The sequence below is a fragment of the Protopterus annectens genome, chromosome 11.part0 (assembly GCF_019279795.1).
Source record: "Protopterus annectens isolate FY-2018-M chromosome 11.part0, PAN1.0, whole genome shotgun sequence".
In the NCBI taxonomy this organism is placed as follows: Eukaryota; Metazoa; Chordata; order Ceratodontiformes; family Protopteridae; genus Protopterus; species Protopterus annectens.
The window spans coordinates 471,387,925-471,532,103 of NC_056745.1; positions in this window are offsets into that span (position 1 = coordinate 471,387,925).

Here is a 144,179-nt window from a genome sequence, read left to right on the forward strand (position 1 = left end):
AACACCCAGTAGCTAAGAATATTACACTACACTGTTAAGGATTATACCCTTTAAATCTAGTGTGTTGGACTTTTATATCCTTGTAGCTCTGTACAATAGCTTTGTTGAAGTACTGACCTGCAGTGAGTATAATCCACTGACTGTTTCTTTTGAGATCTCCAAACATTCTCAGCAGGTGTATCCCACTCCACTTGCCCTTGCCACAACTGGGCTACTGTGCTCCTCTCCCTATCTCCAAATCCTACTCACCCATCCTTACTCTACATTCATTCTGTACCATATCCCACCCCTAACAGATTTGACCACCCAGCATTAAGACCGTACAAAATTCCTCCCCCACAATATAATTATCTAATCTCTTAATAATTTAGGCCTCTCTCCCATCCATGCCTGACAAACCCTACTAGGTTTGACCCCTCAATGGAACTATAGTTAAAAGCTCCTTGCCACTATATATTACTTAATCTCATAATCATCTCATCCTCTTTCTCTACATCCCATATTGCCACTGTCATTTTAACCCACCCCAGTACTTCATGTTTCCAACTACTTTTTCATCTAAAAGACTTTTTCCTAAACTCTAGCTGTCTACCACCTATCCCCGACCAATAGCCCTTGTAAATAAACTGCTGCTCCTTATATTATTCTCTAATATTCTAGTACTCAATCCTCCTTAACATACTATCATTTTCCCTTAAACTACGCTACCACAACTCTAACCTGCAGTCTCCTACTTAATGTAAGCAATTGTAATAACTGTTCTAATATATCTCCTTGTCTCTTTAACCTCTCCACTATTCTCTGCCTTAAATACAGAATACTTTACTGTGATCACCCCTCTCTCAAAACACCCATTCATATCCACCCTTAAGAATTATTACAAATGTTTTCTTTAGAGCTCAAAGATTAAATTATGTGGGAACATTCACCTAAACCCTGGCCCTACTAATTTAAACCCAAACATGAACACCACCAGTTCCTGCAAGCACCATAACAGACTTGCTAACTCCCTTCCTTCTTTTATTTTCCACCCAATCCAAGTCTCATTCACAGACAACCCAATCCAGTTTCTGTTCACAGACGTACAATTTTCCCACACTGCAAGCACAAGCTCAGCCAAAAAACTAAGCCTGGTACCAGTAAATCTTCACTGTATTTGTAATAAAATTATAGGTCTGTATCCCTGAATATCAGTCCATTCTCCACGTCCTAGACTTCACTGAAACATGGCTTAAATCCAGTATGAAAGATGCAGAAATACTACCTCTGAGCTATAACATTATGAGGACTGACTGACCCCACAGAAAGAAGGCAGACTCACTGTACTGTATCCCATCTCCTAGAAGGTCTCCTCCTCCTATTCCAACCTAATCCTCCAAATTTCACTCATCTGAAATACTAATAACACTGTTAAAGCTAAACTCTAAAAAACACTCTTTATTATTGTATTTTATATACCCCCTGGAAACAACATATCCATACTTGAGTAATTTCCCTCCTGGTTATCTAGTACTTACTTACAAAAGAATCATTCTGGGTGATGTCAATATTGACTGGCAAAATCTAACCTCTAACAGTCCCCCACCCTACATAAATCTATTTGGTTTGACTCAACCAATCAAAACACCTACTAGGTACAACAAAATCAATCAGGGGATAATTCTTGATTGGCTCTTAGTCTCAAACCCAAGCAAATATACTATCAATGGAAACTATCCTAACACTCTATGTAACCATCTCCCTGCATACAGACAGACTTACCACTCATTACCCCAAGACCCATCAACTTAAACTAACCAGGAATCTCACAAAATTTAACAAAGATTTATAGGTTCATAGGTTCAAAGGATGATACTAGGCTATTGGCTGGGAGGCCGCTATAAGCCTAGCCAAGAATTTCACCCGTGTTCCCACAAAGTCAGCACCTGTTTTCCCTGTCCAGCAGGGATACAGGTGGGATCCCAAGGGTATATTTTCTGTTTCTTATCCAGTCATCCAGGTTCCTCTTAAAGAGGGCTAGAGAGGTACTCTGCTTGACATGGAGAGGGATTTTATTCCACAGATGGGAGAGTCATTGGGACACAAATCTATCCCGCCAACAAGTTCTATTAATGTCACAGACCAAGTTGAGACCTTGAGGGTGGGTTGCATGAGTAGAGTTCAACAGTATGCTATGGTCTTTCAATTGGTCTGTACTAAAAAGTTTCCCATTAGATGATGCAGTTGTAACTTTTAATGACTTTTTTAAACAGCCTAAATAACCTTGTATCTCTACACATACAAAGAGTAAAAGTAAAACACTACCCTAGCTATCCACCTTTACCAAATATATTATGCATACCAGAGACAAGGCTTGGAGGGACTGTCTAAATCAATAAAACCTCCAAAACTTTCAGTGATGCAGGGAACTTCACAATCAAGCTAAAAACAAATATATAAAGATAAGAAACAATATTATGACCAACTACAACTTTATCATAAAAATTATCTAAAAAATTTCTGGTCTTCTATTCACACACTACTCAATCCTGGCTTCTGCCCTCACCAACAACACATCACCCTCCCCTGTACAAACCAATAACATACTACCAACTGCCTCCTCCACTGCCACATTAAACTCTGAAAAATATGAATCCAAAAATCATTAGTCAAAAATGCTAACAACTTTATCTTAAAAACCTGTATCAAAATCGACTATAAAAAGCTGCTACTTAAACCTTTCTCCACAGCTGACAGCCTCCCACCTGAATACCTCAAGATGGCAACAACCATCTTTTACCCAGTAGTTTTCTTAATCAATAAATCCAAACAGGAATCTATTTGGAAAAGATCATATGTCTTCCCACTGCACAAGGAAGGAAACTCTATAGAAGTCTCTAACTTTCATCCCATTGCAATTTTCTTTACCTCCCTCAAAAATCCTAGAAAACTGTACCCATGCACAATGTCTTCACCATCTCCTCTCAAAACAGCCCTTAACCAGTACTCAACATGGATTCATCCCTGGCATTAGTACAACTACTGCACTATTAATCTTTCTAGATAATATAAACAAGAAAGGGCAGTCTGGTAAACTTATTTCTTCCCTATTTCTGGATCTTTCTAAAGTCTTTGATACCGTCTCACATAGCAAACTCTTTCAACATTAAAAGCTACCTGTCTGATAACAAACTCTGAGATGACAGCATACATTCTCTCCTTACCTCCCCATTACCATTGGAGTGCCCCAACGCTCAACACTTGGTCCACTTTTCTTAACATTCATTAATGACCTCTATACCTCTAATAAGCAAGCATTTTTATTTATACTGTATGCTGATGATTCAACACAAATATGTTCATCTGGCAATCTGGCACATCTTGAAATCACACAAGAAGCCTTCATCTCTGTTAAAAACTGACTTTACAATGCCCAATTATTACTCAACTCCCAAAAAACAAAACTACTCATATTCCTCCCCAAAGCATATCTGAAGGACAAGCCCAGCTTCAAAATGTTATTATTATTTTATGCTCAACTTCTGAGAGACTTGCTTGGCTACAATCATCTGCATTAAAAGCTGAAGTTAAGTGAAACTTGCAGCAGTGCATTTTAGTCTTCTGTAAGTACAAACTTGCATTTTAAAAGCACTGTATTTAATATTTTCTGTTTCCTAACTGTGTGTTTCATTGAATAGTGTGGTGTGTGCCTCTCTGCTATAAGAGGGGGTGGTGGTCTTCTCACTTCTTTGTTATCTGATATTTAATATCATAGAGGGCTTCCTCTGTACTTTAAGTGCTAACTACAAAGTTTGAGAAATCATTTTATGCTCAACTTCTGAGAGACTTGCTTGGCTACAATCATCTGTATTAGAAGCTGAAGTTAAGCGAAACTTGCAGTAGTGTCTTTTAGTCTTCCGTTTAGTACAATCTTGCAGTTTTAAAAGTACTGTATTTAATTTTTTCTGTTTCCTAATTGTGTGTTTTATTGAATAGTGTGCTATGTGTCTCTCTGCAGTTAGTTCCCTACCCACCCTTTCTGTTCATGTTTTGGTGTTAGTGTTGGTGGCTCTGGAATTGCCTGCCCCTCCTGTAAGTCTGTATTAGAACACTCCTCCTGGGTCCATCTCATTTGCTCACTTAACCGAGTACACTGAGATCATATTCTGAGTCTAGTGTTCACTCTACTTAATACAGAGGGAAGATTTGAGAAGGCCAACCCACTTAGGTTCTTCCTTCCTCTTTCCTTGCACTTGAATAAAGTGCATTTTTTATCTGCTTTTACTGTATTTGTGTTTCCTCCTACTTTATTTTCCTTTTCTTAAAAGTACTCAGTTTTATTTATTTGGCTGGATTTATTACTGCTTGGTAGTAGCCTGATTAAATTGTAACTGTTATTCTAAGTCTTTTGGTTTAAGCACTTGGGCTTCATACAGGTTGTTTTACATTAAGAAAGTTTCTGGTCTGCACTGTTGTGGCAGGACAGGTAGCTTACATCCTTCTAAGCTGGGAATTGCTGACTGAAAGCTCAGTGTCTGCTATTCTAAAAGTGTATTAGTTCTGGCTTAAGCACTTGGGCTTCAGGCCAGCTATTCTACATTAAGAGAGTTTGTGGTCTACATTCATTTGTTGGAGGAGAGGATGAATTCTGCCCTTCTGAGCTGGGAATTTCCGGTCACAGGCTTATTGTGCCTGCTTATTTGAACTGTTTTTTTCTGAAATTGGTGTGCCTTGTTGCTGTAGCATAGACCAGATTCAGGCCTGCTGAATCTAGCTCTATTTGTATAATTTGAGCACTGATCCAGGCCATCTTTTTTTGGAGAAGGTTCCTCTGCACCCTAGTAGCAGGAATGTGCAGTTAGAACTTGTCTGATTGAAGACTGCTAGAAAAGGGCTCAGTTTTGAGCTTTTTTCTGGTTAATTGGGCAACTTGTTTAAATCAGTTTGTTCATTTTCTATTGTTTTATATATAAAAAATTGCACTTTATTCATCTGCTTTTACTGCATTTGTGTTTCTTCCTACTTTATTACTAGGGGCATTGACTACAACTCTAATCTGCAATATATAATAATAAGTATCCTTTTCTGTGCATTTAACATGTTTTTTTTATTGTATCTGCTTTATTTTCTGAAAAAAATATATATACTTGTTTCCCACCTTTCTAAGCTAGTATAGACCAGTTTTCAGGTACGTGCTGAATTCAGGGCTGTGTTACAAATCTCTGTGTTTGCCCATACCTTACTTGGATAAAAGGAAATTTCTCTGTTCACCTGTGAGAGAGGGGAGCTTTGAGCAGCCTATCTGTCCCTGGAGGAGTGGTTTCAGCCCAGAAATTAGTAGTTTATTGGCCATTTTGTGCTAATTTCTATCTTTCATTTCCCTGCTATAAATACTGCATTTGCCCGGTTTTGCATGCCAGGCAGCGCCGGTTAGCTAGTGTATAATTATTCCCGGCTCGACAAATTCTCCTCTTCAATTTTTCCCTTGGAACTAGACAAACTTTCAACTTAAGCACTCAAGCCATTCATTTCTCAGCCCGGCACTTGCTCAAAACTCATAGCAAGCACTTATAAACCCTAGCACTAGACCCTCCTGTACTGTACAGAACGACAAAGCTCTCTATTCAACCTTACCAGCCATCCAGTAAAACAGTTCACTGTACCTATCCAGGCATTTCCAAAGGGCAGTTTCAGGTGTACTCTCCAGTCCAACTGGTGAATCTGGGCATTTTGAGGCAATGTTACAACTGCCTCATGTACACAGACAACCCTCTCCTCCTACCACCAAACACTAATACATGCGAGAGATGCAATTATACAGCCAAACTGAAGACTAAGCTCTCTCAACCCAAGACTGGATCAGACAGTCAAGAGGAGAAGGGAAATACTGGCATCACACCACCAGTCTCACATAAACCCATTAAACCAGCACCGGCAAAAAACACACATAAATACATGAAAACATACTCGGAGGCTCTAAATACAAATCTGCAAAAGCAGCAGAGACCTCCAAAGCAATCATCCAAGCAACAAGTACAAACACGACTCTGTCATTGTCCATGTTGGTGTGAATGACCTGAGCCATACCTGTCTGGACTACATGAAAAGAGACATGGAAGAGCTCTCTGATCATGTAGCCCGGCTGGTATGACTCTGACCCTGAGTAGCATCCTGCCCTCACCAAGAATGATACCACGATATAAAGAAAAAAATTCTCGATTTCAACAATTGGCTAAGTTTCTGGTGTCATTCAAAGTGGATCAAGTGTCTGTCCACCTGGGATGACATGCTCAACAGGCCATGCTGCTTCACTAGAGACGGCTTGCACCTGTCACCCTTAGGCTTTCGAATACTGGCCAAGGCTCTTGCCACCCCCCATAATGCCTTTTTTAGGCAAGGCTCAAAAGACAAACCCACCACCATAAATAGCACAAGTAACAAAAAACTGAGGGTAATGCTACTCAATGCCAGAAGTCTAAACTTCAAAATGCATGCACTCGAGGCACTCCTCAATATGGAGAAAATCAATATATGTGCAGCAACAGAAACCTGGTTATAGGCTCCAGAGACCACCCCAGCACTACCAGGCCTCAAATTATACTATACATTTCGGCCATAGAACCCAAACCAAAATACAAAATGTGGGGGCATATCCATATTCATCAAGGATACCTACACCTCCAGGTTAGTGGCACAGCATGATGCTTCAGAGATCATCCATGTGCCACTAACAACAGGCAAAATTGCAGTTCAAATTGTAGCTTGCTACAGATCACCCATCATGTCCCAGGACCCCCATTCCGCATTTCTGGAAACATAAAGGTCCTACCAAACACCCTAATATTGGGTGATTTCAATTACCCAAACATTAACTGGGAGAGCTACTCAAGTGCTAACTCCCTTGCCCAACATTTCCTAGAATTTATAAACTCAAACACCCTGGTTCAACTGGTCAGCACTCCCACCAGAGGTGACAAAATATTGGACCTGGTCATCACCAACATGGGTGACCAGTGTTCCACACCGGAGGTTAACCCCTTGCTGATTAGATCTGACCATAAACAAATCACTTTGGATATCCACATTCTGCCCCCACCCCTGGACAAGAAAACCACCATGAAAAACTTTTCAAAAGCAAACTTCACATTACTTAAGACCAAGGTGGAAAGTTTCAAAGCCCCCAAGCTAAAGGATAATGCTGTCCAAGCTGCAAAATCCTTTACTAATGCATTCTACAGGCATCTACAAGAATGCATGGATCATGCTATCCCAAGCAAAACCAAGACTCACTCCTCCAAGAAAAAGAAACCAGTCTGGTGGACTCCTGCCATAAACAAGCTATACAACAGAAGGTGGAAACTAGTACAGAAAAGAGTAAAATCCCAAGAAGGGAAGACATCCCTGATCAGTATCAGCAAGAAACTATGATCCCTCATAAAATCATCCAAGGCGAGCTTTGAAAGAAAAATTGCCAAGGACTCCAAAGATAACCACAAGGCATTCCTTAGCTATGTCAAGAATCTAAGTGGCAATGCTCAGATATTCTCAGAGATGGTGCAGAATGGCACAAAATACACTGAACCGACCGATATCGCAAACATCCTGGCAGACAGGTTCAGCACAAACTTCACCCCCCTCTCACCCCCAAAAGGGCCCATAACCATACCAGAAGAATGTAGAGTCCCTGAAATCATAGACACTCAGGTTAAAACAGCCCTCTCCAAAGCCAAAAATACAGCATCAATGGGACCGGACAGTGTCCCAGGCTGCATCCTACATGAGCTCAAAAACGAACTAACCCCTCACATAAACACACTGTTCAAACTCAGCCTCTCCACAGGCTACACATAGAGTGGCACATAGCAATGGTTATTCCACTCCACAAAGGTGGAATCACAACAGACACCAGGAACTATCGCCCTATAAGCCTGACTAGCTTGGTCTGCAAGGCTATGGAGTGCATCATCATGGAACTCATTAACAGAGACATTGGGAACCTCCAAACACTGGACCCTACCCAGTTCAGCTTTGTTATGGGAAGATCATGCCTCCTAAACCTGGTGGACTTCTTTTTAGACAGTTACCAAGGCTATAGACGAGGGAAAGGTGGTACACACAGCCTACCTAGACCTCGCAAAGGCCTTCAACAGCATTCCCCATTCTGGTATTATAGACAAGCACACCAGCCTGAACATAAACCCCTACGTCACAAGATGGGTTGCCAACTGGCTCATTGACAGAACCCACATGGTGAGAGTTACAGGAGCTAGGTCCGACTCTAAACCGGTTACAAGTGGCATTCCCCAGGGCTCAGTGCTTGGACCCCTCCTGTTCGGCATATATTTCTCAGAGGTACAGGCAAGCACAGGAGGACTATGGCTGACCAAGTTTGCAGACGACTGCAAACTAGGAGCTATAACTGACTCTCCAGCTGACACAGACATCCTCCAAAAGGGTCTCACTGTGACGGATACACAGTGTCAAAATCATGGCCTCAAGCTAAATGCCAAAAAGTGCATAGTCATCCCCTTTGGAAAAAACAAAGTACCCACAAACTACCACATAGGTGGTAGTCCCCTAAATACGGAAGACAAAGTGGTTAGAAAATCTTTCTACATGGTCCACCTAATCACAAAAGGGTTCGCATCCAGATCAAAAGAGGTCATTGGGCCCCTCTACTCATCATTCATCAGACCCATCATAAAGTACAACACCCCATTTGGGATGTACCTTACAAGACACCTGCAACAGCTGGAAAGACCACGGAAGTACCTCACCAAGAAGATCACTGGCCTCAAACAGATGCCCTATGCAGCTCGACTGAAGAAACTCCAGCTGTACTCAGTTGCATACCACCTACTAGGAGGTCATCTTTGCCTGACATACAAGGCCATGTCCAACCCAGAATTAATGGACATGCTCCACCTAAAGAAAACCTTATCCCCTCGAGCCACACGCTCTAGGGATCTAAACCTCACCATGACAATAACTAGGACGTGCTGGAGGGATAGATTCCTATCCCAGAGGCTTCCCATGCTTTGGAACAAGATTCCAATCTACATTAGGCAGAGCTCCTCGCTAACACTCTTCAAAAGAAACCTTGACGAGTGGATGGGAAACAGAAAGTTTACCCCGGGGATCACTTCAGTGGCTCTGCTAGACAGAGGCACAAGGAACTAATCTAAGGGGGTGGCGAAAGCCAACACATTCTGGCTAGACTTATAAATGCCTTTGGGCAGATAGCCTAGTACCTACCTATGAACCTAAATCATATCACTTAACAATACAGAGATAGAAACCGTATCCCATACAAAACTGATTGGTGTAACAATTGATGACAACTTCAGATTTGAACTTCACATTCAAAATAACATAAAAAACTCACAAGAAATTTAGAATGTTTTATAGACATACAAACTTTCTTACTAACTCTGCTAAAACTATGCTGGCAACCACTTTACTCCTTCCATCACTCTTATATGGTGGCCCTATCCTTACCAATTTGCAGGTATCTGTTAAAACTAAACTTGAACAAAGTTGCTAAATTTGCTGCCATTAAACAATACTGCACACATCCCTGCAAGGCCCTTAAAAGCTTCAACTACTCACGTCCTGGATTTCATACAACTAGCTACCGCCTACATTATTTATAAACCCTATGCCTGTCTTCACTAAGCTCTACTCTTCCTTCCTCTGACTCTGATAGACCCCTTTGTTTTAATATTACACAATTTTCACCATCCATAAACCTCAAAAAGCAGAAGGAAATAGCCTTTACTACTACTCTGTTGTCAAAAATAGAATTCTATTCCACAGGCTATTAGAACTTCCCTTCAAGCATCTTCTGAAAGACCATCTGTCAAACTCATGGCTCTGCTCATGCAATACGCTGGGTCAACATCAATCTTGTCTACTTTTCTCCAACCCTGTCTGTACAGTTTCTTTACCCATCACTACTTCCTCATCTTCACCTGGTATCCTACCCTCTCTGCCACTTTATATAACCTCTTCCTATCACCTCCTCTTAATTTATACTAAACTATCCTTATCTCTTCCCCCCTTTCTAGTTACTATTAAACTAAACATATGACTTTTACTTATTACTACTACTACTGTGAATTGCCAAATGGATGCTCTCCAGAAATGTATATAGTGTTGGAACTTGCTTTTTCTAATTGTTCTCTTTGTAAAATATTTTTGTTATATCTCTATACCTTACCATATTGTTGATTATTTTTAAAATGTAAAATTTTCAGCTGTTTTTCATGTAGTGCCTTTGAAAATATTTTTTTTTCTCTGTTAAATGGAGCTTTTCTCCCTGGGCCTCTTCTGAAAAGGGACCTTGTGACCCAATCAGACTTTCCCAGTAAAGAAATGTCAATAAATAAATAACTCAATGCACAATGGATACCTTTATCAAAAAGTGGGTATTCTACTAAGTCAAAATGAACATTATTTCTTCCACATGCCAGGTGGAAAAAGGTGAAATTTGAAATCAGTCAGGTGGTGGTGCAGTGTGCTTATACTTTGAAGGCCGCATGGGCACTCTGTACAGAAAAAGCAAAACAGACATTAGTGGAACTGGATGGCTTACAGCAGGTAAAGAACTGGAGGAGGATTGAAATGAAGGAGAGGAAACAATTAGAATAGAAGTGTAAAGGCAGACTAAGAGAGATGTCAATTATCAGCTTGAGATGGTATAGCAGATATATTATCAGTAAGAGAGGAAAACATACAAGGATTCTAGCCTTTTGGCTGTATAAAATGGAAGCAGAAAGGTGTGCTATGAGGATTAACTTAAATCAATTATAGTCAGGTGGCCCTAGTCCCCCTGGTAGGTGTCCATTGCTTATAGGAGTTACTACAGGGACTTGTACATTGAGTTACAAGAAGATACTAAGTGTGGCAACAGAAAACAGGAAATGGTGGCCTTTTTAGAAGGGTTAGAGATTGCCTGAGAGTAGATATGGAGACAGTGGCTTCAATTTTTATAGATGATTGTCTTTAAGGCTTAAGGCCTCACAACAAATTCCCAGGCCATGATTATGTTTGTTAGGCTTTTTTTACAACAGACAGAAAGACAGACTACCCCCCCCCCCCCAATTTGGTTTATGTGTTTAACGTAACTCATAAAGAGAAGGAGAAGAGAGGCTCCTTTCCTAGCAAGAGATATGTATAGTTGTTATTGCTATATAGGGAAGCCTTAGGAGGACTGTGGATCTTATAACCTGGTGCTCTACTTGATGTTCATTGCAAAATATTAGCTAAGATTATGGTTACAAGAATGAAAAAAATACATCCTCATTCTTCTATTAAGATTAATTGGATTTTGTTTTGCACCTGGGGATCACATGATCCACAGCATTTGTAAGGAGCAGGATGTGGAGATCTTATGCTAAGCTGATAGGGGGCTGGAGGAGCCTCCTTCTGTTTAGTCAAGTGAGATGTTTAATTGGATGGACTAGTCATATTCGTGGAAGGTCATGGATACATTTAGGTTCAGTTTCCCTTTAATTTTAAGAATTCATAATGTTGTTTGATTCCAGTAAGGACAAAGCACTGGCAGCAGGAGCAGTTTCTAACTACCTGGATATTAAGATGAAATATTGTAGGGCTACCCTCTGCCCCTCCTTTTATTATGTATTGAACCAATGGAGTTATAGCAAATAGAGAAAATGAAACTAGAAGGGGAATAGCCATGATTAGAAATTGTGCCAAACATCTACAAATACAAATAACATAATAGCTATGCATGGACTCCATGTCTCATGGATGGACAACTGGGCTGTGTGCTGTGGGCTGTGGGAAACCACTCAAGCAGCTCCTAGTATTAACCTGTGGTGTCTGGGTGTCTGTCTAGCCCCAAAACTGCCAGCATTAGCTGGTATGGCATAATTTCTGATACAACAACCCATATCAGCTTCCGAGATTTCACTGTCAGACTCGGCATTGATGGCTTGGCTCTGATGTTTTTAACCTTGACACTGCAGTCAGTGTTGATGATCCCTACTCTTAACCTCTAAGTTTCAGTGATGATCTCATAACCAGTGTCTCAGTTAAAGCCATTGGCAGTGCCGTAATCCCTTACATTTTCAGAACCAGTATCAGCAACATTAATTTCAGTGACTGAAGATTCATCCCAGTTTTTGAAGTCTAAATAAGCTGGCTGTGTCCATCGGGATTCAGATTCCTCAGCCATCATGCAGTAACACCCACCCCCATGTCAGTATTTTCCTCAGCTCCTGAAATGGCTAATATTGACAGAGTCTCAGGTATAACAACCTCTCTTCTGTGGTAAAAGACTGAACTTGTTTTGCAACTCCTTCGATCTATTTCAACCCGAAAAAGAAAGTCTTCCTCCAACTCAAAATCCCCACCTCTGACAATTCATAGGAATGCTACGTACAAAAGGAAGCATGTGGACTTACCTCTCAAATCTCTCACACCACATATGGATAATGAGGAGGAACATACTTTTTTCCCTGTATCCCCTGCAATGGACCCCAAGTTTGTGGAAGTCCTGGATATGATCCTTCAGAGGGGGGTGTTTGGCCACTGTCCTCCTTTGTTCCTCTCAGTAGGGGCTGCAGAAGGCCTTCAGGTCTATTCAACAATTTTTGGGGGCTGCCCAACTATTGGTGGGCATTTTCAAAGCTGACACCTCTACAAACTTTTATGTCCTGGGTTTTGGAGTGTAAGTGGTGGTTAATTGTGTACTCCAACCAGAAATGTGGAAGGAAAAGAACCAGAAAACATCTGATGAGTTCTAAAGAAGAACTCTGCAAACTTGTCATATTTAAAGTCAAAAACTACAGGACTAGTGTGATATTTTAGCCTTGAAGGTCTTAGTGTTGTTGATTTTGAATAAAAAATAATCGCCACATCTTTACCTTGTGCTGGTCTTTACTGTGGTGGAGACTAAAAGGAAAATTCAGAGCATGGAAGGAGTATGTCTGTCTTCAAAATAAAATCACACACTCAATGCCCCTGCATTGTGGAGAAATTTTCTTCTCACTGTCAAACTTCTGAAATCCTCACTCTTATTGAAAAAACAGCAACCCAAAGCCATAGCTAGAGTAGGGTAGGGTGAGGAGACAGCTGTCCCAGGTGCAAACTATTAGGGGGGTGCAACCAGTAGTTGTTAGTGATGTGGTAATGCAGTACTGACATGCCTTTATGAGGCTGCAGTATCATAGCTTCATTAATGAATGCCGATACTGCATTTGTTGTCACAGCTGATGTGCTGTGGTGATTTAACTGTATCAAGATGGCTGTTAAATTTGTTTACAGTTCAGAGCAGAAGTGTTTGATTTTTTGTGGTCTTTATCTTTGACCTTCATCTTTAGATTGGGGAGGCAGTTTGAGGAACTGCAGAGAGCACTAGATGACATAGCTATGAGTCTAGGTTAGCCATCAAAAAACACAACACAAGAGAATATAATAAAATTTCCTAAATCACAGTGCAATCTCTAAATAATTCTAAACAGCAACTGTAAACTATTTTAAACAAACACATACACTTCGCTGAGAAAATGGCAAAGGTTATTAAAAGAAATTCAGCAATGGCAAGGGATATAAAATGCTTGCATGGCTACAACAAGGGTTATAAAATGCTTGCATGGTTACAACAAGTGAAATAATATGCTTGCATTGTTGCAAGTGATATAAAATGCCTGCATGGCTACAACAAGTGATATAAAATGCTTGCATGGTTACAAGTGATATAAAATGCTTGCATGGTTAAAACAAGTGATATAAAATGCTTGTATGGTTACAGCAAGTGATATAATATGCTTGCATGGCTACAAGTGATATAAAATGCTTGCATGGTTGCAAGTGATATAAAAGGGTCTATATTAGAACATCGAATGTTCTAATACTGAACCCTATTCAGCGAAAGCTAAAAATATTGAAGCAACAGAAAAACAAATTTGTTTCCTAGGGAAAGAATTTGGTTGTCCGTTTCTGTTGCTACAGTATTTTCAGCACTGTGGTGGAAAGTTACGAGTCGGGTTCAGGTAAGTGTGCGATTGAGAGCGGGTTAGGGTAGTTAGGGTTGGGTGCAGGTTAGGTATGTGTGCAATTGTGTGGACGTGAGGGTTAGGGCGGGTTAGGTGAGTTAGGGTCATGGCGCAGGTTAGGTATGTGTGCGATTGTGTGGACGTGAGGGTTAGGGCGGGTTAGTTGAGTTAGGGTTAGGGCATGGGTCAGGTAAGTGTGCGATTGTGTGGATGTGAGGGTTAGGGTAGGTGAGTTAGGGTTAGGGCGCAGGTGAGGTGAGTGTGCGATAGTGACAGATCTTAGGGTTAGGGATTGGGTTAAGGTAAGTGGATAGTTAGTGATGTGTGTATAGTTTAGTGTAGGGTTAGGTGTAAGATTTTAGGTGTATGTGTGTGGATTGCTGTTTGTTTGGTGTGCTTGTGTTGTGTGTATGTGTTTTGGAACAGCAAATTTTTTCCCTAGGAAAAAATTAATTGTTCTGTATGTTCAATGTTTTCAGCTTTTGTTGAATAGGGTTCAATATTAGAACATTCAAAGTTTTGAAACTTCGATGTTCTAATATAGACCCGATATAAAATGCCTGCATGGCTACAACAAGTGATATGAAATGCTTGCTTTGTTACAACAAGTGATATAAAATGCTCACAGAGAAGAGGAGCACTTCAACGGGTGGCTAAAAATAGGAATTTAAGACAGAATGGCAGTGACAATGAAGATAGCCTTTCTCCCAAAGATAGAACAGCAATCTTTGAGGGGAAATTTCACTACATAGCAAAAAAAATATCACAAAACTATAAAAATAGTACCCCAGTTGCTTAGAAAATAACAGTTGAAAAATACCTCACAATTCACCTGGCTCCTTTGCATAAATTGATATCGCCATGACTACCACCAAGATGACCCATGTTTGATTAGGGGCTAGGGCATTGGAGAGCTTGATGGGGAAGATGGAAGTGAGTGGCCACCTGCTTGTCCATCCTAAGGAGAGAGAGGCAGTCCGATCACTGCAATGCAAATACCTACAAGAGAAAAGGTGTATTGAATGCAGCAAAGGTTGTGATGTGTGCTTGGTCCTTTCCAAGAAATATACTTGTTAACCTTCACAGGGCATGTTTTGGAACATGTATGCTTTCATCAGAAGGCATTGCAAATGTTCATATCTATAAGCATGTATATAGGTACCTAGAAGAGGGTCAAGAATCCTACTATGCCTGCATGAATGATGTGCTTCCTGCAATAAGTGTTTAACTTATGAGGGGACGTATGGGTCCATTGCAGAAGGGCCGATGACTGTCAGGCAGAGGGGATAATAAGACAGAAAGAATCCTTTTTGGAAATAGAAAATCTGAAAAAGCAGATTGAGACTGAGATGTTCATATGATATCTTTGCATGGTAACAAAAATCTTCAGAGGGTCAGCAGTGAAATGCATTATGTGGCAGAGGGAGATACATAGCAGTCTGAGAACGTCTGGTTGTAGAATAGCCCTAATAACTGTGGCCTTAGTTACTGAGGATGGACCTACTCTTTTCAGAACATACGTTATGGAATATATTTTATGTCTGATACTGATTTTTTCAGTAATGATCAGTTTGCTGTCATTAAGGTTAATATCTGATCACTTCCTTTTCCAATCAAGTAATAACCATAAGCAATATTTCAAACAGAATAATTTTCTCCTACAATACTTTCTGCATTTCCTTTCTCTGACAGTAAAGGGAAGAATGTTTATTTAGTGTATATTATACATTCAAGTATACCACACGGAGACACTTACATTTTCCAATAATGACTAGCAATACTACAGATGTCTAGTAATATGATCTATAGAAATTACTAAGAAGCAACTAATTTTTTATATGCTCAAGTAAGAATCATGGGCTTTGGTAGCCACTATTAGCCTGGTACTATGTCAGACTATAGATGAATATAAACAGATCTTCTTCACATGACTGAAAACTCAAAATATTGAATTTCGTTTGATTGAGACCATGATACCTAATTTTCAAAATACTGAAAACTCATTTGACTGAGCATCATTATACTGAAAGCTTACAATACTGAATGTCAAAATACTGAATTTTAAGCCATATACATGCATACTTACAACACCAACAGCTAACTCTTTCCAAACATAAAAACTACTTGCTTTTCCTCTTAACTGAAACTGGATGATATAAAACTAAACTAGGTGGAGGCTATGCTCCCCACACCCCCCGATGTGGGAGCTACACCCTCCACAACCTCTTAACTATATATACTAACTCCAGGATGCAATAAAGTGAGGAAAATGGCATATACCTTTTACTTACCTTATAATACTGTGCACACTGCCACTACTGCTGGGAGAGCATAAAAGGTTCGTCATTATATTACTTTAGATACGTCCCATAAAATTTAAAGAGACATGCACACATTTAGAAACACGACAACACTACTTTATGTGCTTCTATCAGTATTCTGACAGTCAGCACTTTAAGTTACAATAGTGTTTTTTAATCACAAGCAAGTCACAGGTGAAGGGAAACACGCCATGTCTACTTTCAGTTTAATGAGATTTAGTCAAATGAGTTTTCCGTATTTTGAAAATTAGGTATTGTGGTCTCAGTCAAATTAAATTCAGTATTTTGAGTGTTCAGTCATGTGAAGTAGACCCATATAAACGCACTGTGACATAATATAATACTTAAAATTGTTGAAGCAAATAACATGCTACAGAATAATAATTATAATAATAATTAACGCTAGGTGCATGACTTTTCAGCTTTCCTTGCATTCTTTTATTCCCCTTAGTTCTGAGCTATCCCTAAATAATACAAATGACAAATTCCTGCACAGGTCCAATTACATCCAGAGCTATCCTTTCTGTTGTCATTTTTATTGATGCTTGACTCCTCTGAGCATAAGTTAATCACTCTCATTTTTTAACCTTCACAAAAAGCAGTGGGACATTTCCTGTTATAAGATGCTTACTAGCTAATGGCTTTCAAAGAACCTGTACTGTGCTAATAAATTTTCGTATCTGGGAGGTGTGAAAAACATTTATTCTCTTCAGGATTACAGAGATGCTGATTATATATGCAAAGAGTAATGAAACCAGCTTTAAATAAAAGAACCCTCACAAGAGCTTTCACTTATGACAGCACATGAAAAAGGGTTACTTTTAGCATGGAATAATGTGCTTTCAGTTCAAGCAGCTCCCAAAGTAAAAGGTTAGGTCAAGTACAAATTCCAGACATGTTGTACATTCATAAGATGGGTTGGCAGAAGCAGTCAAGCTTACACAGAGGCCTTCACAATGAGGTTTTACAGATACAAGCCACCAAGGTTAACAGTAAGAGATGACACTGTATTTTATTAGAGAAGGTGGATATTGTGCAATATGTCAGTGGTTTTAAATTTGGGAGATAAAGCTGCAAACATGCTATATTAATGAGGTTGAAACAAACAGAATGAAGAATCATGCAACAGAAATAACAAAGTAGCTAACTGGTCAGCTTAAGATAAACACAAGACCTTTCAAGGCAAATGATAGCCCAGAAAAAAATGGAAAAAATAAATAAAAAGAAAAGAAATAATAAAGGAAGGGGGGGAGGAAAATGCACGATCTCATGAGATCCATTTATTTGGGTACTTCTAATCTTTAAAGCAATCTACAATATTTTTAAAGTATCTTGTGCAGTTTATTTTCAGGTGACACTCTGCCAGCCTGCACTATTTGTACAAGTGACAGGGGATGCATCACACAATGATAGTGAAATACACATAGTAATGGTTACAGAGAATGCATGGAAATCCAAATGTACTAGCAAATATTGTAAATAGCTTTCATGTTAGTTGTTATTCCATACTATTAAGTGTAGGTTAGTCTTAAGAAATGTGTTTTCTCTTGTTTTCTCTCTGTGTTTGTATTGCTGTGTTTTGTTTTCTGCAAAAATTCAGATAAAATATTATTTTGAAAAAAAAACTCTCCTCACCAGGCATCTGCTCATTTACTTCAGGGTACCTTTTGGAGATATATTGTGGAGTCAGATAAAGAAATAATGAGGCATTGTGTCTGGGGTGGGATGCTTTCCTGTTTCAGATGTAAAACTAATATCTGATCCCACGGCTTCCCTAAATGAGCAGCTGTAATGCTCAGGTGCAGCTACTGCAGGTGTGTCTTCTTTAGAGGAACTAAGTACTTTCTCCTATACCTGCCTGACAATACTGTTGTCATGTCCTTTGGTTGACCATGCTCCCAAAGTCTATGTTTGTTGACAGGGATGCAGGGAAGGACTGTACAAATCGCAGGGTTCATCATCAGAAACTTGAGCAGCACAGACATCAGGCTGTTTGGACACATCCTACATCTTCCTTAAGATGTGAGGTGGAATGGTCATTTCTCTCTTAGGAACTTAATCTGGTAGTGATTTTCAATCAGTACTTCTTTAATTTTACTCAAATATGAATGACGCAAGTTTCTTGGAAAGTTTGAATTCATTTTCTGTCTTGCTTACCTGTTTTCTTATGGAAGCTTAGTTAGATCATACTATAAGTTAGTACTAGGCTATCTGCTCTTGTGAGTCATTTTAAGCCTGTTCAGTTACCTCATTTGAGAATCAAACCCCATACCTTGTGTCTGTAAGATAAACATCTTAACCATTAAGACAACCCCTCCCAATTTAGTACTAGACAGATTATAGTATCTATTTCCAACACAAACCAATGGCCAAAATCTCAATATAAGTGATGTTATTAGATGTAAGGACAACACAGCTTGAACTTGATATATATCCATGTAACATGACACACGTGTGCTGCACCGTGGATGCTGCGTAAACACAACTGCAGACTGCAGCACTAATGCAGCCATGAAAACAGCTTCATGCAGAGGGATAAACTCATGATTCTGACACAGATGACGTGTCACTGACTAGTTATTCTAGAGCTAGAGGAACCAATGAGGGAGACCTGAAGTCAGGGGCTGATGCCACCACACCCATCTGGGGAGGGGGGATCTGTCATACTGTGATGACAGCATCTACGAGAGAGAGAGGGAGGGAGGGAGGGAGAAGGGCATTGCATACAACACATCAGATGATGACATATGCCATTGTCCATGCAGCAGCCTTCATGAAGTACATGCAGGAATGTGCATGCTCACAGGGGAAGACATAGCATGTCTTCATGTTTGTAAGTCTGAGCATTAGCTAGCAGGGATGAGATAGGGACAGAAATTGCCTCATGGCTGCCTGGATGAGGGCAGTGTAATGACCTGCTCACACTGAAGGTACGGAATAAATTTGTTTCTCTTAGAAGCAGCTTTGGGGGTCAGCAGGTGTAGAGCAAGAAAAAGAGCAAAAAAATTATAATTGTGAAGGCTACATATGCATTCATGTATGTAGTTAAAACAATTGGCCTAGACTGCAGTACCAATGTATGCAAGTATTATTTTTGAGTTGTTTATCGTATGGGCATCTAATTATGATTCACTTCACAGGCAAATGCCGAACACAGTGGCACATACCCAGGGAGATAAGGCAGGCAGCATGGTAAGTGACCTTCATACTATTCGTATTTTCAGCTGGCATTATTGCTAGGCTTTGCAGAAAGCATTCAGTGTCCTGCACCTACTGTGTCGCACCATTTCAGTGATAGCTTCATCACCTTGCACCAGGTGTTATGCCATGCATTAAGTAGAGGGATGACAATCATAGGAGGACAATCTGGAGTCACAACTCTTAACTTTTCTGACAGCTTAGCAGCTAAGACAACAAATCATGCAATGCAGTAACAAGGGAGTGAAATGAAGAGACTGCCCAGCTAACATGATCAGTGAAAAATAGAGTCAGTCATGGACCACAGTGCTGATGTATTACAGGAATGATATTCTCATAATCTGCCTTCATATACTAAGCTTTAATTAAGATAGGTGAGTGCTTTGAAGATTTTTATGTTTTATTTGTGTGAGTATTCATGCTGATCTTTATTAATAAACTATTTGGGATCATACAGCTGTGTCTACATGCCCTTCTGAGGCTCCATGCTACATATCTGTATTATGTATAATTGTATATGTTGTATATGGCATGCAGCAGGAATAATAACTGCTTATGTCACCTGCATATTTGTTCTGAATGACCTTCCTCCACTTCCCACAAATCCTATATTCAAGTGCCTGGTTAGCATTTTCATTTGTTCCTAATGGTTCAATGTGTGTTTTTTGTGTGCTCACCTGTGCTAGATTTGTATGCCTTCCAAGCTTTGTTTCTTTAAAGCAAAACATCTGTAACTGCTTTATTGAGCCATAGGATTGTGTCTTTTTATTTCAAGCAGTCTAGTGAGCACAAGTCTATTGTGGATAGCTGCCAAAATATTACTGAAAGTTTCAATAGCATTAGTTACGAGGCAGAGTGCAGTACTGGATATTGGTATTGATTTATGAAGCAGTGAGGATACTGCAGCAACAATCACATTGTTCTGAGGAAGTTCCTATTGCAGAAATGAAAGTGCCCAACATACTTGTTTAATAAATAATTTTTTTATCTTCTGCTGTCAGTCTGTGTCCACATCAGATCTTCTTGTTAAATTGATTTGTGATCAGTAAGCAAGTCCTGTGATAGATTCATCTGTTGTCTCTGTGTTGAACAGGACACATTAATTTGATAGTTGAGGGGTTGGCATAATGGACCTTGCAGATACAAAATTCAGGGATGATTCTCAAATAGGTAAATTGCTAAGCTTAAAATGACCCACAAGAACAATTAACTTACTATGTGGTCAGATGTACAATCTTGCAGACAATACGTAAAAGTTAAAATTAAGTTAATGCAACCAAGGGTAAGAGATCATATCCCAAAAATTAACTGAATTTTTAATACTATTAATACAACAAAACACACAGGGAGAGTGTCTCTTATCCAAATTATATAGAGTAGTGAAGAAAGAAATAAAACGTTGTAATGATTTTTGGAACTACTTTACTCAATTGAAAACAGACCTCCAGATGAAGAGGATAAAACATAATTTTTAATATTTTCCAAACAGAGACCTTTTTCTCTTAGATGGAAACTTTTTTACTTGGAAATTATTGCATAGATCTTTCTTCACACCTCATAAGATTGAATTAATGTTTAAAAAGAAGCAGGTTTAATGGAGATGTAAACAGGAGCTTAAAGCAGATTGGCAGCACACATTCTTTGTGTTGTACTTACACCTTATTGGAATAACATTAATCTTTTTTACAGGCTTTAATTGAGGACAAATTTGTTTTATCTAAGTCAAAAAAACTTTTTAATACCTCTGCTCTTGCTTTTGTTAAAAGAATGAAATGCCCTTTTTATGGTCCATTTTATTATTTATTTATTATTTATTTATTTCCAGTTTGATTACTGGGGAAGTCCACTGGGCCCATAGAACCCATTTTCAGTGGTGTCCCGGGGAGAAAAACTCCAATAAACATAATACAATACAAATATCAGAGATACAGTGATACATAGTATAGGTCATACTGAAAGATGCATATTATAGGACAGTTACATAATATGTACAGAGTAAGACATGTTCAAACAAAATAGCTTAAGGTTGTTCTGAGGATTATGCAGATACATTTAAGCAACCACTTTAATTAACACAGTAATAGAATTGGGGTAGAAAACAATTTACAAGCACTCATACATTTTTTTTTTTTTTTTTGCTATTTACAATATTTACATAGTTTTGTTGTGTGTTAGGTAGCTCTCAGAAATGTGGAGAGCTTAGACACACTCATGGTGTAGTAAATATAGGAGATTTAGAGAGATTGGGAACCTGTGAGGAATCCTCAAGGGGTTAAATACTTAGAAATTAGGTAGGGTGATGGCAGGTGCATTTCCATTTACTGGACAGGAGTTTGGTATAGTTCTTAGTGTGGGAGGAAGGAATTTCCATTTATTGCCTATGGAGAAAGAGAGGCATAATTGGCCAGCAGGACATTTAGGCTTGTAGATGACTATTAAGTTTTGATGTTCCGATCTGAGATTTCTGTTTGGAATGTATAGGGGAAGGATATTTGCTAGAGCAGGGCATTTAGTAGGGTGAAATATAATTCTATGAGCAGCTGTGAGATGAAGGTAGTTTAGGTAGTTTGGGAGTACCAGCCAGTTCAGAGATTGTAGGGTAAGACAGTGATGGGTGGAATTCCTGGATTTGGTGGCAAATTTAGAGATTCTATTATAGCAGTTTTCTAGTTTAGAGGAGATGGAAGCGGAAAGGTTGGTTAGCAGAGGGGGGTCTGTATAATAATGAGGGGAAAAGATAGGTAGTGGCCAGAGTTTGCCTAGTAGAGTTTGAAAGAAAGTGACTATTACTATAGAGCATGCCTAATTTTTGGTGGGTTTTCTTAATATTTTGTTGGATGTGGATGTCAGGTTTGAATTACTTATCAATAGTAATGCTGAGCAGTTTAGCATAAGGCACCACTTCTATAGGTGAGTTGGATTGACTAAGGACTTTGAATGTTCTTTTGTTGCAGGAGAAAGTCTTGGTGGGGGGGGGGAGTAAAATTTTTGATTTGTTAGCATTGAGAGAGAGGTGGTTTTGACGCATCCAGTCTTTGGTTATTGAAAATGCAGTTTGGGTTTCTTGAGCAGTTCAAAGAGGTTAGAGGCAGAGCAGACTAAGGTTGAGTCATCAGTGTATTGAATGACTTTAGCATCAGGAATGGCAGTGTGGAAGTTATTGATAAAGATGTTAAAAGGCATGGGCCCAAGGATAGATCCCTGTGGTACGCCAGTTGGGGTAGGTAAGAAGGAAGAGATGGAGTTATTCCATTTTACTGCTTGAGATCTGTCAGATAGGTAGCTAGAGAACCAGGATAAAGTTTTTGGAGAGAGATGGAGATCTGAGAGGTGAGAGATAAGGTGTCTGTGGGAGACAGTATCGAAGGCTTTAGACAGATCTAGCAAAACTGTAGACACCGAGTGTCTGGAGTCTCGGGCTTCATTGACAGTTTCTAGGAAAGACAATAGAGTGGTTATAGTGCTATGGCCTGGGCAGAAGCCATGTTGGGTCGGAGTTAAAAGATGGTTTTATGTAAGGAAAGGCATGGGTTGGTGGTGGATACACTTTTCTAGGATTTTGGAGATTGGTGAGAGAAGAGCAATAGGGCAGAAATTTAAGATGCTGGTGTTTTTACCACCTTTATGAAGGGGAAGGATATAAGCTGAGTTCCAGAGTTTGGGGACATAAGATTCCTTTATGGATCTGTTAATAATGATGCTAACTGGGAGAGCTATTCCTTCAGAAGCACTTTTTAGAAAGGAGGAGGGAATATTGTCTGGAGCATTGGAGCAGGGCCTATGTTTGGAAAGCAGTTTTTTATGAAGGTAGTAGAGACAGGTTTGAGCTCAAACATGAAGGGATGGCAGTTAGGAGACTTGGATGGAGAAGAGTGAGGGATTGGAAGGATTTTGTTGAGGAATGTCTTGGTCAGTGCAGATATGGTTTCTATGAAAAATGAGTTAAATTCAGAACTTAGTTTAAGGTCAGATTTACTAGGGTCAAGACAGGGGTTATTCTTGGATCCGGGATTAAGAAGTGATTGTACTGAATTCCAGAATTTCCTGGGGTTGTTATTATTATTATTAGACTGGAGCTTGATATAGTAGGATTTTTTGTCCTTAGTGATTAGCTTTTTTGCAAGGTTGCGGAGTTGTTTGTATTTGATCAGGGTATTAGGCAATTTGTTGTTTTGGTAAAGCTTTCATAATTTGTCCCTTTGGAACATGATTTGTTTTGTATGTTTAGTTAGCCAGGGAGTTGTATTAATTTTTATCCTTTTGTTTTGCAGTGGAGCAAGAGAGTTTAGAGTGTCTAGGAAGACAGAGTTGAAGTAGTCTATGGCTTTGTCAAGAGGAAGGGTGTTTAGAATTTGCCAGTGCATTTGTTTAAGCATGTTAGAGAAAGTTATGGGGTTGAAGTTACTGAGGTTACGAGTGAGAATGTATTTGCGCTGATGAGGTGAATAGGTAGTTGCGGGATGAATGAAAGCTGGGAGGTGGTCAATGATGGAGTCAGGAATAGTGCCAGAGTTAGTTATTTTGTTAGGGTCAGAGACTAGGATCCAGTCAATAGTGGATCTGGGATTGTTAGATTTGTTAGGTCGGGTGATAGGAAGAATCATCTGAGTGAAATTATAGAGGTTAATGAATAGGCAGGGAGAGGGACTATTAACTTTATTCCATTCAATATTTACATCGCCTAGTACGTATGTTTTGTAGTTAATGTTGGTAGATGCCCATAGGAGTATGTCTTCAAGGGTAGAGACATTATTACCAGAAGAGATGTAAAGAGCAATAATACAGATATTTTTGTGTTTATTAAGTTTTAGTAATCCAGCTGTAAGTTCGGTGTTACTGAACTGAGGGATAGGAATTTGAAGTAGTATAATGGTTAAAAGGTTAGAGTAGACTAAGGCAGTGCTGCCACCTTTTTGTGTGACCAGTCATGTCTGAGAGTATGGAATCCAGGGGGCAGGATCTCGGAATCGGAGATATGGGGTTTGAGCCATGTTTCGGAGATGGCTAGGATGTCTGGTTGGTTATGGTTTAGCCAAGCTTGAAATTGGTGAGCTTTGTTGTTGTGACTCTGGGCATTGCTAGTGAATATTTTTAGGAAGTGGTGAGGGGAGGAAGGAGATAAGGGGGACGTATTGCAAATAGAGCGACTGGGACCAAGGTTGGGGTGGATGTCCCCAGCTAAGATTAGGTTGTAGAAAGGTAAATTGTAGTTGTTTAGGTTTACAGAGTAATAGTTTGGGGAGAATTGAGATATGCGTATTTTTCATTTTATTAGTAGAGGTGGAGAAGATTTTTGAATGGAATAGGTGTAGAGGGTTTGGCTGAATGAGTGAAGGTGAGAGAGAAAGGAAATGAGAGTAAGGGTGAGGGAGGGGATAGGTTTGTATGGAGGTTATTTTTGAAGGTAATATTTGGTGGGTATTAGAGGAGTATGATGTGGTGTAGAATAATGGAATTAGGAGCATAAGGAGGAAACAGGGGACTAGAAGAGTGTGAAGCATTATAGTAGGCATGTGAGTCCAGTGAGAGAATGATAGTAGTAATTATGGAGCAGAAAGGTGTAAGACTAAGATATAATTTGTTTTCATAGATCTAAATGAAGAAGTGGAGACTTCAAGTTTAGGGAGTTAGAGTGATATAAGTATGAGGGAAGGACATAAATGGGTGGAGTAATAGGGGATGGGTGTCTATTGGATAATTAGTTTGACTGGGAGGGGAGAGGGAAGAATAAAAGTAGGAGTGCTGGGGGCAGGTAGGAATTGGGGGCAGGGTAGGGAGTGGAGTGAGCCCGCAGGGCGAATGGAACGGGAAGAGCCAGGTAGGTGTGAGAGTACAGAGCAGCCAGAAACAATCAGTTTGTAGGGATCTGTAGTTGGGACTGAGTGTAGGCTAGAGGGAGGTAGACTGCAGAGATTTAGTATTAAGTAGAGGTTAAGGGTAGAGGTGTTGAAAAACAAGGGGTAGGATACAGCATAAAACTAGTTGGCCTTGGGGAAGAGAGACAAGGGTACAGAGTAGCTTGAGGGGGGGAAGGGTCTGCGGTAGGCTGCTAATGTGCTTGCTAAGGGTAGGTTATTGTCAGTATTGTAAACATTCCAGGAGCTAGACTTGATACATACACGTTAGTCTAAGCAGGTTGGAGGGGTAACACTAAGAAAGGCAGTCCAAGGCAGGTGTCCTTTGCAGGGGGTTTTCCAGTTAGGTTTAAGTTTGATGAGGGGGAGGCACCTGAGAAGCAAGCTGTAATGAGAGAGAGAGAGGTGGTTAGCATTTGCAGGACAGGTGGGTAAAGTAGGCACTGCAGGGGGCTCAAGAAAAAGTTAAGGAGTGAGATGAAGTAGGTGAAGCTGAGTAGAGAGTGAGTGCAAGTTGGGAGGTACAGCTAGGAGATAATAAAAAGCAGAGAAAATAATTAGCATTCATTTATGAAGACCTTGGTCAGTACATAATTTACAATGCATGAAAAGCTAGGCAGAGGCAACTAAGCAGCTAATGTATAAACAGTTAGTAAAACATAAAATACTAGCTAAAATACTAAAAAATAAAATACTAAATGCAGCTAATGATAATTACTAACAAATAAAATACTAAAAGCAGCTAATGCAAGAACAGTTAGGAAAAAAATAAAATACTAATACAGCTAATGCAAAGACAGTTAGGAAATAATAACATACAGGTGTAACAATCATTCACTGAGCAGACTTCAGTCAATTGTACTTTGCAGAAATGAAAAAAAACGGCTATGGTTTGATATGTTAGGCACAGTAGTTAGCATTCTGTCTCAGTATCACAATACAGGCAGCCTACCAAGTCAGAAAACAATCCGTATTAGCCAACGGCCTTAGTAACACAATCTGAGCTACTGTCAATAGGAAATCAGCAAATGAAGACGCAATTGTTACAGCGTCTAGCCCCAGGAGCTCAAACCGAGCTGATTACAGTGTTTAAAGGCCAGTGTTCATAGTATTCAGCCCAAATAGCTCATATCCAGGAAAATTATGAGTCTCTTGATGTAATACTGTGAGCTTACAGCCCAAAGAGCTCATTCCAAATTAAAGCTCCACTTACTCAATTGTATAAAACAATCTGTGGTAGCGTTCAGCCTCAGTAGCTCAAGCCAATGCTAGTTAGCTGTTAAACAAACAGCTTTTGGCCCTGAGCTAAGTCCTGAATATAGGATAGTTATGGGAGCAACTACAGTAGCGTTTGGAACTATATTTAGTGCTATTACTGCTAGGGTTCTAACCAAGAACTGGAAAAATTAAGCTACACCCTCTTTCAAAGAATTCACAAATGTTGCAACTGAAGTATGTCATCTGGAAATTATCACCCTTAAATCAGGATCTACTAAAATCACTTCCTATATATGCCCACATATGTGGACAAATTTCAAGGAACTGCTTGATAAACAAAAAAAACTTTACTCATATCAATTGTAATGCATAGGAATTTTTTATGAATCTTCATTGTTAGTAGACACTTTTTAAATAGTTAAAAACAAACAACCAGTAAACCAGGATCCACCACAGAATTTAATCCAAACTCTCTCTAGCGCATCGGCAAACGCCTTCCAAGGAGAATACAAACAGAAAAAAGCACCACACATTTATACAATGAAATTAATCAACCTATTCTAACAATTAAACAATTAAAACACCTAATTAATTAAATAATTAATTAAATAAAAACTCTCCAATTGCATTTTACGTTCATGCCACTAGGGGCTAAAGTGCCATATTTCAGTATAAAAACTGTTTCCTTATACAGAAGTTTTTTCTTCATATTAATACTATATTGAGCAATAGAGATATGTTCTAAAACAGTACCTAGCATACCCGGTGGGTTACTATTATGATACTTTTTAAAGTGCATTGCAAGTGGACTTTCTAACTTCTCATTCCTAATATCCCTCACATGTTCCTGTAACCTGGTTTTAAAAGCCCTTTTACTCTCCCCCACATAGAACATTCCACATGGGCATTTGAGTGCATACATAATACTTTCAGTATTACATGAAAACATACCTTTAGACTGAAAAATTCTGTCCATTAATACATTGAAATCCATAGGGATATGTTCCTGCTAAGCTCAAATTTATATTCAAGCGTGCTGTAGGAGTAAAAAATCTAGCATGGACTAGCATATCCTTTATATTTTTGCCCCTTCTAAAAGAAAAAATTATTTTTTTTTTCAAAAACATCTACTAAATCCCTATATTTAAACAGGGAAGTCCAATAAAGTTGAATAATCTGCTTAACTTCTTCTGTCAATAGATCATAGGTCATAACTGCATAAATCTTTCTCAAATAATTTAATTCTTTCTTAAATCTACCTTGGTGTTTATTACAATTATTACTAGGCTTATATATAAGGTTCTTATTGGCTTTATCTAAAGAAAGTAACACTTCCTCAGCATTATAACCCCTCTTTATAAATAACTGAGACATTTTTTCTAACTTCTTATTTACCGCATTAGTATTACATAATCTCTTTACTCTCAATAATTCTCCATACGGTAAAGATTTTAATAAATGTGGACGATGATGGCTAGTTCCATCTAAGAAGTGCAAACCATCTTCAAATTTTCTAAATACCTTAGTAATAATTCTCCCATTTTCACCTCCTTCAAGACATATGTCTAAAAAGTTAATCTTATTACCTAGTTGAAAACCATCAAACTTCAATGAAAGTCTATTTTCTTGGAGGGCATATATACAATTATTAACTTCTCCTCTACCCTCCCTTACATATAAAAATGAAATCATCAATATATTTACAATATTTCACCACATACTTTTTGAAAAATTCCTTCTGATACAAAAATTCCATTTCAAAAAGCCCCATCATGATGTTAGCGTACATGCGGGCGAAAGCTGCCCCCATGGCTGTACCCTTCAACTGGTGAAATATCTGTCCATCAAACTCAAAATAATTATTTCTTAAACAGAAATCAACTGATTCAATTATATAATGTGAAAGGACACTGTCTCCCAAAGTTTTATTTAATGCTTCTAGCCCATGCTGATGATTAATACTTGTGTACAAACTCTTCATGTCTGCTGTTAGCCAGTACATATCTTTAGACCATTTGAGGGGTAATACCTGTTCTAAAAAAATCAGAACTATCTTTAATAAAAGAACTTTGTCTAATAACATATGGTAAAAGAAAACTGTGTAAAAATATACCCACATTATTGAGGAAATAATTACATGCAGACACAATAGGATAACCCGGAGGATTCTGGGTGTCCTTATGTATCTTAGGCAGACAATAAAATCTGGCAATTTCACAGTTGTCCCATCCCCCCTTAAATGACCACAATACACACAAAAAGACATTTGACGACCTTTATTAAACTGCATTATACAATGAACTATATACACAAAAAACAACATTAATTAACTTCTTCAGTAACGATGATCTCCGGGCAACGTCACCACTCACCCTGGACGAACTTTACCTCAAGGTAGCGTACCAACTCACCTTGATACCTCCTCCACCGGGGCAGCGTACCTACTCACCCACATAAAGAGGCAGTGTACCTGCTCACCTCACACCATACCAAAACCAATAAATCAACACACCTTCTTTAGAGGGGAACAGAAGAGGACAATCATGTCCCTCTTCTCCACCTCAAATTACCCACATCTTCCATCCATATATAAAGGAGGAGGGTGGGAGGGCCACCAACTCACACCAAATGTGCCTACTTCCTCTAATCCCAAACCCTTAGTACTGTCAGAAGTCCCACCTACTCCTACCTCACTTCCTTTTACATTTCCCTCTCTCCTTAACCCTTTCGCCATCACAAACCCACTATCCTAACCAACTGCAATCCTTACCTTCCTTTCTACCACTATACCCTCCCCACACCCCTTTACTCCCTTACTCGAGGGACCGGGACAACTTAGTTTGTCCCAAACTGCATTTGTCCCGTCCCCCCTTAAATGACCACATTACACACACAAAGACATTTAACAACCTTTATTAAACTGTATTATACAATGAACTATGTACACAAAAACCAACATTAATCAGCTTCTTCAGCAACGATGATCTCCGGGCAGCGTCACCACTCACCCTGGATGAACTTTACCTCAAGGCAGCGTACCAACTCACCTTGATACCTTCTCCACTGGGGCAGCGTACCTACTCACCCACATAAAGAGGTAGCATACCTACTCACCTCACACCATACCAAAACCAATAAACCAATACACCTTCTTTAGAGGGGGAACAGAAGAGGACAATCCTGTCCCTCTTCTCCGCCACCAGCCTTATCCCAGCCTGTTCCCCCTCCTAAACCTTAGCCACAATCATATCCTCTAAAAAGAGTTTCAGATCCAAATTAAAAAGATCCAGACCCACGTCATTAAGGTGTACTCCATCCGTTCGATACCAAGAATCCTCTCCATCCCCAAAATCTCTATGGTCAATAGTATACATCCCCAAAATCCTTAATTGCCTAGCCAACCTTTGATTAACGCACCTTCTAACCCTTTCAATCACCTTATGACTATATGCAGCCCTCCAACACAAACGCGGAACCAACTCTGGCCACACAATTTCCATACCCATGTACAATGCCTGTAATTTCATCAAATCTCGCAGCATAATGTCCACCAATTGTTTTTTAGGAACAATGCCCAAGTCATTACCCCCTAAATGAATGACTAATATACACGGACAATCCACCTTCAGTTTAGCCCTCTCAAATTCATGTAACAACCCATCCCACCTAAGCCCCCTAACACCATACCAGGACACTGACCACTCTAAATGTGCTAAAGCCAAATTTACCCCATCATCTCTAACTAATGCATGCTTCTCTGCCCAGTGGATGAAAGAATGCCCCCAAGATGATAATGTGCTTCCCTAAAAGAAAAGAAGAAAAATTAATAATCAGACCACAACTTATCTAATATAAGACAAAAATGCATTTGAAGACCATCTCCCTACTCTTTTAATCAATTCAATAGAACTACCCTCTCTAGCTAAATCTGAAGCCCTACCTATCCTGAATGAATGAACTGCAAACCTCTCCACTGGAAATCCGTACAAGTAAAACCTTCCTCACCAAAGTATGACTCTACTACTCGACACCACCTTCCCATCCACTGAACAGAAAATGAACTAATCTACACTCCCCTTTCGCCTCCTTACAAATTCTTTTGCCCACATTACTGGACAAATGCAATGATTCCTGTCCGATTTAAGCACCACCACACATCCCCTACCCAACTGATCTGTCTTACTCCTCCTTAATGCAATAGTAACCTCGCCCTCCCCTATAATGACATCCTTCCAATATAAGAAGCCTAACAGCTCTGAAATACAAAAAGCACCAAAATATAACCATGTACATAACGTACCCCATTTAAAATAATCCATAGACCCCTTTTGCAACAAACCTAACCCTTTCAATAAAACTTTCAATATAACCCTCATAAGCGGCCATCTATTAACCTTACGTTCCACCACCATTTTCCCCCAACCCCTTAAGATACGCCCTAATGTCCAAGACTTAGTGAAATCCTGCAACCTCGCTACCGTAACGAAAATGCTAATCGCAGCCAAATCCACCTTAACCATCTGCAAAGCCCTGCCTAATCCCCAAGCATGAGCTACATATTGCAGTAGTAATTTCTCTGACCATATCCCTTCCTCCTCTGGCAGCTACAAAATAAACTGATTAAAATCAGAAAGAGCCCTGCCATATGCCTTCCTTGTAGAAGGAGCCCAGGAATGCCATACCAACCGCCTGGCTACATCGACCCAAGATTCCACACCTCCTCTGGCAGGATTTCTGACACCTCATCCGCCCATGGAACCAACCCTCAAAACCTGCGAAACTGAAATCAGGACAAGCTATCAGCAATCTCATTCCTTACACCAGGCACATGCACTCCTGTAAAAGAAGAATTTATTAGTAGGCTCTGCAAAACCAATTTACGTAATACCAACAATAACAAGCCCAACTTAGCTGTCTTCTTTTGCCATACCCTCACTACAGCCATATTGTCTGAGTGAAAAACTACTCATTTACCCCTCAATTGTTCCTTCCACACCACCAAAGCTGCCCATATAGGCATCAATTCCAGAAAAGCCACGTCCCACTTCGAGACCTCCTCTCAATCCCGAGGCCATTCAGCCGCAAACCACCAAACCCTAAAATAAGCCCCCATGCCAGCACCCCCAGCTGCATCCATAAACAACTGAAGTTCCTCCTTTCCCACCCAGTCTGACTGCCAAAAGGATATCCCATTAAATTATTGCAAAAACCCATTCCACAACCCCAATTCCTTCCGCACCAGTTGGGTTACCCTAACCCAATGGTGTTTGCTCTTACCCCCTTTCAGCAAGTACATCAGTGACCTACAAAATGCTTGCCCTGGGTGTACCACTCGACAGGCAAAATTCAAAAGCCTCAGCAACTCCATAACTGAACGAATCCAAATCTTACCGAACGTATCACCGACCTAAGCCTCTCTATTTTATTCTCTGGTAAAGAAAACAATCCCCGCTCCGCATCAACTGTTAATCCAAGAAATTCTAATGCCCTTGCCAGACCCTCCATCTTATGCTGAGCCAGTGGCACCCCTAACTCCTCACACATAATCGTAAACTCCCACAAACCCTCCTGTGCTCCTACCCTTCCTTCACCCACCAACAGAAAAATCATCTAAATAATGCACTGCCTTTTGAGTCCCCACTTTCTGCTGCCAAATCCAATGCAATACTGTACTGAACTTCTCAAAAGTTGCACATGCCACTGAACAACCCATGGGCATAGCTTTATCAAAATAGTACTTATCTCCTACCCGCATCCCCAATAGTGGCCAATCCTCCCTCCTAATAGGCAACAATCAAAAAGCCGACTCAATGTCGACTTTAACCAACCATCGCTCCCTAAATTCCCTAATCACTTTTACTGCATCATCTAAGGAAGCATAATGCACCCTAACCTCATCTTCTGCAATAAAATCATTTACTGAATTCTCTTCCGGATAAGACAAGTGACGTATCACTCTGAATTTCCCTTCTCGCTTCTTCAGCACCAACCCCAAAGGCAACACCCTGTAAGCACTAAAAAGTGGACTATCAAAAGGACCCAATAACTGCCCCGCCCTACTCTCTTTCTCCAATAAAGCCTCCAAGATGTCTTCTTTACCTTGAACAGATCGTAAATTCTTGCAACCCCCCCCCCCCACCCCTTCCCACTGTGGACTTAATAGGAAACCCCTTTTGAAAACCCTGTATTATCTCCTCTGATGGCCAAGCCAGGAAACCGATTAAACTTATCCCAGAGAACCTCCACCTTAATAGGGAATGGCGCCCCTCCCTCTATTGCCTCTAAAGAACCCAAGTCCAAATCCCCGGGACCCACAAAAATTACCCCTTCCCCAGACCGGCTGAAAGCCTTGCCCACCAAAACCACCTTCGCAACCCATCACATTGGAGTTCCAGGACAAAACCTGCCTACCACAGCTAGTGGCCAAATGACCCCCTCCACATCTTGAACAAACATGGGCAAATTTGCACCCCACTCATGAACAGGAGCCACTATTAAATGACCAACACACACAAGCTGTTTCCGGTCCACTCAGCCTTCTGTTAAAGCTCCCGTAGCTATCCATCATCGTAGCCAACCGTAGATCTGGGTGACGCACCTCCCAGTGAAGTGACTGGTCCACAGCCTTCCATTTGTGGAAACGCTGATCATACCAGAGCCACGCATTACCCAGCCTTAACCGCTGTGCCTCATGAATGGTAAGGAAATAACCTAGCAGTGGCAAAGCCAAGGACCCGTCCTTCTCCAGCTGCACTGCCATAAAATAAATAAAGCCAACCACCCAATTATCCCATATCCTAGGGCAAAGCTTACCTACCCTCTGCCTTCCAAATGCTGCTAAGGCCGCTAACAAGTCCTTACTGTTAGTGGACTCTGCTTCCACTAGCCATTGGACCCCTTCCACATCGAACAGCTCAAACAAATCCACATGCTCCCCTTTCCAATTTTTTTCATTAACCGGACCCAAAATGTGCGGAGTCAGAATAACTGCTCCTGTCCCCTGCCCCAAAGACTGGGTAGCCAACCAATCCCCAGGTTCCAGCCCAAAATCAGAGCCTACCTATGAGCCCAAGCCCAAACTTCCCCGGAACCCCCCACCCCCCTCGTCGCCTCTCTAACTGGGTACCTGGCACCCTGTGCTAGCTGCCTCTGCACCTCCTCTATCCCTTGCACACCACCCCCAAGATCCCCAACTGCCAAGTCATCATCCCTCCCCACCCCACAATCCTCAACCCCTAGCTCCCCCAACAAAGCTGCTGTAATAAAACCATTACCTGCACCTTCGTCTTGCGATGTGCTGGGAACTGGTGTCTCCACTGCTATCACCTGCTGCGATGCCTGCTGCTTTTCACCCCAGCTGGGGTTCTCACTGCCATGCGTCACCTCTTCCGACCTGGGGTCTGCTCAGGTTCCTGTACCACCTCCAATGTTGCCGCCTCCTGGAACAGTTCCTCTGCCTGGGCCACAATTGCCTGCCACCTCTGCCTTAGCTCTGGTAATTTGGCCATCTGCAAAAGAGAAACAAAATATTAGCACTATTCTATAAGCCCGACTGCCCTACCCCCCCAACCCCAGGTATTGCCTTGCCCCGCACCTTAACTTATCCCTGCTTGCCCACCATCACCTTTCCCCCATCCTGTCAGCCACACCTCCTACCATTAGTACCCCTTCCTACCCTAGCATATCCCCTATCAATATCCCTCCCCCTCTGTATCTGTGAGGAGGAAAAAAAATTAATTAATTACTTATTTAAGTCCCTCTAACTATCTCCCTATCAATCAGCCACCCAATCCTTTCACCATTCACACAAACAAGGCTAAACACACTTACCTTCCCTCCCAGCATGATCTTCTATATAGGTAATGGTTATTCCACACAGTGTGCATGCACAAACCGGCGCTAGGACCTAACAGCTGAAAGACCGGTAACAGCAACCCACTACACCACCAGGGAGGATGGAGTAGCCATATCACTACCACCACTGAAACCTGGGACAGAGGGACACCTGACCAGCCACAACACCATCCTGAAGGACAAAGAAGACTGACTGACACCCATGAACCCACCAGGGAGCACGGACCACCAACTGCCACTATACCACTGATGAAGAAGATGTCGGACCCCCGAACTCAAGCCGCAACCACCGGGGAAGCGACATGGACACATCGACCCATGAACCCACCAGGGATAAGATACTCCGACACAGAGGGACACCCGGACGACTGCAACGCCATCCTGAAGGGGAAATGGAGAGGCAAACAGACACCCACAAACCCCTTAGGGAGTGCGAACCACAAACACCACCACTACCACCAGCGAAATGGAACCAGGAGCATACTGAACCCCCCCCCGAGGAGCTGATCCACCACTATATCCCAATGCTACCACCAACCACAACCACCAGGAGAACATTTACCCCAGGAACTAACATAACCAGCCCACAAACACAGCAGAGAGCATGAGGGGATGATCTACTACTACCCCCCAACCTAACTGGGACCGGATTACACCGATGGACCCCCCCTTTGCCTACCACGACCACCGGGAGAATGTCTTCCTGTTTTTTATTTATTTATTTATTTTTTAAACTGTACTCCGACCACATGGCACCGACGACCTGCTACCCAACAGAGCTAAGGACAGGCCCAGCCTCCCCCCACGGATGTCACTCAACCACATGGCCCCACCGAAACAAGGCCCGACGAATCCCCAGGAGACCGGTGGATGACAGGGAGCAAGGAAAACTTCAACCACTCAGGTAAGCCTAGCACTATTCCCATCCACTTTATTATCTATATATCTACCTTCTATTTTTTTTTTGTCCACCCCCCAACCATTCACCCACACACACACACACACACACACACACACACACACACACACACACACACACAGTACTCTATCACCCTTTCCTATCAGTAAGCTCAAACTATATTCCCAGACTCCAGCCCCCCCTTAACCTAATCCCTAGAAAACACCAAAGGGGGGACTGACCCAGACCACCTAACCCCTTCTCTCCCCACCATCAAAGGCCTACCTTCACCCACGATACCTACAGGCCATCCGGACGTAAGCTAGTTATCACTCCACCAACCCATGCCAAATGTGCCAACTTCCTCTAATCCCAAACCCTTAGTACTGTCAGAAGTCCCGCCTACTCCTACCTCATTTCCTTTTACATTTCCCTCTCTCCTTAACCCTTTCACCACCACAAACCCACTATCCTAACCAACTGCAATCCTTACCTTCCTTTCTACCACTATACCCATCCCACACCCCTTTACTCCCTTACTCGAGGGACCGGGACAACTTAGTTTGTCCCAAACTGCATTTATCTATTTTAAATTTAATATCTACATCATCTTTTGAAAAATATCCTAAACGCTGTCCGTTCTGTAATGCATTTCTAAATTGTTGAGTGGCTTCTTCATATTCTTTAACAGAACATTTTTTATAAGTCTCACTATCATGTAAATGTTCCAAACACATCTGAACATATTGTGAAAAATGCATTAATACAACCTTATCCCCTTTATCTGCTGGTTTTATAATAAGTTCTTCATTTCTACTAAGTTGTTGTAATGCTTCCCAGTCTAATTTAGTTAAATTATACGTATATGTTGTTTTTTTGTTAAACAAATCGCAATATAAAGATTCTTTTTAAATAGTTGTTCTTATTTGTTCTTGTTCATATTGTTCCTTTTTTATGCTCACAAATTTCCAAATACAATTACTGTCAAGTTTTTTAGTTAAATCTAATAAAAAAAATTTTAAAAAAGAACAATTAACATACTACTAACTTATAAACCTTGCTTAAAATAGGATTGGTACGATGGTTAAGATATTTACCTCAAAAACAGAAGGTACAGGGTTTGATTCTAACCTTTGGAAAGGAAATTGACTAGGCTTAAACTGGCCCATAAGAGCAGTCAACCTAGTACTTGCCTATGAACTTGTCCACTTGAAATCTTAAAACACTTCCTATGTGGTCTGAGAGATTGGCATAAAAGTTAAGGTGTTTACCTTACAGATACAAATGCAGGTATTGATTCTCAAATGGCTTAATTGGTTATGCTTAAAATGACCCACAAGAGCAGTTAATTTAGTACTAATCCATGAACCTATGACTTTTCCGTCAGTTGGTGATCCTCTCGAACTGGCATAAAAGGACTACTTCCTCTGCTGAAATAGCTTGGTCATCTTTCTGTATGCGTATGATAGAAGGATCAGCAGAGGTGCATCTGCTCTGTATATGGCATTTTTGAGCATACAGTGTGCATACAAACACACACATACACAAAGTGTGGTAGAGTAAACTATCTAACAACTTTTACAGTTGTTCCTTGATCAGACGGGCACTTTGTCTCTCTGTAGTGCACTAAGTGTGCTACCCCTAAACTATGAAGCACTTCATGTTCCTACCTTTGTTCTTCTCTGTAAGTTGTAGTACACCAGGGCAGCTACAGCTCCATCCACAACAAAGAACTATGATTCAGTTGCTACTATTTGTTGCTGTGTTCTCAAAATGAATCCAAAAATTTCAGGTTCTCAGATTTACTCTTGAGGTTCATTTCTTGAATCCATTTCTCAAACACATTAACAAATTGTTTATGTTTAGTGACTTGATTATAATTCTCTGTGTTATATCCAGGAACAGTTTTTCTATTACCTGAAAGAAAATGTTGTACTTGTATAAAATCACGTCCTCTTTGTCATGAATATATTTTTCTGATTATGATCACAGTATACTAATTTTTACTTCTGCCTACCTCATTGAAGTACATATATTGTATAACAAGTCATTAGAATGCAAAATAAATAACGTTTAATTTTTACTTGCCGTGGTGGTGCAGCGAATAGAATTGTCACTTCACAGCAAGATGTTCTTTGGTTCGATTCTCGGCTGGAACACTTTCTGTGCAGAGTCTACATGTCCTCCCTGCAGTCGAGTGAACTTTAAAGACATGCAGATAGGTGCATGTGCATGTATGAGTGCCTTTGGTGAAGGGTGGGCACCAGGCTGGCAACATGACATTGTAAAAATCCACTGCCAATCAATAGCAGACCAGTGATCCACTGTGGCGACCCCTAACTGGGAAAAGCTGAAAGACTTTTTGGAATTTTCACTTGGCATCGGTTTCATGCCCTCTTTTTTCCTTCTGTAAACACATTACATCCATTACTCCCTCAATGTATGTACAATGGAAAACATTATATTAATAATTGCCTTTTCCTTAATTAGGTATTGCATGTTAGATGAGAGATAGTCACATGGTGAGAAACAAGAAATTCCTTGCTAGTCTGGATTATTAAAACTTATACTAGAGCAAAATTTTGTGTAGTGTATAAGAAATATTCTAAATGAATAGTTCAATAGAACTGAAGTATTGAATAATGAATTCTATACTGTTACTGGATCCCTAAATATCCTTAAATTAGATAATGCTAATGAATGTGTGTGTGTGTGTGTGTGTGTGTGTGTGTGTGTGTGTGTGTGTGTGTGTGTTTGAGCATGTGTTTTGTGCAAATATAGTGTAGTGTGGGAATGTTTGAGGTCATGGTGATGAAGAAGAGAACATTTTTCATTTTGGTCTTGTATGACTTCAGAAATATTTAGTAAAAATAGAAAAGTGCATGGGGTAAATCCCCTATTTGGCAAAATACTTTTTATTTTATTTTATTTAGCCATTATATAGTACAAAAATTTAAGAACAGATTACATAGTGTGATATTAATAAAAAAACAGCATTTAACAATACAAAGAATATACAAACATTATTACAGCTGTGAATAATAACTAAATAGATTCTAGAACTATATACAAAGATAGATAGATATTAATAAAATAACCTTTGCAGCATATTCTGCACTTATGTAATTTATATGTAAAAAAAATGTACAATTTATTTGGGTATGTTTAAATACAAGTAAAGAGATTAAGAATATTAGGAAACATCTACATTTGTTTAACAAATCGCAGGTGAAGTTTATTACATCCAGCTGTAATAATAATAGTCTTTCAAAGGTCATTACCATACGTAGCAGATTTTAATGATTTTTTTTTCCCAGCATTCATGTTGATGTGTTGAATCCTTATTGGAATAAATAACCATTTTACATGCCTTAATCTGTTGATAGGCTGTTTTAGGAAAATTTTCTTCAAGATGTCTATTCTAGGTCAGGCCAGTTTAATGAAGTATAATATTTTAGAAAAAAATACAATTATAAATATTCTAGTTAGAGACTGATTGATGTTTGAAGATAAATGTGAAAGATGGTCCATTACCATTTCCAACTGTTTGCCAGGTAGTCTAATAAAATGGGTTGTAATTTGTCACAAAGTAATTTTATGTAGAGGTTAATACCGAAATAGCTGAAGTATATCTGCTGTTGTTACATCACATGCTGCACAAGACGGTTTGTAATTAGGGTAAAGGTGGGTTAATTTTGCAGGAGTCAAACATTATTACTAATCATAAATTGGGTATATGCAAGTTTTAGGGTATGTATTTGTAATCGCAATGTATTAGTTGTTTCAAGTCTGTGACATTTTGATTATATTCAGACTATATTTAAAAAACTTGATAATGTGATTTAAATTAATATGACAAAATAAGTTTACAAGTTTTGGAGATTTTTCTTTCTTTTTGAACTGATAACAGGTTTTCTAGAAAGGAGTCATGTTTACATTTTCATTAGGTTTGTGTTTAGATATAAAAATGTCCCAAATTTGTTGAACAATAGGTATATTACCTTTAAGAAGATTTATTTCCCCCTGGTTTCTTCCAAAAAGTGGGAATTAACTGATTTTAAATCCTATTTTTTTTTTGTTTCATACCAGTGGAATATAACCAGTGGAATACAAATCCACTATAATGGGAAACTGAAAACCTTTACAGCAGGTGGAGCTCTCCAAAATACAAGTGGGTTGAAATATTTTTGGAGAAAATCAGGAACTAGGATTATGGGGATAAATGAATCTTTCAGTTTGGCATCATTGCATTCAAGATGTGAACCAGTGCACCCATATGAAACAATAGAACCTAAACAAAATAAATTGTCACATAGATTTTATATAAAACTGTTAATGAGCAACTCTTCATTTCTGATGCAGTTTTATTTTATCTTACTGGTCATCAGAATGTAGTTTATGTAATAAGGTTGTGTTAAACTCATATTCCACACTGCTGAGGTCAGTACTTAGACTTGGATAAGAAGAAATGGAACAAGGAAGATGAGCCTTTTTAAGTTGCCTTAAATCCAGTTTCAACAGTGCATGTTTGTTTTTTAGTATATGATTTAGGTTGGCATAGTGTATGGCAAAGGTGAAAATAGAGAGGAGACACAGTCTGCTTTCTTTAATTAAATAACTTTTTGTGAGCCCTCACTGGCTGTCAACCATCAGGCTTCCTTTGACCCATCTGAACATTTGCTTCCCACTCAGGCAAGAGCTTACTTGCCTGTTCTTGCCGATGTGGAGATGAGAGTTGTCCACAAGAGCCTGTGTGGAAACAGACATCAAGGAATTTATTTTATATGGACCTCATCTCCCAGTCCTGCAGCAGCAAGTAGCTGGCAGAAGAGTATGTAGTCCTGAGCTCTGTACAAGTGCATGATTGTGTATGCTATCATAGATTATGCTGCTTGGCATGTCTCTATTATTATAGTCCTGAGCTCTGTACAAGTGCATGATTGTGTATGCTATCATAGATTATGCTGCTTGGCATGTCTCTATTATTATAGTCCTGAGCTCTGTACAAGTGCATGATTGTGTATGCTATCATAGATTATGCTGCTTGGCATGTCTCTATTATTATAGTCCTGAGCTCTGTACTAGTGCATGATTGTGTATTATATCATAGATTATGCTGCTTGGCATGTCTCTATTATTATAGTCCTGAGCTCTGTACTAGTGCATGATTGTGTATGCTATCATAGATTATGCTGCTTGGCATGTCTCTATTATTATATAACTGCTTGGCACTCCTTTATATACTACAATGACTAGCAATTTCCAAGGTGTAAGCACAACGAGGCAGAGATGTAGCTGGCTTATCTAGAGCCTGGTGCCATTTCATATTCTGGCATCCTTCAGTTGCATGCCAGCAAGATGGCTCCATTTCTGTACTCCTCAGCTTCAACTTGGGAAGCAAAAAATAGGTCCATTTCCCAGTCTGGCTGGCAAACCTCACATCAAGTGCAAGCAAGCAAGCTTATTCTAAACTCCTCTACTACTCGAGAAGCAAAAAAAAAAATGTTCCTTATTTTAAACTACAGAACTATAGTAAGTCATTTGTTACAACTGTAATGAGTGTCTTGCTGCAGTTTAAATACAACACATGGAGTGCTGATGTGCTTGAACCCTGATTGCTAATGTACTATCAGCATTCATTTCTGAGTCCCGGTAGTACAGTAACTCCCAATCAGCCATCTCCCAAAGCTCCCCCCTGACATCTTGGCTGCCCCCTTCACCCCACCCTTGCTACACTCTGGCAACCAGGGGCAAAAGCCACCTCCCTAATCCTTGCAATGGATAAGTCAATGGTGACTGCTCATTCCCACCCTCCTGCACTCACCTCCTCCAGCACTCACGCAACTAACTTACTTGTGTAACCTGGACCATAATCATTGCTTTATCCTTTGTGCCACAGATCTTGGTGTTCCAGGCTTCTTCAAATCAGCCCTGCATTGCTTTCAGCTTATAATGACACATTACTGTCCTATAATAAAATAATTGAAAAAGAAATAATATTTTATGGCTGGCTTTGTGACACAAATGCAAAAAGCCGACTGTAGCCCTAAGGACATGGCTTCATCTAACAGGTCCAGTTACTAGATAAGCCTACTGGTGTTTCACGGGAGTGAGTAGCTTATTCCGGCTTACCCATCCAATGGGCGGAGTCAGTTAAATTTCTCCTACAGAGGTGACACGTGGCAGATAGCCTGGTATGACAAATCCACGACACAAGGGCCTCATGGAGACACTATACATACCGAGGAACCCTTAGGTGGTCTAGCTGCATTATACCTCAGCACTTCAGGCATAGTACTTGAAAAGTGTATGGCATAAAAAAAAAAAAAAAACACACTCTCATGAATATGTTAGCCACAATCTCCTCATCCTTTACATTCACATTAGCTCTTCCCACTGCAAGTTTACAGCAGACATTTCGTGGTTGAAAAGTAGGCTATTATTTAACAAATAATCTGTTATGTGATAAGCAGAGAAAACTGGGCCCATCCTCTCAAAATTATTTTTATTTAAGTGAGACCATAGCTAGAAAGTACATTGTACTTTTGGACTATTTTCTCATGGACAAAGAAACAGTTCTTTTATGCATGCTTACATTGATGTGCTTGTATGTCTGTATGTCTTTATAACTACTTTGTTATTAGTGTGAGAAGCACTGCTGCAAATGGCTGAAATAACCCATAATAACAGACTGAATTATGAAAATAATGAAAATTATTTTTATTGCTCAGTTTAAAACTAACTGTATGTTTAATCTATGCACAGTGAACTTTGCAGAAATGTTCTTAGAGACATATATATATATATATAACATTTATTTTTAGCCATTGTTATTATAATGTATTCAATTATCTTTTCTGAGGACATCTTTTGCCCTGTATGTATAAAGTTTATGTCTAGTTTCCTGTTTTATTGCCTCAGTGGTCTGTACTGATGTCTACAGAAAGATAAAAATCAAAATCTTTATTACCTTTCCTTTTATTGATGTTAAGGTTAAAGATGAATAAACAGATTTTCCTCATGTCATTGGGTCTAACTTTGGTTAATAATGTATTACCATGTAATAATCATTTCTTGTTACAAAAAAAATGTTCCATCTGCCTGTAGTCAAAACCAGCATTATGTTTTTTTTTATATCTGGGAGGATTTCAGTGCACAGAATACATAGTGGTTATCAGTCAGTGGATTCTGTCAAACACAACACACTGAATGTAAATAGTTATAGCTCATTTTACAGTATTATGCCTATATAATGCAACATCTCTATAACATTTCAGACTCCTTTTACATATTCTGACATCTCTGTAACTCTGATATTGATATAAATTTTGCAGTAAGACAACAATAGTGTTCTTTAGAGAATCTCTGACTCTCTGAAATTGATTCCTGAAAATGAAGTCTGACTTTGTCATGGATTTAAGAAGCTGTGCATCCATTCTAGTCATGCACTTCTTAAGCTGCACTTCATGCAGGTGTGAACTAATGTTGCTGTCTAAATAAAGGCTTCCTTGTCAAACCTTCAACAGACAGCTATTTAGGAGCACAGCACTGCAGTGTCCTCTTGGTTGCTGCAGGATAGCAAGTTAACAAAGGGCTTCTAAGAAAAAGCCTGCTTTCCTTTCTGTTTGATCAGCCAGTGGTAATCACTTCCTGTCTCACACTAACACAAGAACCAAATAAGATTTAACCTTGGTGTTGTCTTAGGAGGGCATGTTCATGCTATTAAAAGTATTTTATCATTACTTATTTTCACCCACAGGTGCACAGGCACACACACACACACACACACACACACACACACACACACACACACACACACACACACACACAAAAGCATATCTGCATTTATATACATATTTATGCATGCACATATATATTTACATGTGGACATGTTTGCTGGCTTTTGAGCCTTCTAAAACATATAGGGAAAGACTCAATCATTATATGTTGATTCTGTGTGTAGATGGGCTGATCCAACTGGATATACTGAACATACTGGGTCATAAAAATTAATTTTTAGGCACATAATGCAGTCATAAAGGTCTGGTACTATTTATACATTTTGACACAAAAAGCATACAAAAAGCTGCACATGGTCGTAAAATAAAACACATACAAGTACTCATGTTAGAATGAATTTATGAAAGCTGCCTCTCTCTCTTATGTACTTGACTTGCAAAGCTTAAAACAAAAGCAACATATAGACCCTTTGACCTCAATATGCCTATTTTGCATAAGAGGTGGTTGGTTTAGCTCAGTGATGTCAGTGGAAGTTTTATTAGAGTCACGACTGGTAAAGGTATCTGAATGCTGTATATATAAGCACATAACAATGCAAACACCTATAACAATATTAAATTATAACATCACTGAGGACCTTTTCTTAATACATCACATACCTTAATTGACTGAGGCTAACTGCTATGGCCAAGAAGATCATTTGCAAGGACCCTGAGTGGCAGTGGCTATCATCAAAGCATGGCAAACCATAGCTACTAAATCTGCAAAACATCTAACATATTTTCTATCCTGTGCACATTCTACTTGTGAGGTCACAAGATCACTTCGTTAGGATTCTGTGTAGCTTCACACATCCTGACACTTTGAAAATATCTAACACCTCTGATTGCATAACTAGACTTTTTAATAAACCAGAACCTCCACACCTTTGAAGTAAAGCAGATTATTAGGACTGGTCTTTCTTCTACTTCAAGGTGTGTGTGTGTGTGTGTGTGTGTGTGTTGGGGGGGGGGGGGGGGGGGCTCAGACAACTATCACCTGGAATTATTTTGTTTTTATAGCCAAAAATTGCCTCCTACTGTCAATTCAACCAACACTTCACTAAATCTATTCTAGAACTCACTAACAATAGTACTTCTATTACATTTCCAAATCCGTCATCCTCACTTATTGACCAAAACTGTTTCTCATTACAACATATTCCTACTAGCATAATATATAAACATCTGAACAAACTTAAACCCACAACCCTGGCTGCTGATAAATTGCCAGCAAACTTCTTCAGGATTGCAAACAAAGCAATCTCATATCCTGTCTTCCTATTAATTAACTGCTCCTTGTCAGAACAGTGCATCTCAACAATATGGAAAATTTCATATATAATACCAGTCCATAAAGGGGAAAAATCACTGCAACTTTGTAACTACCAACCAATCGCTATTCTATCTCCCCTGTCAAAAATCCTCAAATAATGTGTACTTTCCCAAATAATCAACTACCTCCTTACCAATAAACTGCTGACCAACACCCAACATGGATTCTGTCCTTATCACAGCACCACCACAGCCCTTATTAGCTTTTCCAACACAGTAAATCAACACTGCAGCAATTGAAATCTTGTCTCCACTGTCTTCCTAGACCTCTCCAAGGCCTTTGATACAGTCTGTCATAACAAACTACTTACTACACTCTCCAAACTTAATCTAAGCCACTCCATACTATCCTGGTTCCAGGACTACCTACCTAGCCGTCAATAGGCAGTAAATTGGCAAAAATCCCTACCACCCCTCCTACCCGTAACTTTAGGCATCCCGCAAGGATCCATCCTCAGCCCCCTCCTCTTTACCATGTTCACAAATAAGCTTTACAAAGCTACCATGCATGCCATTTTGGTACAGTATGCTGATGACGCCACCCTAACATGTTCTGCCACATCTCATCCCTCAACTCCAAAAATTAACACAAGAATCCTTCGTTGCTGCCAAAACCTGGTAAGTAACTTTCAGCTAATACTAAACTCCAAAAAAACACAGTTAATAATATTCCATCCTACAAAAGCCATAGACCCCATTTCTCCATTCACAATATAGTCATCTAACAACACCCCAATCACACCTGTCTCACATACCAAGCTGCTAGGAGTCATCACAGATCACAACATGAAATCTGATTTGCAAATCCCACACACTATAAAAAAAGTCCATAAAAAATCGGAACCCTATATAGATACAAAAAGTACCTCACCAACAGCAGTAAAGCCACCATCACTAGAGCCCACCTAATCTTCACACTTCTCTATGCCTCCCCCCTACTCACCAATTTAAATAAATCAGACTTAACCAAGCTAAACAGTTGCTACAATAAAATAGCCAAGTTTGCTACAGAGTCGCCCTACAGTACAAATCACTGCCTAGCACTCAAGCAGCTCTCCTGGCTTGAACTACCAAACCTGCTCACCTTTAACCAACTTACAATAGCCCACCAAATCCTATAAAATTCTGTAGAAACTCCTGCATTACAAGCCTGCTGAAAATCTACTCCAGTAGATGCATACTAAGATCCACAAACAAAGCATTAGTCGATGAAACCAAAAGCAAGAATAGCTCAGGTGACTCCCTCTACACCTTCTCTTTCGCTAAAACATGGAACAGCATCCCTCTAGAAATCAGGACCACTGAAAATAAAAACTTAAAAAACTCCTCCAATCCCATTTACATAAGTCATGGATCTGTAACTGTACAGATCTTGGGTAGCACCCCAAAACAGAGCCACAACATTCAAAACATACTCAACTATACTTAGTCACTATCCCCATCATTATATAGTAAAGTTCACCAAATGATACTCCTGAACCATATATACCTACATCCCACTGTTTCTTAATTTATACTGTATGTATTTGTTACTATAAGCAAATTGGATACATTTGAATCAATATGTAGTTTAACCCTATGCTGAGGTTAAAGCTGATGTTTACTGAGTAAAAATACATCACCGCCCTTCTTCTGTTCTGTACTCAAATAACATGTTTTACTTTAATGTACAAACCATTATATTAATTATTACCAAATACCTGACTGTATTACATGTTCATGTACTTTATTGTATGTTTATCCAACGCTGAAATAATTTTGTTCTGTATTCAAATTACCTGTGTTTTATTACTTTTATTGTGATAATCTCTGTGGAGCTTTTCTCCCCGAGCCTCCACTGAAAATGGGCTTCTTGCCCAGTCAGACTTTCCCAGTAAACAAATGTAAAATAAATAACCTATTTTTATAATGCATTTCTTTGCCATTGTTTATTTCTAATGATACCTTAGAGGGGTCTATATCACATTGTTGAATGCACTAAATGTTGAACACCACTTCTTCGAACTCTAGTTGTAGAATCTTCATTTGTCGAATGATCGTTTCAGCAAAACTTTTTCCCACAATAAGTAACAAACTGGCCAACCTACCAACCTCAACAAAAACAGCATTATTTAAAACCCACCCTGGTGGGGGGCTACACCTCCCACACCCCCCAATGTGGGAGCTGCACCCCCACACCCCCCAACTAAATATACCAACTCAGAGATCGCACGACAGTGGGGAAAAGGCAAATTCTCAGTAATGGCCCACTGGTTACTTACTGTAGTAAAAAGTTTGCTGAAATGATCACTTTGACAAATAGGGTTCGACGAAGAGGTGTTCAATGTTTAGTGAAATTGACAATATGATATAGACCCCCTTAGAGTAGGTGACCATGGCTGCAAACTGAATGAAGAATGCTAAACTAGTTTTAATTTACTTTGCCACATACCCATGAAACTATCACTGCATGGTAACATATTAATTTATGTTACTTAAATTGTGCTGCTATTGTCATTAAATACTGTATTACACTATCTCTCGACTCTTGATGTCAGCCAGTTTTAAGTAGTGGATACAGTATCTTTTAGTACTGGAGAAACATTTTATGCTCTACCTGTAAAAGGATGGGTTACCATTACATCTAGGTGCCTACTTGCAGCTAATGCCTATAATGAATTAGATGTTGCCTTTATTGCTATATTATAACAACAGTTAATTAAAATTAGTTATTTACAGATAGATTCAGTCACTTATCACTCCTATGAAATATCTTAGATGAACATGTTGAATAGTTCTGACTCAGGACTGACCCTGCAGCAGTAGCTTCCCCCTAACCAGCAGCCAATGAATTCTTCATTGCAGCTATTATCCTAACCAGTTTGTACTCCAGGGCTTTTCAGCTTACTGAGTGGTCTTTCATGTTGTACTGAGTTAAATGTCTTACTGGAGCACAGACAGGTCCCATTCAAAGAAACACCCCTCTCATTCAGTGAATCTGTTTTGTACAACTGCAGGATTTTTGATCATTAGCTATTTTTGTCATTCAAGGCATGTCAGTTTGGGTCCTGAAGCTAGTTGTTCTTTAGAAATGACTCAAGCCTTTCTTTCAGGATTTTTTCTTCACTATTTCCTAAGCCACTTACATTAATTCTCACTGTCATGTAGTTGTCTGGACTGGTCTAGCTATCTCCCTTGAAATGGAAGCAGTTGAAGTTGCTTATCTGTCTCATTATTAAGAGATCTATTCATGATTTCTATTAGAGGTTGTGCCATAGTTCTTGCAAAAATTGTGAGTATTCTTATCAGTGTCCTATCTGGACTCTTTGCATTGCTTTACACATAAGATGGCCATTTCCTTCCCACTCTTTTCCTCAGTATTGTTCCATCTATAAACTCCCTCTGCATTCCTCCATTCAGCATGGTTCCCTTCCCTCCTTTTCTTTTGTAAATACATAAACAAGGAACTTTTCAGTGCTGCAGAAATTCTGAGTCACTCCTTACCTTCATTCCACCCCATATATTGGCTTCTTTACATAGGAAACTACTTTTTCCTTTGTGAAATATACCAGAAACCTTTCTTCCCTACCTGCTTTAACCCATGGCTTTGCTTCTTGTTGAGTCTGATCTTAGATTTCCTCACCTTTTTAGTCACTTTTCTACTGACATTGCTACATGTCTGTTCTTCTTCCTCCCCTACTATGTCTTTCCATGAATTGAATGTTCTTTTCTTCTCATGTACTGCCTTGATTTCTCTGGGCTGCCAATCAATAATTTTACAAGAAATACTTTTTCAGAGATTTGACTCTAAAACATATGACAGTTTTAGCAGTTTCTCTTTGTGTCCTCAGTGCAATAAATTTGAGAATTCACTTATTGACACAGATTAGATTGAATCAAGTGATTGCCTTTTTCATTTGTCAATGTTGTGCAACTATGGATATAATATATAAACCTTCAGACAGTGTGAGGTGTGCCTCCACATGGAAGGTGGTGCACTGGAGCATGAGTACTTGCAAAAACATTGTTTTTGAGCTCCCATAGTACTTTCCATGTAATGGGCAACTTCCAAAAATTCACAACCAAGGAACTGCAATCAGAGTGAGTTTTGTGCTTCTATAGTAAAAGCATTGTTTTCTGTTTTGTATTTTGTATATAAATATTTCTATCTTCAAAATGCTTCAACATTTTTCAAAACCTTTGCTGGAAATGATCCTAACATAATTATCAATAAATCACCATTAGACTTCTAATGCTGTATTACATGAAAGCGTCAAATAAAGATTATCTAACACTAAATTGTAAATTTATTTCTCTACGTTCTTCACTTGAGTGGTTTGCCTTCCTGGTAGATTGTTTGAGTTTTGGTAACTGTTTGCAGATGTTAGAATTTGTAAAATTTAAAACATCAAGGAATGTATCATATAACTTAATTGTTTGTAGTTAAAAGCATTCCCTAGACTCTCCTTGCTCCTTTATCTGTTTTAACATTTCTGCAGTTTTTACTACCTAAGTAGTGTGCGTAGTTGCAGCATTGTCCATATTCAGGCTTGTGTTTGGGCCTAGTTGTTTGCTGGTAGAGGCTGTGTGTCTGAGCACATGTTCCAGGCCATCTTAGTTTAGCCAAAGCCAATATAGCATTTCAGTGAGAGTGAAGTGTTTATGGTCATTGGCTGATTGGGGTTACCTGGACTATGGCTTGGAGTAAGCACCTCATTGGTTCTTTCGAGCTTTTTTTTTTTAAGTTGTTTCAGGTTTCAACTTTGTTACTTAAGAAGTTAACTTGTGAGTGCTTCTGCCATTTCACACTGAGCTAATTGGAGGAAGTGCACTGAGCAAACTGATCTGTGATATATAACATTAAGTATCCTGTTTTTGCTTATTTTGATGAGTTATATATAGCACTTTTATTGTCTGCTGCATACTTTTCTAGCTATTTTCACTGTGTGTGAGGTATTAACTAGAAATTTCCTACAATTGTTAAGCATCTGTTTGGGTTTATTCTGATTTTTGTTTCCCACCCTCCCTCCCTATTAGTATCCTGTTCTTATACTTGGTGACTTTGCAGTTGCCCACTCCTACTGTAAATTTGATCTGGGACACTCCTCCCAGTCTAGTGTCATTACCTCATTCTACCTAATACAGGGAGAACATTTGAGAAGCCCAAACCACTTAATTTCGTAACCTTGAATTATCTTCTGCTCTTCCTTTCTCCCTTTCCACTTTACCAATAAAAAAATATTTTTTCTAAGTTTGTTTCCTGCCTTTCCTGTAAGTAGTCTAGCCCAGATATAGATTTTCTGTATCCAGGACTGTTCGTAAGTTTCTGAGACCCCCAAGCCTTTCTGTGTTGGAGGAAAGCCTTCTAGCTTATCAGTGGGAGTGCTAAGCACTAGGTAGCTTATCTTAAAAAAAAAAAAAAAACACTTTATTCATCGCCGCTTAGCTAGGGTTAAAGTATTCCTAGCACCATAAAGTCTGCTCTTCGAATTTTTCCTTTGAACTAGCCAGTTTTAGTTTTAGCAATCAAATCTGTTAACACTTATTCAGAACTCATCTTAAGCACTAAATAAGCTACAAATTAATACAACACTCAACTTTCCTCACTTGTCTAGAAGAAAACTGTTTTTAGTACTTAATATATAAGCACCTATCCAGGCATGTCTAAGGGTCAGCTCCCGGTGTTTTCTCCAGTCTACCTGATGAATCTGGGCATCTTGGGGCAATGCAGCAATTGCCTCACGTACGCAGACAACCCTCTCCTCCTACCACCCAACACTACATCCTGTGAAAGATGCACTTACATAGTCAAATTGGAAGCAAAGCTGTCTTCACCCAAGACTGGACTAGACAGTCAAGAAGAGAAGGTAAACACTTGAACCACACCACCCTCAAACCCTACACCACCAAAACACATGCATAGAAACGCAAAACACACACCTACATTCAGGGAGGCTCTCAATAAAAATATGGCCAAGCAAAAGGGACCTCCAAAGCAGAAACACAAGCAACCTCCACCCCCCAACACAGCCAAAAAGAAACATAGCCCATAAACTCAGTGTGCCACTCAACCACAGCTGATAAGGCATAACAATGGACCCAACACTCTAGTCATAGGTGACTCTATAGTCAGGCACACTGATATTCCACTCACAAGGCTAAACAAGGAGAAAATTACTGTCAGTTGTCTGTCGGGTGCAAGGATCTGCCACATAACACATGCACTCAGGTCACTCCACAACAAGTACAAATATGACTCTGTCATTGTCCATGTTGGTGTGAATGACCTGAGATGTACCTCCATGGACTACATGAAAGGAGACAAGGAGGATCTTTCCGATCTTGTAGCCCAGGCAGGTATGACCCTAACCCTGAGAAGCATCCTGCCATCACCCAGAATGATACCACAGTACAAGGACAAAATGATTGACTTCAACAATTGCCTAAGCTTCTGGTGCCATTCTAAGGGGATCCAGTATCTGTCTGCCTGGAAGGACATGATCGACAGACCACAATGCTTTGCCAGAGATGGCCTGCAACTGTCACACTTAGGATTCTAGATACTGGCTAAGGCTCTTGCCACCCCTATAGTGCCTTTTTAGGCAAGGTTCAAATGACAAATTCACCACCATAACTGGTACAAGCAAGCAAAATCTGAGGGTAATGCTGCTCAATGCTAGAAGTCTAAACCTCAAAATGCACTCACTCGAGGCACTCCTTAAAATGGAGAACATCGACATCTGTGTAGTGACAGAGACCTGGTTCAAGGATGCAGAGAGCACCCCTGCATTACCAGGCTATAATTCATATTACACCTTTCGGCCACCTAACCTGGACCAAAACACTAAAGGCAGAGGCGTGTCCATATTCATTAAGGATATCCACACCTCCAGGCTAGTTGCTCAGCATAATGCATCCAAGATTATCCAAGTGCAGCTAACTCTGGGCAAGACCGCAATCCAAATTGTAGCTGGCTACCGATCCCCCACCATGCCCCAGCATTCCCACTACTCATTTCTTGATACACTGGAAAATATTAGGGTACGACCTAACACCCTAATAATGGGTAATTTCAACTACCCCACCATTAACTGGGAAAACTACTCATGTAAAAACAAAACACGAAGATAGAGCAAAATCTCACCAAGAACACACAATAGTCTCAGAAACGCTAAGCTTATAATGAAGCTTTCGGGCTCTCAACCCTTCATCAGCATATAAAATTCTACATTTCTTCACATTTAAATAGAGGAAACAATTAAAATCACATGACCAAACCAACCAATGAAAAATAGTAAGAAGACAGTTCAAAAGAAAATACATATACTTCTTTACCAAAAAGTAAAGAATAGTTTTAAAACCATGATAATTTGAATCTATGTTTTTATTCTACATCTTAAAATTATTATAACACTAACCAATCATGTTATAAGCTATTTATTTGTCGCTTAACTAATACAGGTTTTATACTGGTGGCATTATTTAATCCAGGGGAAGTATCAGCCTGTAGCCTGATTATCCATTCTAACTCCCTTAGTTCTAAAAGGTTATTAACATCACCCCCCCTCATACCCACTTGTATTGTATCTATACATCTAAATTTAAAACTATGTGTATTAAACTCATGTATATGCTTATATAAAGCATTAGTTTGTATCTGCCTGTTTATCTCTGATCTGTGCTCTATAATACGGTCTTTAAGCCTACGTATAGTCTTTCCTACATAAAACGCCTGACATTGCATACAGGTAGCAAGGTAAACTAATTTCGTGGTGTTACAATTAGCATTACAATGAAACTGAAATTTCATATGTGTAACTGGATGCTTAAAATAACTATCTACTTCTAAAATATCACCACAACAAGTACAGTTATAACATTTATAAGTCCCTATTTCAGTATGTATAGGGTTATGTTGTTCCACAAAATCCTTGTAACACAACATATTCTTTAGAGACTGATGATTCCTATATGCAAAGCTAGGTTTAGACCCTACTAAATTACAAAGTTCTGGCATAGCCATCAAAATTGGCCAGTTTTTCTCAATTATTTTACATATTTGATTAGAATAACCAGAATAAGTAGTTATATATCTTATGATATTTTCTTTCCTTGTAGTAGGTGTAGACAATGCAGAATTGGCATCAGTCATATAATTTGTGAATATAGGTTTGTAATCAGTATTTCGACCCTCTGTTACCATTTCTATATTCCTACTAATAAAATTTTCTGCATAACCGCTTCTCAAAAATTCTGCTTTCATAATTGCTATCTCTTTCAAATATACTTGTTCCTCTGTTGTCAGTCTACTCACTCTAATTAACTGTGACTTCATTATGCCTTTAAATACATGTGGGAGGTGCATACTAGTACTTTCTAAATATCTTATTGTGTGCACATCCTTTTTATGCACCATTGTTTGTATTGCATTATTCTTTTTATACAGTTTTACGTCCAAAAATACAATCTCATCTGGTGAATAACACATTTTAAATCTAAAAAAATTTGTTGTATTATTAATATATGTGATAAATAAATGAAGATCTTCTACTGTACCATCTCATATAAAAAAACAGTCATCCACAAATCTAACATAGCTTTTCACATATGTATTCAATGCACAATTATTACTCAAAATATATTCCTTCTCCCAGTGAAAGAGTACCAGATTCGCAAAAGTGTTTGCCACAGAGGTCCCCATGGCAACTCCTGTTAACTGTTTATATGGGGTACCATCAAAGATAAAGATGTTATTAGTTAATATTAGATGTAAAAGAAAACATATATTTTCCACCTCACAAGGTTGTTTAGTCGAGTTAGACAATAATAATCTTCTTATCGCTTCTACACCATAATCAATGGGGATGACTGTAAATAAAGACTCTATGTCTAAAGTTACAAAAATATAATCATTAGAGACATTTCTATACCATGCATTAAGTTTTTTCAAAAAGTGTGAACTATCTTTTATTATACTTTCACATTTAGGTAACATCTCAGACAAAGTATTCTGTAAATATTTAGATATAGATTCAGTTATCCACTCTTTACCTGAGACTATAGGTCTCAGTGGTGGTTCTTCCAAGGACTTATGTATCTTTGGAATTCCGTATATCTGTGGAATCTTAGGGCATGGAGTAGAAAAATAATTAAACATATCTATTGAAATATCATTATTCAACTGCATATCATAGATAGCCATATTCACTTGTGTTATACAATTTTTAACTTCAAGGAATGTAATTTTTTTAAAAGTATCAGTGTCAGATAGAAAAATAGTAAACTTATTCATATAGTAACTCCTGTCCATTAAAACTATTGCCCCACCTTTGTCAGCTTGATTGTTCCCTTTGCTATGGACAATGTTGTAAATGCTATTATTGACTTAAAGCTATTTGCCAGAAGTTTAATGTTAAAATTGATATTTAAAAATTCTGCTGCAAGTAATTTTGTTTGTAAAAAATCTAGCTTATTCATTCCTCAATTATCTCCTGTCATTTTAGCATTTATAAATATTGTTGAACTTGAACTAAGATCTTTGTTCTCTAAACGCCATGCTACTGTAAGGAACTATAATCTTTCCTACAATGAATATCAGGTCCTTAAATATTTAAAGAATGATAAAGATATAATTATCAAACAAGCTGACAAAGGTGGGGCAATAGTTTTAATGGACAGGAGTTACTATATGAATAAGTTTACTATTTTTCTATCTGACACTGATACTTTAAAAAAAATGACATTCCTTGAAGTTAAAAATTGTATAACACAAGTGAATATGGTTATCTATGATATGCAGTTGAATAATGATATTTCAATAGATATGTTTAATTATTTTTCTACTCCATGCCCTAAGATTCCACAGATATATGGAATTCCAAAGATACATAAGTCCTTGGAAGAACCACCACTGAGACCTATAGTCTCAGGTAAAGAGTGGATAACTGAATCTATATCTAAATATTTACAGAATACTTTGTCTGAGATATTACCTAAATGTGAAAGTATAATAAAAGATAGTTCACACTTTTTGAAAAAACTTAATGCATGGTATAGAAATGTCTCTAATGATTATATTTTTGTAACTTTAGACATAGAGTCTTTATTTACAGTCATCCCCATTGATTATGGTGTAGAAGCGATAAGAAGATTATTATTGTCTAACTCGACTAAACAACCTCGTGAGGTGGAAAATATATGTTTTCTTTTACATCTAATATTAACTAATAACATCTTTATCTTTGATGGTACCCCATATAAACAGTTAACAGGAGTTGCCATGGGGACTTCTGTGGCAAACACTTTTGCGAATCTTGTACTCTTTCACTGGGAGAAGGAATATATTTTGAGTAATAATTGTGCATTGAATACATATGTGAAAAGCTATGTTAGATTTGTGGATGACTGTTTTTTTATATGGGATGGTACAGTAGAAGATCTTCATTTATTTATCACATATATTAATAATACAACAAATTTTTTTAGATTTAAAATGTGTTATTCACCAGATGAGATTGTATTTTTGGACGTAAAACTGTATAAAAAGAATAATGCAATACAAACAATGGTGCATAAAAAGGATGTGCACACAATAAGATATTTAGAAAGTACTAGTATGCACCTCCCACATGTATTTAAAGGCATAATGAAGTCACAGTTAATTAGAGTGAGTAGACTGACAACAGAGGAACAAGTATATTTGAAAGAGATAGCAATTATGAAAGCAGAATTTTTGAGAAGCGGTTATGCAGAAAATTTTATTAGTAGGAATATAGAAATGGTAACAGAGGGTCGAAATACTGATTACAAATCTATATTCACAAATTATATGACTGATGCCAATTCTGCATTGTCTACACCTACTACAAGGAAAGAAAATATCATAAGATATATAACTACTTATTCTGGTTATTCTAATCAAATATGTAAAATAATTGAGAAAAACTGGCCAATTTTGATGGCTATGCCAGAACTTTGTAATTTAGTAGGGTCTAAACCTAGCTTTGCATATAGGAATCATCAGTCTCTAAAGAATATGTTGTGTTACAAGGATTTTGTGGAACAACATAACCCTATACATACTAAAATAGGGAATTATAAATGTTATAACTGTACTTGTTGTGGTGATATTTTAGAAGTAGATAGTTATTTTAAGCATCCAGTTACACATATGAAATTTCAGTTTCATTGTAATGCTAATTGTAACACCACGAAATTAGTTTACCTTGCTACCTGTATGCAATGTCAGGCGTTTTATGTAGGAAAGACTATACGTAGGCTTAAAGACCGTATTATAGAGCACAGATCAGAGATAAACAGGCAGATACAAACTAATGCTTTATATAAGCATATACACGAGTTTAATACACATAGTTTTAAATTTAGATGTATAGATACAATACAAGTGGGTATGGGGGGGTGATGTTAATAACCTTTTAGAACTAAGGGAGTTAGAATGGATAATCAGGCTACAGGCTGATACTTCCCCTGGATTAAATAATGCCACCAGTATAAAACCTGTATTAGTTAAGTGACAAATGAATAGCTTATAACATGATTGGTTAGTGTTATAATAATTTTAAGATGTAGAATAAAAACATAGATTCAAATTATCATGGTTTTAAAACTATTCTTTACCTTTTGGTAAAGAAGTATATGTATTTTCTTTTGAACTGTCTTCTTACTATTTTTCATTGGTTGGTTTGGTCATGTGATTTTAATTGTTTCCTCTATTTAAATGTGAAGAAATGTAGAATTTTATATGCTGATGAAGGGTTGAGAGCCCGAAAGCTTCGTTATAAGCTTAGCGTTTCTAAAACTACTCATGTGCCAACTCTTTTGCTCAACAGTTTCTGGAATTCATAAATTCCAATGTCTTAGATCAACTTATCCACACCCCCACCAGGGGCAGTAATATCCTAGACCTGGTCATTACCAACATGGGCAACCGGTGTTACACATCAGAGGTCAGTTCCTCATTGGTCAGATCTGTCCACAAGCTAATCACCCTAGACATCCACATCCCGTCCCCACCCCCACATTGGGGAAACCACCATAAAAAATTTATCCAAATCCAACTTCACGCTTCTTAAGACAGAAGTGGCAAACTTCACGACACCCATGCAGATGGACAATAGAGGTACGACAGCTGAATCCTACACAAATGCACTTTATAAGCACTTACACGAGTGTATGGATCGCACAATCCCTAACAGAATCAAGATGCTATCCTCTAAAAAAAGGAAGCCAGTCTGGTGGTCCCCTGCCATAAACAAACTCTACAACAGAAGAAATAAACTGTTGCAAAAAAAGAGTAAAATCCCATGATTGGAGGAACTCCCTGGTCAGCCTCAGTAAGAAGCTGAAATCCCTCATAAAATCCTCCAAAGCTAGTTACGAAAACAAAATCACCACCGATTCTAAAGACAACCACAAAGCATTCTATAGCTATGTCAAGAATCTCAATGGTAACACTCAGATCTGCTCTGAGTTACAGCACAATGGCACTAAATATACAGAACCAACTAATATTGCCAACATCCTGGCAGATAGGTACAGTGCTAACTTTACCCCTGTCTCACCCCCTAAAGGGCCCATCTCTATACCTGAAGAATGCAAAGTTCCTGTAATCATGGCTGCACAGGTAAAAAACACACTCTCCAAAGCCAAGAACACAGCATCCATGGGACCTGACAACATCCCAGGCTGTGTTCTACACGAACTACAGAACGAACTGGCACCCCACCTAAGCACCATGTTCAATCATAGCCTTACCTCAGGCTTTATGCCCACTAAATGGCGCACAGTGACGGTCATCCCACTCTACAAAGGAGGAGCCACCATGGACCCCAGGAACTACCACTCCATTAGCCTGACAATCCTGGTCTGCAAGGCTATGGAACGTATCATCATGGAACTTATAAACAATGACATTGGTAATCTCCAAACTCTGGCCCCACCCAGTTCAGGTTTGTAAAAGGCAGATCATGCCTCCTAAACATAATAGACTTTTTTGAAGTGGTCATCAAAGCCGGAGATGAGGGTAAAGTGGTTCACACAGCCTATCTAGATCTCTCCAAGGCTTTTGACACCATCCTCCACTCTGGAATTATAGATAAACTCACTAAACTAGGTGTAAATCACTATGTCACAAGATGGGTTGCCAACTGGCTCACTGACAGAACCTACACTGTGAAAGTAGCAGACTCCAAATCCAACTTCAGACTGGTGACAAGTGGAGTACCACAGGGTTCAGTCTTGGATTCTCTCCTGTTTAGTATCTACTTCTCTGAAGTACAGGATAACACAGAAGGTCTTTGGCTAACGAAGTTTGCAGATGACTGCAAACTAGGAGCCATAATCGAAACTCCTAATGATGTGGACATCCTACAAAAGGGCCTCACTGAGACAAATGCCTGGTGTCAAAGCCATGGCCTCACGCTCAATGTCAAAAAGTGCATTGTCATATATTTTGGCAAAAACTCTGTACCCATGAACTACCACATAGGTGGTAGTCTACTTAACACCGAAAGTGTGATAAGAGACCTTGGGACACAGGTGGACAGTAGCATCTCCTTTGATAATCACATCACCACAGTAGTCAGGAAATCCTTCCATGTGCCACACCTCATCACAAAAGGTTTCTCATCCAGGAAAAAAGAGGTCATTGTTCCCCTCTACTCGTCACTCATTAGACCCATTATAGAATACAGTGCCCTTTTGGTATGTACCTCACAAGATATCTACAACAACTGGAAAGTTGCATAAATACCTCACAAAGAGGATTACTGGCCTCAAACAGATGCCTTACGCAGACCATGTCAAAAAACTCCAGCTTTACTCTGTTGCATATCACCTACTCAGAGGTGATCTCTGCCTAACATACAAACCTATGTCAAACCCAGAGCTGTTGGACATGCTCCACTTAAAGAAATCCCAATCCCTCTGAGCGGCACGCTCTAAGGACCTAAGCCTTGTCACAACAATAAACAGAACATGCTGGAGGGATAGATTCCTGTCCCAGAGACTTCCCATACTCTGGAACAAACTACCTATCTATATCAAACAATGCTCCTCATTAGCACTCTTCAAGAAAAATCTTGATGATTGGATGGGAGATAGGAAATTCACCCCGGGGATCACTTCTGTGGCTCTGTTTGACAGGGGCACAGGAAAATAATTTTCTTGGGTGGTGAAAGCCAGGGTACCTTTTTGGATAGGCTTATATATGCCCTTGGGCCAATAGCCTAGTATGTACCTATGAGCCCATGAACCTATTTGTATCTGAATTTGATCCTACTTTCAAATGACAATACCTCCCAATCACTTCAGAATATTCTTATGAAAAAAAAACTCCTGAGTGGTTAGTCTTCATGACATAATCACAACTAGGAAAGTAGTCAGAAAAAATTTAAATAGGTGCATGCATCTCAAATCAATTTAAATGTGCACAGTTTGCTATAGCACATACAATGACAGAGCATATCATATATAATAAAAGAGTATTATTTTAACATATTGATGATATGATATTGATGCACACTGATTTTTTTCAGCCTGAGAAATGTTTATATATATATATATATATATATATATATATATATATATAGTACATAAATATTGGAAATTACTTAATACTACTACTAATAATAATAATATTAATAAAGCAGTTAAATAAAATAAAAATATTAGCCTATAATAGTGGATGACTAAGAACCCCTGTACTTGAGACCTATGTAAAAAAACATATTTCAATTATCCTTTAATATTTCATCCTAAAACTTTCATGCAGTAACAACGTGATGCATGCCTACAAAATGCACATAAGATTGTTGTTCTTTCTTTAAAGATTTCTGTAGACCTTCATGCTGCATTTGACTCTACCCTTTTAGCTGCTTCAAAATATGTGATTTCAGCTATAAGATGTTATAACTCTCTTTCTACTCGTGAAACATATAACGTTTTTACTTTTTATGTAAAAGATAACTCAAAATGATTTATTCTATAGCCTGAATGTATTCTGTGTTCTGATCAGAAGTCGAATACATCATCATTCAAAATATATATATATACACAAATTGTTAATGGAAATTAAGTGTAATGCAAAATGTCAGACTGCGAGAGTGAAAGTCTATGTGCAAAAGACTATATGTGAGTACCCCTTTGACACTTCATTACAAAACCTTCAGACAATAACATTAGGGTGTTCAACTACATAGGTTCATAGGTTCATATATTAGTACTAAGCTAACTGCCCTTGTGAGCCATTTTAAGCCTAGCCAGTTATCCCTTGTGAGACTCAAACCCTGCACCTTGTGTTTGTAAGGCAAACACCTTAACCATTAGGCCACCCTCCAAACCCAAATAAACAGCCCTTGCAGGTCTTGAACCCAGGACCTTACGCACCATATCCACAACGATTTACCACTAGGCCATCTGAGCTATAATGCAACTAAAACTAATATTTTACCCTTTAGAGATTTAAGTGCTTCATCTGACCCTTCCACTTTAGTCACATCATATCATAATTGTTTATCCATGACATCATTTCATGTTAGAACTAAAAATATTATATATGTATGCATTCAGCTGCAATTTCAACTTTGTGTACATATATTCTAGACACTAGTTTCACCATGCATCCTGTGCAGAGGCCTTATATTCTTCAGGTGAAACAGGGTATAATACTGGACTACATCATCAAATGTCTTCCGAAGCATTGCATTTGATATTTGCATATGAGATTATACGTTAATGCTACATGGAAGTTCATAATGAAGACATTAAAGAATTGCAGTAGTGTAAAATGCTCTCAAGACTGCTATTCTACTCTTAAGGGTTTTCCTAACATTCAGTTCTGATTTACATGGCAGCACACTACCTTTGTCAGTACATATCGTTTAGGCATCACCCTATGTGCAGTAATAAAATGTTAGTGTCTCATGAAATATTTGCATACCTTTTGGATATTTCTTTCTGTATGCCTCGTGATGTGAGGTCATATACTTCCCCAGTGGAAGCTAGATATAATGTCAGGTGATAACATCAAGAGCCATATAAATTAGTCGATGTTGTACAGTTATATGAGGCTGTACATCAGTTCCCTTATTATATTTTAGAATAAAAGTGTTTGGAAATTATAATAGGGTACTCTGTATAAAATGTATTTGATCTCAATGCATCTAAATACTGATGTACACAACAGCACACTGCCTTTGTCAATATGTTGAATACAGCCCCCCCCCCCTATATGAAGCAACAGAAGTATTGCCTTACCTGGTGATATATGTATGATTTTTTTCAACTTCTGAATGTGAACTGATGAGGCATTAGGCTTTTTCAGATTTTTTACAGTAAAGTTGGACTTTTAACATTCATTTGTTGTAACTGCTGTATTTGCTAGCCTATGGATATTCATTTGTTATTGAAAGGAGGATTTGTGTATGTGGATATTCAAGGGTGGGCTATAGTCTATCAACCTGATCAGAGCTGTTTACCACCACCTGATGGAAGTTGAGTATAATGCACCTTGGCAGCCTGGAACTTTCTAATGTTCATGTATATCAACTAGCAGAAATTATCAATAAAAGGTTAAATCTCTGAAACAATTTAACATTTTCTATTACAATTTTGGACAATATATATGGATATTCAGTTATAAACTTTGGTAAGGTTAGCAGTTAGGTGCAGAGGTAAAAGAATTGCTACTCATTCAATTTTGGAATGCCAAGTCACAATACCCAGTAGCACTTTCTTGGTTCCTTTTTTTTTCCATAATAACATTTTAATGATAGAAAATATAACTTCCAAGGAAAAATAAATAGTTGGAAATCTTATATTTTAAAAGCAAATATATTCAGAATGCTATGCATTGTGTAATTTATTTCTGTAAGGAAAAGTAAAGATGAGCATGCATCACCACTGCTCTGTACTCTCCCAGCTTAAATGATTAGAACTACCAAATCTTGTAACATTTAACCAACTGTCCATAGCCCACAATAGAATTTACAAACCTAACAATTGCCCGGCACTCACCAATCTAGTCCAACCCAACAGTAATCATAGAGCACTAAGATCCTTAAATAAACTATTATTAAAGATTACCCAAGCCCACAACACACAGGACACCACCCTCTTTTCCCATAAATTTGCCAAACTGTAGAACACTCTTCCTCAACCTATGACTAAAAACCCCAGCATTCATGAGTTTAAAAACCTCCTTAAGGAACATCTAGCAAAACACTGGCTCTGCTCCTGCCATACTCCTGGTTAAGCTACCTACTACTCCCTTACATTACTCTAAACTAGCTCATTCTCACAGCTACGACTATTAACTGCTGAAGGCTATCCTGTTTCTACACTTGGTTTCAGTTATCAGTGTATACTTACATACATACTGCTTTGTCTTCAACTGTTATGTAGACTGTGTTTCTCTATCTTGCAATTATTGTATCACACTGTTCTCAGTATTAACGTATGTAGCCAGTTTTTATCACTGTGCCATTTTTTTGTTAAATTTGTTAATTATTTGCTAATTATTGTTATGTAACTAAGTTCTTAACTGACTGGCTTTGTATATTATTGATTAATATGAGTTCAATTTGATTGTTTAATACTGTCTATTTTATGTATGGAGATTTTCTCCCCGGGCCTCTGCTGAAAATAGGCCTCATGCCCAGTCAGACATTACCCAGTAAACAAACAAAATAAATAAAATAAATAATTAAATTTTTATGGAATGAGACTAAAGTCACCTGCATTAGACAGACTGTAAATAATAATAATAATAAAAGTTTCAGCCTGAAAGGCAAAACCTGTGTTGCATATTTGCTATATTTCAGAAATACATCACACACTAGACTCAACTTCTTTAGCACACATGCCTTCCCAATAGAACATACCTTTTCTGAAAGGGTATACCAACCCTGACACTGAAAAAGCCCTGCCTTTTATCACATTTAACTTTACTTCCTTAGGCTTTTTCACAGTGCTTACCCTATGTTAAAATACAACAGCTCCATCATTTAAAAACATATGTTCAACAGCATCAATTATGTACTTGTTTATTTCACTGTGTAATTTCAAACAACCAGTAGCTACTGTCATGTCAACTAATATTAGACTGAATAATATAACTGCAATCTGATGAAATAAATGAAATGCTGATGTACCTATAACAATAGCTACAAAATAAATGACTGAACAGTAAGTTCTAAAACTGACCTAAAGAAGTTCTCTACATAACTTATCAAATGCCACTGTATTTAAATGTGAAAGTGATGAACAAACTTTAGCAGAAACCTTTAATGCTGCTAATCTTTTTTATGTCACATTGTGAGGAACTACATGTTCATATTTGCTTCCATTTCTGTAAATATTGTAAACTCTCTCTGTTTATCAAGTACTGAGAAATGCTTCTGCATATATTACCTTTCTTGTTATACAGATGCATTACTTTCATCCTCTGAGCATTAAAAAAAAAGGAACATAATGCCAGTCTTTGAAAATAATACCAGAAGGTCCAAATGAGAAGCACTTTCTTACTCTTCATGAAAGGTATTCAGATACTAGACCACATATATCTATTAATAATAGATCTTTGCAAACCTTTATTTCTATACCTTTAACTCTCTGAATTTATAAAAAAATCAATATCTCTAGCAGGAGCGAAGCTAAGTCAAGGGCCATATCATCTTGATTTGTCTAAGTCAAAACAATTAAAATGCATTTGTTTGTTGGTGTGTCTTTTGGCTTTTCCCGGTTAGGGGGTTCGACAGCGGACCTCCGGTCCGCTAATGATTGGCAGTAGATTTTTATGTGCCGAGTTGCCAGCTCTGATGCACAACCTTCAAAGAAGGTACGCTCATTCATGCATGTCTCTACGCAGAAGACGCTCTAGCTGAGAATTGAACAGGACAACGTCTTACTGTGAGGCGACAACGCTACCGCAGCACCACCACCACAGTATTAAAATGCATTAAAATGCATTTGTTTACTGAGCATAAAATACTAATGTTAATATTTACCCAAAAGATTAAAAGTTGTGTAATGCAAATGTCTTTGTTACTTTTCTCACTGAGTCTCCTCTGTAAATGTAAAACAGACAGGAAGAACAAACCTTGCTACCAAAGTATAGCAAATAAAAAAGTACAGCTGCAATGAAAATAAAACAGAATATAAATCCTGAGGTTTGGCTTTGTGAGCATGGTACCCTATATTTTTACTTTTTTCTTTTTTCTCTTTGCAAAATAAGTCTGCAAACATATGTCTTAGTAAATTCTTTTTTGTAACAGGAGGGAAATTTAATTGAAAGCCACATCACTGGTTGAGCTTCATTCCATCCCTTCAAAAGCAAAAAGCAGGGAATTAAGATCAGGACTAGGTTCATGTACAGTAACTGACATTCTTTTACCTATATTCTATATCTTCTTTTACCTGGAGTGTTTAATTTCTTGTTATATTACTATACTCAGCATACATGATGTAAGCTGTTTTGTGTATTATGCTGGATGTACTGTATTTGTATAATGTGATGCTGGAGCTTTTCGCCCCAGGCCTCAACTGAAAATTGACCTGGTCCAGTCGTAATTTCCCGGTTAACAAATGTAAAATAAATAAATAATAAATAAATATAAATTCAGCACATTGTTCTTTCACCTTTGAGGTTGCAGCCATAGCCAAAGCAAGCTTTGTGATTGTCCTTGGCCTTGGAAGCTACTTTTACCCCAAATATAGCTTTAATAGACTTGATAAGCCCCCTGAGTAGCTTGTTTAGATTGATGAGGGAGTTTTTACCTTAAAAACTGCAAACAGAATCCATGCTAAAAATGAAGTTTTTACCTTGTTGAGTATTTTACCTCCTAATTTTTGCCATGATTTTCTTCCCTTGGTTGCTGCATTCCACCAGGGATTTGTTTCTTTATTTATTTATTTTTTTGTTGTCCTGAGCTTTTTGCAAGTGGGTACATCTGTCTCTGTACAACTGTTAATATGATTATACATGGTTTCCATAACACATTTTGCATGGGTGGTAGTGCTCTCAGGATTTGAGGGGGGCCTGGAATTTAGCCAAGGTGTTACTTAATGGTGTGAAGTTTGCATTAGAATAATTCCTAAATGTTCTGTGGTTAGCTGGGGTTCCAGGTTTTATTTTCATTTCATTGGAGACAGCATTATGGTCTGACCTGACCAGTGAGGACAACACACTAGGGATGATGCAACATTCTCCCATGTTTGTGAGGACCAGCTCAAGGATGTTTGCATCCCAGCTGGGTGTGTACAGCCTAGCTAGTCCAGGGTATTTGTGCTTACAAAATCCAAGAATCTATGGACATGCATATTAGAGGTATGATTTCCAATGTATTGTGGGATACTTAAAATTGCCCACAATTACTGTGTTAGGTTGAATGGGGAGTGTCTCCAGTACATTTAAACATGTATTATGGGTTTCCTGGATCATGGAGCTATAGCTTACAATGATATGATATAATATGATGTGGGATTTTGTGTATGGTACTTTGGACATGCAGAAATTTAGCATACTGACTGACCAGTCTGGAAATGTGTATGTTTTTAATGTAAATTGAGATGCCTGCACTTTTTGTCTTTTCCCTGTCCGGTACGAAGTCTACATGTGTGGAAAGCATGGTACTGCCAGTGTGCTCTCTGTGGCTTTAAACCAAGTCTCAGTAACTACATAAATGCTTACATTCTCCAGGATGCGGAGAGCTGGCAGATGATGGAGTTTTTTGTTTAGACACCTGGCATTGAGCAATAACACCTTTAGATGTTCTTGTGTTGGTTTTGCTATGTTGCAGTGTTTATAAAATTGGAAATGCCTAAAAAAAGGCACTACAGGGGAGGACAAGGTTTTAGCCAATATATGAAAGCCTAAAGGGGACACGTGCAGACCAAACCTGGAAAAGCGGTGTGATTTGTCTACTATATTCTTCCAGGCTGACAAATATTGTACCTCCTTTAAATGCCACCAAAAACTAAGCCAATTGATAAAGTCAGTTATCTGCTGTTTATATTTTGGCATCATCCATGGTGAAGCTAGAGTGCTGCTCAGTGCTAGGCTCATGCCATCTTGGGACACACAGTCTTAGAGCTCCTTCATATCTCTTCATATAATACAGGAAGATACATCTTAGGTTATGTACACCAACATCAACCACATGAATGTGTGTGTGTGTGTGTGTGTGTGTGTGTGTGTGTGTGTGTGTGTGTGTGTGTGTGTGTGTGTGTGTGCGTGTGTGTGTGTGTGTGTGTGTGTGTGTATGTGTGTGTGTGTGTGTGTGTGTGTGTGTGTGTGTGTGTGTGTGGCTGAAAATTGACCTGGTCCAGTCGTAATTTCCCGGTTAACAAATGTAAAATAAATAAATAATAAATAAATATAAATTCAGCACATTGTTCTGTTTCACCTTTGAGGCTGCAGACATAGCCAAAGCAAGCTTTGTGATTGTCCTTGGCCTTGGAAGCTACTTTTACCCCAAATATGGCTTTAATAGACTTGATAAGCTCCCTGAGTAGCTTGTTTAGATTGATGAGGGAGTTTTTACCTTAAAAACTGCAAACAGAATCCATGCTAAAAAATGAAGTTTTTACCTTGTTGAGTATTTTACCTCCTAATTTTTGCCATGATTTTCTTCCCTTGGTTGCTGCATTCCACCAGGGATTTGTTTGTTTATTTATTTATTTTTTAGTTGTCCTGAGCTTGTTGCAAGTGGGTACATCTGTCTCTGTACAACTGTTAATATGATTATACATGGTTTCCATAACCAATTTTTCATGGGTGGTAGTGCTCTCAGGATTTGAGGGGGACTTGGAATTTAGCCAAGGTGTTACTTAATAGTGTGAAGTTTGCATTAGAATAATTCCTAAATGTTCTGTGGTTAGCTGGGGTTCCAGGTTTTATTTTCATTTCAATGGAGACAGCATTATGGCCTGACCTGACCAGTGAGGACAACACACTAGGGATGATGCAACATTCTCCCATGTTTGTGAGGACCAGCTCAAGGATGTTTGCATCCAACTGGGTGTGTACAGCCTAGTTAGTCCAGGGAATTTGCGCTTACAAAATCCAAGAATCTCTGGACATGCATATTAGAGGTTATGTATGATTTCCAATGTATTGTGGGATACTTAAAGTTGCCCACAATTACTGTGTTAGGTTGAATGGGGAGTGTCTCCAGTACATTTAAACATGTATTATGGGTTTCCTGGATCATGGAGCTATAGCTTACAATGATATGATATAATATGATGTGGGATTTTGTGTATGGTACTTTGGACATGCAGAAATTTAGCATACTGACTGACCAGTCTGGAAATGTGTATGTTTTTAATGTAAATTGAGATGCCTGCACTTTTTGTCTTTTCCCTGTCCGGTACGAAGTCTACATGTGTGGAAAGCATGGTACTGCCAGTGTGCTCTCTGTGGCTTTAAACCAAGTCTCAGTAACTACATAAATGCTTACATTCTCCAGGATGCGGAGAGCTGGCAGATGATGGAGTTTTTTGTTTAGACACCTGGCATTGAGCAGTAACACCTTTAGATGTTCTTGTGTTGGTTTTGCTATGTTGCAGTGTTTATAAAATTGGAAATGCCTAAAAAAAGGCACTACAGGGGAGGACAAGGTTTTAGCCAATATATGAAAGCCTAAAGGGGACACGTGCAGACCAAACCTGGAAAAGCGGTGTGATTTGTCTACTATATTCTTCCAGGCTGACAAATATTGTACCTCCTTTAAATGCCACCAAAAACTAAGCCAATTGATAAAGTCAGTTATCTGCTGTTTATATTTTGGCATCATCCATGGTGAAGCTAGAGTGCTGCTCAGTGCTAGGCTCATGCCATCTTGGGACACACAGTCTTAGAGCTCCTTCATATCTCTTCATATAATACAGGAAGATACATCTTAGGTTATGTACACCAACATCAACCACATGAATGTGTGTGTGTGTGTGTGTGTGTGTGTGTGTGTGTGTGTGTGTGTGTGTGTGTGTGTGTGTGTGTGTGTGTGTGTGTGTGTGTTTGTGATCTGTCAGATCTTGGCCCTTGACAGTCGACTTTATTTACTCAGCCTGGTGAATGGGACATTTGTGTGTCTCACAATGGCATCCCCTGTGATCAAAATATTGGGTTGTGTGGTTGTTTGCCTTATGGTCTTAGGGGTTGAAATGCAGTGAAATATGGCTGCACGTGTCATGGTGGGTATTGTTTTGGTAAAGTGCTTTTAAAGTTACTGAGAATGTTTATTATGGATGCAATGTCTAGGAGGCTTTGGGGGGTTAGTGGGTTACATTTGTGGGCCTGTTTGTCTGGTACAAAGTGGTACAAAGTATATTTGGTGGGTGTAGTGCATGTGTTTCTGACAACCTGTTTGGTATTATAAGCGCTTGTATGCAAGAGCCTTGCCTCCAGTAACTACATCTCTTAAATACCATATCATTTTGTTTAAGAATCAGGTGATTGTCAGTAATCATTACATAATTTCTATATTCCCTCAAGATGCACATACCCAACAAACTGGCTATAGAGATAGTAAGAAAGTGCATATCCATAGCTTCAGATCCTTATTTTATGATCACTATTGGATGGTACCCAAAGGGTCTAGAGTTCACTAGCTTGGGTGATGTATGAGTATTAAATGCTACCAAGACTATCTAAGACTAAACTCATATGCTCATAGCCCTCAATATGCAAAATAGTTTCTCTATGAACAACCAATACATAGGGAAGTTTGAAGGAAATGTTCAGTTCTAATTGCTGACTTTGTATAGGGCAGTGCTAACTGCCACTGAACGTTGAGAACCATCACTCAAACATGAAGAATTTATACAAACAGATGAGCTGAATAATCAAACACTGGCCTCCTGGGAAAACAAGAAATTACCCATAGGGCCCTCTGAAGTGATTTTCAGCTCAGAATGAGATCACGCTACTCTCTACTGCCACCAGAGTGCAGCCAAACCCTTCTTAATGTAAAAATGTCAGGAGAAGCAGAACCTCAGAAGGAAGCATTATTAGACAATTAAACTAAGCACAGGGAGTGCCCATAATGTACAGAAATCAGAAAATATATACTGCTAATTACAAAGGCATTTTATGTTGTTTTAAATTATAAGGACACAGTAAATAATGAAAATTTAGCAAATAAACACTGCTAAGTACAAAGGTACTTTAAATTATTTAAAGTGCAAGGACACAGGTAATAGTGCCAAGGTATAAGAAGCACAGTTAGAAATTATGAAAAAGTGCAATTTAAGTAGGTAAATGTACTTAGCTGCCAAGGATAGCACAGGATTGCAGCAAAACTCTCAGAAATCTCAGGCATGGAAGTCAAATATTTGGAAGCTCTCAGAAAATGAGCCAGGAGGCGTGGCCAAGGATGAACACAGGATAGCAGCAGATCTCTTCAGCTCCACCAATTTCACTGCACTGACAGGAAATAATTACTTTAAAAATTAATTTATGAAGTAATTTTCTTTCTAAATATTTTTGGTTTATCTATTTCTTGAATTATATCTAAAAAAGAAAGAAAATTTTAATAATATTCCTGTCAGAAATCACCTTGGAAATTTTCCTGTCAGTTTCTCTGTTTGAAATGAGTTCCAGTAAGACAAATTCTCAAGATTCCAGCATCAAGAAAGAACTTCAGTCTCTGATATCTACAATCCAGCAACTTACTGCTAAGATGGATAAACTGGATACTAAAATTGATACCTTCATAGAAAAAACTACAAAACAAATAGACTTGTTACATATAGACTTGCAACAACAGAAGATCCAGATTACAGGCATAGAAGAGACTGTAAATGACATGGAAAATAGAATCCAAGAAGAGGAAATCAACATTGAGTTTTTGCTGAAACAAAATACACATCTACAAACAAAGCTTGATGACCTGGAAAATAGATCTATGCGCAATAACATTAGGATTTTTGGACTGCCAGAAAATATTGAAGGTAACAATATTACTTCTTTTTTAACAACATGGCTCACTAAAACTTTAGACTTACCAGAAGCATTTTCTTTTGGTATCGAAAGAGCCCATAGGTCTATAGCTAATACTAACTCTAACAAAAAGTATCCTAGATCAGTTATAGTTAGATTTCTATCATCTTTTGATAAAGAGATGGTTCTTAAATCTGCTTGGGCTAAAGCTCCTGTTAAAATTAATGAGACAACTGTGCGTTTTGACAATGACTATTCTTCCTTGGTAATAACTAAAAGAAAAGTTTTTCTGCCATTAATAAGGGAGCTTAAGAAAGCACAGTTTAAAACCTACCTTCTGTTTCCTGCCAAGCTAAAAATCTTCCTTCCTGATGGTCCTAAAATTTTTGATGACTTAGACTCTGCATTGCTGTTTATCAAAAAAAATAAGATTTTGGATAAAAAAGAGGAAATGGAATGGGCTAGTCCTTCATTAAAGAGGTTGGCAACAGAAACTTCATGGAAGACTTCAGAGAAGAAAAAGAGACTAAAAAACAAATGATTTGTTCTATGTTTTTTTCTTTTTTTTTTCTTTCTTTATTTTTCTTCATTATTAATATTTTTAAATATAGTTACTGCATTTTCAGAAAGCCACAAATATTCTGAAAAAGATTTAATCAAAGTTATTTTCTGTGTATAAAGAACTGTTTTTGTTTCATAATCATTCAAAATATCTGCGGAACTAATAACAAGCTATCATTCAATATGTTTCTCTTTCTGACAAAGAGAACTAAGGTTAGTAACATGATACATTTTTTTCTTTTTTTTTTCTTTTTTTCTTTTTTCCTTTATTTTAAATAATGACATTCTATTCAGATTATGCAGTGGGTAAGGGGTGGGGGAGGTCAGGGAGAGAAGTGTAATGAAAATATGATAAATGGAATAATAACTTATTTATTCCTTGTAAAAAAAGTATATATGTTGTTTAAATGCTATTGCTAATTATACTTCCTTGATTATATTGCTTATGCTTGTTTATAAATAATTTGTCATGCTTTAATTAATAATAATTAGAACTAAATAATAGTAAATAGTATGTTTCATATCTATCTTTATTAATATAAACAACAAGTAATATTCCACTGTAAATACTTTTTATAGCTTCCTTTTACATTTTGTTATCTTTTCTCTTACTCTCTTTTTATTTTCTACTCTCTTTTTTTCTTTTCTCTGTTCTCTCTCTTTATTTTCTTTCATATTAATATATTGACATGCTTTTGATCATACTGGTACAGTAAATAATAAGATTTGTATAAAAATTGAAATGGGGCATAAATAATTAGTTCTATTGCATATTGATGGCTGTGGGCTTGGTTTCACTTTCATAGAGGCTGTAATAACTTGTAAAATACTTTGCGAAGGTTTTGCTATGTTTAGCTTCATTTATACTGCTAAATGAATGTCAGTCACTTGTTTTTAACAAAATTCCCGCCAGAATGTTAAGGGAGACAATTTGGGATGTGGGTTACCTCGTGAACAGTGTCCTCGAGTTGTTTTAAAAGCTTCAACACTCAGAATTCACGCAGAGAAGCTGAAAGCAGTCAATTTGAACTTTGACCCCTGAATTCACACTGACACATCGCAGATTCATGAAGAACACTCTACCAGGTAGAACTGCTGCAAATGCGACTCTGCGATGGAAAATAAACTCTATAACATTTAAATGTGAGTTATCTTTTATAACTACTTATTTATTCATGTTATAATTTATAAAATATGAAAGTTATAATGATTTTAAATGATTCAGTATCTCATAGTAAGCAAATGTGATATTTTAGAAGGCATAGAAAGTGAAACATTTATACAAGTGTTTTTGAAAGTTTACTTGACTGCAGCATATTAATGTATGTAAAAAACTTATGATTTAAACATATACATTGCTATAATTCATTTGATTTATCTGACTGACAAGCATAAATATCTTTATGACTCTATTTTGGAAGAAGTTGTCATGTGACATATTTTAAAACAGCAGTTTAGATATACAAAATACAGATGGCTTTCTTCACAATAATGTAAGTGTTTCTGAGAATTTACATAGCTATGCAGTATGATTTATAACAATTTCTATAAATATAATATTTTATTTTATTGGCAATAATAAGTATGAGAAAAAAGCTCTGATACAAGTAATTTAAAGTCTTTTGGAAGCTGTTAACTGCATTTATATGCCAGAAAATAGGTACATCTTAATATATGTAATGTCTGAACCATAATAGCCAAAGCTATTGATTTAAATGAACATTAGAACTTATTTTTACAAACTTTGAAAAAATTAATATGTAGATATGCCCTCCTTTTTTTTTTTTTTTTTTTTTTTCTCTTTCTCCCTCTCTCCCTCTCTCATGTCTTTTATTTCTTTCTCTCTTCTTGGCACCTAATATCAAGTTTATTTGAATGCTATTTGAGTATAAATGTATTATATTAAATAGATGTACATAGCAGTATGAATAGTTTTTAAAAGTTTCTCTTAGTTTATATGATGCTGATTTATCAAATGTATAGCTTTGTCTTACCAGATAATCTAATTGAAAGTTGTTAATTTAAGTTAATAATAACTAGTATTAAATTGATAAGGTGGCAGCTGAGGTACTGCTGCTTAGGGTAGGGGGTTAACTTGAGTGGTATGTACTACTCTAAGTTGGAGTTTTTAACTCCAGGCTGGGTGCAAGGTTTAATCCTTACATTATTTTCTTTTGTTCACTGTTGTATGTATATAGTTCTGACATCCACAATACATTTTGTAAGCTTATTGTCACTACAAACAAAATTGAATCTTATACAAAATCCCATAAGAGATTCAATAAATACAGCTATATCTAAAGGTACACCTAAAGGAGGAGGTATAACATTACTTATTTTGTTAATTGTTATTTTTGATTATAAGTTTTATATGTTTTAAAAATGCCAAATGACTTCTCTAAAAGGAATTTCTTTAAACATTAATGGACTGAATAATCCGTGTAAAAGGGCAAGCCTAATAAGATACATTAATTTATATAAGGCCAACTTAGTCTTCCTTCAAGAAACACATCTCCTGAAAAAAGATATTGATAAATTAGCCACAAACAAATATACAGTATTGGTTAGTTCAGAGCACACTCAGAAAAAAAGAGGAGTGGCTATTTTATGGAATAAAAGTATGCCCATTCCTAAAACTATTAAGTCTTATCAAGATGATAAAGGAATGTTTTGTATGGTTACAATACAAATTAATGGGAAGACTTATACATTAATCAATGTATATTGGGTACCTGGAATTGGTATTAATACAGTGAAATACCATCTTGATAAGATCATATCATTCTCAATAGGAGATATTATTTTAGCTGGTGACTTTAATTGTATCCTACATGAAAATGATACTACTACTATAGGAAAAAGGAAAATTACATCTAATGCAAAACATTTAAAAGATTTTGTTAATTCTTATCATTTAAATGATATTAATAATCAGATAGACTCAAAATCATTACCATACACCTTTTTTTCTAATAGATACAAAACCTATTCAAAAATAGATAGAGTCTTTATTTCTAGCCAGATGGTAACAGAATTAATTAACTCTAAAATAATTTCATGTCCTATATCTGATCATAATTCAATTGTTTTTGAGTTCATGATAAAAAATACTTACAATGTTCAGATCAAAAGGATACCAGCATACTTAACTCAACTAAAAGACTATAAAGAATATATACTTTCAGAAGTACATTTTCTAGACATAAATAATACTCCTGAAGTCTCCATTGTTTATGTTTGGGATGCTTTAAAATCATATCTATATGGACAAAGTATCAGATGGTATAATAATAAAAGGAAATCTTGGGATAAGGAATTGTTAGATATTCAAAGTAAATTAGACTCTTATAAACATAATAATAAAGAAAATATTATGGATAAGAAAGTCATTGAAGAAATAAACAAACTAAATGAGAAATACAAAGAAATTTTAACTCATAAAGTTAAAATAACTTTGGAGAAATACAAGTTTTTGTCTTACTCAATAAGCCCCAAATACTTACATAGACTTAAAAACAAAACAAAAAGGTTGAATAAGCAAAATCATATCAAAGAAATTTTCTCTCTAAGGAAAAAGAAGAATGTTTCTAGTCTACCAGAAATACTAGATGAATTTAGAAATCACTTTCACAAAATTAATCATAATAACTTTAACATGGAACCTAAAGATAAAATAAAGGAATTTATAACTACAAACATAAATAAAAAACTTAATAAACAACAGATTAAACTATTGGATAAAAGTATTTCATATACAGAGGTTGTTACACAAATAAACAAGCTTAAATCAAACAAAGCACCAGGTAATGATGGTATTATACCAGAGATATATAAAATTCTTTCTAAAAATACATACTCATTAATACATAAGGTTTTTATTTTGGCCCAAAATGAGCTAATAACCCCCCCCCATCTTGGCAATACACATTTATTTCGCCAATTTTAAAACCTAATAAAGACCCAACTAGATGTACTTCATATCGACCCATTTCATTACTTAATGTTGATTATAAAATGCTTATGAGTAATTTTGCTGATAGATTGAAGACAATCATCCCTGGCATTATAGATATAGATCAGACAGGCTTCATTGTAAATAGAAATACTTTTGATAATATAAGGAGAACTCTAACATTAATTGATTTTGCAAATAGGAAAAAGAAAGATTTAACACTTATCAGTCTTGATATAAGTTCAGCATTTGATTCAGTAAGTTGGGACTACTTGTTTACCTTACTGAAGTGCACAAACTTCTCAGCTGCATTTGTAAATCTAATTGAGCATCTATATAAAGGAGCATTGGCTTATATTAAGATAGGAACATATGTCTCACAAAAAATACCCATTTTTAAAGGTACAAAACAAGGGTGTCCACTCTCTCCACTATTATTCACTTTAATAATGGAGCCTTGGGCCAATCTGATCAGAAATAGTACTGATATAGAGGGATTTGAAATAGATGAAAATACAACATCTAAAATTCAACTCTTTGCAGATGATGTTCTAATTACATCAGCAGGATCTAATTCTTCTATGCAGTCTCTATTTGATAAAATGATGAATTTTAAAAGTATTTCTGGTTTAATATTCAATGAAGAAAAAACTAAAATACTACCTATATATATACACGAAAAAATGTTCTCATTAGTGATTTTACTAAATTTGTACCCAATTCAGGTGAGATAACTTATCTAGGTATAATATTAACTAAAGATATTAAATCTATTATACATAATAATTATAATACCTGTCTTCTTAATATACAAAATCTTTTCAATACCTGGAATAATATGTTTTTTACTATGGAAGAGAGACTTACAATTATTAAAATGATAATATTCCCCAAGATATTATACTTAATACAATCAATAATACTCCCACCTACAAAAATAATTATCAAAACATTAAATGCACTAATGTTAAATTTCCTATGGGCACCTAATAGACCTAGGATTGCATTAAAGAAACATACTAATAGCTGGTCTCAAGGGGTATTTCTTTTCCAGACTTTAACTTATATACTATCTCTTCTATTGTAAAAGTTATTACTTTGTTAATAGATCAGTCATATGTTGCAAAATGGAAAGATTACTGGGAGCTAATTAGTATTCACTTCATGAAAATCTCCTTAACACATAAAAATATGATTGTAAATAACTCCATGCTATGGTTACTAAAAGAATTTTGTACTTCACCTATTACACCTAAATATATAGTTAGTTACCCATTAAACATTATTATTAGTTATCGTAATTTTATATTCATGCATCCTAAATATAAGGAATGGAATTTTATTATATTCCCTATAATGTATACTCGAGGTATGCTTTTGTCATCCACTTCTGAAGTAACTCATTTAGCTACAGATAATGATCTAAAGTACTGGTTTCAGTTGCTATCTGATAATAAAGTTAAAAATCTAGATTTCTTAAAACAAGAATTTGATCTAAGAGAAACTTGTTGGTTAGAAGTTCAGACCTTTAGACAACATCTCATTGATAAAATTGATCTAATGTCTATAACAGTTAAAGAATCTATCCCAACACTGATTGATAACTTGATATTAAATTTACAACATAAAGTTTCTGATAAAGGTAAGCTTTCATACATACATAAAATTATCAGACAAGAAACTTTTTACAGTGTAGATACCTACTGGAATTATTTCACTTACATTAATGGTGACCCACCAAATCAACAAGATAAACAATATATATTGGAATTTGCCTATAAAACTACGTCTTCCATTGTCTGGAGACTTTTTACATGGAAATTTTTACATAGATCCTTTTATACACCTTTGATGATGAATAAAATAAATAATAAAGATAATCTATGTAAAAGATGTAATGTAGAAATTAATGCTGACTGGGCTCATATGTTTTATGACTGTATAAAATTGAAAGAATATTGGAAGTCAATTAATGAATTTTTGCAGGCTCTTTTTACAGATAATTTCATTATTTCTGAATCTATTATATTATTCAACACACCTGTACCTCAAAGTGCTAAAAAGGTTAAGCTTCCCTTGTTATGGTCTATTCTAGCAGTGGCTAGAAAAATAATAACCAGAAATTGGATTTCAGATACACCTCCTTCGTTCAATGAATTTAAAAATGTTATGACTATAGTGTGCCATATGGAATTGATGACAATAAAATCAAGAACTACTAGAAAAACATCTTATTATATTGTATGGGATAATTTACAAAACTTGTTAAAAAAATCTTAACTTCAATAGCATGGTATTTTAGTTTAATTAATTGATCTGATTGTAGTGGATGTCTTTGTAAATACTTTGGTTATTTTGTTGAATGTTATAATCATATCTATTTTAATTACTTGTATAACATTGTTATGATATTTCTCTTGTATGTTAAAAACAATAAACTTGTTTTAAAAAAAAGAAAATGAGCCAGGAAGAGGAACTGATTAAACAAATAAAATGACCCCCTGACCAATCAGGAAATTATACTCAGAGCCCTCTGAAGTGACTTCCAAATCAGTATAAGATCAGACTACTGCCTACTGCCTCTAGATTGCAGTCCAAATCCTTCATGTAAAATCACAAGGAAAAGTAGAAAATGTTAAAAGAGAAAGTATAAGATAACTAATCTCAAGGGGTGCCCACAATGCATTGAAACCAACAAACAGATATTGGTAATTACAAAAGCATTTTAAGTCGATTTAAAGTGAAAGGACACAGTAAATAATGCAAAAAATATAACAAATAGACACTGCTAAGTATCTAAGCATTTAAAGATTTTTTAAAAGTTTTTAGCTTCTGGTATTTAAGCCCCGTGTTTGAGAGGGTTTCTGATTGTCTGAACCAAGTTGAATTGAGGTGGGCTACCAGCCACAACTCTGAGCTGACATACCAGATGACTATAGGCTTCTGAGTTTCCCAAAAAAACATAAGTTGCCTTTTTTTTTTTTTGCTTGATTATACTATTTACTGTACTTTTTTGTGTTCTGCTTATTTAATACTGTATTTCAATACTCTACATTAAACTGCACTGCATTTGTCTGCCTTACTGTGACTGTTAAATCATATTTTGTTGCTGTTTTCACTGTTTGCAAAGCCTTTTTTATGCTATTTTCACAGATTGCAAAGTAACTCTTGTTACTTGTCATTGTTTGCAAAGTTTGTTCTGCCCCCCCCCAAGCAGTGTTTTAAATAACTGATTTGTTTGCTGTTTAAAACATTCTTTAGTGTCCCCTTGCTGTTTTTATGCTGTTTAAAACATTTTTAGTGAATCACTGCTGTTTTTTTCTGCTGTTTAAATGATTTTTAATGTTTCACACCTAAATTAGTGTAGCTAGTAGCTGTAGCATAGTCTCAATACAGGTTTGTTGCATCTGGGTCTGTTTGTAGTGGCTATTTATTGTATTATAAGCACATTTTCCAAGCCATCTTTGAGAGAAGTGTGCTGATTGGAACCTGTCTGGTGAAGGGTGATTGGTCCTGGGCTTGGAATAAGCATCCTCATTGATTCTATTGATTTTTTTAAGTTTTTTTAAAGTTTTTAGCTTCTGGTATTTAAGTCCTGTGTTTGAGAAGGTTTCTGCTTGCTTGCACATTGCCCAGCACCACACACTTCCACTCAATTGCGTGGCATAGCTGGACAGATAATTTCAACAATTTTTCCCTTAGATACAGCTGTAGTATATCAGTGTAGTCCTCATCTTTAGTGCATTTCCAGTCTAAGAAGTATTGCTAGTGAGCCGTGACCTATTAAACCACCAAAAACCCATCTAAACAACAAAAATCCATCTACAGACCACCTAATAGATCAATTCTGAAAGCACCCCCTTTCTGATAACAGTTCTTCAAACCTAGCATTCTGGACAGTTGGAATACCCCTGTTTATCCTGCCAGCCTTATTGACTTGGGTTTCCTGAAGCAATGTAACAACTGCCTCATGTACAGTGACAACCCTCTACTAATAACTCACTCTAGTACAGAGTGTGATAGCTGTGTCTACACCAAGAATCTTGAATCCTTGCTGTCTAGCACTTGAAACAGTAACACTGAAGAGGTTGTCAACTCACCCAGCACTACTCATACACATAGTAAGCATCCAACATATAAATCAACATATGCAGAGATTCTCTCAAAAAAATTACCAAAACAGCAGAGACCTCCAAAACACAAGACTGCTTCAACTAACACTGTTCCCACAGTACCCAAGACACATAGCAACAGCAGTGTCTCACCTACCAAGCCCTTAAGGTGTAACACTCATAAACCAAATTTTCTTGTCATTGGAGACTCTATAGTGAGACACACATGGATGTCCCACTCACCAGGTTAGATAAAGAGAAAGACACGGTCAGCTGCCTGTCTGGTGCCAGATTTCATCAGATCATCCATGCATTCAGGTCTCTTGGCAACAACACCATTATGACTCTCTCGTAGCTCATGTTGGAGTGAATGACTTGAGATGTACTTCACTGGACTATATGAAGAGAGACATGATTGAGTTCTCTGAGTATGTGTCCCAGGAAGGTATGTCCCTAGCCTTGAGCAGCATATTACCCTCGCCTAGAATGATGCTACAGTATAAACAAAAACTGATTGATTGCATTTAGTTAGACAGGACAACTCCATGGAGTTACTCTAAGATCAGATTACTGTGGATAAGACCCCCATTCAAGTCATAGCTAATTATAGATTCCCCTCCATGGATCATGAAGTGCACAAGGCCTACTTGACCAAACTGGAGTCAATCCAAATATTTTCAAACACTCTGGTCATGGGGGATTTCAATTATCCCACAATCAACTGGGAAACCTACTCTAGCCCTAAGTCACTAGTGCAAATGTTCCTTGACTTTGTTAACTCAAATGCCCTGGAACAAATTGTTCAAACATACTAGTTATGGTCCTCACTAACATGACAAACAGATGCACCACTGCAACTGTCAGACCCCACCACAAATCAGTCGCCTTCGAACTGGCACTAACACCAGAACTCACAAAGGGTGGGTAAAGTCAGACTAAAAGAACTTCACCAAGGCAAACTATACCCTCCTAGGGGAAGGTATAAATGCATTCCAAGCCCCACCCCAGCTGGAAGTTGTAACTACACCAAAGCTTACATTAAAACCCTGTACAATCAGTTGTATAAGAGTATAGACTCAGCTGTTCCAGAGACAATCAAAGCCAGAGCCCCAAGTAAAACCAAGCTGCCCTGGTGAACATCCAGCATCAACAAACTTTACAACAAATGCAGAAAGTTGCTGTCTAAGAAAACTAAGGTGAGGCCACAACAATGGAAAAGCACCCCCCCTCAGCCTCAACAGGCAAATAAGACAACAGGGCAAATCCTCTAAGGGTAACTATGAGAAAAACTTAGCAATCACAGCCAAGAATAACCATAAGGCCTTTTACAGCTACATACACAGTGTAAAAAATAGGACCCATGCTGAACTAGTGACTAACCATATCACACACACACTGATCCATCAGAGATAGCAAACCTGCTGGCAGACAGATTTGGTGAAAATTTCACTCCCTTATCCCCACCAAACTTACAAACCTTACCCTCAACTTCCCCCCACCCTACATATCTGAAGAGCAGGTCATTAAAGCCTTGTCTAAGGCAAAAAAAACAGCCTGTATGGGACCAGATGGCATCCCAGGCTGTTTTCTAAACAAACTAAAACATGAACTAGCATCACCATTAAGTACTCAATGGTGAACTAGCATCACCATTAAGTATTCTATTCAACCACAGCCTAATCACAGGCTTTATTCCTGTGGAATGGAGAATGGCAACAGTTTTTCCCCTCCACAAAAGTGGCTTAGCAACAAACCCGGGGCATTATAGACCCATAAGTCTGACCAGCTTCATCTGTAAGACCATGCAATGTATCATCATGCACCTCATAAATAAAGACATAGGCAACCTCCAAACCCTGGATCCGACCAATTCAGCTTCATCAAGGGTAGATCCTGCATGTTAAAGCTGGTGTGATTTCTTTGAAAATGTGACCAGGGTCATTGACGAGGGTAAATCTGTGCACACAGCATACTTTTACTTGCCCAAGGCCTATAACACAATCCCACACTCAAAAATTACTGGTAAACTTAGCAAACTGAATGTAAATACTTTTGTTGTAAGTTGGGTTGCCAACTGGCTCACAAATCAGTCAATCACTATCAAAGTGGGTGACTCCACATTAACCAGCAGATCTGTCAGTAGTGGGGTACTACAAAGGTCATTGCCTACTGCTGGGTATATACTTCTCAGAAGTTCAGGCCGAAACTAAATGGCTGTAGCTGACTACATTTGCAGATGAAAGCAAACTGTGTACAATTATCAAATCCCCAAATTATGTCAGTATACTTCAGGAGAGTGTTAAGCAGACCAACGACCAGTGTTCATGGTCTCAAATTAAATGCAAAGAAATGCATCATCATTATTCCCTTTGGTAAAAACAATGTCCCTTCACACTATCAAATTAACAACAATGCCCAAAGTGGTAAGGGATCTGGGATCACAAGTAGACTGTGACCTTAACTTTGACCACCATGCATCTACTGTAGTAAGGAAGGCTTTCTACATAGTACACTTGATTAGCAAAGGCATCATGTCTATAGCAAAGGAGGTTATAACCCCTCTATACTAGTCACTAATCAGGCCCATAATTGAGTATAATGCCCCTTTTGGCCTGTACCATACAAAGCACCTGCATTAATTGGACAGACTCCAGCACATGCCTTACACAGACTGACTAAAGTCCATGTCACTATACTCAGCATCATATAGACTTCTTAGGGTAGACTTATGCCTGGCTTACAGAGCAATCTCTGACCCAAACCTAATGAATTTGCTGCACATCTGTAAATCAAATGGGACTAGAGTTACCCATTCCATGGACCTAAATATGGCCTGCGACTTCAATAGGATGTGCTGAAGGGACAGATTTGTCTCCAAGCAATTACTGCATCTTTGGAAAAGGCTGCCAAGTCATGTGAAGCAGAGCACCTCTATGACACTGTTCAAAAGGAACCTGGACAAGTGGATGGGGCACCATAAATTCATACTGGGAATAGCGCCCACAACCCTCCTGGACACGGGCAGTCATTACTAAATACAATCCTGGGTATCGACTGGAGTATCTATGGCATTACATTGGGATGAAATTGCTAGGCTTGAAATGACCTGTGGGTTGATAGACTTATAACCTCCTTTAATCCTATGATCCTAAAATGATTTAAAGTGCAAGGACATAATAAATATTGCAAAAAGATGACACTAACTCAGTTAGAATTGTCAAAAGAACAGTTTATGTAGGTAAATATACTTATTTTCCAAGGATGACAAAGGACTGCAGCAAAACACACATAAACCTCAGGTACAGAAGCCTCTTAGCATGAGATTAAATTCTCAGAGTACTGAAAGGTGCTTAATAAAATAGTCAGTTTCCCATATTCAAAGTGTAAACAAGTTTTTCCATGTATATCAGTAAAATCTGTCTGCTCATGCCTTAATGATTATTTCCTGTCAAATATACATATTGTGTTCAATGCTTTCACCCTCTGCTGGACTAACATTTCATTATAGACCACAGGAATGAAACATTGCTTCAGCAGTTACACTAAAACTAGCACTTCTCCAGTATGACCTGAGTATAATGGGTTAAAGGACATTCATGAAAAACAACAAAAATAGGCAGGCAACAGTAATTCTTAAACTTTTATGGTTAGTGCTTTTGTCAAGTATTCTTACGCTCAACTTCATCAGACACTAGTTAAAAGAATGGTAGCCATATTTAAAACCAGATTCATAGTCACATGTTCAGTCAACTCACATGACACCATGTCACTTGATACAATTCTCATTTCTATAACACATATACCTAAGAATTGTATATACAATTATATAAAAAATGTATATACACTTTCCTATTGACAATACTCAAATTCATATGTACATATACAAAGAATACATAAATATAGATGAAAAAGCCAGCTAAAACATCCAAAAAACAATATTTGTTATTGTGTACATAAAAATTGTTACATGTCACTAATCAACCTGAATACATTTCAGTTGAATGTCATAAATGCATGTACTTGTGCATGGGGGGTGAGAAATTTGTGTGTATATAACAAACACAAAGAGTGCCCCAAATTATATGTCTATTCACCTATTAGCCTTGTGTTGTTTTAAACTCCTCAGTTTCAAGACACATGCCAAAGAGCATACGTCGTTCAACCCTGATGTCACACAGGCCCTGGTTCTAAGCTGCCAAATCAGCTCCTTCACCTCAAATTTTAAGCCTAATGGACCGCCCCTGATGTCAAATTCAATTTGGTTGATCGCCCTGAATGTGAAGGAATGACCAGGGTTTTCTACCATATGTTTTGTGAATGCGTTGTCTGGTTTGGCTTTCCTAATGTGATAAATATGCTCATACACTCTTTCCCTTAGTTTACGCTCAGTCTTGACGATGTAAAAACTCGTACAAGACTAGCAGGAAGCAAGGTAAACAATCATAGTAGAATTGCAATTAAATCTGCCCTTACAAGCAAATTTTTCATCCAAGATGCTAAATCGGTTACCTGTTTGAATAAACCTGCAATAAGAGCAGGCTTCACATTTGTACATACCTGGAATACGTATCATCTTTGGGGGTGGCAGTTCCAAGAGTTTTTTCAAATTAATCCCCCTCCTGTAAACTACATTTGTTGCAGGTCCAAATTTAATACATTCTTTGTCTATTTGGAAAATATTCAATTCTTTTGCAAAATCTGTCTAATGTTTTCACCATCTGAACTAAACGTAGTAATGAAGGTGCACCTATAATCGACTCTTAGGTTACTTTCACCTCCAAAAGGTACCCTATCTTCAATACTCATCCCCTGATTGCTGTTATCTAAACTGGCTTTAATATGGCCATTTGTCCTTTTATTTTGAACTTCCTCAAATGGGTTGCTCAACATATCTACAGGGTATCCTCTGTTTGTGAACATTTGCAATAACAATCTACACTCCTCCTCAAAGTCAATGGCAGTAGTACACATTCCTGTGGCCCTGACCAGTTGTCCCTTTACTACGGAACTTTTTTGATATTGGGGGAGGGCACTACTGTAATGGAGGAAGGAGTTACAATAAGTGTCCTTCCAATGTATTTTGGCTAAATACTGTTTGTTGGCGTTATCCTTCCTTAATTCTACATCAAGAAAAGCTATTCTTTCAGTATGAAATATGTGGGTGAATACCAGAAAATCCATCGTGTTGTTGCAGTATATCATAAATTCCTTAAACGTACTTTCTTCTCCCTTAAAGAGCAAAAAAGTATTGTCCAAAAATCTGATATAGTAATGAATCTCCAGGTATGTACAAATGCTAAGCCTGCTCTTATTGCAGGTTTATGCAAACAGGTAACCGATTTAACATCTTGGATGAAAAATTTGCTTGTAAGGGCAGATTTAATTGCAATTCCACTATGGTTGTTTACCTCGCTTCCTGCCAATCTTGTACTGGTTTTTACATCGGCAAGACTGTGCGTAAACTAAGGGAAAGAGTGTACAAGTATATTTACCACATTAGGAAAGCCAAAACAGACGACGCTCTCGCAAAACATGTGGTAGAAAACCCTGGTCATTCCTTCACATTCAGGGTGATCAACCAAATTGAATTTGACATCAGGGGAGGTCCATTAGGCTTAAACATGAGGTGAAGGAGTTGATTTGGCAGCTTAGAACCACGGCCTATCTGACACCAGGGTTGAATGACGTATGCTCTTTGGCATGTGTCTTGAAACTGAGGAGTTTAAAATGTTAACACAAGGATAATACTCAGGTGAATAGACATATAATTTGGGGCACTCTTTGTGTTTGTTATATACACACAAATCCCCCCTCCCTTATACACAAGTACACGCGTTTCTGACATTCAATTCATATGTATTCTTTGTATATGTACATATGAATTTGAGTATTAAGTCAATAGGAAAGTGTATATACATTTTTTACATAATTGTTTATACAATTTTTAGGTATATGCGTTATAGAAATGAGAATTGTATCAGGTGACATGGTGTCATGTGAGGTGACTGAACATGTGACTATGAATCTGGTTTTAAATATGGCTACCATTCTTTTAACTAGTGTCTGATGAAGTTGAGTGTAAGAATACTTGACAAAAGTGCTAACCATAAAAGTTTAAGAATTACTATTGCCTGCCTATTTTTGTTGTTTTTCAGTAGTTTGTTTGCAGTTTGACTCTTAAAGGACATTCATCCTTCATGCATACATAGCTTTTAAGATGCAAAACGCTATTTCGTGACATCTTTGTATATGTATATAACCCACTGTCTCTTAGTAAAAAAAAGGTGTTGAGTCCTTAATAATGGTATATATACTGTCATCAACTCAAAATATTCATTAGTTTAAAGTTAATTCTACACCATCAGTCAAGCAGATCATTTGGATCCTTGCCTCTCAGTGCCCATTAACTTTTTTCACTGTCTAGTAGGACCACAGGAGACAGCCCAGGAGTGAATTAATGGATCCCCATCCACTCACTTAAGGGTTTGTCTGTAGCCAATGAAAGAGCTGCTTTGTTTGACATAGAGTGGGAGTCTATCCATAATTGGGAGATCTGTTGTGAGACATAACTGTCCCACTAGCAGGTTCTGTTAATATTGTGGCATAGATTCAAGAGCCTTTGATTTAGTGCTGTGGTGTTATCAGTTTTGCTGAAATGCTGCTGGTGTTATCTGTTTTGCTGATATGTAGGAGGTCAGCCTGAATGAATGGTTATATATGGCCTTAAATGTCAAGCAGTGGGCATTACATAGGCATCTCTAAAAGACTGAGAATATAGATATGTCCCCAAGTCAATCAGGGTAACTTAAAGAGGACATTTTGGAGATTGTCTTCATTAAGAGCCACTGGGGTATTTCAGGTTGTGATTTATGACTTGGTGGGTACTTGCTAAAAAGGGTATTGCATTCGATTAAAGGCCTAAGCAGTGCACAGCAGAGAGTGATTATGACTTTCCTAGATATTCAGGATATTCCAACAGTAATTAGCTGTATTAGATAAAAAGCTTTCTGATAATAGTTGAGACATGGTGGTCAAATGAGAGTTCATTATCTACAGCCGTGCTCACACCTCTGATAACAGTGTCAACTTTAAGTAGGGTGTTATCCATGGCATAAGTGTAGGGATATTCTTACTCACCAGAGAGAACTTTCCTACTGTTGTACTGAGTTTTAGGCTCTGGACTTGACATCAAGAACTTCTGTGACTAAAACAGTCCTCGAGAATATGGGTATCAATTTGGGAGTTAATGAAAGTATCATATTTACAGTCTTTGACAAATTTAGTCATGCACAGACCTTTGACATCAGTCTGGACATACGAGAAATATAATGCAAATAAGAGTGGTCTCAACATGGAACTCTGTAGGTTTCGGGCCTCTTTGAGGATGATAAAAGAGTGTGAGATAGTGTCAAAGACTGTTACCAGATCAAGGTGGATAGTCTGCACTGATCTTCCATTATCCAATGCTTTAGTTACCCTTTCAAAGACATCCAACAAGTTCAGTAGACAAGATATACCTTTCACAATGATGAACCTCAACCTTGTCTGTGACATTAATAGAATTTGTTGTCGGGATAGATTTGTGTCCCAAAGTTTCCCACATCTGTGGAATAGACTCCATCTCCATGTCAAGCAGAGTACATCTGTAGCCCTCTTTAAGAGGAACCTGGATGAATGGATGGGAAACAGAAAATACACCCCTGGGATCCCACCTGTGTCCCTGCTGGACAGGGGAAATAGGTGCTGACTTTGTGAGAACATGGGCAAAATTATTGGCTAGGCTTATAAGGGCCTCTGGGCCTATAGCCTAGTATCATCGTTTGAACCTATGAATCTGTGAACTGGATGGGGCCAAGGAATTGCAGGATACTCATGACATTTATGTGCTAAATTATATTTCTGTCCACTATCTGGCAAATAATGCTGGTGGGACATAGAGGTCTGAAAGTGCCAGGGTCAATGGTGGGCCCCTGGTCTGTAAGATCACTGCTATAGCTATTCTTCAAGATTCAGGCACATATCTAGTGGATAAGTTGATGTTAACTATGTTGTCAAGGGGATCAGCTAGGCTATGTTTAACTCTTACTAGGATACAGCTGCAAATGTTGACAGGTCTCATGAAGTTAGTATTTTTAATTTTAGAGATTGCAGTCATGTCCTATTCTGGGGTAAATTTTGGGTTATGTCAGGGATGAGTCTGCAATGAGGAGTAGGGAGGGTGAAATTAGTGCTAAATTTGACTGAATATATTAGTATTGACTTTTGGTTCAGAAGAAGTACCATTACAGAGCAGCTCAGTGCAGTAATGGGTATTGTTATGGAGATTCCTAGGATAATTAAAGAAGTCTTCATGATCATCTTTTGCTGATGTTGTAATATTTAGTTTATACTAGATCTTGCAAGATTTCTTCTTGCTTCTAAGTGCATCGCATGTCTGTTTATGATTACAGTTACAGAAAGGGGATTTAAGTTTGTGCACTTGGTTCAGATGGTTCCTCCTTTTTGTATAGGTGTTTATACCTTATTTTTAGCTTGACCTCATACTGTGGCAGATATAGGATAGGTGCTACTATGCAGGAATTTACTATATGTATAGGTGGTTGCCTTAGCAATCGGTTTCTCCAGGAGAAGAGACCATCATCTGAGAGGGCAAGGAGGCTGGCATTAGAAAAACTCTGAAAAAGTGTCATTTGCTGTGCTTTTGGACAGTTCTAAAGGAAAATATTATGGACATATGGTCTGATTTGACCAAGGATTGCAAGACTTTCAGTGTGAAGAAGATAAGAGTAATATTGATGTGGATAATGTTAATGATATTTGTTACCCTAGTGGGAGTGGGCACAAACTGGTCCATGCAATTAGACTTTATGAAATTTAAGAAATACTGGCATGTTTACAGTTTGTGGTGTATGTTTGCTGATTAATAGATGGGTAGCTGAAGTCAGCTATGATAAAGGTGCTGTATCAATGGTTAAGGCCTTGAGCTAGTTTGGGTAAGTATCACTGGTAGTAGAGGACATAGAACAGATTCTATAATTTGCTATAATATCATAATTTGATTCATTTGCTGCCACCAAGGAGATAAAGGTAATTTTTCATGGATTTGCCAAAAGACAGTAGGATTACAGATGAATACAGATATGCCTCTGCCATCACTGAAAGGTCTGAATAAATGGTAGGCTCTAAACCAAGGTAAAGAAAGAGTGCTTTTACAGAACTGGAACCACAGATCAGCTATTGCATAAATATGTGTGCTTTAAAGTGTCAGAAAGCCTTAACTGTCAGGCATTTCCTTGTTTAGACGCCTAGCATTGAGGAGTGCTACATTCAATGAGGCCTGATCTGAATTTAAGAAGGACAAGATAACTTGTTTTTATCTAAAAAGGCATATAAGATAGAAAAAAGGATTTTCCAATTTGTGGAAGACCTGGGGGAGAGGTATAGGCCATCCCTGGTGAAGTAGATAGGACTGTTGACTGATCACACACACACATACACACACACACACACACACACATGCACACTCACACACACACACACACACACACACACACACACACACACACATACACATACACACACACACACACACACACACACGCACACACGCACACACGCACACACGCACACACATATTTTGGATCCACAACTCCAAAATAATGTCAATTATATAGCCAATCACTGGAGTAAATAACTTTCTGTATTGTGGCATCATTCGCAGTGATGGCAAGATACTCCATAGGACTAGTCACTTCCTAGGCACTGTCACATACATACAGATACAAAATGTGTCTCTCTTCATCTTCCTCAGTGTGGAACATCTAAGATCATTCAATCATCATGAGCAACAACCATATCATATGTGTATTTAGGGGACAGTGAACTAAGGTTCCTTGTGACATTTAGGACCCCAGCCTCTGAGTTACCTGACTCTCCTGTTCGTTCACAGTCTTGTGAGTGGCATATTTGTATATCTAAGAAATGAGTTACCTATGATAAGGACATTGTTGTGAGCAATGGCATGGTCTGATTGTCATGGTGGTTTTGATTTTTCATTTGGGGGTTTTCATTTGATGGGTGTGAATATGAAGGTAGAGTGTTTAGTTTTGGTGGAAGTAGGCATGTAGGTAGAGTTTCAAATATGTAGCTGAAGTCTCTGCATTGCGCACTAGGCTTAGTTAGGGACTTCCTTAGGTTTTCTGCACATGATCACTTTAGTTTATTACTGGGCAGGAATAGCGTGGGAGAAAGCTGTACAATGACTTTCATTCTGGAGAGGTCAGCATTTAATTTGAATTGATATGTTCTCTTCTCAAAAGTAGTCTGCATGGTAGCAGTAACTTGTTATTAGTGTGCACAAGGTAGTTGTTGTGTTTTCAGAAGGTACCTGGTGCTCCCAGGCTGGCAACAGATGAAGTGAGAGCGGAATGTCATTTCAAAGTAGCTGAGATACGATGTTGGCCAAGAGTAGGCATTCAGAGTCTAGAGGTATTGATGTGGGAGTGTGTTATATGAGTATGTTCAGATATGCAATATAAGAGGGGTAAAGTAGGAGCTACTCACAGGAGTTAAGTACAGAAACAGACTATAGGCTTATTTTTAATAGGCAGTACTCACACTAGTATACAGGTTTACAAATACAGACACAATCAAGATATTGGTTTCACCATGCTAAAATCAGCTTTTTCTAGGGTACCAAAATATAGAATAGTAAGGTCTCAAGGAGAAGAATGCATATTGTAGTGCAACAGGACAAAGAAGATCTATAGTGTGATACAGCAATCAGGTTTGGATGCCACAGAAAAGTAAACACACCGTGGGATATAAAAAGTAAGCTCACTGATACAGCAGCAGAGAACAGGCACCAGGAAAAGAAGCAAGAAAGATACAGTACAATGCAAAGGCAACAAGTAGGACTCATCCCGCAGGAAGCAAAAGATGGAAGAAGAGTGCAATTTAACCTGAAAAAAAAGAGAATAGCAGAACAGTGCAATTTGACTTTATGTAGAATAAGTCTAACACAGGCTTCAGCACAACCAGTATAAACCATACATTCACAGCCTAAAATCAATCCAGCACAGTCTTGCAGTGTATCCCATTAAAACAGGATGTTTAGTATAGTAATATATCACTGTATATCACACTAATACCCAATACCAACTCTAAATAACACAGTGCAATATCTTAATACTGGCACAACCTATGCAGCCAGGTGCAAAGCCGACACTCCAACATAATGGTAACAGCTTAGCACAACACTCCTGATGTACACTGACAATCCTCTCCTCTTACCTCCCAACACTCAGACTTGCGAGAGATGCACTTATATATCCAAATTGGAAGCAACGCACTCTCCAGCCAAAGACCGGAATAGCTGGTCAAGAGGAAAAGGTCAACACTTGCACCACACCACATAGAACACATAGTGCTCCAGAACAGACACCAGCACTGCCTTCACATAAAAACATAAACCACAGACCCACCTTTGTGGAGGCTCTCAATAAAAATCTACCCAAACAGCAGAGACCTCCAAGGAAGAAACGCACTCGACCACCACAACAAAACACTAATCATGAGGCACATAACTCTCCTAAACAGTTCAACCAAAGCCCCTAAGGCAAAACAGCATGTCCAACACACTAATCATAGGTGACTTGATAGTTAGGCACACTGATGTCCCACTCACTAGGTTGAATAAGGAGAAAGTAACAGTCAGCTGCCTGTCAGGCGCCAAGATCCACTACATAACACATGCACTCAGGTCCCTCAACAACAGGTACAAATATGATTCTTTCATTGTGCATGTGGGTGTGAATGACCTGAGATGTACCTCCCTGGACTACATGAAAAGAGACATGGAGGAGCTCTTGGATTATGTAGCCCAGGCAGGTATGATCCTAGCCCTGAGCAGCATCCTACCATCACCCATAATGATACCACAGTACAAGCAGAAAATTACTGATTTCAACAATTGACTAAGTTTCCGGTGTCATTCTAAGGGGATCCAGTATCTGTCTGCCTGGGATGACATGATTGACAGACCTCGATTCTTTACCAGAGATGGCCTGCACCTGTCATCCCTGGGCTTCCGTATACTGGCCAAGGCTCTTGCCACCCCTATGGTGCTTTTTTGTAGGCGGTGTTCCAAAGACCAAATTACCACTGTAACAGCTACAAACAAATGTAATCTCAGGGTCATGCTGTTCAACACTAGAAGTCCAAATCTCAAAATGCACTCACTCGAAACACTCCTTAAAATGGAGAACATCGACATTTGTGCCACAACAGAGAATTGGTTCAAGGCAGCAGAAAGCACCCCTGCACTACCAGGCTATAACTCATTCCACACCTTTCGGCCCCAGAACTTGGACTGAAGCTCCAAAGGCAGTGGTGTTTCCATATTCATAAAGGATGCACACACACCTCCAAACTGGTAGCCCAACATAATGCATCTGAGATACTTCAGGTGCAGCTAACATTGGGTAAGACAGCAATTCAGTTCATAGCCTGCTGTAGGTCCCCAACCATGTCCCAAGACTCACACTCCACATTCCTAAGCACCCTGGAGAATATTAGCGTCCAACCTAACACTCTCATACTGGACAACTTCAACTGCCCCTCCATTAACTGGGAAAACTACTCATGTACCAATACAGTTACCCAATGTTTCCTGGAATTCATTAATTCCAATGCCCTGGACCAGCTCATTCTTACCCGCACTAGAGGTAGCAACATCCTTGACCTGGTCATTACTAAAATGGGCGACCATTGCTCTACACCATTAGTCAACTCCTCCCTGGTTAGATCCGACCACAAACTAATCAACTTGGAAATCCACATCCCTCCCACCCATCCCCCGCAAAGGTAACCACCATGAAAAACTTCTCCTAAGCTAACTTTGGGCTCCTAAACAGAGGTGGCTAACTTCACAGCACCCATGCAAATTGAGAATAGTTGCATGACTGCCAAATCATACGCCAATGCACTGTATGAACACATACACAAATGCATGGTTCTCGCCATACCAAATAGAACCAAGACACTTTCCTCCGAAAAAAGGAAGCCAATCTGGTGGTCCCCTGCCATAAACAAACTCCACAACAGAAAGAGGATACTGATGCAGAATAAGGTGAAGTCTCAAGACTGGAAAAACTCCCTTATCAGCCTCAACAAAATGTTCACATCCCTCATCAAATCCTCTAAAGCTAGCTGTAACAACAGAATTGCAGCAGATGGTAAAGACAACCACAAGGCCTTCTATAGTTATGTAAAGAATCTCCAAGGCAATACCCAGATTTGCTCTGAGCTACTGTACAATGGTACCTTCTATACCAAGCCAACAGATATTGCCAATACTAGCAAAATGGAACAAAACAAACTAAAAAAAAAAAAAACAAATGGATAACTTCAAACCAAAAAGACCATTAAAATACCAAATGAAAAATGTGCTACTTTAATAACTGCTAAGCGCTTTTCATCTCACTGATAGTGAGACTTCTTCAGACATTTCAAATTTCAATTAGTTACATTTTTAAAAAACATTTCTCCAAAGTCATGTGCATACAACCACCAATAAAGTGTCCTGTCATTAACTCAGCTCATTAATTAATTAAAACCTCATTAAAAGTCTATAAAAATCTATAAAAATCTATCTACTTTAATATTATTCAGCATCTTAACAAAACATTCCATGTTAAAGTCATTACATAACCTAGTCAAAAACATTTTTTTTAATATAAATACATCCAATAAATGTCTTATAAATGTATATGAATCCAAAACATTTTCTACAAGGTATAATTATGTATCCAGTTGAAGTCACCTTACCTATTCTTATCAAATTTAATCATATAACCTTACTACACACCTGGCCTGCAATGTTGTGTTAGTGAATTTTAACCTACTGATTCATTCATACTAATATTTATTTATTTATTTATGTATTTATTTATTATTATTAATGATTCATTATTGATTACTACTTATCTAGACAAACTCTTCAGTTTTAAAATGCATGCTATAGAATAAGAGTCATTTAATCCTGGATTCAAGCATGCCCTAGTACGTTGTTGCCAGTGAAGTTCTAATCTTTCTAACAAAAATGAGAAAGGTCCTCCTCTTACGTCATTAAACACCTGGTCAATTACCCTGAATTTAAATGAATGATTTGCAAAAGTTTCTATATGTCTAGCTAATGCATTAACTCGATTATTTTTCTTAATACTGTAGAGATGTTCATACACTCTTTCCTTTGGTTTCCTATCAGTCTTACCGATATAGAAAGCAGGGCATAACTGACACGATGCCACATATACCACTCCTTTAGAATCACAATTATATTTATGTTTGGACTCAAAATTTGTTCCATTGATAGTAAAAAACGTTTCTACATCCATGTACATACAGTATGAACACATGCAGCATTTGTTCATACCTATATCTTTTTACATTTTTTATATGATCTAGTGTCTTACTCTTGGTTTCCAGCATATTCTTCAGATTGTAACCTCTCTTGAATACTACCTTAGGTACTTGTTGTAGTTTAGTACTCAAGAATTGGTCAAGAATGATCAATTCCCAATTTTTCTGTATTGTATCTGCTAGGTCGTACGCATTTATACTAAACATAGTTATAAATGCATTGGTATCACCTAATTTATTACTTGTAGTACACGTTATAGTTATTTCTTCTTGTGTCTCTACCAATCCATTGGTCTTAATATTGGTTTATAAATGCCCTTTGCTCTTTTACTTGGACCTCTTTACTTAGTTCTTTTACCAGATCAAGTGGATAGCCTCTCATTAAAAACATTCCCTCCAACTTTTCACACTCTGCTATGAACTCTACTTCATTAGTCACCATTCTTTCTGCCCTCACCAGTTGTCCCTTGACTACTGATCTCTTTTGGTATGTAGGATGACAACTGGTGTAGTGCAAGAAACTATTAGAATAGGTTTCTTTTCTAAATAATAAATGTTAAATTCCTGGTGGTATAATCTTTCCTTAAATCTACATCTAGGTAGGCTATTCTATCTGAACTAAAACAGTGTGTGACTTTTAAAAATGAAGTTGTATTATTGAGGAATGTTACCAACTCGAGGGCTACACTTTCCACTACCAATGCATTTATAAGTATGTTTAGTATAAATGCATATGCCCTAGTACATATAATACAGAAAAATTGGGAACTGATCATTCTTGACCAATTCTTGAGTACTAAACTACAACAAGTACCTAAGGTAGTATTCAAGAGAGGTTACAATCTGAAGAATATGCTGGAAACCAAGAGTAAGACACTGGACCATATAAAAAATGTAAAAAAATATTGGTATGAACAAATGCTGCATGTGTTCATACTGTATGTACATGGATGTAGGAAAGTTTTTTTACTATCAATGGAACAAATTTTGAGTCCAAACATAAATATAATTGTGATTCTAAAGGAGTGGTATATGTGGCATTGTGTCAATTATGCCCTGCTTTCTTTATCGGTAAGATTGATAGGAAACTAAAAGAGAGTGTATGAACATCTCTATAGTATTAAGAAAACAAATTGAGTTAATGCATTAGCTAGACATATAGAAACATTTGCAAATCATTCATTTAAGTTCAGGGTTATTAACCTGGTGTTAAATGACGTAAGAGGAGGACATTTCCTGTTATTGTTAAAAAGATTAGAACTTCACTGGCAGCTACGTACTAGGGCATGCTTGAATTCAGGATTAAATGATTCTTATTCTATAGCATGCATTTTAAAACTGAAGAGTTTGTCTAGATAAGTAGTAATCAATAATGAATAATTAATAATAATAAATGCATAAATAAATAAACAAATAAATAAATACATATGGTTACGAATGAATCAGTAGGTTAAAATTCAATAACACAACATTACAGGCCAGGTGTGTAGTAAGGCTATATGATTAAATTTGATAAGAATAGGTAAGGTGACTTCAACTGGATACATAATTATACCTTGTAGAAAATGTTTTGGATTAATATACATTTATAAGACATTCATTGGATGTATTTATATTTCAAAAAATGTATTTGACTATGTTATGTGATGATTTTAACATGGAATGTTTTGTTAAGATGCTGAATAATATTAAAGTTGATAGATTTTTATAGACTTTTAATGAGGTTTTAATTAATTAATGAGCTGAGTTAATGAAACAGGACACTTTATTGGTGGTTGTATGCACATGACTTTGGAGAAATGTTTTTTAAAAATGTAACTAATTGAAATTTGAAATGTCTGAAGAAGTCTCACTATCAGTGAGACGAAAAGCGCTTAACAGTTATTAAAGTAGCACGTTTTTCGTTTGGTATTTTAGTGGACTTTTTGGTTCGAAGATATTGCCAATATACTGGCCGACAGATTCAGCGTCAACTTTACCCCTCCTCCCCCCAAAGGACCAGTCACAATACGAGTAGATTACCAGGCACCCAGTATTACTGCTGCACAGGTTAAAACAGTGTTGTCCAAGGCCAAGAATACTGCTTCTATGGGACCTGACAATATCCCTGGCTGTGTTCTATATGAACTACAGTGTGAACTGGCACCTCACCTGTGTACCCTGTTCAATCACAGCCTCACTTAAGGCTTTCTCCCTACCAAATGGCACACTGCTACAGCCATCCCTCTCCACAAAGGAGGAGCGACTACAGACCCTGAGAACTATTGCCCCATTAGCCTGAACAGTCTGATATGCAAAGCTATGGAATGCATCATCATGGACCTAATAAACAAGGATATAGGAAATCTCCAAACTCTGGATCCCACGCAGTCTGGTTTTGTGAAGTATAGCTCATGCCTGCTCAACTTGGTCAACTTCTTTGAGTCAGTCACCAGAGCTGTGGATGAAAGCAAGGTGGTTCACACAGCCTACCCTGATCTGGCCAAGGCCTTTGATACCATTCCCCACTCAGAAATCATAGAAAAACTCAGTAAGCTAGGCATCAACCCCTATGTCACTAGGTGGGATGCAAACTGTCTCACAGGTAGAACCCACAGTGTGAAAGTAGCTGACTCCAAGTCAAACTACCGACGAGTGGAGTCCCACAGGGTTCGGCCCTGGGTCCTCTCCTGTTTGGTATCTACTTCTCTGAAGTCCAGGCCAACATGAAGGGACTCTGGCTGACAAAGTTTGCAGATGATTGCAAGTTGGGTGCTATTATTAACTCCCCAAGTGATGTTGACATCCTACAGAAATTCCTCACTGAGACCAACGACTGGTGTCAGAACCATGGCCTTAAGCTCAATACCAAAAAAATGTGTCATCATCCCCTTTGGGAAAAACCCAGTTCCCATGAATTACCACATTGATGGTAGCCCACTCAACACAGAAAGTGTTATAACAGATCTGGGAACACAAGTTGACAGCAACCTCTCTTTTGACCACCACATTGCCACTGTGGTCAGAAAATCCTTCTATGTAGCACATCATATTACTAAGCATTTTGCATCCAGGAAGAAAGAGGTCATTGTCTCCATCTACTCTTCCCTTATTAGGCCAATCATTGAGTACAATGCTCCATTTGGCATGTACCTCACTAAACACCTGCAACAACTGGAGAGGCCACAAAAGTACCTTACAAAGAGGATCCTAGGCCTTAAACACTTGTTCTATATGGACAGACTCAAAAAACTTCAACTATTCTATCTCATATCGCCTACTTAGAGACGATCTCTGCTTGACTTACAAAGCCATGTCTGATCCAACTCTGTTAGAAATGCTACATCTAAAGAAATCCCAATCCCTCCGCACCACACACTCCAGAGACCTCAACCTCATTACCACAATCAACGAAACATGCTGGGGGGACAGGTTCATAACTCATAGAGACTGCCCATGCTATGGAATAGACTTCCCATACATGTCAAGGAGAGCACCTCACTGGCCCTCTTCAAGAGAAATCTTGATGAGTGGATGGGAAATAGAAAATTCACCCCAGGATCACTCCAGTGGCTTTACTCGACAGAGGCACTGGGAACTAAGTTTGGGTGGCACGATGCCAGGGTAATTCTATGGGCTAGGCTTGTAAGGGCTCCAGAGCCATTAGCCTAGTACACACTATGAACCTATGAACCTATTTGGATGGTATAACTCCTAACAACCGTAGCTCTATTGCAACCAACACAATATAGTAAACTGAGTAAAAATCTCTTGGGCTTACAAATTAATACCCTGCAGTAAATCAAACCAATATGATGCACTAGGTCAACTGAAAAAAAAAAACAATACAAGGACTTCCTGATACAATCTATGGTTTAATCTAACTCAGAAAAGACACCAGCATATAGAATTTCAGTTGGAATCTAAGGCAGAGGTCCACAGCCTTGCATAGCTGATACAAGGCAGATGTAGCTGTGTGCAACCGCTTGCAGAGCACAAGTGGCCCCATATAGCTGAGGTATTTAGTTTACAAAGTAACAGACAAATAAGGTCCCTGAAAAATGCCCCCACCTGCTACTTTCTAATGCAGTGTTTGACCCCACTGAGGTATGTAAATCACTTCCCCATTGTACTGGAACTGATTTCAAAGTCCAATCTGTGTGAAGAAGTGCAGTTTGCTCCAGTCTGGTAGGATTGTTTACAGCTTAAAGCAGCCCAGCCAAATGCAAACCAAAGCTGTGCAATGACTTGCAATAAAAAAAAAAAAAAAAACAAGTTCAAAAGCATGGAGCCAGTTGAAGTGTTTATTGTTTAAGCAAACTATATTAAACTGATGCCTAGAAGAATAAGAATATCTTCAACTAAAGAGGTTCTAAATGAAAAAGCAACAAAGCAGTTACAGTGGTTTCAAATATCTCATACCTTATAAAAAGTACAGGTCATTTGGTGCCAACCTGCATGTCTCTCAGCCATGTATCTTACGCCAGCTTATCAGCAATTTATGTCAGGGTGAGGGTTATGCTTGGATTTGGCAAGAAGGCTATAATCCAAGTGACCAGACATATCTGCCATGCATGTATAAAGCTAGTGTAATCCACACCCTCTCATATATTATTGCTATTATATTATTAATATCCCTTTATATTTCAGTTTTTTTAATTCTGTTATGTTTCTGTTTTTCCCACTTCTTAGAGAATTAATTATTCTATTGTAGAAATGTATGGTGTTTGCTTATGCAAATGCACATGTGTGTGTGTGTTGTGACTGTGTGCAAGACCGTGTGTCTGTGTGTGTGTGTGTGTGTGTGTGTGTGTGTGAGTGTGTGTGTGTGTGTGTGTGTGTGTGTGTGTGTGTGTGTCTGTATGTGTGTGTGATATGTGTCTTAAGTTTAGAGACATTCATCGTCACTGGATTACACAAGGCAGTTTTAAATGGTAGTTTTGCATGTGCTTGCAGTTGCCCTTGGTCTCAGTGTGAAAAACACTCTCCTTCTAATCAAGCAATCTCCAGTTAACTATAAACAAAAATCCTAGTGGTTATTAAAGAAGGATGTAGATTTTCCCTAGTTATATGCTGAGCATTTAATGCAGTATGAACTTCAATAATACAAGAAGCTTTGCCAGTGGTGTGCACAAGATTTTGTAGCACATTCTGTAAATGTGAGCCCATGCAAAATCACATTGTCACCCAGAAAACAAATGATATAATATTTTTCCTAGAATCTCAACTCAACATTGTTTTTCTGTCTGCAATGCAGTCAGGCATCTGCTGTGCTAAACTCTCCATCTGTTCTACTGTCAGACAGCTGTAAACCTCCAAACTCATTACGTTTACATAGAAATGGCAACGAGTTTATAAAGGGAGTGCATGTTTTAGACACTAGGAATTGCATTAGCTGCATACAAGGTCAAAAATGTAAGAAGTAGTTCTATCAAGTAAAAATGAATTTTGACTATAAAATTGAAGCCAGCTTTTTAGATAACAAATTATCAACTTGTATATTATTAGACATACCAGCTTTGCCCTCTGTTAGGACTGCATCTGTCTTAGTCTGGAATCTGCTGTGTTCTATTCCCTGTAGTTTCTAGTATCAGATAGATATGAATCACTGGATAGTTTTGTGCTTGGCTAGTGTAGACCATTGTTTATGAATTTTAAATAGAAGTCTCAAATTTGAGGGCAACTGGATGGATACTGTTTTGTGGTTCAGAATATGGGATGCCATTTGAAAGGTTTCACTGCTGGAGCTTCAGGCAAAGGTCTGTGACCAGGCAGTTGGGAAACTATAAGTAAAAAGTATTTGACAAATATGTAAGAGAGATGATGGCTAGATATGCAATGCTATACTGTTATGCACATTTGTATCTTGTTCTACCAGACTGTAAAAGTTGTTTGCTAATGAGAGCTCCTACATAAACAAGGAACTCTGAACTCACTCTTAGCAGTGGTGCATAAATGTCTGCAAAAGGTATTTTGGAGACTTGAATTGGTAACACACATTTTTTCCCATCTGCTTTTTTTTCAATTTAAAATGAATTCTTCAAACATATCAATACATTTACTGTAACAGTGTCTGGCATCTGAGTTAATCAACCCTCTCTTATCCCTTTCAGCCATCTCTACTCCTAGTCTGTCGTCCCTGACCAAATCAGCCCCAGCAAAAAAACTGCAGAGGCTGCCTAAAAGTAATAGCTGTCCAGCACTGGCCGCCAAGCCTGAAGTCCATCCTTGGAAGAACTGAGTGTGCAGTCAAAGTACATATGTATGTGTAATCCAGTAAAGTTTTTATTTATTTATTTATTTTATTTAATTAACATTTGTTAACTGGGAAAGTCCGACTTGGAATGAAGCCAATTTTCAGTGAAGGCCTGGGGAGAAATGCTCCAGATGCATGCCTTTGTAATGTGGGAGGAAACCGGAGCACTCGGAGGAAACCCACACTAATGCAGGGAGGACATGCAGACTCCACACAGAAGACACCCCAGCCAAGAATCGAGCCAGAGAACTTTTTGCTGTGAGGCAACAATACTACTGCTGCACCACTGCACCATCCAAGTTAAAGTTAACATAACCTAAGACATAACTTATAGAATCTGATTACAGGAACAACTGAGTGTCCATGTACACTCGGCTAAAGTAGGTAACTGTACGATGCATACTCTGTACTACACAATGTGGCTCCATAGAACCCCCAACAACACTTATACCACTGTTATATATCACATCCCAGAATAATGGGCAATCAGTTTAACTAGTTTTTGTGTAGTCTAAAATATCAGTCAATATATAGCTTGTTAGTTTCCCCACTGAATCAGGACAAACTATTTACTTTGTTTTCATTTTCAGACCACTCCTCCCTTCCTTTCATGCTTTGCTACTGTATCTTGCAGCTAATAAACTAAATACATAACCACATTTGTAAATCTTCTTTTTTTTGGAGGGAGTGTGGCTTATGTACTGGTCTCTGTAATTCTTCTTTTACTCATCTTAGCTTTTATTTTACACTGCTCAACTCATACAGTTGTTAACTACTTCTGGAAACCTTCTTACCCTATGCCATTGCCAAAGCTTACTATTTTTTTTCTAAATGCTGTTACATTGCTGATTCAATGGTTGGCCTCTACCCTACCCCCAATTCCTACCCACCCCCTCTTATTCTACTTTTTAACAATTCCAACTCCATGTCCATACATCTCTCATACCATCTCTCCTTCAAAATATTTGGAACATAAACCAATAGCAGTTGCCCTGCAATTAGCACTTCTGACTCACTTACTTAAACTGCTGCAATCCAGCATGTCCTTTTAGAAGTTATACTGCTGTAACAATAACCACTCTTGCACCATAACAGTTTTATAGTGCAAACAAAAATCTTCAACAAAATGAATGAGAAACAAATGGAATGTTGAAACAATGTCAGCACTCAGATCTCCATATCAAAACATCTTTAATGCATATATTCAGTACGTTAAGTGCTTTCATCCTTAAATAATGGACTTCATCAGAATGTGAACCTCATTTAAAACATAACATTTAAATAACAATAATAACATCTTTTCAAAAATTAAAGGCATACCATTTCCCATAATAAACTCTCAGTCATGCAGCACAGCTTAAGCCACGATGAAAACAATTAACAAGTGTGTGTGTGTGTGTGCGTGTGTGTGTGTGTGTGTGTGTGTGTGTGTGTGTGTGTGTGTGTGTGTGTGTGTGTGTGTGTGTGTGTGTGTGTGTGTGTGTGTGTGTGTGTGTGTGTGTGTGTGTGTGTGTGTGTGTGTGTGTGTGTGTGTGTGTGTATCTGTGTGTATTTCTGCAGCAGGGCTAGCCACCCAGCTGTGTAAACCTTGGCTCAAGATGATTGTCACTGCTGAAGTGAAACCTCGATCCCATGTGCGAAATGGGAAAAAGGGTTGAGGAGGGATGGATGGATATATGTGTGTTTATTAAAGCAATGGATGTCTGAGTGGTGACATTTTTCAATGTTCTACTTGTTTCTCAGAGGGTTTTGTTTGTTTCTTTTTCGAATGGAGGTTGTATGGCATGTGGGCTGTTTTTTGGTTTTCAGCAAAATATAGCTGCATGCCATACAAAATGACTCTGAGCCCTACAGCATATTAGCACTCTTTACTAACTACTGATCCCTACAGCATATTAGCACTCTTTACTAACTACTATCACTCCCTAGAAACCCACACTTACCACACCAACAGTTACCAAGTATGTGAATTACCATAGCAGCCACACTGTACCAGCAAACCTTTTTAAACTTTAATTACAGGTACTGTATCGTAAATCTAAGTATGTTACCATACAATATCCAATAAAACTAAAGCACAGATACAGTTGGCTACATACTTTCCTTCATAAAACTTCCACCCAAAAAATCAGTGGAGACATTCACACAAACATACCTCTCAACAGTCCAGATTTTCACAGAATGTCCAGATATTGGCTCATATTTTTGGTCTGTTTCTCTTAAAATTATTGGTTTTCTGGCAAATCACTGGGATGATCTGAGGATTGAAGTCACTAAATAATGACATGCAGTTGAGTTTCAGACTTCAAATCCTTAGGAAAATGCATATTAAAACAAACACTGTCACTCTAGCAACTTGTTAAGTTTAAATGAGTGATATTTAAAATATGTCCCTATTTTTGGGCCTCCCCCCCCCCCCCATTTTGTTGGGCTTTATCTAGATTTCTTGCACTAAGAGGTTGAGAGGTATGCACAGAAACCCTAGCCCCACACATCAGCAAAAAAAAAAAAAAAACACACACTAACAGAACAGCATTAAATGTACTATTCCCCCACCCATCCCCTAATTCCAACTTTCTCCCTCTAAATATCAATCTTACAATCATATGCAGTAAAATCCAGGGCATACTTGCTTGTATTGCCATACATTCCTCAGACATAATCATAGCTACAGATACCTGGCTGTGAAAAGACATTAATGACAATTAAATTATACAACCTGGTCTAAGTATAATTAAGGTTGACAGGACAAATAAACACACAGATGGAATTGCCATCACCTACGAGAATTCTCTAAACATAACCACATATACATAGGTCTGAATGGAGAGATGAAAAGTCAGCAAGCAAAGGAGAGTAGTAGTGCTGAAATTGAATTCATCCTCAAGTCTTGGTGAGTACCTTCATGAGACAGACTATGTTTTTCTACAAAAACTCATCAAGGCGATACAGATATATAGACTATATTTATATAGAATATATCATGGATACAAGTAGGTCAAAAATTTAAAAAGATAGCTGGATGCACAAGACCCAGGAAAAAAAGTGCCCAATCCTGGTAGGTGCACTAGTGCCAGGACTGAAAAAATGACCATGTAGAATCTTCAAAATACAGAAACATCCCTACAATGGGACCAGATCAGGCCCAGAGGGAGGATGGCCCCCCTGTTGTAGAAGGAAGTAGCAGTCGACAAAAATCACAAAAAATGATAGGCCAAAGAAGAGCCATAAAAATGATACAGTGGACTATTGATGATAAGAAAGAAATTATGTATTGTTACTATTATGCAAAAAGCCCAGAATTTCTAGACACAAGATATCCAAAAAGATTAAGGGATAAATTAGAGGAAAGACAAATACTTCCACAAGAAAAACTGTCAGAAGCTTCAAATAAAAATGTGTGGTCATTAATACAACAGATTTTTTGAAAATTAGTATATAGACCAAGAAATATTGATCTGTTTGGAAAAAGAAACATCTGAGGAAGTGCAAAAATATAAACAACAAAACCTAGAAATTTTTGAAAAGTATAAAAAAGAAATATGGACATGGGAAAGAAAGAGAGATTTGATATGGTGCAGTATCTATGCAAAGGCGAAAGCCAAATTAATCGACATAAAGAAGGCAGACGCTAAGATATTTGAAGAGAAATACAGGCAAAGGCATCCAGACATGGAAAATTACACAAGAAAAATCATATCACAATGACAGAATGTAGAAAAGAAGATTAGTAAAGTAGAAGTTAAAAAAATAGAAGGTGAAGTTATGGAGTGCCTGTGAAGTGAAGGATTTGATGTAGAAGGTCTAACATAGGTTACATCACGGCATGATGAAACAAGTCCCCAAAGTAAGGAGAAACAGGAAGATCAGGAAACATCTGAAGAAGAAATATAGACATGGGAAAGAAAAAGAGCATTAATATGGTGTAATATCTATGCAAAGGAGAAAGCAAAATTAATCAATACAAAAAGAGCAGCACCAAAGATATTTGAAGAGAAATACAGGCAAAGGAATCTGGACATGGAAAACTTTACAATGCAAAAAATAAGACATTGAGATCCATGCGTTATAACAGAAGTAAACAGAATATATTACTGTGCAGCTAAATTAATAACGGATAAATTTCTACCGCAAGAACACGGGGTAGTGAGGGCGAGAAAAGGGAGAAATCGAATACCATCCTGGAAATATCGAATAGAGAAAACTATAAATCAGAAAGACAAGAAGTGTCACAGTAGCAACACTGGTAATGTAAAAGTTTTAGCAAGTGGGGTCTGGCAAATTCACTGCAGCTGGATAATGCTTGTCATGGAAGGACAATCTCTAAGTCAACAAGGGAGGGGAGCAGCATTAAAGACAGATGAGCAAGAGGAAGAAGGCAGCTTAGACAGACATGGTCAGAAAGGCAATGGGGTTTCTGGGCTTGGGCAAAAGAAAAATGCTGCTTAGAAAGCATCCATTTAGGGAATAAATAGAAGTTGAGCCTTACACCCTTGCAGACCCCACACAAAAGCAGGGGTAGCAGCAAAACAGAGATTGGACAAAGTGGTGAGGGTTAGCTTAGAGAAAGGACAGACAAGATAAGCTAGGAGTCTCCTGGCCAATACGTGTGATTGCACTTGGCATCAGGAAGGAACTTCCTGGGGGCGTGGCCAAGGATGAACACAGGATAGCAGCAGATTTCTTCAGCTCCACCAATTTCATTACACTGATAGGAATTAATTACTTAAAAAATTAATTTTGGAAGTAATTTTCTTTCTAAATATGTTTGTTTTATATAGTTCTTGAACTATATCTAAAAAAGAAAGGAAATTTTAACAATATTCCTGTCAGAAATCACTTTGGAAATTTTCCTGTCAGTTTATCAGTCTGAAATGAGTTCCAGTAAGACAAATTCTCAAGACTCCAGTATCAAGAAAGAACTTCAGTCTCTGATAACTATAATCCAGCAACTTACTGCTAAGATGGATAAAATGGATACTAAAATTGATACCTTCATAGAAAAAAACTACAACACAAATAGACTTGTTACATATAGACCTGCAACAACAGAAGATCCAGATGACAGGCATAGAAGAAGCTGTGAATGACATGGAAAATAGAATCCAAGAAGAGGAAATCAACATTGAGTTTCTGCTGAAACAAAATACACATTTACAAACAAAGCTGGATGACCTGGAAAATAGATCTAGGCGCAATAACATTAGGATTTTTGGACTGCCAGAAAATATTGAAGGTAACAATATTACTTCTTTTTAACAACATGGCTCCCTAAAACTTTAGACTTACCAGAAGCATTCTCTTTTGGTATCGAAAGAGCACATAGATCTATAGCTAATACTAACTCTAACAAAAACTATCCTAGATCAGTTATAGTTAGATTTCTATCATCTTTTGATAAAGAGATGGTTCTTAAATCTGCTTGGGCTAAAGCTCCTGTTAAGATTAATGAGACAACTGTGCATTTTGACAATGACTATTCTTCCTTGGTAATAGCTAAAAGAAAAGTTTTCTGCCACTAATAAGGGAGCTTAAAAAGCACAGTTTAAAACATACCTTCTGTTTCCTGCCAAGCTAAAAATCTTCCTTCCTGATGGTCCTAAAATTTTTGATGACTTAGACTCTGCTTTACTGTTTATCAAAAAAATAAGATTTTGGATAAAATAGAGGAAATGGAATGGGCTAGTCCTTCATTAAAGAGACTGGCAACTGAAACTTCATGGAAGACTTCAGAGAAGAAGAAGAGACTAAAAAACAAATGATTTGTTCTATGTTTTTTTCTTTTTTTCTCTCATCATTTTACTTCATTATTAATCTTTTTAAATATAGTTCCTGAATTTCCAGAAAGCCACAAATATTCTGAAAAAGATTTAATCAAAGTTATTCTCTGTGTGCAAAGAAATGTTTTGTTTTATAACCAGTCAAAATATCTGAGGAACTAATAACAAGCTATTATTCAATTTGTTTCTCTTTCTGAAAAAGAGAAGTAAGGTCAGTAATTTGATACATTTTTTTTTTCTTTTTTTTCTCCTTTTCTTTGTTTAAACAATGACATTCTATTTAGATTATGTAGTGGGTAAAGGGTGGGGGAGGGCAGGGAGAGAAGAGTAATGAAAATATGATAAATGGAATAATAACATATTTATTCCTTGTAAAAAGTTTATATGTTCTTCAAATGCTATTCCTAATTATACTTTCTTGATTATACTGCTTATGCTTGTTTGTAAATGATCTGTCATGCTTTAACTAATAATAATTAGAACTAAATAATAGTAAATAATATGTTTTATTTTTAACTCTATTAATATAAACAGTAAGTAATATTCCATTGTATATACTTCTTATAGCTTTCTCTTACATTTTTTTTATTTCTGCTTTACACTCTTTTATTTTCTACTCTCTTTTTCTTTTCTTTATTCTTTCTCTTTATTTTTTTTCATATTAATATATAGAAATGCTTTTGATCATATAGACACAGTAAATAATAAGATTTGCATAAAAATTGAGTTGGGACAAAAATATTGAGTTTTATTACTTATTAATAACTTTGGGCTTAATTTCACTTACATAGAGGCTGTAATAACCTGTAAAATACATCACAAAGGTTTTGTCATGTTTAGATGCATTTACACTGCTAAATGAATGTTTGTCACTAGTTTTTAACAAGTTTCCCGCCAAAATGTTAAGGGAGACAATCTGGGATGTGGGCTACCTCATGAACAGTGTCCTTGAGTTGTTTTAAAAGCTTCAACTCTCAGAATTCTCACAGAGAAGCTGAAAGCAGTCAGTTTGACCTTTGACCCAGATATCACACTGACACATCACAGATTCAGGAAGAACACTCTACCAGGAAGTAGAACTGATGCAAATGTGACTATGTGAAGGAAAATGAACTCTTTAACATTTAAATGTGAGTTATTTTATATAATTACTTAAATATCTATGTTATAATTCATAAAATATGTCAGTTATAATGATTTTAAATGATGCAGTTTCTTGTAGTAAGTAAATGTCTTATTTAGAAGGCATAGAAAATGAAACATTTATTCAAGTGTTTTTGAAAATCTACTTGACTGCAGCATACCAATCTGTGTTAAAAACTTATGTTCCAAACATATACATTACTATAACTCATTTAATTCATCTGATTGACAAGCATAAATAACTTTATAACTCTATTCTGGAAGAAATTGTCATGTGATATATTTTAAAGCAGTAGTATAGACATACAAAATACAGATGGCTTTTTTTACAGTAATGCAAGTGTTTCTGAGAATTTGCATAACTATGCAGTATGATTTATAACAATTTCTATAAATATAATATCTTATTCTATTGACAATAATGAGTATGAGTAAAATGCTCATATACAAGCAATTCAAGGTTTTTTTTGGAAGCTGTTGACTGCATTTACATGACAGAAAATAGATGCATCTTAATATATGTAATGTCTGAACCATATTAGCCAAAGTTTTTGATTTAAATGAATGTTAGAACTTATTTTTACATACTTTGAATAAATTAATATGTAAATATGCCTTCCTTTTTTTTTTTTTTTTTTCTCTCTCTCTCTCTTTCTTTCACTCTCTCTCCCTCTTTCACGTCTTTTATTTCTCTCTCTCCTCTTGGTTCCTAATATCAAGATTATTTGAATGCTATTTGAATACAAGTGTATTATATTACATAGATGTATATAGTAGTATGAATAGTTTAAAAAAAAAAAAAAAGTTTATTTTAGTTTATATGATGCTGTTTTATCAAATGTGTAGTCTTGTCTTGCTAGATAATTGAATTGAAAGCTGTTAATTTAAGTTAAATATAACCAGTATTAAATTGATAAGGTGGTAGCTGAGGTACTGCTGCTTAGGGTAGGGGGTTAACTTGAGTGGTAAATACTACTCTAAGTTGGAGTTTTAACTCCAGGCTGGATGCAAGGTTTAATCCTTACATTATTTTCACTTGTTCATTGTTATATGTATATAGTTTTGACATCCACAATATATTTTGTACACTCATTGTCACTACAAACAAAATTGAATCCTATACAACATCCCATAAGAGATTCAATAAATACAGCTATATTTAAAGGTACACCTAAAGGAGGAGATGTAACATTACTTATGTTGTTATTTGTTATTTTGATCATAAGATTCTTAAGTTTTAAAAATGCCAAATGACATCTTTAAAAGGAATTTCTTTAAACATTAATGGATTGAATAATCCGTGTAAAAGGGCAAGCCTAATAAGATACATTAATTTACATAAGGCCAACTTAGTCTTCCTGCAAGAAACCCATCTCTTGAAAAATGATATTGATAAACTAGCCACAAACAAATATACAGTATTGGTTAGTTCAGAGCACACTCAGAAAAAAAGAGGAGTGGCTATTTTATGGAATAAAAGTATGCCCATTCCTAAAACCATTAAGTCTTATCAGGATGACAAAGGAATGTTTTGTATGGTTACAATACAAATTAATGGGAAGACTTACACTTTAATTAATGTATATTGGATACCTGGAATTGGTATTAATACAGTGAAACATCATCTTGATAAGATCATATCATTCTCTATAGGAGATATTATTTTAGCTGGTGACTTTAATTGTATACTACATGAAAGTGATACTACCACTATAGGAAAAAGAAGAATTACATCTAATGCAAAACATTTAAATGATTTTTCTAATTCTTATCATTTGAATGATATTAATAATCAGATAGATTCAAAATCATTACCATACACCTTTTTTTCTAACAGATACTAAACTTATTCAAAAATAGATAGGGTCTTTATTTCTAACCAGATGGTAACAGATTTAATTAATTCCAAAACCATTTCATGTCCTATATCTGATCATAATTCAATTGTTTTTGAATTCATGATAAAAAATACTCATAATGTTCAGATCAAAAGGATACCAGCATACTTAACTCAACTAAAAGACTATAAAGAATATATACTTTCAGAAATAAAACATTTTTTAGACATAAATAATACTCCTGAAGTCTCCATTGTCTATGTTTGGGATGCCTTAAAATCATATCTATATAGACAAAGTATCAGATGGTATAATAATAAAAGGAAATCTTGGGATAAGGAATTGTTAGATATTCAAAGTAAATTAGACTCTTATAAACATAATAATAAAGAAAATATTATGGACAAGAAAGTTATTGAAGAAATAAAGAAACTAAATGAGAAATACAAAGAAATTGTAACTCATAAAGTTAAAATAACTTTAGAAAATTACAAGTTTTTGTCTTATTCAATAAGCCCCAAATACTTACATAGACTTAAAAATAAAACAAAAGGTTGAATAAACAAAACCATATCAAATAAATCTTTTCTCTAAGGAAAAAGAAGAATGTTTCTAGTATACCAGAAATGCTAGATGAATTTAGAAATCACTTTCACAAAATTAACCATAATAACATTAACATGGAACCTAAAGATAAAATAAAGGAGTTTATAACCACAAACATGAATAAAAAGCTTAATAAACAACAGATTAAACTATTGGACAAAAGTATTTCATATACAGAGGTTATTACACAAATAAATAAGCTTAAATCAAACAAAGCACCGGGTAATGATGGTATTATACCAGAGATATATAAAATCCTTTCTAAAAGTACATATTCATTAATACATAAGGTTTTTATTTTGGCCCAAACTGAGTTAATAACCCCCCCATCTTGGCAATATACATTTATTTCGCCAATTTTAAAACCTAATAAAGATCCAACTAGATGTACTTCATATCGGCCCATCTCATTACTTAATGTTGATTATAAAATGTTTATGAGTATTTTTGCTGATAGATTGAAGACAATCATCCCCGGCATTATAGATATAGATCAGACAGGCTTCATTGTACATAGAAATACTTTTGATAATATAAGAAGAACTTTAACATTAATTGATTTTGCAAATAGGAAAAAGAAAGATTTAACACTTATTAGTCTTGATATAAGTTCAGCATTTGATTCAGTAAGTTGGGACTATCTGTTTACCTTACTGAAGTGCACAAACTTCTCAGATGCATTTGTAAATCTAATTGAGCATTTATACAAAGGAGCATTGGCTTATATTAAGGTAGGAACATATGTTTCACAAAAAATACCCATTTTTAAAGGTATAAAACAAGGATGTCCACTTTCTCCACTATTATTCACTTTAGTAATGGAGCCTTGGGCTAATTTGATCAGAAACAGTACTGACATAGAGGGTTTTGAAATAGATGAAAATACAACATCCAAAATTCAACTTTTTGCAGATGATGTTCTAATTACATCAGCAGGATCTAATTCTTCTATGCAGTCTCTATTTGATAAAATGATGAATTTTAAAAGTATTTCTGGTTTAATATTCAATGAAGAATAAACTAAAATACTACCTATATATACACGAAAAAATATTCTCATTAGTGATTTTACTAAATATGTACCCAATTCAGGTCAGATAACTTATTTAGGTATAATACTATCTAAAGATATTAAATCTATTATATATAATAATTATAATACCTGTTTTCTTAATATACAAAATCTTTTTAATACCTGGAATAATATGTTTTTTACTATGGAGGAGAGACTTACAGTTATTAAAATGATAATATTCCCCAAGATTTTATACTTAATACAAGCAATAATACTTCCACCTACAAAAATAATTATCAAGAAACTGAATACACTAATGTTAAATTTCTTATGGGCACCTAATAGACCTAGGATTGCATTAAAGAAACATACTAATAGCTGGTCTCAAGGGGGTATTTCTTTTCCAGACTTTAATTTATATACTATCTCTTCTATTGTAAAAGTTATTACTTTATTAATAGATCAGTCATATGTCGCAAAATGGAAAGATTATTGGGAGCTAGTTAGTATGCACTTCAAGAAAATCTCCTTAACACATAAAAATATGATTGTAAATAACTCCATGTTATGGTTAATAAAGGAATTTTGTACTTCACCTATTACACCTAAACATATGGTTTGTTACCCATTAAATATTATTATTAGCTATCGTAACTTTATATTCATGCACCCTAAGTATAGGGAATGGAATTTTATTATATTCCCTATAATGTATACTCAGGGTATGCTTTTGTCATCTACTTCTGAAGGAACTCATTTAGCTATAGATAATGATCTAAAGTACTGGTATCAGTTGATATCTGATAATAAAGTTAAAAATCTAGATTTCTTAAAACAAGAATTTGATCTAAGAGAAACTTGCTGGTTAGAGGTTCAGACCTTTAGACAACATCTCATTAATAAAATAGATCTAATGTCTATAACAGTTAAAGAATCTATTCCAACACTGATTGATTACTTGATATTAAATTTACAACATAAAGTTTCTGATAAAGGTAAACTTTCATACATACATAAAATTATCAGACAAGAAACTTTTACAGTGTAGATACATACTGGAATTATTTCACTTCTATTAATGGGGACCCACCAAATCAACAAGATAAACAATATATATTGGAATCTGCCTATAGAACTACGTCTTCCATTGTCTGGAGACTTTATACATGGAAATTTTTACATAGATCTTTTTATACACCTTTGATGATGAATAAAATAAATAATAAAGATAATCTATGTAAGAGATGTAATGTAGAAATTAATGCTGACTGGGCTCATATGTTTTATGACTGTATAAAATTGAAAGAATACTGGAAGTCAATTAATGAATTTTTGCAGACTCTTTTTACAGATAATTTCATTATTTCTAAATCTCTTATATTATTCAACACACCTGTACCTCAAAGTGTTAAAAAGGTTAAGCTTCCCTTGTTATGGTCTATTCTAGCAGTGGCTAGGAAAATAATAACCAGAAATTGGATTTCAGATACACCTCCTTCATTCAATGACTTAAAAATGTTATGAATATAGTGTGCCATATGGAAATAAACACAATTAGGTCAAGAACAACTAGAAAAACATCTTATTATATTGTATGGGATAATTTACAAAATTTGTTAAAAAAATCCTAATTTCAATAGCATGGTATTTTAGTTTAATTAATTGATCTGATTGTAGTGGATGTCTTTGTAAATACTTTAGTTGTTTTGGTGAATGTTATAATCATATCTATTTTTAATTACTTGTATAAAATTGTTGTGATATTTCTCTTGTATGTTAAAACAATAAACCTGTTTTGAAAAAAAAAAGGAAGGAACTTCCTGCTGTTTTTTTCCCTCAGTGGATTTTTCAGGTTTTTGCTTTCACAATGGCAGCTAGATATAGGGGCAGTAGGTTGTTGCTGTCACATGACAAAGGCAGAAATGCCAAGTAAGGACAGTTGTAGAACTGTAGGATCATCACCAAGTTGGGGATTGCTCCAGGATACTCCTTAGCCAACCTCCCTTTGGAAGATTGCAGGGAAGCTGACAAAGTGCTATGCTAATGTTTGGTGAAGATAACGTGAAAAGTTAAAAGGAGAATAAACCAAAAAGAGTTAAAGGGGACATAAAGTTATAGGGCTCAATATTAAAACTACAGTCTACCTTGGGTTGAATTAATTAGGGAATAAATGTGCACATCCCATTTAATAGTTAAAGCCAATAAGGTAAATTTTATTTAAACTTTAATTGGTTTAACAAGGATGTTGCTGCAGCCATTTAAACTCCATAACTAGTGTGTTGTATCCTTATACAGGTAATTGTAACCTGTATAGTGAAGCAGTACTAAACTGAGTATTCACCAGCCTGTCTGGTATGGTCGATTCAAAATAGAAGCAAAACCGAGCAATGCTTTCAGCCATACAAAGGGTTAGTGAACACTGACCAAATACCGTACTCCTGGCTGTGTGCAGAAAAAGCTGGTGGCCAATACTATTTATTAAAACATTCAATGGATGTAGACCATGTATCAGATTTTTATTTCCAAGTTTTACAAATGATAGCAGAAAATAAATGCCAGTTACAATTGAAAGTATTCATGATAATTTAACAGAGGCTGTTTTTTTTTTTTTTTTTTTTTTTTTGCTATCTTGTCTGAAGGCCAGTCACTAAAAGCTGCTTTCAGCAAACACAGACTAAAACTTTTATTTTACAGTGGACGGGGCGTCTTGGTTTCTTTAACCGCTTGACTTATTAGCTTATAATAGGCAGAATAAGAAACTGCAAACACTTACTAAAAATGACACTAAGATTGTTAATCTAGAAGAAAAAAAGATTGTTACTCTAGGATGCCCCACACTAGAGAAATTAATCAATTAATTTGCCATGCATTCATATTTCCATATTTATGTTTATATTTTCGTAGCTGAGATCCTACATGTTACTGAGGTGTATATTGTGAATGGAGAGAGACAGGAAAATTCATTGTCAATGTCCATTTTATATCACATTATACCTGAGATATTTCTAGCTGTTTGTTAGTAATTATGAAAACAAACAATATTTCCATATGTACTTAATACTTCAAAAAACATGTGGCTTACAAACTGTTGCAAGACATCAGGTGAAACTTGAGATATTCTTGAAGAAAATGTATTCAATATTTACACAGTAAGATGTACATCTGTAGAGATACTCAGTGTGTTATTTATATTGTTGATTATGCAGTTAAGCATATGTTTTCATATCTCTGCAAACATCTCAATAAATATACATTCGCAGAGGAATTTCTTGTTGTCATGTGAAACCTTCTTTCTGGTTAACAAAAATGTTCTAATAAAATATGTCTAGGTAGTACAGTTTCCAAGATATAGCAATTTGTTTGCAAACGTTTAGCAAAAAACATAATTTGGGGTCTCTGTACATTATAATCTATCGTATTCATGGAAGGACTATGAATGCACTGACTATTATCACTGTAAATAATAATTCTTACTAATAACATTGCTATTTGTAGAGTTTTAATAGCTTTAATGGTTCACAAGACATTTACATGTGTTTATCTTATGATTTTTAAGTTTTTCTTTTCAGAAAATTCTCTGGAATGCAAGATACGTGTAGACTTCTAGAGGTGTGACATTCCACACCACCTAGCTGTTAATAAGTTTGCTAAAGAACTGTGCATGGTTGGTTTGTAAAGAAAGTGTGACTGTTTTAAATCAGTATTTAATGAAATGATGTGTGGCTGATTTTTGATGAAGGACTTCGTAGTGAAGTTATCTGAAAGGTAGCAGTTTTTTAGTTGTTATTAGTTTTAAGTGTATTTATTCACTATATGGAACATTTTTCTATTATATGTTAGTTCTGAATACATGGGGGGGCTTGCAGAGGAAGAACTAATTAAAGCAATCTGGTATATGTTCATACAGATCATTGCTGTAGTAGCCTTAGCTATATAGGTTGCATCCTGCCAAGGATGTAACAGCTGGCCAGCTTTCAAAGCTTCAGGCATAGCTCCCAATCATCCCAAATTAACTGGGAGCACCCGTTTTTAAGCTTAAATAAGCTTACTTACCCGAGTGCCCAGTTTTGGTGCAAAAAGACCCACGATCTACAGTGAAGCATGCTCTGTTCTGGCTGTAGACGTCTCAGCCAATCAAAGCATTGCTTTACTGCACCAGTTTTCCATGCAGCCAGCCAGCATGCTTCCGTTCAATCAATGCCTACATGCAGAAGTTACAAGCATACCTCTCAACCTCCAGATCAGAGAATCAGGGACAAAAGACCTTAAAATCAGGGACATTCAGGGACACCTAATTTACATAAAATGCATATTGAAATTAGTGCATTAATGGACGACATGCCCACCCATTTGTTCAATTACACAAAGACAGGGCATTATTTTAAGCATGAGCACTTTAAAAATTTGGCCGGTTTCTATTAATTAATGAATCAATCAATTAATCAATATATGGTCAATCACTTCATTCATTAATTGTACTTGTTTACCAAGACTGTCCACTTTGTTAAACCCTTTTCATTGGAGTTCTAGAGAGCAAAATTTCATTAAAAAACAGTATGATGCAATTAATTAATTACATAACAGACACAAAAATAGGTACAACATGCAATAAGAGTAGCACAGAAAATGCTGAAACATCAGAATACAAAAATTAAGTAGTTTTCACTAACAAGCCATGGATTTGAAATGTAAATACCAAACAATACTATCAGTTGTCTAAAACTATGCCATGCTCTGTACATTGTATACTACACATACCTGGGATAAAGAAAGAAAGGCTTTGCCAGATGGAGAAGTCTTAATTCAGAAGGTTTACCCATCACTCTAAGCTTTATTTTGAATTCATAGACTCCTCTACTACTGAGGTTTTCCTATTGCAGGGTCTTCATGGTCCAGGCTGCATGCATCGCTAATGTGGCAGCCGAGCCTATAGGCATGGTTAATGCAAGTTAAATAACTGTTTTTTAGAGCTTACCTGTTTGATGAAGTTTTTGAATTGAAAATAAAAAAAATCCTCGGAAACTCACACACACGGAGAAAAAACACAGATCACAGACCACCTGGGAACAATTATTTAATCCACACACCCACGGGGACGAACAAATGATCACCACCACCACAGCAAGCTGGAAAAACCTTGATCACTCTTCACAAGTTCACAGATGAACCGAACGATTTCTTCTCTCTCTCACCTTCTCAGTTCTCAGAATATCCAGTGACACGAACAAACAATATTCTGCTTCTCTGCAGCTCTCTCCTCTCTCCCTCTTACAGTCCCAATTCCAAGTAGCAGCCAGATGCAGTAGCTCAGTCCTCACCTCTAGTCCTCAGAGATTGGTATGTAGCCTTCCACCATCCCGATGCATTGATATATGCAGACTGAGCAGACCTAACTGAGCCCTCCATGCCCTAGCAGATCCGCTGCAGCCCTTCCCCACCCCAAAATTGTCAGTCATTTAGACCTGAGCAGACTAAAAAGACAGGTCTGGGAATGAACTTCTTCAGAGCTTTCCTGCCGCTGAGCAGTACGCTGCTCGGAGGCTTTTGAGGATCGATAGGTACTGTTCCTATGCTCTGCAAGTAAATTCCCTTTGGGGAAAAAAACCTTCCATTTTGCTAATTTTATCACTGTTTTATTACGTTCCTCTTCGGTAAGGTTATTTTAAAGCTATGCATATTTTGTTTTACTGGACTGTCTCAAGACTATAATATACTTTTAAATGAAGCACTCAGTTTTTACTCTTAGTTTAAAAGTGTTGTAAAGTAACTGAAACATAGCTCTCAACCTCTTAAGAGGCTAATGTGGAACACAGAGCCTAACAATGTTTGACAGTCAAAATGTGGGACACCCTATTTTCGCACTGCGCGAATGTGTAGCATTTCCATGGTGCCTGGTTGAAGTGGACTTTCAGACAAAAGCATGAAGTTCAAATACATAGCCAAAAATTAACACAGTACATTTCTAAAATTCTATAAAAAAAAACAACTTGTAATTTAAACCAAACTATTTTATACCTTACAAAACCATACATAACCACATACAAAACAGCCCTACTTTAGAGTACCATACTAAAATTAAAACTACTGCTATACAGATTCCAGCTAAAACTGCATATTAATATAATTTCCTACAATATTGCATTGCTATAAATGTTTGCTAAACACTATCGTACTATAAACCTCCAATCTGGCATTAATTGCTTTACATATTATCACTGGCCCACTGCTGTACTTACTAATTCACCAAGGAAAAGATTACTTTTCTGAGCAGACATCCCCCAATAAATAAATAAAAATAAACTTCTTTCTAATCCTAACTTTCACCAACTGAGCCAAATGTAGTCAGGAACTTACCTCTGTTACAGGTACATCAATCAGCTCCCTCAGAAACACGGGGCTCCAAAATAAAAAAAAATAAAAAACAGTAAGTTAGGCAGCTCTGAACTCCAGCAGTAACTATTGCATAAAACAAAGGGAAGGGAAGCAAACTCCACAAAACCTCCAAACCAGCATAGCAGAAGTGCCATGCCCTGAGGTACTAACTACATGCAATAAACCTCACACCTAAGGTTAAAATGAAATTATGATCATTATGGGAGTTGAGCAAAGGTTTGGACTTGTTGCACTCTACAATGCACACTCTTACAGGCTCCAGCTTGCCCCATCTTTTCTCCTAAGCCAAATCTCCTTCTCCAGTGCATTTTTTCGGTCTTCTTCACTCCTTCACTAAAAAGGACTTGTAGCAGCCATAGAATAAAAACTCCAAACATCTCCAGCCAGGAAAAGAAATGCATTCCAAAAAATTAATGAAAAAAATTAAGTGGTCTACGATACCTGTTTTTTCAAAGTATTGCAGTGGAGCGAAAACCCTTGTGATATTACTACTGGCTATGTTGTTAAGTGAAAGTCCTGTACTAACTGGCCAATTTCTTTCTCACCACATTGGCTTCCTTTGTCTAGAAAATTAATTCTTGATTGGCTCATATACATCAATGCCGATTAGCTCTCTTTTCGGTATATGAGCCAATCAAAAAATGCAAAGTGGAGCCACCATTGTTCAATGCGGAACAACAGAAAAGCACTTCAGAAAGCCTTTAAATGTGGAGTGTTCCACATAATCCAGTGCACTTGGCTGCTCAGAACTGAAAACATTTGTTTCTGCAGAGAAATTTTGTTTATTTTACTTTTGTGGGGCTGGCATAGTGTTATAATATATCTTGTACAGTGTTTTTCAGTCAGAAATGTATATTTTGTGGACTGGTAGTGTTTATTAACAATTCCTGCTTGTCGTTCCTGGGAAAGAGGCACCATTTTTGGATTGACCATGGAACAGACCATTGGTTCCACAGTTAGTCCTTTTTCAAATCACAAAAAGAAAAAAATAAGCAAACAGCCTTTGCCAACACAGCAGGCTAGCAGTTTGTCTCAGCCACAGGTGGATGACTCTGGTGTGGTCATTTGTTGTACCTCAGACCACTCATCTTTTAACCTTGATCCCTCTAGTATAACACCTACAGCCACTATGGACCAAGGGTTAGCCATGTCCACTGAGGCTGTTGGGAGAGCCATTTTAGTTGGTCCTAGCAGATGGAAATGGGAAAGTTTCTCTGTTGTGTCAAAATGCTGTGCCCATCCCTGAGAAAGCTGCTACTGCCATCAATAACATGGCTGGCACCAGTTTTCCTGTCAAAAAGAAACAGAAAACCAAACACATATCTACACTTCCTCAGTTTTCGTTGGGTAGGAGTAGTTTACTGGGTCTGGCTCAGGGTTTATTTCAGGCTATACTCCTTCTTGTAAAATAGTTTCAGTTAAAAGAAGGAGGGATTCCTGTTTTCCTGAACAGATTTCAGATTCTGAATCTGAATATGAAGATGCAGGGACAGATGCACAACTTTTTCCTCAGATTTCTGATTCAAACTCACAGAAGAGCTCAGTTTCTGATTCTCCCTGTGGGGAGTTCTCTTTTGCTGAGACTATTTCTAGAATGTGCCAGTGTTTTCAGTGAGAGAACACTGAAGTATCTGTTACAGAAGGATTTTCCAGAACCTACACCCATTCCTCCTATTCTGTCTGCTTTAGTTGATGTGTCTGTTACTGCCTACAGTTTTCCTGACAGTCAGCCAGCTGTCCCTAAAAAAAAAAAACAGGCTGTATAAAGTTCCTCAGTCTTTTAAATTTTTATACATTATTCTCAAACGTGACCCTGCGGCTATAGCTTTAGTTGATCCCACTGCTGCTAAGCACGCAGTTAATTCCAATCCTACTCTTTCTGAGGGGAAAAATGTATTCTTCTGCAACTTTGATTTTTCAGAACTGCCAGGCTCAAGTGCTAAAGTTTGTTCAGACAACTCGTGAAAGTATGACAAATGTTTTATCTTCTTGTGATGAAAAATTTGCTTTAAATAACTATATTTCTTCTACTGCACTGATCAGTACTCATTGTTTACAATGTGTGTATGAATCTGTTGATATTTCTTCTAGGGATATGACTGCTGGTACTTTTTTGAGGAGGCTTGCATGGCTGCACTCTCAGAACCTCTCAGATGATTTTTAAAAATGAGATCTTAAATTCTTCGTCGGATAGAGATTTATTTTTTCGCCCCTTTGCTGCAGAGGTGATCAAAAAGTGTGAGGAAAGGGGTAAGTTGATCCAGGGAATCTAACATTTTTCAGCTCTCCTATTCCAAATTTTCTAAGGGATTTTCTATCTTCTCATCCCATTTTGGCAAAAAAACAAAAAGACATTTAAGAAGAAATGGTGAGGGGGGGTCCTAAAAAAGTCTTGAACCTCTCAAAACCAAGGACATTCCAACAAGTCGGAATGACTATTCAGGAGACCTTGTGAACCCCTCCCACACTGGCCCATTTTCCTTCCAGACAGTCAGAATCTCCTTTTTCTGTTTGACAACAGATAGTTTCAGATACATGGGTTCTGAAAATCATTCAAGGTTACAGATAGCAGTAGGAGAAAATTCTTCCTTTCCAGGAGGTCATTCCTCATCCTTTAGATCAGACTCTCTTGTTTCCACCAGTTTTTCATCATATGTTTTCCTAAGGAGTGATAGAACAGAAGAACTTTTATTCAAGGATGTTCATAGTCCCAAAGAAAGAACATTTTTGTAGACCAGTTCTGGATTTTTTTTTACTAAACCTGTTTGTGATAGTACCAAAATTCAAAACAATGCCACTTCATAACCTGTTACCTCTTCTTCCTCTTTCAAGTTTCCTGGAAACACTAGACTTAAAATATACTTATCTTCATTCCTTATTCATCCAGACTGCAGATGTTTCTTAAGGTTTTGTGTGTCTGGATTACATTATCAGTTCTTTTCCTTGCGCTTTGGACTATCTACTGCACCAGGTATGTCTTTTCGGCTTTTCCCAGTTAGGGGTAGCCACAGCAGAATTCTGGTCCGCTAATGATTGGCAGTAGATTTTTATGGTGCCGAGTTGCCAGCCCGAAGCCCAACCTTCAGCGAAGGCATGCCCATTCATGAATGTCTTTTGAAGGCCACTTGACCGCGGGCAGGACATGCAGACTCCACACAAAAGGCACTCCAGCCAAGAATTGAACAGGAGAACTTCTTGCTGTGAGGCAACAATGATACCGCTGTACCACTACGGCTATACTATCGACTGCATCAAGAGTGTTCATAAAGTGTTTAGCTCTAGTTATAGCTCATTGCAGGCTACAATGCATTCACAATTTTCCATATTTAGACTCCTTGTTTATCTTTTCAGAGTATTTTTCAAAGTGTCAAGAATCTCTCCCATGAGTGAGAGATCTCTCACACAAGCTGGGATTCTAGGATAACAATGCAAAGTCTTTCTTGACTCCTTCACACAGGATTGTATTCCTGGGATGTCAACTGCATACCTCAGTTTAAAGAGTTTTTATTCCAGAGGAAAAATAGATCTTTATCTAGATTGTTTCTAAGATATTCCACTCAGGCATCAGTCACTGTAAGGGAATACCTCAGGATTTTGGGTCTAATGGCAGCTATGATTCTCGTGATACCCCTTGCAAAACTCCACATGAAAAAGATATGGCGGTATCTGAAATTTCTTTGGTCCCAGCATCAACACCTTTTGTCTTTTGAAATCCCAGTGATGGAGTTTGTCTGAAAATAAATCCTTTGGTGCAGATGGCAGATATCCTTAAATCTGGGTCTCCTGTTACCTGTTTTTGCTCCAAAGCAGTCAGACACCACAGACACTTCAGACTTTGCTTGGTCTGCAGTTTCAGGAAAGATAAAAATGCAGGGGGTGTGAGACACCAAGGTTCACAGGATGATACTAGGCTATTGGCCTGAAGGCCCTTATAAGCCTAGCCAAGAATTTTGCCAATGTTCCCACAAAGTCAGTACCTGTTTCCCCTGTCCAGCAGGGACACAGTTGGGATCTCAAGGGTGTATTTTCTGTTTCCCATCCAGTCATCTAGGTTCCTCTTAAAAAGGGCTAGAGAGGTACTCTGCTTAACATGGAGAGGGAGTCTATTCCACAGATGAGGGAGTCTCTAGGACACAAATCTATCTCGCCAACAAGTTCTATTAATATCACAGACCAGGTTTAGGCTTTGCATGTGGGTTGCTTGAGTGTATTTTGACTTATGGATATGCAGCAACTCTATCAAGGCTGGGTCTGAGATTGCCTTGTATGTCAGACACAGGTCACCAGTAAGCAGTTTGTATGAGACTGAGTAGAGGGACAGGGCTTTTAGCCTATCTGTATAGGACAGGTGTGCACAACTCTGAATTTTCCTGGTCAGGAACGTCTGTGGTCTCTTCATCTGCTGCATGTGCTTGGCAAGGTACATGCCAAAGGGGGCATTGTACTCGATAATGGGTCTGATAAGGGAGGAGTACAGGGATGTTATGACTTCCTTGTTCCTGGATGAAATACCCTTACTTATGAGGTGAGCCATGTAGAAAGCCTTCCATACAACTGAGGCAATGTGGTGGTTAAAAGTCAGGTTGCTATGAACCATGGACAAATGCAATCACATAAATATCAAGGAAATGTTTGCACTGATCAAGACACTCAACTCCCTGAACCATCTTGGTCCCATTGACCTCATCAAGGGGTTACAGACAATACCACAGTCACATGGAACATCAACAAGCAAGAAGGAACCAGGTCATACCCACTTTGTAGACTAGCCATGTTAGTTTGAGATATAACTTCACAGCACAGTCTCACTCTTCAGGCATCCAACATTCTGTCAGAGCAAAATTGTGGGGCAGACAAGCTGAGCAGGACCAGGCAGACCATCATGAATGGAATTTAGATGGGTTAGATGGGGGGGGGGGGTCTGACAAGACTTGATCCATCTGTGGGAAGTTCCTCAAGAAGATCTCTTTGCCACCACTCTGGTATGATTCTGTTCCAAGATCCAAAGAAAAATGGCCTGGAAGACAAATGCCTTTTCTTTTCTTTGGTTTTCTTTTCTTTTTCTTGGACAGGAATGTTTCTGTATTCTTTTCTGCCTTTTCCAATGATATCCAGGGAACTTCTTAAGATTCTGAAAGAATCCCCTAAGATCATTGTGGTGACTCCCTCTGGCCTAGGCAACCATGGTTCTAACTTCTTTTTGAAATGGCCAGGAGCAATTACCTCAGGCTTCCTCACAGACTAGATCTACTCACACAAGAACAGGGGTGTTTGATACACTCCAATATCAATCAACTTTAACTGACTGCATGGATGTTAGGGTCTTAATTCCTTTTAGACACCAGTTTACCAAGGATGTGCAGCAGGTACTAATGGAGGCAAGCAAGCCTGCTACTAGAAAATCATATATAAGCAAATGGAAAAGGTTTCCTATTTGACGCTAACAACACAACCAGCACCCATTCGTGGCTAGTTGTTCTCCTGTTGTACAATATTTGATTGAGTTACTATCCTATGGACTTTTTTATTCCTCTATTAAGTTTTATTAATCAGCCATTTCAGCATGTCTGCCCATGGATCTTCCCCTTTCGATGCAGTCTCATGTCAAAATGTACTTGAAAGTGATTTTGCATAAGAGGCCTCCAAGAAAACTGGTGACCCCTCTTTGGGATCTTCACTTGCTCCATTTAACCAGCTATTCTGGCTGACTTGAGGTTCCTAACATGGAAAATAGTTTTACTGTTTGCTCTGACCTCTGCAAGAATGATATCTGGTTGCATACTTTTATGGTAAATCAACCCTATCTCATTTTCCATAGGGACCTTGTTTCTTTGAAAATTAATCCTTCTTTTATAACTAAAGTGATATCTGAGTTTACTTTGTCAAACTATCCATCTCCCAGTTTTTTTTTCCTGAATGTAAATGTGAGGGAGAATAGATACTCCATACCTTGGGATGTCCACAGACAACTTGGTTATTATCTTGACAGAACTAAATCTTTCCAATCTTCATATCAATTGTTCATTTCTTGAGAAGGTAAAAAGAAGGGATAATATGTGTTAAAAAAACAGACTATTTCCAAATGATTGACTAAGGATATTACTTTTTGTTATAATCACCATAACATAACAGAACTATTCTGGCAGAGTCGAGGCCCACTCTACCAGGGCCTTGGCTTCATCTGTGGCTTTTGACAAAGGGTGGGATTCTGGAAGTATTCTAGAAGCTGTTAGTTGGTCCTCTGTACATACTTTTGCAAAGCACTATAAGCTTGATTCCTTCTCTAGGCCCAGATCAAGCTTTGTTAGGACCATTCTCCAGGGGCTCCTGGACTCTTCTCCTTCCACCTCCAAAATGCAGTTAGCTAAGGTAATCTACCCATATAGCAAAGACTACTGCCACAGTTTTGTAAGTTAAACTTACCATAACAGAAGATGTTCAAATGATCACTGCTGCAGTAACTCTATCCCTCTCTCAACCCTGCTTGTTATGTTTTTTATGCCAGTGTGTGGACATTTATTTTTTGTTGTCCCTAGCATTGTCCTTTCAGGGCTCAGACTCACTTTCTCTGCTGGCATGAAAGCTCTGAAGGGTTCACACTCAAGGTTGTTTTATACACAACTCAGCTCAAGCTTCCTGGCAATTTAGGCATGTGGAAGGTGCCCTGAAGCTTTGGAAGCTGGCTGGCTCTAATATCCTTTACAGGATATAAGCCATATAGCTAAGGGTGCTGCAGCAGGGATCATTTGAACATCTATTGTTGTGGTACATTTAACTTACATGACAACTGTACTTTCTTTTTGTCATGTTTCATGGATTTTGACTAAAATAGCACATCATGTAACTCAAATAACTAGCTACTTTGGCCATGTGAGTAATTTCTGCCACTGATATATTTCTTGTTGAACTACTTGGTAGGTCTCCCATTTGCCTTATTTTGGAAGAAATATTTCTAATTATTTTCAAGTTATTTTGGAATAGTACATGGTGGTTATGGGAAAGTTTAGATGCTAAGCCAAATTTTCCTTCTTTTTTTATGGGATGGTAATCTAGACAGGAGATTAGTTCATATTTATTGATTCAGTGCAGGTTTGTTACTTTTTGGCCTTATGAACATCACTGTTGTTGAATTAAAATTATAGTTTTAAGCCTTTGTTTACACTGCATAGATATGAAGAGATTAGGCACCCTGCAAAAGAAACCAAAATGGAAAATGAACCGTGTTTTGAAAAGATACTGTACTAAGAAAATAATTATAGACTAGCATTTGCAGTTGAAGTATTCTCTGTGTATAATTGTTCTGATTAACATGAAGTGGGAAGGAACAGGATTCTTCCAGAAGAAAAGTAGCAGAGTTTCAAGGTAAGGACTATTATGAGATGGTGAAGTATAATAAAGAAAGACTATATACTTGTATTTGAGATTTTAGTGTTTGGACACAATTGTTACATTGTATTTGTAAATGTAAATTTTATATACCTCTGTTGTACCCTTGTAACTAGATTGTCAAGGAAATTAAATGGTGAGAGTGTCTTTTGATTTCACTTGGGTTTTTAAAGAGGGAGTGGGTGGGATAATCATGCATCAGTAATAGACTTCCAGATGTATATTTATTATGACATGAAATAATGCATTATTTTCTCCATAAAATTAATGTAATGAATAATGCCACAAAAGTGCTTACCATATGATATATAAAAGTATAAAAGTTTAAGGAAGACATAAGCTATGTAGAATAAGTATATTCAGCATTTGAGGTGCGTGATTATTTATTAGTTGATCTAAGGATGGCTGAGATGATGATTCCATTGAAAGCATTATTTTGACTGAAGACTTTAATAGCATTTGAAACCTAAAGCTGAATAGACTGAGCCAAAACTTATGAACCAAGTACAGGTCACGTTTACATAAGTTAAATTGGTTTATGAAAAACTATAGTATGGTAGATAGCTGGAGACTGTTGACATGGAAATGTACCCATATTTATCTAAAAAAATATATTTGTTTAGGATTGAGCACATTTTAATAATAAACAATATCACAAGCAATCTCTTTCAGCAAGAAAAAGCAGTGAGGTGGTGGTCTAGCCTTGCCAAGTTAAGACTTTACATAAAGAGAAGTAATCAGTAAGAACAATTATTTTGTGAATCAGTGGGTCATTGGATATATTCAAAAACAAAAGGACTATTGGGGGAAACATATTCTCATTTCACCTTATTGTAAAACAATTCTAACACTTTTGAGATTTCTATACTTTTGGAAATTAACATATTTTTTCACAAAACATTAAATGAAAGAAACAACTGGGAATGCATTTTAAAATAAGTTGGAGACAAATTACATTCTTTTATAATTTTCATACATATTATTATATTGAATGGCATCAGACACATCAAAATATACAATACTATTCCAGGATTTAAAAATAATTCAAACCACACATATTACTTCAGTTGTGCAACATATAGTAATTAGTTAAAGGATGTCAATCAAAAGCATTCCCAAATTCAACCTACATAGATAGAATATTATCAAATAATCAAGGGTATGCTAAGAATGCAGATGCCAGCACTTCCTTTATACTACTATCATAGAATAACCCTTCTTGCTATTCACCTATTCCCAGTTGCTGTCTAATATTTGGTATCATTCAAAACACCCTTTCTCCTTCCCATAATGCTCTGCACTTTATTCACTCATTCTGAGCCTTCTCCCCAACACTACCTCTAAGCAAATCTTTCCCAATGCTCTGTCCTCCAGTTATCCCATAAATCTCCCCTCATATAATACAGACTCATTTAATCTAACTCTGCTATCAGCACTACTGCCAATGCTTTGAACCAATATGCTGCTATTTTTGGTACTCTCTGCACTAACCCATCCCACTATCTATTATATCTCTCTCATACTGATAAATATTACCACTAATTATCAACATTTATCACACCATAACTTCTTCATACCTCCCACAAAATATCACTGTATATCTGCTGCTTTACTTTCTCTGACTACTTCAGCTATAGATATATCGAGTCAAAGTCCTTGCCAACAAAAATTACAGTAAAACCTAAGCTAAAATGTAGATGGTTCAATACTTTTAAACACAATAATTTCAACTGGAAACTCAGCAGTGCCATTCACCCCAACCCTGGCCCCACTAAACAGTAACCCAACAATCCAGTCAGCACAACTATAAACACTTTTAGATCTACTTCCCATCTACCCCTGAATCTAAACTCCTGCCCCTAAACATGTATGGTAGAAGTTTATATAATGAAATCCAGGATAGTCATGCATATTTGGGCACTTACTCCCCTGATATACTAATTACTCCTGGAACCTGGTTAAAAAAAAGATATAATTAAGTTATCCCTTGGATTTAATATATTCAGCCTTCAAAGGAAAAACAAATGTGCTGGTGCTGCTGCCATTATCTACAAAAATTGATTAGAATTAATCCCACTCCCCATACATATCCCAAAAGTTGTAACCTTCAAGGAGAAAAGGAAAAAACAAAAAGGCAAAGTAGGAAAAAACAAATTGCAAAATACCACTAAGCGCTTTCATCCCACAACTACTAGGGATTTCATCAGAGTAAAAACACACTTCGTGAAGATCATTACATTTAAAATGGGAACCTACCAATCACATTCATGTGAATGCTAAATTAATAAATTGATAACTCAATCTTAAAGCACTACAGTACCATAAAAAAAATCTTTATAATTATTATGATGTAAAACCAATATTTAAAAAATTGTACATTAAAAACATTTACTATATTTGTGCTCTTTGTTTTAGGACACTAATCAAAGATACATGATCATTAATACCTGTTACCATTGCATTTAATGTTAACTGCCATACTAATTTTTTATACTTCAAAGTTGTTTCCACATCGCCACCTCTCTCACCTTAAAATACTTTATCTATAACAAAAATAAAACTTTTTGAAGGCTTAACAAACCTGAATATCTACTTAAAGTATTGGTGTTCTTTCATTTCCTAATGTCATAGGTGTGTTTTTTTTTAATTCTGTCCCTCAGTTTCCTGGTAGTTTTCCCAATGTAAAATGCTGGGCATGACACACATATTACTGCATAAACAACCAAAGTTTCAGGATTCACACATATGAGATTGGTTGGTTATTATATTAAATGTAATGTTCTTCGGGAATTTTAATTATACTAGCTGGCCTCAACACAGGCTGGCAGCTGAGAAAACCATGACACTCCCTCAGAATCAACTAACTTATACAACTTTATAAAGCTAATCACCTCCACCAATAGACTCTATAAAAAGTCTGACAGACAGTCAACTTCAGATTGGATCCTTACCAACACAATTTTACTATATGGATGTCTGGGAGGCATAAGTGTCCACCTTCCCATTTCTACATTCAAAACTATAGTGCCCAATCCAAAAACAATTTATAACCAAATACATACACAGCAAAATTAAAAAGGCACCTTAATTAATAATCTGACCCAATATAACCAAAGCATATTGAAATCCGTGCCACTTGATGCCACCATTTCTCAATTTAATGAAAATATCATAAATATGATTAACACCCTAGGCCCTATACAAATAAAAAGAGAAAAAACAAACCCTGCAGCATGAATTACTAAAAAAACTAAAAACATCATGCTTCAAAGAGACAATGTCTTGAAAGACTGGTATAAAAGCAAAACAATAAATATGTTTCATACATTTAGGTGTCTCACAAATTTTGCTAAGGAATGTGTTAAAATGGATAAATAAACCTGTTAGACCCACATCCAATATAAGTGCAAAAAAAATCCAAGACATTTTAGTCATCACTAAAACTAATACATCCTGGTCAAACCACCACACCCTCTCCTTCTACTTCTAACATCACTGATTCAGTACCATCTTAATTCAGCTCCTGTTCTGTACATACAGTAATATCTCCTAAGTACTATCTCTTATTAATAACAATAATAATTTACCTCTTTCCCCCTCTCTCTCTCTTTCTTTCTCTCTCTTCTGTGAGACAATTGCATTCATTCTCTTTCCAGTTTCCAACTTTACTGTAAGAAAACTTCTATTGAAAGTAAAATCAACCTCTTTAGTTGATGACCAGCTTCTGAGTATTGCCTAAAAATAGCAGCTGATGCCATTGCTTTTCCTGTATCCATAATTGTAATCCAGTCTATATCTGACAGATATGTCCCATCTGTCTGGAAAAAATCCTATATAATATCACTCCACAATGTGGCACATAAAGAGACATTCCAAGCTATAGACCTAGTGCCAGCCTATCCTCTTTGTTTAAAATACTAGAAAACTGCATCCATTCTCAACTTATGCAGTACATTAACTCTAATAACATTCTCTCCAAAACAAAGCATGGTTGCATTATTACTTCTCTCCTCAACTTCACCAGTATCATAAAGCAATACAGGAATGACAGAAATCTGGTATGTTCACTATTCTTAGATTTATGAAAATCATTTGATACCATATCCCATCAACATCTTCTTACTGACCTTTCTTCCATCATCCTCACCCAGTTCTCTCTCTCTCATTGTTCCATAGCTATCTAACAAACAGGTCAAATGGAAGCAAAATATCCTCCTTCCTACCAGTCATTGACTGTATCCCACAAAGATTAATATTAGACCCTCTGTTGTTCAACATTTTTATTAAACCCCATACTGTCACCCACCTCACTAGCATAGTTCAATATGCTGACAGCTCATCCCCTATATGTGCAGTTGCATCCCTACCACCACTTCAGGACATCACCTGGAATTATTTTCTGTTATTGAAACTTGGCTAAGGATGCAATTCTACTTCTAAATCCTAAAATAATAATAATAATAATAAAATGCATACTCTTCACTCCTAAACAATATCAAAATGATACAAAATATTTCAAAATAACCTCAACCAACTCTAACCCAAACAAAACTTATGGGCATCCTAATTGAGAATAATCACAAATTTGACTAACACATATCATAAACTATTAAAAAGTAAACACACCAGAAACTCTGCCCCCTCTATAGAACCAAATGCTATCTGCCAGATGATGCAAGACAAACACTAGCATCTGCCTACCTTCTTCCATCCCTACTTTTTGCCTCATCAATTCTTACCAACCTAAATACTACACTTACAGCTAAATACTTCACCTGTTACAATAAAGTATACATATTTTCTGCCAACCATACTAACAGAATTCATCCCTGCAGAGATCTGACACAAGCAAACTATTTAAACTACTCATAACGTATTACTGTACACAATCCTACAGATGTACCAGAAACATGTCCAGCACTAAAAGGTACCCAGCAGCACTACTCTCCAGGTAGAGACCTTTGATGAAGCAGTAAGCTCTTAGTAATCACAACAAAGTCTACTAACTCAGTAAATGACTTTCTATACTTCCATTACCTATCTATCCCAACAGACCATGAAATGTTAGGTCCTTATTAAAACAACACCTATACCCCATGGTCATGCACATGCTCTTCGCCTGGGTATCTTCATTTTTCTTTGTCAGCTCATACCCCCTATCCCTTTATAACCTCTGTCCCCTTCTATAGAGCAAATCTTTCTACCAGTTCTCCTCCATTTCCTTCTTACCTCATTCCCACTTTACTTTTCAGTTTCTTTAAGATTTTCCCACTTTATCAATTTCCTTCAAATACTCTCCACCATTTTCTTATACCCAGATTCTCTGTCGGTATGTTCTTACCCCCACTATGTTTGACTCAAGCTATACAATGTCTCCCTCTCCATCTTCCAGCTTTAACTATTACCTATTTACCAAGTAATGTTTCACCCCTTGCCTCAGTTTTATTTATTCCTACCATCTATACAGTAACCTTCCTTACCCATGTCTTTTACATCATATCTATTGTCTGCTCGCCACATATACCATAAAAGAACTATTTGCATAGTAAATGTTTTATACCTGGAATGTATTATCACGTATAATGTCACTACACAAGAAATACCCATTTCATATTTATTAGTGTCACTACAAAACAATTACCTGCTGTATCTAGATGTTTTAAGAAGTTTCTATGTAATGTGCCTGTGTAAAAAAAACGTTTTGTCAAAAGCTACTACTACTGAAAATGGGCTTTGCCAACTTGGACTTTCCTGGTAAACAAAGACAAATAAATAAATAATATAATATAATATAATATTATACAAAACAACTTAATTAGTCCAAATATAATGAAATAAATAATGACATTTCAGGACTGTTAATCAACGTTCCTTTAATTAAAGATCAAAGTTAGGATTTGCCTATCACTAGTGATAGGGTCTTGTCTGCTACAGATAAGCTGAAAAGTAAGAAGGAGCCTCAGAGTTTATAAAACTTCCAAAACATAATGATAATAGTTCTTTATGGTTTTCAAAATGGTATAGTACTGCATAATTTCAGAATGGTCTCAGCCATACTGTAGAATCCAGTTAAAACCCTGCTACTATCCTAAGTCTAGAGAAAAAAAGGTAGCAGATTGTAGATGAAAGATAAAGATAAAACTCGTTTAGCAAATTACAGCAACCTTTCTCCAAAATAAGCATCTCTCTTGTAAAAGGAATTATGCAGCTAAAGTTGGCTTTTCAATATAGATTTCTACAAGTTAATTAAATTCTTACAAATATTAGTTATAAACATACAGCGCAACAGTTTTCAGATCACAGATCCAGCCTTTCTCACTGTAGATACACAAAGGCATTCTACAAGGGATGAGCTGAAATGGGTAAGTTATACCACTGTAAATACAGAAAGACATTCTCCATGGGCTGAGCTGAAATCGGTAAGTTATACAGTATACAGTAAGTGTTGCGTGGGAATCAGCCATGAGTGAGCTGCCACAAAATGGCACTGGTTTGCAGAAGCATGTTACACTCCATTGCAAAGAGCACAAATGACCAAGGGAGGATATATTCAAACAGAGGCTGGGAGAGAAATGAGGACCTAGGGATATGAAAAGCTATGCAACATGAACATCATTACAGTTCACAGATGCATGTGGGGGATCACATAACAATGTTCACCTGGCCATAAAAGGGCAAAGCAGACCAATGATATCTGAGTTAAAGATAACAAGAATGCTGGGAACAGTAGCGCCATTCATGCAACAGCACACTTTATCAGTAGCACCGCCACTTCCTCCTTATATGGGAGAGGTGGCACCTGAGGCTAAAAATTGTTTCCATCAGTGAGTGACATTCCATAATGTCACCCATGAGAAGGTAACTGATTACGTCACCATAGATCAGGACATTGTACAGACCTTGACTGATATGCTCTGCCCATACACAGAACTATAGGAAAGTGACCAAGGTATGTATAGCACTTTCCATTCAAGATACAGAAACATTTTGGAGACCAAAAGGGTACATGGATATTTCACAAGCTTCTATCTCTAGAATACTCAACAAGTTCCTTAATATAATGTATCTACATATGTAGGAGCATGTATTGTTTTTAGTACACCACAAAAATGTGTTAATATCATCTGTATCTTCCACATCTTTTGCCTCCCTGAGGTACTAGATGCCATAGATTTCAAACATGCAGCAATAACAGTCCCAAATGGCACACAGATAGCAGTGTGTGATATGTGAGATCATAACCAACCGGCTTATACAGCACACAGGCAATTTGCATGATTTGTACATATTGCATATATCTTAACAACCTTGACAGTTCCCTGTATAGTGACATTTCACAAGGCCATTTAGTTTGTATGTGCAGCCACTGTGGCTAGCAATGCATATGGCTGTATTTAAAATGTATCCAGATCTACAGCACAACCCACATGTTGATTACAAGCGAAGGTGAATACCTGCTGGAGTCCTGGCTTATGATGCCCATATGGGACCCAAAGATGGTAGGCGAGCCTCAGAATGAGGTGTAGCATTACACATGCACAAAACTGCAATATCAAGTGTGAGCTCAAAACCTGATTCTACTCCTTTAAGATGTCTGTGGAGGAAACACAGTATGACCTTGCAACAGCCTACAGGATTTTCCTACCTTGTTGCATGCTTCTTAATATGCTAGTGATGAGAAAAGCAGGGCATCCCCAGGATACTAATACTGCTATTGTCAGACTGCAAAAAAGGCCAGCAGGGAAGGTGCATCAATACCATTCAATTAGAGTGTGATGAAACAGCAGCAACCAGCAGCCACACAACCACACCCCAGACAGTGATATGGACATTACACAGCAGTGCAGGTGAATGGGTGATATTGTATCCAAAATACGAACCCTTTTAAATGCATACTGACAGTGCAGTGGCAAACAATATAACATGATTCATGCAATGATTATTTCAGGCTGTTAAGGTCAGTGTATTGTCAAGTTCCACTGTACATCATTCTCTCACACCAACAGCACTACTAGATAGGGGCCAAGGGTACTAGCTGCTAGTACAAGGGTCTAGGGATCTACTAAAGGGGCAGTGAATACCGCACAATGTGGCTGGGCTAATATATGCCTTCGGGCAGATAGCTCAGTACCAACCTATGAACCTATGAACCTATACCACATAGGAAGGAAGATTGAGTAGGTCACATTCATCATTATCTGAACAGGTAGCTGGCAACACAATGACATATGGCTGCCTATACACACACATTCTGAGTGAGAGATGTATATCACGGAAGCAGAGACATGACCTCAAGCTAAAGGGTACTCTGTGGCAGACCAATTTCTTCCTGTAATAGGGTTGGATTTCCACTAAAACACTATGACCTGTAGCTGCTAGGCTGGCTTGTTGTGCTAGGACTTGGGGTGCCCCAGGCAGGAGTAGAGTGTGACTGTATGACAATGATCTATGCAGAGCCCACACATAAAGTGCACTGCTGATGGAGGGTGGGAGTTGTTGCCACCCTCAATGAGTGATGAAGCAAGTACTACTTATCCAATAATACTCCCCACATAGCCATTCCTGGCATGCACCCTACCCTAATCTTTGACAACACTGCCATTATAGGCAGTGATAGCTGCACTAGAAATCCACCAAAAGGTGAGAAGAAGCAGTGTGTACCTGCATAAGCCTTGTAAGGCCATCAAGTATTGTGTCATGGATTCCATGTCCTCAGAGATGTCATGCAATACAATAATCATCTCCATGCTGGACTGGGTTGCAGCAGTTTGTATCTGGATGATGGTCTGGCACATCTACTGATTAATTCAGAGTGCTCCCTCCATCATCATAATCCTCGATCCCTCGTTTTCTCATCTTTCTGCTTTTGTGTATCTAAAAGTTGGGTAAGGGTATCATGTCAACTGTCACCACATCTCTCAATTCTGTGCTGCTCTCCTTCCTTCTTCAGCAGTCATGCCTGACAGTCTTCTCTTATGCAATCAATCCTCCAGTCTCATGGCTGGATGACCTTGTTTCCTCTTCCTTTCTTTCTACCTCTTCTAAATCTTCTCCACTAAATCATCTTCTGCTACATATGTGACTGAACTCCCATAATCTGTTCTCCTTGACCATCTCTGCAATGGAGGATGTTATGGCTCCTGCTCTGATGACCTCATTTCTTTGACTATTACACAGGCTGCTCTCTACCACCAATCTCAGGGACTTTATCTCCATTATCTCTAGACCCACTGACTTCTCTACCTTCACTGCCCAGGTTTCTGTGCCATACTGAAGCATTGATAACACTATTTGGTCACCTTACTTGTCAGCTTTTTTTGCCATTCTTTGGTCACCATTTCTCTGACACTATGCGTCAGTTGACTGCAGTATGTCTGATTCTAGCTTTGACCTCCTCATTCAGACTTCTCTTCTTCTCAACTACCCCTCCCAGATATTTGAAGCCATTTATCTGTTCCAATATTTTGTCTTCTGGCTCAGTTTTCAGCTTCTTCTGATTTCCCCCATCAGCTTCCATGACAGCTATCTTATCTGTACTCAGTTTCATCCCATGTGCCTTCAGTTTGCATTCCATTCCCATTGATGAACTTCCTGTTCAGAGTCTGCTTACAGTGTCACATTGTCTGTATATGGCAGCTTTGTTGAGCTGTCCTCCTCTGACCTGTTTGTTAATAAAGTCTTTCACCAGTATGAGCAACACTGGGCTCAGAGCTGAACCTCAATGGGCACCCACTTTCAGCGGGAACACCTCTGTGAGTCCAAACACTGTTTGAGCTTGTGTTATTGGTTCCTTTTACATAGTCCAAAAAAATTCTATGAAGGCTTCTGGGACTTTAAACCACCACTGGACTGCCCAAATCAACTTTAACCCTGGCACAACTTCCATTCTATGATCTGTTTTCTCCTATCTAGATGGTACTGGATACCGAAGTTTTTGCCTAAACTGGTTGATCTAGACACCCCTTCCCCTGATAGGAATCACCTAGAGTATGTATTGCTGCCCACAACTTCATTCAGTTTTAAGCGCACTCTGTTGATGTATCTCTTAGGTTTATCTGAGAACTAGAATATTCTGTATAATTTTAGATGAAAGTTCTCATTAAAAGTTATTGTTTTCCAGAGGTTTATTCCAGCTGTATTTTAACTATTTCATCCTGACCATGTAAAATGAGTGAATGCGGTATCAGATATAAAGTAATTAATGAAATTATATCAAAGTATATACTAAAGCAAGAGTAAATCCAAAAAGTAAATGCTGAAGTCAGAATGTTTGACAAAGTGCCTGTTATGAAGAGCTTGTATGTTTTCAGACTGGTATGCAATTTCTTCGCCTTCATTCTCAGTGGTCTCGTTTTTGTTGAAATGAAACTTGTAATCTTAGCTGCTTGAATTCCCAATGCTAGAGAACTTATTTAAAATTTTGTCTTGCAATAATGTTCATAATTTTCTCTTCAACGTTCTGTTTTTTTTTCTCTTTCAACTAAATTGTTTAGATAAAAATGAGCAAATAATCTGAACCAGGACCCATCTTTTGAAAATCTATTTATAGTTCCTTCCTGACTTTACAGTCTTTTTTAGTTTTATTCTTTTCTCATTCACTGAAAGCAGTTCCTAAAAAATTCAGAGTCATCTCTGTTTGGTATATTCGTTTCTAATTTTATATTAAGAAACATTTTTCCTGTCATACCACATGCTCCATCCCTCATTATTACAGACAACTTTATCTCTGGCCACACCTAAAATCCCTCTAAATAAAAGTTACTATTTTCTTGCCCCTCCAAGTCTGTTGCCTATTTCAGCTTCTTGAAAATTATCTTTAACAACTTATCTTTATTTTGTTGATTCACTTTTGTCCTTTTTACTAAAATAATTGACCAGGTTCTCTTTAAAGTTTACTGAACTATTTTTTTCCTTTCAATAAGATTTGAAACACTATCTGTTGCTTCTAGAAATGGAAATAAGTGTGTCATGTTCTTTATTTTACTTCCTAAAAGACCTCTTACTAAGATTGCACCTACCCCCCACCCCATCCCACCCCCCCCCACACACACACACACACACACATGCATACCGCTTGAAGTGTATATGCCACTCTGAACTAAGGGGATCCTCCTTTTGGCAGCAAAGTCTACTCTTGGACCCTCATTATTTGCAGTCCACTTGTTAACAGTTATCACAAAACTCCTACTGGAAAAATTTAGAACATTCAAAAATGGTACAGTTTAAAATATTACCATATAAAAGTTTATGCTCATATAATATTTTTTACACAAGTCTAAAAAATATTATATGAGCATAAACTTTTATATCTGAGAAATATAATACAGTTAGTCATCTGATACCTGTGTAAAATTAACACTTTAAATAGAATATGGTATACTGTATGTTTTATGGAAGTGTAATAAAAACTTGGCAGCTGTTTAAAATTAATGCAGAACTGTAATAGATGTTTCTATATTGTTAAATTTTATAAAAGTGCAATTAAAATTGCTGTATATGTTTCAATAACAACTGTACAAAACTGAATCAGTAATAATATCTCAAGAGCTGCTACCCAAAAGTTGAGACTCCTGTACAAAAACACAAGTAATACAGCAGAAAAAAACAGGAGTACGAATCGGCAGATTAAAATCCATATAAATAGGTCCTATTTTTTTCTGCTGAATCAGTAATAATGTTTAAACATACAATATTATTAGTAATAATATATCAAGAATGTTTCCATAAACATATAATGCATGAAAGAGACACTGTTAGCAAATTAAGACATACTAACTTGCCAAATAATTTAAGAAATGAATTTGCTAATTTTAAAAGGTTAACACTCCTAGCAGAATAAGATGCATGTCTTATTTGCAAAAGACTGTAATGTATATTTTTGTATTATAATATTTATAAAATCACAATAAAATTCTATGTATGTTTTATAACAATGATAAGAAATGGTAAATTTAATAAGGTTTAAGTATTCAGTGTTATAAGCAGCAAGTGATACATCAAGACAATTTTCTCATAAACAAACAATACACGAAAATAAACACTTGTTAAAAAGCATAAGACATGTATGCCCTTTCTGTTTACAAAATTCTGTAAAATGAATCCTAAATAAATAATGTTTAACAATAAAGAATAAAGGGGTATTAATATCTGGCATGCTTAAAACTGATAATGTGCTTAGAACATTAAACTTAATTAAAGTGATTTAAAGTAATCTAATCTCATTTACAAGTTTCCTTGCACCACGGCCATGTTGTGTGATGTCACAGTCATGTGATGCTGGCTTTTACTTTCATTTTTTCACAGCTGTAGCTAGCATTATTATTCCACTTGAGAGCTAAGTCAAATGAACAAATCTGCTCAGAAAATCTGATTGCATCAAAACACAGATAACAATTTTGTGAAGAAAATGACACTGTTAATAAATAAATAACTGCGTAAAATGTTAACAGGCTATACAACTTCTTTTTAAGTAACCTATTATTTACAGCACAAACATTAATATTTGGGTGATTAATCATTTGTATGAGAATTTAAAACAAATTAAGCAAGAAATAATACCTGACAAGGTGTGTGTTAATGTGTAACTAATGCCCTGTAGCATCAAACCTCTACACCCCTGGAAGGGGATTAATTACACATTAACACACCTGAAGGGTATTATTGTGCTTAGAAAATGTGCTCTCTGTAAAATTGTTGTGTTTTTCTTGCTTATTTATTTTATTAATTACTATATTTTTTATATATATTTTTGATGTAAAATAGTTCTTCTGCCTAATGCTTCAAACTTGCTGTAGTATATGTTAATGGTGTTGTTAATCATTTTACATCAAACATATATAAAAATAATATAGTGCTTAAAAATAATAAGCAAAGTAAAACACAACAATTTTACATATAGCCTATTCCATCTCCCATACACACACACTCAGTCTCCTCTGCTTTCATACACACATTCACTGACACAAGATCAGGCTCACTTTCTTTCTCAATCTCTCACAGAGTCTCATATGCTTTCATACACACATTCAGTCACACAAGAGCGCTCTCACTCTTGATCTCTCACACACACATGCTTCTCTGCTTTCACTCTCAAAAGATCACTCTCGGTCTCTCTCAATCTTTGTTACACAGTCTCCCATGCTTTCATACATGCATTCAGTCACACATCACTCTCGCTTTCGCTCTCATTCTCTCGATCTTGCTCTTTCTCTCTCACACACACACACACACACACACACACACACACACACACACACACACACACACACACACACACACACACACACGGGCACCTGAAAACAGTCTCTCTGTCTTTTTGTTTTTACATTTTATGCTTGATAAACACCAGAACCACTGCTTAGCGAGCGTAAAAATAATGGCGGACATTAGTTTTTTTTTTTTTTTGTAGTCCAAGCTTCAAGGCAGCTTGATATGCTGCCATGAAGTGGCACACTCATTTGTCAGTGGACATTGCTTGTACATTAATACTCTGCTGGAGAATGTTTGTTTTCCAATCAGGGAGTTGATATACAGTTTTCCTATTCTCTAAGCAAAATTAAATTTCTTATTAAATACATACACATATTTACCTCACACCATTTCTTAAAGGAGCAAAGACATAAAAATGAAGTCATGTAGAGTAGTTTATTTATTTATTTATTTTATTTATTTATTTAACATTTGTTTACCAGGAAAGTCCGACTGGACTAGTGTTAAGGCCAAACACAATGCCAGACACACTAGTCATTGGTGACTCCATAGTCAGACACACTGACGTCCCGCTCACCAGACTGAGTAAGGAGAAGGTCACAGTAAGCTGCCTGTCGGGCGCTAGAATCCGCCACATAACGCAAGCACTCAGGTCTCTCAACAGCAGGTACAAATATGACTCAGTCATTGTCCACGCTGGTGTAAACGACCTGAGACGTACCTCCTTGGACTACATGAAAAGAGACATTGAGGAGCTCTCTGATTATGTAGCCCAGGCAGGTATGACCCTGACCTTGAGCAGTATCCTACCTTCACCAAGAATGATGCCACAATACAGAGATAAGATGATCAGCTTTAACAATTGGCTTAAACACTGGTGTCATTCAAAGGGGATCCAGTATCTGTCTGCCTGGGATGACATGCTGGACAAGCCACGCTGCTTCGCAAGGGACGGCTTGCACCTGTCACCCCTGGGATTCCGGATATTGGCAAAGGCTCTTGCCACCCCCATAGTGCCTTTGTTAGGCAAGGCTCAAATTCTAAACCTACCACCCTAGAACACAAAAAAGGGAAAAAACTAAGGGTAATGCTGCTCAATGCCAGAAGTCTAAATCTCAAAATGCACGCACTCGAGGCCCTTCTCAGTATGGAGAACATCGATGTCTGTGCTGTGACAGAAACCTGGTTCAAGGCTCCTGAGAGCACCCCAGCGCTATCAGGTTTTACCTCATATCATGCGTTCCGCCCCAAAATCCGGACAATACCAAGAAAGGAGGGGTATCCATATTCATCAAGGACACCCACACCTCAAGACTGGTGGCAACGCACGATGCATCGGAGACCATCCAGGTGCAATTAACCATAGGCAAGACTGCTCTGCAAATTGTAGCATGTTACAGGCCACCCTCACAAACTCAGGAACCTCACATGGCCTTCCTGAAAACACTAGAGGGATAAATGTATCACCAAACACCATCATACTAGGTGACTTCAATTACCCTAATATAGACTGGGAACACTACTCAAGCCCAAACACCCTAGCCCAAAAGTTCCTGGAATTCATAAACTCAAATGCCATGGAACAACTAGTCACCATCCCCACAAGAGGAGATAACATACTTGATCTCATCATCACGAACATGGGAGCACAATGTTCAACACCGGAAGTATACCCCTCACTGGTGAGATCAGATCACAAACTAATCTCGCTGGAGGTCCTCATCCCACCCCCACCTGAAATAAAAAAGACCACAGTAAAGAACTTCTCAAAAGCCGACTTCACACTTCTAAAGACTAGTGTGGTCTCCTTTAAGGCCCCCGAGGCGGAAAACAGTACTCAAGCCGCTGAATCACTTACAAATGCCTTCTACCAGCACCTGCAGGACTGCATGGATAAGGTAATCCCAAGCAAAACAAAGACTCTTTGTACCAAAGGCAAGCGTCCAGTCTGGTGGACCCCAGCCATAAACAAACTCTACAACAAAAGGAGGAAGCTACTACAAGATAGAGCAAAATCCTTAAAAGGTAAGACACCCTTGATCACTATAAGTAAAAAACTAAGAGCTCTCATAAAATCATCCAAAGCAAATTTCGAGAGAAAAATAGCTAAAGACTCAAAAGACAATCATAAGGCCTTCTTTAGCTATGTTAGAAACCTAGGAGGAAACTCCCAGATATGCTCAGAACTAGTTCAAAATGATGTGAAGATTACTGATCCTACAGACATTGCCAACATACTGGCTGACAGGTTCAGTGCAAACTCCCCCCCCCTCACCCCCAAAAGGAGAGATATATATACCAAACGATTGCAGCCCCCCAAACATCTCCAGCGCCCAAGTGAGAACTGCTCTCTCCAAAGCAAAAAACACAGCATCCATGGGACCTGATGGTGTCCCCGGCTGTGTGCTCCATGAACTCAATGAGGAATTAAACCCACAGCTAGGACAGCTGTTTAATCAAAGTCTTACCTCTGGATACGTACCCAGGGAGTGGTGCACTGCAACTGTGGTCCCACTTCACAAAGGCGGTGCCTCCACCGACCCTGGAAATTACCAGCCCATTAGCTTGACAAGCCTTATCTGCAAAGCCATGGAGAGGATCATAATGGACCTCATAAATAAAGACATAGGGAATTTGCAGACTTTGGATCCAACCCAGTTTGGCTTTGTCAAAGGCAGATCATGCCTTTAAAACTTGGTTGACTTTTTCGAAACAGTCACCAAAGCCATTGATGAGGGAAAGGCAGTCCATACAGCCTACCTCGATCTGGCTAAGGCCTTCGATACAATACCCCACTCGGGTATCATTGAAAAACTCATCAGCTTAAATGTTAACCCATACATCACAAGATGGGTTGCAAACTGGCTGAGTGACAGAACCCACAGGGTCAGAGTTGCTGGCGCCATGTCAGACTCAAAGCCTGTCACAAGTGGTGTCCCACAGGGCTCAGTCCTGGGCCCACTCTTGTTTGGCATCTACTTTTCCAAAGTACAAGCAAACACACGAGGGTTATGGCTGACAAAGTTTGCAGATGACTGCAAACTGGGCGCCATAGTAGAAAACACATCTGACACAGATATCCTTCAGAAGGGTCTCACAGAAATGGATAACTGGTGCCAGAGCCATGGCCTAAAGTTAAATGCCAAAAATGCATAGTCATACCCTTCGGGAAAAACAAGGTTACCCCTAGCTACCAAATAGGTGGCAATCCACTGAGCACAGAAGAAGTTATCAGGGACCTGGGGACCCAGGTTGATAGTAGTCTGTCATTCGACACCCATGTAGCTAAAGTAGTTAGGAAGACCTTCTACATTGCCCACCTTATCATGAAGGGATTCTCATCTAGATCAAGGGAGGTCATAGTCTCCCTTTACTCATCACTCATCAGACCAATGATTGAGTACAATGCCCCATTCGGAATGTATCTGACCCGACACTTGCAGCAGCTGGAGAGGCCACAAAAGTTCCTCACCAAAAGGATAAAGGGTCTCAAAAATCTGTCCTATGCTGCCCGACTGAAAGAACTCCAGCTCTATTCAGTCGCCACCGCTTGCTCAGAGGTGACCTTTGCCTAACATACAAGGCCATGTCAAACCCAGATTTGATGAATATGCTTCACCTCAAAAATCTAGATCCATCAGAGCCACAAGGGCGGGAGACTTAAACCTCGACACGGCTATTAATAGGACGTGCTGGAGGGATAGATTCATCACCCAAAGACTCCCTATGCTGTGGAACAAAATCCCGGTACATGTGAGGCAGAGCACCTCGCTGGCCTTGTTCAAGAGAAATCTTGACCAATGGATGGGAGATCGCAGATATACCCCAGGGATTACCTCAGTGTCACTGCTCGACAGAGGCACAGCAAAATAATGGGTATAGTTCCCCATACTAAAGGGGTGGCGTAAGCCACAAAATGATGGGCTGGTCGCTCCCTTGCTCCCCAGGTCCCCAATAAGACTCCCCACTGGCACAGCTATAGGGTCCAGATCTCAGCCTAGCTGGGCAAGCTACCACACAGACACTTCTAGGCAGATAGCCTAGTATGAACCTATGAACCTATGAACCTATGGACGCAGGTCCTTTTTCAGCGAAGGCCTGGGTAGAAAAGCTCCATGAGTAACAGTAAATTTTAATGCACACATTAAAATAACCAATAAAGTATAAAGTAAACAAAATGTAGTATACATAAGAAAATTCAAATTCGTTACACCCTGACAATAAAACCTAGGCTTTGAACATAGCTAGTACTATTTGTAAAGTATGACTTATGTCAAGATATAAGGTTAAGACAGGTTGGTAGGAATAAAGGATTTTGAGGGAAAGGTCACTATGTTATGCTCAAAAGCTATCACAAATATACACATATATATATATATATATATATATATATATATATATATATATATATATCATTCATACATGAAGCAATCATCTTTGTAAAAATAAGTTATTTTAAATAACTCGAGTATTTTTAATCCCATTTCTGTTTTACTCATATGTTTATCTTCCTTATATCCTAAGTACTGTCAAGTAATACTTATCATAATCCCTAGAGTCTTCTGAATACCAGTCACACCATGATTTTTTTTGGGGGGGCAGGGGGGGCTGCCACTGACATCTGCAAAATGACATATTCTGTTTTCTCAAGTCATTTCTTTGCCATGCCATCGCTCCAGGCTTTCTGCTGAAATTGGCAGACTTTTTTTTCTACGTTAATGGCTTGGCTTTTACTTCTTGCAGCAAGACATCATGTTTAAAGTACATATATAGTTCGGTAGAGGGACATTTCTTCCTATCATACATTTTGTTATGTTAATAGTCTTGTTTTATTAATTTCCCACCAAGCTAATGATGGGGGAAATCTGAGTTTTCTGTCTTGTTTTAATTTTCTTTTTCTCTCTCCCTACATCAATCTTATTGAAAAAAGAAAAGCAGACAATTCACATCAGTTTCAAACACATGATTTCACACTTTTTCTTTATACTAAGTCATCATATTCACAGGTACACCATGTATATCACAAAATTTGATATTATTGAACCATTTTCCTATATGTACATTGCATTTTATATCAGCACATAACATTTTATATATTCACAATATTGCCTTCTGTGATGCCCGTGCCCTGGCCCAGCAATCAAGGAGCCTCAATCCTCACCACTAACACCAGAGAGGGCATCTCATATATGAGGAAAGGATAACAAATACACACAGTAAAGTGCAATTTCCCTTAAGAGCACAAAGAGGTCACAGTCAGTCTGGGGCTGGTCGCTCCCTTGCTCCCCAGGTCCCCAATAAGACTCCCCACTGGCACAGCTATAGGGTCCAGATCTCAGCCTAGCTGGGCAAGCTACCACACAGACACTTCTGGGGAAGGCTGGCACAAGTTCTCCAGCTGTGCCCCTTTTACCCAGACTATACGGTAGTACCCTGCCACCACCCAGCTAATAATTATCAGCTACTCAAAGGCCCTTAAAAGGGTGCCCAATTATTACTGTGAAATATTATTATCCAATTGGTAGTATGACTAATCAGTCAAAGCTTATTTGGAGTGACCTGGACAGTAAACTCTATAAATATGCAATGTACTTTAGAGCTTAAATTATCTCTACACAAACCAGCCACAGTTAAAAGGTTTTAAAATATTTAATAATAAATAATTAAAACCACAAGACAATACTTTCTATTGCATAGTCAGTGCTAGTCAAGAGTTCAGAGATCACACAGAAATACTTAAATCATTAGTACAATTCTGACATCACAGAAACACACAGTCTAATCTTTCTAGCTTCTAGCTATGTATAAAAGAAAACACAAGTCTAAGATAACTTACATGTGAGCAAGATGCAGTGCTGTGAGTTGGATGATTGAGACAAAAATGCTTAATGCCTTCTGATTCTCTCTGTTTAAATTGCTATTGCAGTACTGATAAACATTGTATCATCTTTTTACACTTTCCTGGTGTTCCCAGGCTACACAGTAACTGCATTTACATTCTTAGCATCTCCCTTTTGCTATCTTGCAGCTGGTCTGGAACAGAGCAATAAAAATACATTTGCATGTTTAAATCTAGTAATTTAACTCTTGGTTAAAACAACAGAAAGAATTTCTTCATCTAGACTTTTTGGCACCACTTTTCATCCACTTTGTGGGCCATATGACAATTCCAAAAATGATTTGTAATGACCGCAGAGAACTAATTACAGTAATAATGAGCTGTCCACAATAATTTCAATGCAATTTAAATGTAAGCAATGTATAAGTATGTAAAATTACATGCATGCTTTGTGTTCAAAGCTGTGTGTTTAAATTGTTTGTATGATTGTACAAAGTTCACATCAAGATAACAACAACAGAGCAAATATGCAACATTTTCTAAAGCATATTTACATTTAACACAAGTTGCTCATTTACTTCAACAAGCATATCTTTACGTTCGAGGTAATAACCAGCGCAAAAACAAGGCAATCGCCTGACTGAAAGAGTTATGAAAATTATCCTTTATCTCAGCAATAGACACACATATATTCATGAATCAAGTATTCCTTCAATGTTTTCTTAAATAGAATAGGATTATCTACAGCGGTATTCTCAGTAGGCAGTCTTTTCCAGGAAACAGGGGTCAGTTTGTAAAAAGATTGTTCACAAATGGCAAGATAAAAATGATGTCTTGCTAGTTTGAGAGAAGAATTGGTCCTTAGGGTGTAATTCATTTATTGTACTAATAGTCTATTTATCAGTGGTGGACAATACATTTTTCTAAGCATTTAAAAGTGAGAACGTTGAGTAGGTAAGTAGCTCTGGTAGTGGCTGGCATGGAGCCAATTTGCCTTTGAAAGGGGATAATTTGATGTTTGTTTACCTTATCTAGATGAATAAATCTGAAAATCTTATTCTCAGTGGTTTGGAATAATGCCATATTTTGGTCTGACACAGAGGCAATAACAGGTAAACTGTATTCAAGTCTTGGAATTATTACATTGATGACAACTGTAACCTTTGATGGTAAGTAAATTTGGGTCTATGTTAAATGTTCGAACATCCAAAATGTCGAACATTACATGGTCGAGACCAAATGTTCGACATTTGGATGTTCAAACATAAAAAAAAAAAAAAAAAAAAAAAAACACTTTAACAGTGTAGGCAGGGGAAGCGAGCACCCCTGCACCCTCACACCCCCCTACTTAAATATACCAACTCAGAGACCACACTTCAGTGCAGAAAAGGGGAATTCTCCCTATCTGCACCGTACGGTGCCATTGAAAGTCTATCTTTGAGCACTCAAAATTTCAAACGCTTGGTCTCGACCATGTAACGTTCGAAATTATGAGCATTCGAAGATTTGACAGGTACCCGTAAATTTAATATGGCACTGGCTATATCCATTTTTTGTATGGCACTAGCTACATTCCATTCTTGTGTGGCACTACCTACATTCTGTTCTTGTATGGCACTGTCTACATTCCATTCTTGTATGACACTGGCTACATTCCATTCTTGTATGGCACTGGTTAAATTCTGTTGATTTGATGTGATTTGATGGGATTATGAAAGGTAAAAGTATTATCCATAGGGAGGCCCAAGCATTTTTGTTCAGTTGTATATGGGAGATGTGCAATAGAAGTGTTTGTGATTTAGGGGGAGGGAATATTTGGTATTGACTATTAATGAACAATTCTTCTTCTCCTTTCGGCTTTTTCCCGGTTAGGGGTCACCACAGCAGATCACCTGTCCGCTCATGATTGGCAGTGGAGTTTTACGGTGTTGAGTTGCCAGCCCAGCACCCAACCTTCCAAAGAAGGCACACACATGCACGCACTCACACCTAGGGCTAATTTAGAGTGTCCAATCCACCTACAGCATGTCTTTGGGATGTGGGAGGAAACCGGGGCACCCAGAGGAAACCCACACGACCACAGGGAGGACATGCAGACTTTGCATAGAAGGCACCCCAGCCAAGGATTGAACTGCAGAGCCTCTTGCTGTGAGTGGCAATGCTAACTGCTGCACCACCGCAGTCGCCCTAAGGGACTATTAATGAACAATGAAATGAAAAAAGAGCTAGAGTTAGAGAGAGAGAGCTTTGATTACATATTGAAAGTAAATGATCTGTTGGATAGATATCTCTTAA